General features: G+C 46.0%; 1 protein-coding gene and 1 pseudogene across 1 annotated transcript; both read right to left on the minus strand.

The window, feature by feature from the left end:
* Nucleotides 1-9,622: 9,622 nt before the first annotated feature.
* Nucleotides 9,623-120,148, minus strand: GPC4 (glypican 4). Its single transcript, XM_047844789.1, has 9 exons — nt 119,489-120,148; nt 46,709-46,867; nt 31,180-31,571; nt 18,741-18,906; nt 13,702-13,832; nt 13,455-13,601; nt 12,540-12,676; nt 11,737-11,912; nt 9,623-11,636 (listed from the first exon to the last, which is right to left on the minus strand). Exons 1-9 carry the CDS (start codon nt 119,646-119,648, stop codon nt 11,434-11,436), a joined length of 1,671 nt encoding a protein of 556 aa, XP_047700745.1. The 5' UTR covers nt 119,649-120,148; the 3' UTR covers nt 9,623-11,433.
* Nucleotides 120,149-127,812: 7,664 nt separating this feature from the next.
* Nucleotides 127,813-144,179, minus strand: part of LOC125157069 (40S ribosomal protein S12-like) — an 18,574-nt pseudogene continuing 2,207 nt past the window's right edge.

Below are 144,179 nucleotides of genomic sequence, written 5' to 3' on the forward strand. Positions count from 1 at the left end.
TTTGCCGGAACAGGGTACCTTCGAGGAAAGGTTCTTGGCTCCTCGAGAGACTTGAGGGAAAGTGTCTCATTGCTACCAACAGGAAGTGGTGTGTGAGGATGTATTAGTACTATAACTGCTACAGCCATTGTTTCAGCTCTATTGAGGTTTTCCAGCCATCTCTCAATCATGAGAGAAGGTATCCAACATGCCACGGTTGGCAAATTGAAAGATGGAAAGAACCCGGATCCTTGATAACAACATTGAGAAATAACCATCCCTGCAGCTTTCCTTATGTGGTAGATTCTCGTCAGAGGAGATGATAAACCCCTTATTGTTTAAATCCTTTTGAGTTAGATTTATCCTTCCTTGTAACCCAGACCGTCTTAACTAATACCACTGTCGTTGATGGGATCTTGGCTTCTCAGCATGTTGCAGGGATGTGGCGAAACCACTCTTTTAATCCGTGTGCTCTGGGCCAGGAGGCTGCATGAAAGACGGACAAGGGAAGTACTCAGAATCATCCTCTCCCCCTACTAGCTCTCTAGAGTGATCCCCACTCCTTACTCAGGCTTCCCTTGTGGTGTTATCATGCTCAGCTAACTCCTTAATCCCTTATGAAATTAGACCTCTTGTGGGTCCGCCTCACTCCCTCCACACTTGCCTGGCCTTTTCTGGGGCCTGAGGTGTGGTGGATGGGCTCCGTTTGGGAATATTAAAGCCTAACCTGTCACTGTGGCAAGACGACTGCAGTGTCAGACAGTTGACCTGATGCTTGTCTTCTATTGCTTTGGAGTTGCCTCTGACTGACTGCCCCACAGGGCTGTGTGCCCGTATCAAAGGCCAGGCTTAAAACTGCTTTGCCTGGGTCAATAATTCTCGAGGCGTAGTCTCCGGACCAGCAGCGTCACCTGGAAAAGTGGCAGAAATGCAAGCTGTTGGGCCCCATCCCAGATCTGCTGAATTAGAAGTTCTGGGGATGGGGCCTGGCTATTTGTAGCTGATCGATCGCTCCGGGAGATACTGACGCACACTACCTCGGCCACTGCCATGACTGCTCAAGGGGGTATAGGCATTTCCTAGGGCTCTGATGTGATTATATCACACTGCAAGGGTCCCATTTCACTCTGCAGTTATACTTCCTTTGCCGTGACTATTTGATCGTCTGTCTCCCTCTCTAGTGGCGAGCTCTGCCAGAATGGTCACCACGTCTATTTTGCTTCGCTATGGTATCCCCGGTGCCTGGAACGGTGCCCTGCATATAGTACGTACTCTGTCGACGTTTCTGGAATAGGAAGAAGGACCCCTGCGGGCCACATAAATGATCGGATGACATATATTGCTCCATACTAAATTCAGCAAATTCCTAAGGTCATATCTAGCAAAGACGTTCCAGTTGTGCAATGTTCTCTCTCTGAACTGGGTAAATTGACTTTCAGGTCTGCCCACCTTGAAGCAACGAGGACGCCTTCAAATGACTCCAGAACGTGACTTCTACTTAGCAAGCTGTCCTGCTGGAGAGCCGCGGATATTGGCTATTGCTCATTCCTTTGTTCACTTTTCCCTGCAGCCTTGACGCTGCAGAACACTGAGGACCCCAGGGCCAGGATAAAAGGAAACACGAAAAAGGCCTAAGAGGCTCGGCAGGGCTTTTTGTTGGTGCCAGCCCAACGCCACTCACTCCCCGCCCTTCCAAGACCACATCGGATCCTTCGGGAGAGGACAGATGGGACTTGGCTACTGGGAGCCACTTCTGCATGGCTTTCTCCCTTCTCCCTGTCCGCTCTGGAGCTTTGCTATGTGACCAGGAGAGAAGAGCTTTAATTCACAAATGCGATGGCAACTCAGAGTCTGGCAGGAAATTGGGGGCAGGGGGGTGGTGGCGTGTGGTGGGGGGAGGCACAATCAGGGGGATCGAGGGGCGCTCACCTGAGCGTCCTCCTGCCTGCCTCCTAGGAGGGAGGCTCAGTGTGTGGTTTCTCTCCCCTGGCTTCACCGGTGGAGAGGAGAAAAGAGGTGTGTTTTCAGGGTGTGGAGGACGGCAAATGGGTAAGGTAAAGGGACCACTGGGCTTTTCTCTTGTTTTCAACCTTTAAATCAGAATATGTCATTATTAGACACTTAGAATCTTCTCTTGTCGGGAAGAAGCAGGCTTCGCACTCCCATCTGCTCATCTTCTATAAAACCCCAGCCATACTTTGATCCAAATGCGGCCTTCCTGCTACCACTTGGCAACGGCACGGCGGGTATACAGGCCCACTCCATTCTACATGTGTGCAGTGTGTGGCCTACAGAGTGGGCGCCGAGAGCGCGGAAGGGGCCGGGGTCCATCTCAGAGTTCCGCAGCTGGGGCTCCTTCCTGCCCAGGCTGCAACCTGTGCCCGCTGCCGGAGGTGAGCTCAGCGGCCAGGCCTCAGGAATGCAGTCATCCAAGTGGTCACGGAGCCTGGCGTGCAAGGCCTTGTCAGACTGCCCCTGCCCTGGGCAAGGCCTCGTGATGGGGCAGCTCCTGGGGCCCTGGTCCCCTAGAAGGCCACTTCTTACCTTGGAACTCCATTGTGTTTTCCGGCTCCCAAAGTCCCGGTGTGTGCGTCTTCCCAGCATTTCCTCATAACCACCCTGTGCCACACATAGGGCACAGAGAGACCTCATTTAAGAGGAAAGCCCAGAAAGAAGTGAAGCAGCTGTGTTGTAGTTTTCAGACTGTGATCTAGGTCACCCAAGGGGTAAGGTCACATAAGCTGCCTAGGATGGTCCCACCCCTCTCACCCCCTCTTCAGAGGAGTCCTTCCTTAACCTGATATATATTTGGCCCATTCATCCTGCAGGCTGGTTGCCTAATGCTTGAAGTTTCCCATCTCCCCTAAAATCCCAAGTCCCTGCAGGATGGCGTCTGGGGAACCAGACTCCGGGGATCCTTCCCCACGTTCCTCTCCAGAACCAAGAGGCCAGAGCAGAACAGAGTGGCCTAAGATGCCTGGCAACACTGGTATGTCTGCAGGGGTAGGGCTGTGCGGGTGGGCTGGAAGCAACGCTTGAAGAAACGGAGAAGACACACCCACGTGGCTGGCCACAACCCAAGGATGTGACAGTGTGGGAGGCTTCGAGGACCGTTTCTAACGTATCTGAGTACACTGTTAGCCTGGACATCCAAAAAGTGCCCCTCATGTGGAACTGGATTGTCTTTACCAGAAAGCTCCCAATCAAGATGGTCTGGGGGACGCTAGGGCATAGGAGGTGTGAGAGGCACTGAGCCCCTTCCGGATGCACAGTAGAGTGCTCGGCACGGCCAAGCCCAAGGATAACCCTGTAGGATCCGTGCCACATGCTTCTTAGTTCATATGTATACACCCAGGTCAGCATGTCAAGGCCTGTGCAAGAATTTCCATCAGATCATGCCCATTTGAATTTTAAATTGCCTTGCCTAGCTTTTGAGGGTTTCATACTCTGATCCCATTCTTCTCTAGTCCTGTACTAACAAATATTCACCTCCATTCATTATTATGTTTTTAAATTTTTATTTATTGAAGTAATCTCTACACCCGATGTGGGGCTTGAACCCATGACCCTGAGATCAAGAATCATATACTCTACCGACTGAGCCAACCAGGTGCCCCTTCACCTCCATTCTTTAGACACATTGCTTTTCCACCCCTTGATGACCCACATCTGTCCCACACCTGTCCTCGGGCCAGTTAGTGCCACCTGTCAGCCCTTACTCCTTCAATTTCACAGCTGTCAGCATCTTACTGGGAGGCGACCCGTGGCACCCGAAGAGTACTAAGAACAGAGGATCGGTCCTGCCCACAAGTAGTTCACAGAATTCCCTGTCCTTCTTTTTAAGTCCAGCTAGAACCCTGCCCCTCCCAGGAAGCCACCCCTGCCACTGTGGTGTGCTGCTCCCGCTCGATCAGCAGGGCAGCTAAGAACTTCTGTAATTCACTGGCATGTTTCCCGAGTGACCTCTGTCTCCCCAGTGGAACTATGGGCTGAGAATGGGTCTCCCCTTTATACCCTCCTTCATCTTCCCATGCAGAGACCAAGGCCAGCCATGTCGTAAATCATAATACTGCCAAGAGAACACTTATCATGATGAGCAGTGAGTAATGAATAGAATTGTTGAATTACTATTTGTACACCTGAAACTAACATAACACTGTATGTTACCCATACTGGAATTCAAACTAAAAAAATTTTTTTAGGGGCACCTGGGTGGCTCAGTCGGTTAAGCGGCCGACTTCGGCTCAGGTCATGATCTCGCAGTTTGTGAGTTCAAGCCCTGCATCAGGCTCTGTGCTGATGACAGCTCAGAGCGTGGAGCCTGTTTCAGATTGTGTGTCTTCCTCTCACTCTCTCTCTCTCTCTCTTAAAAATAAACATTAATATTTTTTTAATAATTATAAATTTCAAAATAAATAAATAAATCATATGACTTCCTCAAATCCCATGTGGTTCTGGAAACCCACACACCCAGAGCCAAAGCCAAAGTGACTGTCATTAGCAATCTCTGCTAACCAAGGGCTGGCCTCTTCAGGTACTTCTTTGGAGTGTGTTTCAATATGACAGGGACCTGCAAATTTTTCGGATGTAAACTAGTTCTCCAAAAGGGAGCTGAGTAGAAAAATTATGCAACGCGGGGCACACAAGGGCCCATCCAGCCCTGATTGTGTGTGGGCCAATGGCCCAAGGGGCAGGTTGAAGAGTAATACCAATGTCTGATGGCTACCTCAGAGGATGCCTCCCTTACCACACCGCCCTCACCCGCCCCTGGAGTCCAGGGATTTTGTTCACATCAGCTGGTCACCATCAGCCTACAGCATCCATGGTTTAACCAATTTCATAAGTCACTACTCGATTCTCCAGGTGTGTGTTACATGGTCAGACCAGTGAGGCATCCCTTGCCTTTCTTTCATTTGGAGGTAGAGTCCACAGCCCCTGCTGGTCTCACAGGTTTCTCTCTGGACCTTGGATCAAGGTTGGGGTCAAACACGAGTCTGAGTACCGGTAGAGCAGGACCTTCCCAATTGTTTTCAGTATATACCACCTGATGGGCATGTGTTCAGAGGAACAGTCAACAAAAGCTCCCAGGTTCCCTCTCTGGGTAGGAAATGGCAAGTCAAACTCTCCTGTCCCTCAAGCACATGTTTTGTCTTAGGATGTGGTCTTTTCTGATGTGCACGAAGACCAGTCCAGGAGAAAGAAACCTGGTACTACACTCCTCTTCCACGGCAGTGCCTATGAACTTGGTTCTTTGTGTCCAACATCTGACCCATGTCTAATGTTTAAGGTGAAATCCTGTTGAGGGTTCTTGAAGATGCCCAGATTATAGTCACAGGGTTCTATTTATCCCAAGATGTATTTACCTCCTTGCAAAGTCTACATAATTAGGCAGGTTATGAATTTTCCGTATGTAAACCATGGTGTTTTTCTTAACACACTGTGTTCATGTAAATGTTCAGCAAGTTTACCCTTTCCAACGATGCCGCTGCCAGGGCCACCCCAAAGCCCTTCCACACAGGGTCACAGGAGGCTGTCCTGGAGAGGGCGGACAGAATCACTTAATGCCTGTTCTTCCAAAACCAGCACAAAGGCCACAGGGTCCCTATGCACTATCAACTGAGCTCTTCCTGCTTCGAAGTTCACTGAGCAAGGAGCCACCACGTGAGATTACAAAACCTTTTTATCAACATTTGTTTCTGAAAAGAAGGGAAAAGAAGAGAAGAGAAGAGAAGAGAAGAGAAGAGAAGAGAAGAGAAGAGGGAAAGGGAAGGAAAGAAAGAAAGAAAAGAAAAGAAAAGAAAAGAAAAGAAAAGAAAAGAAAAGAAAAGAAAAGAAAAGAAAAATACCGTACTGGCCCTGCGGAAGGAAGGCCAGGTTAAAGGTCATGGCCAGTACGGTTCTAATAGCGGCAAGCGTGACAAACGTGTCCCTTCCTGATGACTGACACGACAAAGTAAGGAGAAAGGAGTCACGGAGGGAAAACTAGCATTTGGGGAAAAAACAGAAACAAAAACAGAAACAAAACACCAGGCTCTGGTGGCCAACCAACCTCTGTTCCAAACCTGGTTCTTGCATCTCTTACTGTACGTCACCCTTGGAAAAGTAACCCGAGTCCTTACACGCAGGTGCAAAATGGAGGGACTTCTGCTTGTGGGACCTTGGCTGCGCCTTGGCCTTCGTGCCCCGCGCACAGGTTTGTCCTGGCTCCCTGCTCAGTCGGGATGTTTACGGGTGCCCAAGCAGCCAGGAACTTTCTTTTCACAGTAAATACGTTCAAATAACTTTCGGCTGCTGCGGCCGGAGCTGGTTGCAAATTATTCCGCACCGAAACGAGCTTTACATTGCATTTTACAAGCGAGGTGAGGGCGGGGGCACTCAAGACCTATAAAGGCACGTACAGTGAACGGGTTCAGATCCTGATGCCAGGGTTCAGAAAATGACTCACCGACCGGAGTTCCTTCTTTGTGGCTAACCCGGCACCAAGTGCCCAGCGTGGTGAGTCACCGAGAACAGTGGGCTACAGTCAGTTCTAGGTTATCAATGTCGGCGCAGAAAAGCAAGTCCCGGGCTGTGGTAAACCTAAGCAATTCTATCTGGAATGCATTTTATATGTGCACGCGTGTATTTTTTTCTTGGCCGGAGACTTACCTTCCTAATGATGTTCCCCTTAGGCTATCATTAAAGTTAGCCCGCGCTCCCCAAGCACACACCGCCGACAGCAGGGGGAAGGTAGCCCGTAAGCGACGGGGGTAAGGTCGGCCTGGGACGAAGGGTTCGAAAACACACAAACGTGCGCGGCAGTACGTACGTGTCTGTGCGCGCGCACAGGCTTTCCAGCTGTGCCGCGGGAAAAACACGGTCCACGCAGTGGCAAGGAAGGTGCTGCAAAACTTCCCCAGCCACCGGAGAACAAAAGCGTAAAACCCTTCAGAAAAGCATCTTGGCCTTGAGCCTACCGGTCGCCTTTCATCAGCGCTCGCCGGGGATGCCTGAGGCGCGGTGGCCTGTTCTTTCCAACAATCCGGTGCTTATTTTTTCGGGATGCCTCGCCGATGCTTCAGAAGCGTCCCAAGGAGAGTGAGATGTGCACTTACTGCCACGTGTGGACACTCGTGCTGCGAAACGGAGTCCTGTAGAGTCTACGGACCAATGCTCGAGTCTCTCCAAACGCTGATGGATAAAAGTGCAACTTTACACGAAGACTGAACCCTGACCGTCGTTTGCGTATTCGAATGACTCCTTGGCAATCGGACAGACAACTTAAGGCTGACTGGGAAAACCCAGGTACGCGTTTCCGGAACGCTCTCCTCTCCATCTTTGCATGACGGCAGCCGCTGCTTCGAGGCCTCTGGGCTTGAGGAAACTTTTAAGAGCACGGAATCCTAGGGGCCCCTGGGTGGCTCAGCTGGTGAAGTGTCGGGACTCTTGGTTTCAGCTCAGGTCACGATCTCACGGTTCGTGGGTTCGAGCCCCACATCGGGCTCTGCGCTGGCAGTGCGTGAGCCTGCCTGAGATTCTGTCTCTCCCTCTCCCTCTGCCCCACGCCTGCTCTCTCAAAAATAAACTTAAAAAATAAATAAAAAGAATTTTAAAACGTATTCTAATAGAGTAGGAATCATTCCCAGGGTACATTTCCTTTGAACCATTCTCACACATTAACAGTGGTGTTCATGTGCGGTGTTCTAAGAGGATCTTCCCAATTGCTTTGGCCAGTCAGTACCTTCTTCACTGGTGACGATATGTTAACAAACTACCAGGAACGAACTTAACGTGAACAGACAGCATCCTAATGATGCACTCCAGGATTGTAGCACTATCATGACTGTTCCTCGTTCAATTCGACACTTGTTTCTTGAAAAAAAAAAAAAAAAATCACGTAGATCCATCTGGGCCAAAATAGTCAAAATCCCAAATGGGGTACCACTGAGAAGCCATGCCTTTAGAATAGGAATCTGTATCTTTAGGGATCCCTCCTCTCAAAGGTAATTAATTAAAAAAAAATTAGGACACTATATGCTACCTTCCACGTAAAAAAGAAAAAACAACAACAAGGAGGGAAAAACCTCTATTCATACTTGCTTGCACATCACGAAACTTTGGGAGATATATTTATAAACCAACTAATAAGTTTAGAGTGTGGGGGTAACTGGACAGATTGGATGCAGGAACGGAAGGGAAACTTCCCCTGTATACCTTTATGTAGGTTTTGGTTTTTAAACCCTGTCAAGGTATTAATTACCTAATGAAAAGCTAAACTAGATAACTTAAGTATTACAGGGATTTGCCTGACGGATGGCCTGGAATTCCTAGATTACTGTATGTTATCTCCCAGAGAGTTTTCACATCTGTAAGGACTTCCAGAAGAAAGTAACCGGAGGAGGTTAAAAGTGGAAACTGAGCTTGTACAATAAAGTGTATCCCAGAATGCAGAGCTACGTTTCCCGCCCCCCCCCCCCCCCCCCCACGAAGTGCTGAGTTGGAAAAAATGTTCCCAGTGCTTTTTTTTCCTGGTTTCGAAAAAGGCAGGAAAGTTGTACTTGATAGTTTGGCATTTGCTCGAGGGTGAGAAAGCACACGCAGGCCTCCTGTAGCAGATCCGGTTATGAACGTACTGCACCCTTCGGCTCTGCAAGTGGACACATTCTGCAGACGCAGAAGGCCAAGCCGGATTTTGTGTGGCATCACCTACATCTATTTTTATGCTGGTTCTAGAATCACAGGTGGCAAATTCTACTTCATGTGAACTGTTAGGTTTCTAACACCGAGGGAGGAAAGTTTTAACGTCCACATCAGTTCTCTGTCCTTTGCCTTTTATCAAATAATAGGTGCTGATTACAGACTCTTTTCTGAAATGAAATGTACATCTAAGAGTTGTTAAAATGATTTTTTCTTAAGGTACAAGAGTGGTGAAGTACTGGGAAAGAAAAAGAACTTCCAAATGACTTTGTAAAACACAAAGTCACATGCTATTAACAGAGACTCTGGAAAAGTCAGGTCTACTAACAAAGCTTTTATTCTACCTCATACTCTGAACTCTTAAGATTTTAAAATATTCGACTTGCCTTTATTCTTTTTTGGTGGTGGGGGGGGGGGAAGAGTGGGGTGCAACGGTGAGCCTGCCAGCGGGTTAGAAGCCAAGAGTTATCCAGTCAGATCTGAATGGAAAAATCTATGATTTGTTTATTCCATAGTTCAAGTTCAAAAGCAAGAGACAATTTAAATAATAAAAGGGTAACAGGGAAAAATGCAAAGAAAGAAAACAGATCCGTAAGAGTCCAGAAGAACCTTCAAGAATATTTAATTCGGAAAATGTTATTGGTGTAGAGAACTTGACTGAAAGAAAACAGCTGGGCAGAGTTCAAGGTTTTAAATTAAAAACAATCTAACAAGGTCTACGGGGATAACTCTTTGAGCCACAGTTTGGAGACCAGATTCATTTCTAACCAAGTAAAAGTAATAGCAGTCTAAGCTAAAAAGGAAATTCCTCACAACTGAGGTAGTTACTAAGTATCAGCACACTTTCCAAGTTCTCACAAGGCGGCTGAGCTATTTACAATCCATTTTCCTCATACATAAATGGAGTACCTTTTCAATTTTGTCTTCTGAGATTTGTTTTAAAAAAAAAACACTTATACACACCAGCCAGAATATGCCTATTTTATTAACATCATGCTTTAATAAATAACTGGCTACTTCTAATAAAATTAAGCCTCTGTTTACAACAGCCCCCAATATTCCATTTGACCATTCTGCAGAATTTGGTGTAAAAAGTTGAATGAAATGTAGACCCTGAGCTATCAAGTAATTATGTTTCAATATAAAAATAGAGAATTACTCTTACAACTGAAGATTGAACAAGAACACAAACCACCTCTCTGTGGGTTTTAGCTTCTGTGGAATCGGTTGGGATCTTAATGGCTGTCTAGAGCAGGAAGAGACTTGCAGAATTTTCTTTCTGAAGACTTTCGGGAACTCCTTCTTAAAGTGATTTGTTACATTCTCATAGTTTTATGAGCCGTCATTTGTGAGGATACAAGCAACGGGTTCCTAAGGGTCACCGCTAAGATACCGTCTTCTCAGATCTATCTCCTCTCTCCCATCCTCCTCCAAAAACAACATCACATGAAAAGATTCCCGACACTCAGATCCCCGCCCCCCCCCCCCCCGCCCCCGGTGGACTTCTTGGCTGTTAGGGTGGCACAGCGTGGTGAACCACTGCCAGTCCTCTGTCTTTTTCATCAGAGAGGCCTGGGCAAGAAGACTCAAGCAGAACACCTTAGAAATCTTTTTTACACAAACTGGAATCCAAAACCAAATGCAAATGCACAGACACAGACTTTTTGAATGTTGACAGCTATCCCGTGAGCCCAGGCCGTACCCTGGTTCTGACTAGCCCCCAGACAGCTCCCTCCACTAACTATATGGCTGGGTTTGAGATCCGGCACACCATAACAGGGGGGACCAAATGAGCTTATCGGTCACTTATTTCGGCCATTGGGGTACCAATTCAAAGCAGGTCAGCGTGGACGTGAAGACCAGCATACAGCGGCTTGCTAAACTCGCCCGGATAAAACACAAAAAGACAAAAACCCACCCCCGAGCTAAGTGTGAACATGTGGTAACTGGGACACCCTGAACGCCTTCTATATTTCCAGGGAGAGTGTATTCAAAAGAAATCTTCTTCTAAATGGGCCACCCTTTAAGTGTAAACGGGTTTAAGGAAACGACCGATCTGTGATCTTAGTTTGTGTAACTCAGTTCAATCAAGATGGGTATAGTCTGCAGTCTCTTCCGGTCCCTGGCCATAAACGAAGCATAGCCTTCTTCTTGTACTGATACTCGAACACACCGAACGAGTGTTTCAGAAGCCCCCTGTACGGCCTTCACGATCTGCCCTAACTTAGTAAAAAACAAAATCACATCCACTCGTCTCCAGATAAGGCAACTAAAACAACAGGGATAAATGGAAATTTCACTGCTTGTTGGGCTTTTCCTTTTAATAAGATAACATGTACAGCTATTTAATATTTCAGAAATACGTACATGTTACATGCCAAGAAAGGACCCTGGTTTTCTTGTAAGAAACAAGGTGAGATCATAATTGAAGGAAAAAAAAAAAAAAACAACCCACAAACAAAAAGAAAAAAAAAAAACAACAAACAAACAAGAGTGATAAAATCACAAATGCACAACTAACTACAGTTCTGTACCTACACTGTTAGCCACGTTTAACATGATTCCAGGGGAGCAGGAACTGACTTGACATCCAAGTCCCTTTTCCCCGCAAAACTGAATGAAAACACAAAGTCAGCCTTTTTGAAACCAGTGGCCACATAGTAAAAACTGTACATCGTTGTCCATTCATTTAAAAAGCAAAGTCACTAGGATGGTATAAAAGTGATAACCGGTGCCTCCTTAACTTTTTGACGGAAACTTTTTCTCGACAATTAAGAATTATCTCCACTCTGTCTGCATAACCAGGAACAAGATGCAGGAGACAGCGAGGAGGTAGGGCTGCGCCCCAACGCGGGCACCGGTGCCGCCGGTTTTATCACTGGCGCTCTTCCCCGAGTGGTCAGTCGCGTTGTACTCCAACTCCGAAGGGCACTGCTGATACTCACAACCACTGCCACTTCCCTCTCCGCTGCTCTCATCGCCTAGTGGTTAAAAAAACGGAACAGAGGTTTCATTCTGTTTGTTCTCATCACAAGGCGCCCAAGGACGAGGTGTAAATCTCAAACCGCGACAAACGCTTACTGATATCAAAGAAGTCCACGTCATTCCCATTGTACGCGTTCTTCATTTTGCTGGTCATGACCCGAAGGGCCATGATCTGACGAAGGATCAACATGTCCGTTTTGCTGGTGTCGACCTGGACCTCTGGGTTATTGCCCTGGTTGGCTAACCCGTTCCCCGTCACTGCGAACAGGTATCTGAAATGAGAAACGACCCTGTGAAGATGATCAGTAAAACAGAAGGTCGCCAAAGATCACCAGAGAATCCTGCTTGGAGTCTAGTTATTTCCGCGGAGGGCGATGCCCCGGAAGTTCTTCCGCTTCTAAAGAGCTTGGATTTCTCCTTTTCCCCGGGCAGGCATCTTGTTTCTCCAATTTGATGGGAACCTTTTGGAAAGCAATGGAGGTTGGTGGCTCAGAGTCAAGTGCCGATACGGAGGCTACGGAGCAAAGTTACTAAGTGTCTAGGGGGAGGGACGCAAGACGTCACCCGAGAAGAGCACGAGACCTTTGGAGAACTGGTGCTTTAGGAGGCGAAGCTGGTGGGCAAAGACCCACAGGGACCGAGTACCATAAAGACGAAACTACTGGAACGGCCTGAGCCCTGGCTGCAGCCCTCACGCGGGGTGGGAACCGCCGTCACAAACTTTGGGCCCAGTACTCTTTGTAAGTAGCCGGGTGCCTTCCCGATGCCTACGGGGTAAAGCCCATTCCTCAGAACGCCCAGAAGCCTTCCACGTCACTGCTACCTACTGTGAGATGCTCCAGGATGCCTCCCTCAACTGACAACAGACAGACCCCCTCTGGAGCGCTCCCGGGGCTGACCTGCTCTTGCCTCTCCCGTTCCAGCAGCCATCCTCGTTGCCATTCCCAGCGGCCATCCTCTCGTCATTGCAAACGGTGCTGGGCAGAGAGGACCAGAACTTTTTGGCCTCTTTCAGCTTCTCCTTGACATCGGTAACCTAATGAGGTGGGGGGGCGGGGGGGAAGCAAGCGCTCTGTAAAAAACTCACGGCCACCTAAACGTGTGTCTTCTGATCATTTCTAAAGTAGCTCCAGAGTGCTATGTAATTCATTTTCAACTTGAGTCACAAGAGAGAAATGCTGATCAAATGTATACAGAAAAGAACAAGATCACGCCCATGAACTAAGAGTCGAAATGCAAGCTCTGAACGAGTTGCCCGGATCCGCTGCCCACTCGACCTCTTTATTACAACTACCAACTGCCGCCTGCCAGCCTCCGTGCCCTGTAGATACAAGGAGAAGACACCCTCTCTTCCCACCAGGCTTTTACACTCTGGCTCAAGCATCTAGAGCAACCCCTCTGTGAAAGCGAGTGCCTGTCATCACGCTCCCTCCTCCTACTGCATGCACAGCCTGCTGCCACGTGCTCCTACTTTCCGACCGTCCCAGCGCTTACTATACATCCTCTTTGTCACTTAAGCCTGGGATGTCGGCTTCTCCCTCTTTGCTGGGGCTGAGAACGAGGATGAGTCTTAACCGCGTCCCTGTAATATGCACAGCGATGGGCGCACGGTACACGCATCGCGTTTCCTAACTACGTACCGACTTTATGAGCTAGAAAATCAGAGGCAGATTTATTGACATCCACATGCAAGTTGCTTGAGAAGTTTCACCTGAAAGACCCGCACTTGAAAGCCTTCCAACTACAAATGCATTCGGAGCAAATGTTTTCAGTTCTTTGCCATTAAACGCGGCCGTTCCTGCCAAACTGCTCACCAGTCGGTCCAAACTAGTGCCGGCTGCTGTGGTTGGGCGCTCCTCAGGGTGATATGGTCTGAAGCGAGCGCTGAAGGCACCTTCAGAGATGGAACGGGAAATCCGGCCGGCCGGGAGGGGCTTGGGAGGTCCACATCCCTGGAAAACCTGCATTGAGGCAAGCACGAGTCACATTAGGGGAGTCGTGTCCCAAGCTGGAGCAGGGGAGGGGCTCTGCCCGTCCTCTCCAGTGTCCTGCCTTCATTACCTTCTGGGACACTTGCACACTGTTCTCTTGCATATTCATAATAGCATCGGAAATCTTCACATCGATGGGGTCCATGACCGATTCGATGTTGAAAGGGCCCTCGAGCCTCTCCGCCACCATCAGCATCGCGTCTAACGTGACGTTGGGGGAAGAACAATACAGCATAAACAGTAAATCGTCAGTCTGGCCTTGGGTCATCAGTGTGGTTATTTTATTGTCTCTCGTTTCGGGGGGTGGGGGTGGGAGGAGGCATGCATCATAATTCATGTTTTTGTTTCTTTTTAAAAATTTATTTATTTATTTTTTGAGAGGCAGCATGAGCAGGGGAGGGGCAGAGAGGGGGACAGAGGATCTGAAGCGGGCTCTGTGCTGACAGGCTGACGCCAGTGAGCCCGACGTGGGGCCGGAATTCACAAACTGCAAGATCATGACCTGAGCCGAAGTCAGTCGCTCAACAGACTGAGCCGCCCAGGCGCCCTTTACAGCTTTTTCTATTACACCGAACTGCTTTTAGTCACTATGCATTGCTAGCTCTCTAAAGTGTGAAGTGGCCAGGTGAATGCTCTATTCCACAGCAAGGAAACCCAATCAGGAATGTTCTATTATACTGATTATTCCTTCCTTCGTGTGTCAGTGGCTGTCACTGTAAGGCTGTCCGACTCAAAAACGCAAATCTGTTAAAATCCTGGCGTATCACTTTCTTGCTTTCCTTTTTGAAATGAAACCCTTTCAGATCCCTGAGTGCACACCTGCAAAGTACAAATGACAGTGTTCCCAGGAATTCTAATGACTTTTCAAATAATGACATTTTGAAAAATGCAATTTTGTGCGAAGATAAACTTCCCATTTCAAACACAAGGGCCTCGAGTTAAAGCAAAAAGATGTACCTCCTTTTTGTTCTGGTGAAAAGACAACACAAGGCCACAGTACACAGAAAGCCACGTGCTCACAGCGTGAGTCTTCACGGATCAGTCTGCGAATTACTTTCACATTCTGGAGGAGTCTAGAAGGCGTCGGCACACACTCTCTTAAAATACACTGTACTTGTTTGTCTGCTGTATGCGTTCGTTGGGATTATGAGGCTTGGTGTTTTCAGTGTCCTCTAATTTTCACCAAGAAATGTCAGGCAAACTGGATGTCCGCATGGGAAAAGGACACTCCTGACAAGCACTGAACTTTTCAACTTGTTCTCTCCCCTTTCCACTCTAGTGCCGAAAGCACGGCAGAAGGGTAGGTAGGCCCACGTTATCCACAGCCTTCAGGTAGGCCAAGGACAGCTCCTAGAAAGGAGGGCTAGTTTCCAGAAGATTATTATGTGCCCTTTTCAAAGAAGGCCGCAGGCCACCGCGTGAATCTCCTACCTAAACTTTCCAGTGCAAAGGAGTTTTAGCATCAGCATATCAATGACACCAAATTTGGTCATCAACCTTTCACCTTGAACCTAGGACAAATACAACACACCGTTTTAAGGCACGGGGATCATTGCTCTCAACTGCAATGGCGATGTCACAAACCACAAACAGATTTCCGTGAAATGCACTTTTTTTTTAAGTAATAACAAATGAAGTTTCAGGTTGCATTGTGGTAAGCGCCAATAAAGTGACGCTTCCAACCTCTAAGCAAAGGCTGCCGGCATGAATATACCATTGTCCTAGAGGAGGAAAAATGCTTTTGATGTGCTAGCAAAAGGAGACTTTTGTAAACAAGTGGAGCACAACTTAAATGTGTTCATCATTGTCAAAGCATCAGGGCTGGCACGTACAGAAAGCACATTCTTCGCCGAAGAAGTCGCTTGCTCCAAATAAAAATATTATGAATAGACAGATAATAAACATCCAAAATGCAGAGCTTTAAACAAGAAAAAAAAACAGCGCGTTTTGAAACTACTTATTCCCCTAGTGGCGAGGAAAGGCCAGATCACTAATGTGTTTGTGAAAGACTGAAAGGAAACATAAACCCGATTCTTCTGGCTGTTTGGCGTCTTTGTAAACTCTGGGAATGGAGGGAAGCCGGGCCTTTGTTGGGGCCGGTGCCATGGCGCTGGGCGCTGCGCGGCTGAAGAATGCGCGAGCTGCCTCCCACCCCCGGGGGAGTCACGGTCGGCCGTCAATGAGGCTCTTCCGTAGGAGCCCTGATGTAGAAGCCCCAAGAGAGATCCAAAGATAGTTGGTTTGGTGTTTTTTCTTCCGGCTGGTCTAGGCTGCCGGGCCTCTGATTTGCGGGGTATCTGACTGGTTTCTGCCTCCTGCCAGCCACCCTAAGACCCCAATACAAAATTCATGCTGGCAGCAACGTGTGACATGAATAAGGCTGGCTAGGAGTCAGATGACTGTTAACGCAGCTACAGTAGGTGATGGAAAACGAGGCGCAACCAAGTATCACTTACGCTTTTCCAGAAACTGACTTTGTTTTGCTGGGGGGGGGGGGGGAGGGGGGCGGCGGTGGGGGGCAGTATTTGGCTGACCTCTTGAAACAACCTCTTCCAAAACCAAGTCCAGGGCGCTTCAAACTGCTTGGATCCATCTGGATAAAGGCTGACAACACTGTAGATGCAAGGCCAGAGGGCAGATGTGGAAAACCTATGCTTAGTGTCTCCAAGGGTCTAGACCAACTGCGGGATTTCAGTGCTCAGGTTATTTGGCACTGGGTCGGCCCCGCCCCATCAACAAAGTGTCCCCTTCGCTAGGCAAAGCGATTCCTTTCACACTGTGCCGCCAATGATCAGAAACCCACACCTTCGGCCTCATGACTGACTGGGAGAACAAAAGGCAGTTTCCCCGACTTAACCCCAAGATCTGATTTAAAGAAGTGGGGGTGGGGGGAAGCCCTTGACCATTCATTAACTGCAGCCGTTTAAAGGGGAAAGCAAAATTCTTTGCAAAGAAAGGAAAAAAAAGAACTTATAGCTGAGGCATGTAAATTGGGAGTGAATTCCACAACCACAGAGCAAATTAAACCCTGGTGAAAATTCATACAAAAAGCACAGGGGATGAACAATGTCTATTATTCCCGGCCTTTTAGACAGAAAGAATAAAATACCCATTAAAAATTAAGTTTAGATACCATTATACACCTCATCCCTCCAAAAAAGGATCATTCCAAATAACTGAGGAAAATTGATTCAGAAATCCTATCGATTTCCACTTGGGTTTAATTTGGTTTCTTGAAAGGGAACAGATGTAATTTTTAAGACTCTCAACAAGAATAACAGCAGCACCTCAGCCTCACGGTACCTGGCTGAAAACATTAATTAAGCCACGCCAGAGGACGGTTTTGATTTGATGTGGGCCCTTGGAAAAATATTTTTTTAAAAACGGGGGAATTTGTGTTTTAATGCCACGAGTTACAGTTTCTGCCAGACGTGTTCGAACAAAGGAATAGTGCAAGGGACACGCCCCCCTCTGCACCTTACTCCTAACGGATCCGGACACAAGTTGGCAAAACTAGGTGACCGTCACTGTACGTCGTTGGTACCGTATGGCGAATTCTACTCCTTTGCCCCGAGAACTAGTACGTGAGGTGTTATAAAGTAAAAAGGCTAACCAACATTACAAAAATGAAGTTAGCAAAACTGAACTGCAAATGTGGCATTCGGGTGTGGGGGTGAGGGTGGGATTAAAAAAATTGAGAGGGAGCAAAAGCATCAACTTTAGATCTGGAAATGCCACGAGCTTTCCTTGCCATGGGAAACAGTCGAAAACAACCATCTCCCCCCTGGCTTCATTCTGGGCATGATGCACCATTTGTCCGCGTGTTGCCTTCGCTGGTCTTAGGCCTTCCCTTTCATGGGATTCGGCTTTTCTGCATGTACATTTTTTTTCCTCAGGTCTTCTAGCTTTGAGCTATTTAGGCTACAATTGTGCCGAAGTGCTTAATATTCACGTCTTTTTTTTTCCCCTGTGTCAGTGTGCTCAAGAATCTGCTGGAGCCAATTTATTGATGCATTTTCAAACAGACTTAATATGGTAATTAGCTCTCATGCAGACTAGAAAGCATTCTCTCCCACTCCAATCCCCCCCCCCCCCGACAAAAGTGCCAGCAAATTGTATGCACTTAAGTTCTGCAATTACACAAATGTGACTGGGGGCTGGGGGAAGAAACGAAGTTTGCTTTTGTGAGCTGTTAGTATGTGTATTCGGTGCCACTATCACAGGAACGTCCATACTGATGTTTTAGAACTAAGCTATGCATGAAAAGCACATCAAGGGAGTCGATGACTGGACATTGAAATTAGCCTTCACTTGTCCTTTCCCACAGATGTCGATGAACCCTCTCAGAAATTGGGTCCTTCGCTTACACGGCGGTCTGGATGCCAGGCTTCAGGTGCACGTTGAGACTGTTTACCTCTAAAATGACTAGATCAAGAGCCCCTCCGTCCCCACCAGAGCGGTCTGCTTCTATCAAATCCTCTACAGAAACAGAACTCCTAAATTCTTACAACTGGATTGCACTTCAAATACCCAAGGAGTATCCGTCCAGTATGCAGAAGATTTGGTCACAGTGTGACAGGTGTAATGATTCAAAAGCTCAGCCAGTAGGGCACCTGGGTGGCTCAGGGGGTGGATTTCGGCTCAGGACATGAGCTCATGGGTCGTGAGATCAAGCCTCGAGTTGGGCTCTATGCTGACGGCACGGAGCCTGCTTGGGATTCTCTCTCTCCCCCTTTCCCACTCAATCCTCTGTCTCTCTCTGTCTCTCAAAATAAATAAATAAGCATAAAAGAAAAAACAAAAAGCTCACTCAGTGATGGCTGTACTCCAGCATCTACATGGACACAAACCTATCGTGTTTAACGAAAACTGACCTTTAGGAGGAAAATGTCAAAAAATCCCATTCTCGTTATTAAAACTTGCTACTCACCGTGTCTAATGTCTTCTACAAGTAAATGAACTTGTAGAACGGTATGAACTCTGAGTACAGTCAGAACCCTGGCAGACAATAAATACTGAACAGAACTTTCACAGATGACAATTACAACATTCCGTGTGGCTGGCGATGAGCTACCTCCAATGACACAAATACTTCCCTCGCTTACTCACCTATGAAATTGTTCCACTCAAAATCAAGATCCCCTTGGTGGGCCAAACAGCCTCTCATAATGTTTGAGCAGTAGTTGTAACATGGCTTCACGGTCACGAGCCCCTGGCAGTGGGAGCAGTAGACCATCCTCAACAAGGCGTGGGTACACTGGGCAGTGGGGTTCACCTGGTTTGGGAGAAGAGAAAGACAATGGTGGGGCCAAGATAACACAGAAATTCCAAGTCCATCAAGCTGACCCTGAAGGTTGGGCCACAAATTCAACTTGAGAATGAGTTGTGACAGACCATGCTGAGCCGGCCTGGACTGCTTCTTCTAGAGGAAGATTAGATAAAAGGAAGGAGGGAGGCTGGGAACAAGGGTGGAGGGAGGGAGGAACAGGGCTTAACCTTAAATCATCAAGGTGCATGGATTTCCCACCCTGTAGACTCCCATTCTTCCTCCCTCCCAGTCCTTCTCTCTCTTAAACACACTCACTCGCTCTCATTTTCCATGGCTCCATTGTTTCAAAGTCCTCTTACAAGTAAATCTCCGGGATCGGCCACGAGACACAGCAGAGGTGACCTCCTCCTGCCCGCCATGCCTGGCCTGGGGTGGCCTCTGCCTTGCCAGACTGGGACCCAAGCGTATCTTCTTCTCAAACACACAGACCACAAGACTGTCCTTTGAACCTTAATCCCCCAATCAAGGTTTAGAAGGGTACCCAGTCTGTACTCCATTGTGTGCCAGTAGCTATGCAGGAGGGAAAAAACAACAAATACCCTACAGACGTGAATCTGAGTAAATGTAAATGTGGGGTGAGGCGGAGGCCTTCCGAGGCCCGGGAGCAGTACAATAGTGTTCAGGGAAAACCTGATGGAAGAGAGGAGGCTTCAGTTACATTTTGAAGAAAGGGTTGGATTTAACTGGCCAAATGAAGGGACACCATCCAAGCCGGGGAGAGGGAAATGAACACGGGCTGTAAGAGGGCGTACCGAGCGTGTGGGGCTGAGGAGGTGCGGGGACTAAGACTGAATGCCAAGGAAGGAGGGTGCGTGTGGCCAGGGCCTGAAGGCACATGAAGACCAGGCAGACACGGAGATTCCATATGGCATGACACAGGAGGCGACTAAAGTTCATGACGAAGGGAATAGCAAGGATGAAAACGGTACCCAAGTCAGACTGGACTGGCCGTCCACTTAGTGTCTGCTTTACACTTATTTTTTTTTATTTATTTTCTTTAAAAATTTTTTAATGTTTATTTATTTTTGAGAGTGTGTGGGGGTGGGGCGCGGGGCAGAGGCAGAGAGAGAGGGAGACACAGAACTCGAACTCACCAACTGTGAGATCATGACCTGAGCCACTAAAGTCGGATGCTTAACCGACAACCACCCAGGCGCCCCAACTTCTTTTTTTTTTAATGTTTATTCATTTCTGAGAGAGACAGAGAGAGAGAGAGAGAGAGAGAGAGAGAGAGAGAGTGTGTGTGTGTGTGTGTGTGTGTGTGTGAGTGGGGGAGGGGCAGAGAGAGGGAGACAGAGGATCTGAAGCGGGCTTTGCGCTGACAGCAGAGAACTGGATGTGGGGTTCGAACCCACAAACTGTGAGATCATGACGTGAGCCGAAGTCAGACGCTCAACTGACCGAGCCACCCGGGAGCCCCTCCTCTTTCTACTTCTATACGGTGATGCTGTCTGAGTCCCGCAAGAGTTGGTTCCACGGGCCATACGTTTTCATCGATGCTTAGAAAGCGTGGCTAGGCATCACTCGCTGGCAGCTGCCCAAAGGTTCCCGTCTTCCATTCTCTCTGCCCCAGCCTCGGCTTTTCGGGGTCACTAGGAGAGGATTAGTGCATCCTTCTCGATCTGCACACGTGAACTTTACACCAGCGCAGGGAGCACATGCTGGGACCCAGGGCAGTCTGGCCGTGCACTTCACCTCCTCCGCAGCGTGACTTCGGATGCCGCTTATCAACAGTACCCGTAGGAACAGGAACCGGGGCAGAGGTCGGGGAGCAGGGGGCCGGGGGGCTGGAACTAGCAGGAGAAAACCTTAACACCTTTGGGCTCCTACCTGATGTATACACACACACACACCCTCTTATCTTCACCAGACCTCTAGCCTAAAAGGGGCAGGGCGGGAACATCCAAAAACAAGGTGGTACCCGTTTACGTTAAAGTCAACATTCCCGATAAAGAATTAGGACTTTTCCAAAGTCTTAACCAGGCCCATGTTAGTCCTTTTAATTATGTTTTAACATCCAGCGTAATCTTGGCTCCCCAACCAGTCCGGATAACTAAAAGTTCATTCCTTTGAAAGTCACAGGCGGTTAAGACTTAAACGCCTGCCCTCCCCACCCCCTCATTTTGTGGATGAGCAAACAGGCCTGGAGAGAGGAGGTGGCTGGACAATCCTGGCGTCACAGAAGTCAGAGCTGGAAGGGGCCTTAGAGATCACATAGTCAGGCTCTCACACTTAAGAGATAAGAAAACCAAAGCCAAGCAGATTAACTGACTTGCTGATAGTCACCCTGTACATCTGATTCTAGAACTGCACCTGATCAAACATTTCCCAGACGGATCATGCTTCCCTGTCTTCTTACTACACACCAGACACGAAACTCTCAGCTGGGGCATCAGTTGCTTTCCTCTTTAATGATACTGCTAAATGCCTGTATTTGAGAGACGTAAAGAGTCAGAATGTAAATCTCTACGAGAAATCATAGAATAGCCTATGGCGTTTGTTGAATATTATGCTTAAGAGTTAACAACGTTGGGGCGCCTGGGTGGCTCCATCATCGTGACCTCACAGTTCGTGGCATCGAGCCCTGAGTTGGGCTGCGCACTGAGCCTCGAGCCTGCTTAAGATTCTCTCTCTCTGCCCCTCCCCTGCTGGTGCCAGCTCTCTCCAGAAAAAAGAAAAAAAAAAAAAAAAAGAGGAAACAATGTCTCAGTACAAAAACATGTAGAAAGCTAAAGTGCCAACAAATAGTTACTGAGCACTTATCTCAGCAGTGGGGATTACTCTGGAATGTATTTGTGATAAGGTACCGAGGCAGGTAGGAATCTGTGTTGGAATATGGAACTTGTTCTAGAAGGCACACAGACATTCCAAAATGGTATGGGCCTTTAGGAAATAAGCAAAATTGAAAAGCCCAAGAGTTATACTCGAGACACAGTTTTTTCTAGAGAGAACTTTTTCTTTTTTTTTTTTTTTTTTAAACTCTAGGACGTGGTCCGCTGTATTCTTAGTTCCACTCTAAGTCAAATCTGGGATGTAGCAGATCTTGTAGTACAGTTCCCTAACACAGGGACATGTTGGCTCGAGTTTGAAAAACAGAAACTGAAGGAAATGACACAGTAGAGTTTTATTAAAGGAAGATTATGAAGCTGGGTTTGGCCGACTTTTTCCATTTCATTCTCTGGCTAAGCACTGGCTCATGCTCTACACAGGACTGGCGGTCTAACCACTAAAAACGATCACAAGGAACTGAGCTATAACATGCTCTGGAAATGCTAAATACCAGGACTGAGGAGAGGTGGCAAAGTTCTAAGAAAACTGCGATGGGGAAGCACACGCACAACAGCCATGTTGGGGAAAATCGAATGGAATCTTTTGTCTCACAACCATTAGCCAGACCACTGTGAGGAACTTCACATGAAGGGAATTCAGACCCTGGGAAAACAAAACCCTTGTGTGAGAATGAGGCCCCGGTATAGAGGAGGGTTGTAACACAGTCAGGAAACGGAAAGAAATAGGGGTCCCCTGTAATGCTCATCCCCACCCCCAGAGGTAATAGCAATAATGTGACCACTCCCCAGGCCTTGGGTCCCCCTCTCACTGACCCAGCCAAGCTCAGGATGGTGAACCCAGAGTGCCAAGGAGCAGCTCTCCCTTTGGACTCTGGAGTACCCAGGGGAGAAACAAAATGGAGTAGATTCCTTAACACCCCTCACCCATTTAGCTCATCCCCCCTCCCATAACCCCTCCAGTAACCCTCTGTTTGCTCTCCATATTTAAGAGTCTCTTATGCTTTGTCCCCCTCCCTGTTTTTATATTATTTTTGCTTCCCTTCCCTTGTGTTCATCTGTTGTGTCTTAAAGTCCTCATATGAGTGAAGTCATATGATATTTGTCTTTCTCTAATTTCGCTTAGCATAATACCCTCTAGTTCCATCCATATATTTGCAAATGGCAAGATTTCATTCTTTTTGATTGCCGAGTAATACTCCATCATTGTTGTGCTATATGCTAACTTGGATGTAAATTTTTTTTAAAAAAGGAACAAAATGGATACCTATCTTTTAGAATCCTCAAGAGCTTCATTCTGGGACTTTATTTATTTTCAACGGAAATTCAAGTTCATTCACATTCTACTCCCTTGTAACCCTCAAAATCAATGACTTCTTGAGTCCCCAGATAACTTACTAAAGTAAGTACTTAGTAAAGTACATTTACGTCGAGACCCAAGTCCAAGTGGTAGATTGGACCACATGCAGAGTGATAAAAGGGGTAAACTATACTCCAAGGGCTTCCTTTGATCCTTGTGTTCAGCACCAAGGGTCTGGGGAGCTCAGTCGGTTAAGTGTCCGACTTCAGCTCAGGTCATGATCTCACGTTTGTGGGCTTGAGCCCCACGTCGGGCTCTGTGCTGACAGCTAGGAGCCTGGAGCCTGCTTTGGATTCTGTGTCTCCCTCTCTCTCTGCCCCTCCCCTGCTTCCGCTGTCTCTCTCAAAAATGAATACATGTTTAAAAATTTAAAAAAAAATGTTCAACACCATGGTTCCTTTGGGTTACAACTCTTGACCAACATTTGAGGTTTTCCTTTGGTTTAGAAGGGTCTGTTGAACTCTGATGCCAGTAATTTCAGAATCCTAGGGGCTGGGGTAGGAGTGGGAGTAGGGGTTATGATTACTTTGATAAAAGGCACGTTTTCTCAGACCTCTCTTAGAGGAGTTTCTTCTCAAAATGGTATTTAGAAACAGAGAAGGGAAAATTATACATTCTTCCCTTTCCCCTTTGAACCACTAAGAGAATGGATCAATGGGCTCAGGAGAAAAAAGCTTATTTAGCATTTATGGTTTCATGATCATGAAGGTCCTGATGTCAAGGCTGAAGAGTAAAATATTCTGCTCTATGTCAGAATTACCTGTCTACTGATAGCTTTTATTGGATTTTATTAGTACGTAAGATACAGTTATAGAGTACTTACTAGGTGCCAGGCTCTGTTCCGAGTACTTTACGTGTCTATTAACTCATTTACGCCTCAAAATAATCGTATGAGAGTATTATCATTTCATTTCACAGATGAGAAAGCCGAGGTCCAAAGAGTTTAAGGGATTCACACATGATCGTCCAGTAAATGGCCAAGATTTGCATGGAGGCATTTTGGTTCTAGAATAGGTACTCTCGACTTCCTTGAGTATTGGAATGGCTTCTTTTGAGTAACAGAGAACAGTGAAGGAAACGTGAGGGCAGCACGTGGGGCTGGGCCTTCTCCACAGCTGCCCAGACCCAGCACAGGGTATCCACACACAGGGATGGGGAGGGATGTTTATCCACATGGATCAGTACTTGACTAGATCCTTGGATGAGAGGACATACTACTTAATAAACAACAAGGACTTATTCAGCCAATGCTGTAACGTCACAATGGTTTAAGATGCCACAGGGGCGAAGAAAAAAATATATATGCCACTCACCGGCCCCTGCTCACCAAGAGTTCAACAGCTCAAGCAAACACTGCTGCACATGGAGAAAAAAAGAGCTACTTCAACAACAACAACTCCAGAAAACAATACACACATTTTACCAAAGTTCTAACATTTTGAAAGAACTGTAGCTATGTGGCAGAGATGATCAATTTCTACTAGGAAGTGGGGCATTACATATGAAAAAGGTTTGACATTATTTATGTAAGAATGAGGTGGTGTGGGTGCCTGGGTGGCTCAGTCGGTTAAGAGTCTGACTTCAGCTCGGGTCATGATCTCACAGTTTCTGAGTTCGAGCCCCGTGTCGGGCTCTCTGCTGTCAGCATAGAGCCCGCTTTGGATCCTCTGTGCCCCTCTGTCTCTGCCCCACCCCTGCTCCTTCTCACTCTCTCAAAAATAAATAAACTTGAAAAAAAGAATGAGGTGCTTTGACTTGTTTACTTTGGGGGGGGCAGCATGGTAGAAAGGGGGCATCATCAGGACTCAACGCTTCTATATGAACTCAAATCAAAATCTGAGTTAGTGACCCATGACAATATATTAACAGCCAATTTCCAAGTCTTAGAAAATCCTTCAAGACTGACCAAGGTCTTTCTAAAGGCTAAAGTGTCTTAGGATTTTAGGAGGCAGTCTGTGTTTCATGGTAAAAGTCATTTCCCTGGGGCGCCTGGGTGGCGCAGTCGGTTAAGCGTCCGACTTCGGCCAGGTCACGATCTCGCGGTCCGTGGGTTCGAGCCCCGGTCGGGCTCTGGGCTGATGGCTCAGAGCCTGGAGCCTGTTTCCGATTCTGTGTCTCCCTCTCTCTCTGCCCCTCCCCCGTTCATGCTCTGTCTCTCTCTGTCCCAAAAATAAATAAACGTTGAAAAAAAAATTAAAAAAAAAAAAGTCATTTCCCTTTCATAAGATACTCATTCCTGCCATCCTCAGGATATACATTTGACACTGATATCTGCACACCATTTCTGCTATAAAAAGGCTTTGCAGAAAAGTCCCCTTCTCTGCAAAGACTTTTCTAATATAGATTGCGACTTTCTACTAAATAACCTCCATTTTCCAAGCACCACATTAAAAACTACTGCAAGCAGCCTGAAGAAAAGAAAAATGCTGGAGAGGAACTCTTCACGCAGCCTGGATTTCGTTTCAGTAATTCAGAGCGAGCCTTAAGCCACATTACACAGTGATGGCAGTCAACAAGCTGCAGTGAAGTTAAAAATACATTTCCTTTTAGTTTATTCCAGTCCCTGACATACATTTGCTGCAACGTTTTTTTTGGGTCTGCAAAGCCAATAGTACTGAACAAACAAAAAAAGATCTAGATTTTATCTGTTGCTTGGTAACATAAGCGCCCAATAAAAATAAGGGGAAAATCTTTCCCAAAATTATGGTTTAAAAAAAAAGACAGGGAACCCAAACACGCTGTGAGACGTGACGAGTTTATTCAACAACTTCCTAGTTTTTGAATTCACTGAACACTCATGAAGAAAGGACGATGAGATGCTCCCATTTCCTTGAGAACAGGATTTTAATTTTTTTTAACATTTATTTATTTTTGAGACAGAGACAGACGGAGCATGAACGGGGGAGGGGCAGAGAGAGAGGGAGACACAGAATCGGAAGCACGCTCCAGGCTCTGAGCCAGCAGCCCAGAGCCCGACGCGGGGCTCGAACTCGCAGACCGTGAGATCGTGACCTGAGCCGAAGTCGGACGCTTAACCGACTGAGCCACCCAGGCGCCCCGAGAACAGGATTTTAAAGACCTAACAAAATACATGGAATTAACCAGGACCCACTCAGGAATATTTATAGACACACTGTAGGTAAGACTGAAGCATCAGTTGTATTGACCTCCTTACAGAGGGCTCTATTTTTGTCCTGAGAGTATGCCGCTCAGTTTCCTCAGTCCTTCACACTCCTCCCATCCCACTCCCTTCCCTATTAGCTGAAGTCCTACCTTCCTCTTTGCAATCCTACTGTTTATAAAGGTTGTGAGTGAAAACAAATATTAAGTGTTGGAAAAATGTCTACACCCTGCTTCTTAAAAGCTTTTTGTATAGGGGCACCAGGGTGGCTTATGTGGTTAAGCGTTCGACTCTTGATTTCAACTCAGGTCATGATCTCACGGTTTGTGGAATGGAGCCCTCCGTCGGGCTCTGCGCGAATAGCACAGAGCCTGCTTGGGATTCTCTGCCTCCGTCTCTGCCCCTACCCCCCCCCCACGTGCTCGCCCCCTCACGCGCTCTCTCTCTCTCTCTCTCTCTCTCTCTCTCGTGTGTATGCATGTGCGCTTTCAAAATAGATAAACTTTTTTAAAAAAAAAAAAAGCTTTTTGTATAGATTTATAAAATTTACATTTATCGTGATTCGGGAAATGGCAGAATAATTTGGGCAGCACTCCTGTATGTGCTGGGGCACTGTGGACACACAAAACTGAAGGGGGAGCAACGGAAATTGTTTTCAAGGCAGGACAATCATTTAGACATCACAATGTAAAGCACTGATTTCTAATTATAGCCCCTGTAGTTGGGGTGGGGGTGTAGACACAGTCCCATTATGTCAGTGTTAATTGAAACCATGAGAACGCAACTGTCTTTGGCATAGGAGCTATTAATTTGCATGGTGCATGCAACCACTTGTGCGTTCTTGAAAGACCACAACAGACTTCCCCCTTCCAGGCAAAACTGCTGTTATGGCAGGTAAATACGAAATGCATCACGAACCATGACAAGTACGACGGAGTAAGGAATACGGAGATGTGTAACGCCAGAGTACTCGTGAACCATTTGTTACTAATTAAGGGGACTCTTCTGAAGCTGGGACTGTAAATCTCAGTGGAGCGAGCTGCAAGGCAAGTGTCCTTCAACTATGAAGTGACTTTCTCTTGGAGTCAGTTAAGCCTGCTGGTGCTAATGGCCTTTAAAAGGTTTCAGTGATCATCAAATCATTGCTACACGTGTAACTACAACTCTTGTGTTGCAAAAGTTAGCCGGAAAAACAGGGCATCCGCTTACACACAGAAAAAGTGGGAACATGTTTGAGTTAGGTATACAGTAACTAGTCCCCAAGACCACAGTACTTTTCCATATTTGACTTTGAAAGACACCTTTGTAGAGCGGGTGGGTAAGGTGGCGGGCCGGAATTAGGAAATCTATCCTCCACTCTGAGAGGCCTTTCTTTTCCACGCCCAGTAATAATTAATTCTATCGGACACCAAAAGAAGGAATGTCTATTTCTTGGGTTGCTCTAGCAACTGGCAGTGGTGGGAGCCCATATGAAAAACCAGCGCTTGGGTCCCCAAACTGGTCAAGAAGCTTATCTTATTAACCAAATATAGGGTTTTTTTTCCAGCATGTTCAATTTGGAATAAGGTTTTGATAGATCATTTACTGTCTTCCCTATACCACTGTATATTACAATTTTCTATTTCATAGTCATACTCTAGAAATTAGTGTAATAAATATTTTCTCAAATACCTAAGTATTCCTTGCAGGCTTCTAAGCAACAACATTACAGAGATGAGAGATTTTTTTTACACATATTGTGTTTCAACTCCTTTAGAAACTGATTTGATGCCCGAGTGTCTTATTATTGTGTAATTTAAATAACATAACCCAACGTAGCTGAAGGGTTTGCTTTTAAGTTAGTCCTTAGTCTACAAGAAGCTCAGCAGGGAAGCACAACATTATTTAAAAAGTTTACGGGGCTCCCGGGTGGCTTAGTTGGTTAAGCATCCGACTTCGGCTCAGGTCACGATGTCGTGGTTCGTGGGTTCGAGCCCCGCATCGGGCTCTGTGCTGACAGCTCAGAGCCTGGAGCCTGCTTCAGGTTCTGTGTCTCCCTCCTTCTCTGCCCCTCCCCCACTTGTGCTCTGTCGCTCTCTCTCCCTCTCTCTCTCAAAAATAAACAAACATTAAAAAAAAGATCTTAAAAAAAAGTTTCCAACTGCAAATACAAACTTTAAAGCAGACATGAAAGAGTATTTTCAACTAAACAAGTGGCAAGTGATGTTTACTCAAAGTAAATCAAGCCCTACAGCTTGTGTTCACTGTATTCTCACAAAACTACACAAATATCTCTTAGGCAGATACGAGAATACAGTGACCGTAGAATACACATTAACTCTGAAACAAATTTAGGGTTATATTTAGAAAGGAACGTTCTCCAACAATGTAACAGTACTAAGGTACACAGGAAATCTCTTGCTTAAAAAAAATTCATACCAAAAGAAACATCAGAAATGGATCGTGACTCTTACTTTGAGTCACATGCTCCTTACGGCATAGGCTAAGGGGCGTTTGGATCTTACATACAAAAGCTGATCTTGCTGATTTCCCACCATGAATTCTGAGAAGCAGGTCAAGAAGAATGTGACACCGGGAAACCACAACTGCTTCCTTGTCCCTACCCTGGGAAGTGGGCTGGTGTGGACAATGGCAAACCTTCTGGCCCTCAACCTTCTCATCGGTGACGAAGGGTCTCGAAATCACTTCTTGTTTTATCTACAGCCTTCTACCCCAAGTGGGAGGTTCTGCAATCTCAGTTCTCTAGGGGGCCTCCAACTTAGCAAAGTTAGGCTAACCAGACTTGTGCTGGCCTGTCCCTTTACCCAAGAATCGAAAGGGGGATGGTTAATTTAAAAGCAACCACTTTTCAGACGCTTACAAAAAGGGCTTTCTCCTCCTTGTCTTTCTCTTCAGCGCGAGTCTGCACACATGCACACACGTACACAAGCAGGCACACACACTCATTCAAGTCACATAGCAGCGCCTGTCTGCCTATCCAGATTAGGATGAAGCCAAGGACTTGCTGAAGAAGGGCAGATGTGTGAGGTGAGCTACAATGTAAATGACTTTGATCTGGAGTCACTGTGCCTTGTTTCGGGACTCTGACACGAGCACCTGCAGGATTCATAATGGATGCTGGGGTTGGCAGAAGTTCAGCAATCAGATTATTCCTTTAATTATAACCACCATCCCCCCACGTGCACACATCCACCCTCCTATGCCTCAACAAATTGTTGCAATTTGTAAGGAAAATATCAGGAGAAAAAGGAGTGAACAGAAACATGCTGGAAAGAATTGTTTCCTGCAAATGTATGGCCTGGAGATGAGAGAGAACAAACAAAACTGAAATAATGAATGCAACCAATCAACGAATCCTCGTATCACCCAATCCTAGTACCAAATATCCCATAAGCATCTAATCTTTTACGGCACACAATTCATCAGAATCTGCTCTTTGCTGGGTTAACGCAAGTTTCGTCTCTAACTAGGGTAACCACGAATCCCGGTCCGCTAGGGACAATCCTATTGCTTATTTCAAATTAGTGGCACGTGTGGTCTGGGTAGGGCTGTGAATAAGCACCTCTCGGTTCAACGATAAGCATCCTGGTTTGGACGATAAATTGAATGGTCACTTGAACTCTAGATGAACTGGTAGACAATCAGATGGATATTCCAGTTGTGTTGCTGTTCAGTTTTTATTTTGACCTCTCCTTCAGTCCCCCAAACAACCGAATGGCCTAAGTAAAAGCTGCTGACCTTATGGCTGCAATTTTTTTTAGCAAATGGACTACAATTTAGTTTTTTCCTTTGGAGGCCGGAATGTAATGGCACCAAGATCAGTCCTCCAGAAGGTAATGTGCCCCAGGTTATTCTGTTCCTTCACTGGTATTAAGTCATGGAAGGGTAGAAGTGGAAAGGCCTTCAAATTTCGTCTTTTTGTCTGGGGAAGGGGGAGTAAAGGAGCCATAGAACCATTTCCCCCTCAGAATCTGACTCGATACTCGACTTGGCAAAGGGGAAAGCAAAGCTTCTCCGGTGCAGCCAGGAGGTGAAGTCCCCGTGTCTCTCTTCCTCTCCTCAAGGAGGCCCCTGAGACACCTTCTTAAGGGGCTTCAAAGAACTCAGTCCAATTCCTTCAATTTACAAATGAGGAAACTGTAATGTATTCATTCTGTCTATTGGTACTCCTATAAACAAAGCCATAAGTCAAGAGCAGGCGGCCCACACTGATTGTCATAAAAAGCTCTGCCTTCTCAAGAGCATGGAGTACACCTTAAAACATAGAGCAAGGAAACACGCAGTAATGGATGCTAACTACTGTTCCAGACTGCAACCGGCAGGCCCAAACCCAGTCACTCAAAGCAACTAAATATGGAACCTGTCTGCTTCTTCCTCTGGAGGGGAAGTAGAATAGGAGGCAAAAAGAGTATGGCGATATTAAACTCGGTTTGAAAATGAAGGTTCCAAAGTGAACATACAATCTGCTTCTAAGAATAGCTACCAAGGAAACCACTGAAAAGAATGACGATGTTCCTCACAGCATTGGTTTCTAACTATATGACGTACGTGTATCGGGCCAATGTGTGCGAGGGAAAAAGGCAAGAGAGAGAAGAGAGCAGAACAGAAGAAAACCGTTCTCGAGCCCACGTATTTGTCTGCCTCCCAAACTTCCTCTTAAAATGCAACAACACAGGGGTGCCCAGGTGGCTCAGCCGGTTAAGCATCAGACTCTCGATTTCGTGAGATCGAGCCCCACACGGGGCGCTGAGCTGACCGCGTGCAGCCTACTTGGGATTCTTTCTCTCTCTCTCTCTCTCTCTCTCTCTCTCTCTATATATATATATATATATATCTGTGCCCCTCCTCTGCCCACGCTCTCTCAAAACAAATAAACATTAGATAGATCGCTAGATAGATAGATAAAATGAAACAACACACACAAAAAAACACAGGATGCAGCCAGTGCTTACCACGGACACTTTGCTCACTACATCCCTCGCAACTGCCAAGCCCTGAGCAAAAGTACGGGCTGCTACAAACGCACGGGTGACCTGCAGCTTCAGCTTCCGAGGGACATCTCCAAAGGGCTTCAGCTGCTCGGTGTACTTGCTCACACATTCCAGGTACTCGTCCGTAAAGTGGTACTGGGAGTTCACCAGGCGGAACATCCGCTCCAGAAGGCGAGCCCAGAAGTCACTTAGCATCTCTTCCAGGTTGACGCTTCCCGCCACATAGTAGCGCTTCAGCTCTCCGAAGAGATCTTTAAATAGCTCGGAATTCTGCATGTATAAGCGGCCATATGTCTTCACGAACATGTCATTGAGGGATTTCTCTGCATTTTCCAGCAGTTCTTTGAAGAATTCTAAAAACCAAACAAAAAAAAAAAAAAAAAAGAAGAAGAAAAAGAAAGAAAGGGTTTTCAATAACTGAATAACGGAGGGCTCTTCGGGTCCATTTGAAGACTGAAAAAAAAAATCAGAGAATTAAACTGGAAAACATGCTCACATAGGTGGATTTCTTTCGGGGGGATGTGGCATTGCTGGTCGTTTGTCAACGAAAGGAAACCTAAGTCACAAGTCACAAAGTCTCAGGGGGAAAAAAAGAATATTTTAGACCAAGAACTTCTCGGAAGTCAATATAAAACACACACACAGCCAGACATTTCTCTCATTCAGTCACAAGGTGAAGAAAGAACCAGATAAAAATGGGTACATGAAGTCTAAAACATGAGATCTGCCAGAACTTTCTTACCATAAGACTCTAAACCAAAGCCAATGATGCCTCCGAACTGAAACCTAACACCAGTGGACAGGTATTTTCAAAACATGTTGTTTTACTTGGACACATTTTTTTTTTTTTTCTTTTTCTCCTTACATCTACATGACATGTAAGAACGCTACCCAGGAAATGCTAGCGGACAAGAAACATATGAAACACCCTAAAAGCTAGCACTGAGATTTTCCGCAACTAAGTTCACAGGTGTTCCCTGGGACATTAGTACAAATCGGGGTATCCAAGCTGACCTTGGGTTCTTAAAGGATTCATATGGTAACATCATGAGATTCTTGGCGGGAAGTGGGGAGGAGAGAGAGGGAAATGTCTAACAGACTCAACCACAGATCTGGTATATTTATAGGACAACAGGGAAAACTAAAATAAATAAGAATTCCTAGTTATTTTGGATTTACTTTTTTGGCCTGAGTGTTAAAGATAGTAATCTCTTAAGTACACATGGCAAATTAGTTTCTCCTGAAGCTTTTCTTAGGCAGGTCAGAGAAGAGCTAATGGTGCACCTGTATCAATAATTCTTCAAGAATCTATGGTTGGTATAAAAATAAACACTTCATGACATCAAGTTTATAAGCAGGAAATGTAATAAATACCGAAGCAAAATATAAGGACATCAATTAAGAAAGTGCCTCCAGGGGTGCCTGGGTGGCTCAGTTGGTTAAGCATCTGACTCTTGGTTTTGGTTCCTGTCATGCTCTCGCAGTTTGTGAGTTCAGGCCCCACATCGGGCTCTGCTTGCTTGGGATATTCATTCATTCATTCATATTCTGTCTGTCTGTCTGTCTCTCTCTCTCTCCACCCCCGCCCCGTGCTCCTCCCCACCTCCCTCCTTCCTTCCTTCCTTCCTTCTCTCTCTCTCTTTGTCTGTCAAAAATAAATAAATAAATAAACTTAACCAAAAAAAGTGCCTCCGACCAAACATGGAGCAGCAAAGAAAATATGGTGCCTCTTTCAAAGCCAGAAGAACATTAACAATCTTATCAAAATGTAATAGGGTGACAAAGCCATTATCTTCTCATAATGGGAAAGCATAATGGCAGGCAACTCAGAGGCTGAAAGCTGCTTTCAAATAGTTTCTCAAAACCTGTACTGGAAACACAGAAGCCTTTTGGAGGGGATGTGTGCCTTTGCTTACTTCCAAGAGATTCCATACCTATGTCCCTAACTCGTCACCACGCATAGTTGCTTGATGCTTGAGGCTGAAGTCCACAGTCTTCTGCATTCCAGCTTTACAAACTATGTGTGTTTTGTTCGTGGGGGTAGTTTTGCACAGAGAACGGCTCTTTCCTTTTCCTTTGGTTGAGCTTTTCTTTCTACTACCATTTATCTTGTATTTCCTGGGCTTTCTTCAAGGAGAGAAAGGAAAATGGATTCTCTCCGAAGAGGTAAAAAAAAAAAAAAAAAGGAAAAAAAAAAAAAAAAAGGTTGGGAGGCCAAGTCAACTCCTCACCTCCATTACAACTGCACAGTCTGGCATTTTTACCAACGTTCTCTCCCTGGAATTAGACCAGAAAGAACACAAGGAGATAGGGGAACTATATGAAAAGCATTATTCAAATCAGGTACCTGAGAGGCCTCTGATTCTCTCCAAAATCCTAAGTGATTCTCAAGTGTGGCCCCAAGACAGGCAAGCATCACCACATCACCAGGATACTTGTTGGAAATGCCAAGTTCTTGGGCCCCACCCTAAACCCACTGGATCCGAGGCCCTGGGGATGGAGCCCAACCATCTACAACCCTGCTTCCCCTAACATGTGAGAACCACTCACCTCTCAATAGGAATCAACACCAGCTCAGGGCTGTGCTAATATGAAGCATGTGGGTTAAGCATTTTAATTAGAGGAAAATGTCTTCCCAATGAATTGGGTTTTTAAAATTTCTTTTCTTGCATTCTTGGGTATGATTTATGATGTTTTCGGGGGGACAAATGTTCCTGTGTGGAAGTCTCTACTAAGTGTGCGGATGCAGGCAGCACTTTTCTAGAATTCAAAGCTGGGGAGTCTTGCGCTAAGAAGAGACCTTAGTACATGTCCAATGAGTTGCACACATAGCTCCCACATACTGGAAAAACAAAGCCTGGTCATTGAGATCAAAATGCAAGCCTTCTGTCAATCCAGTGCTATTAATATTTCACGATCCAAAAGAGAAGATTCCAAAGGTAACCACAGGCCCTTCCTTAATATTGGATTTTTATTATAGTGCTCATAAAATTGGCACACGTCACTTAGCGTAGAAGTAGGATGTTGAAAATTATTTGACTTGTGCTTTGATGACTCACCTAATAAGTGACTCTGAATACTCGCATTTCTAGTGAATGGCATCCACAGGTTTTAAGGGTAGGGACAGCGTGGCATTTCAAAGGTATTTTAATTGAAAACATCTATAAAATGTCAGAGTTCGTTGTTTAGGCTTCAAAGTGCTCCAGGTCAATGAAATGCTCACACACTAAACATTTTATGGACAAAAATAAAAGTCTTAGAGTTCGTCATTCAGATCAAAAATCTATGGGTTGGTGTAGCTCTGTATAACATAGCTTTGGAGTATAAGAGAAATGATCTAATTAAGAGGAGAACCGATTTCAAACCGGCATGCCCTCTGTCTAACACCATCACGGACCTTACTTTGTTTCCCATGACTCAAATCCGGTCTAGAAAGGGTGTGTGTGTGTGTGTGTGTGTGTGTGTGTGTGTGAGAGAGAGAAGTACATGCGCTGTGTGTTATGTTAATTTAAACTTTAAGAGATTAGCTTGGCGCTACATACATATTAAATTCTAATTCCTTTGATTGTTCAGAAAATTCATTTCCTTTCCTTCACACTTTAAAGACTCTTTAGTGTGGCTATATAAGTTGCAAATATAAAGATCGTTGGAGTGGGCTATATATAGAAATTCTATAAAACTGATATAACAAGTTAAAATCTGATAATTTAATCCCTCCTAATAGCTATGCAATTTGACAACTATTTACTGAGTGGCTATTAGGGGCTCAAATCAAAGCACACTGTTTTACCATGCATTTTAACCTTCTTGCCGAATCAGACTCCGATCAGCATTTCCAGAAAGACAAATTTCCTTCATCCAATTCACCTTCACTATACCGCCAACCCTCCACACGTGGTTTTACGTGCCCCAGAGATTTTTAAAGCATCTATAAAATCCTTAATCCTTCGTTTCATATACCAAGTTTTAAAATATTCGTCTCTTTCACCTATGGAAGTTAACAGAACGAAAGTGAAGGGATCCCAAGAACCCAAACTAATTTCTCTTTGGACTTCTTATGGTCCTGTTCGGTTGGACTATGTGGCCTATGCCATTTGCCTCGGACACCTTGCAAGGATGGCAGGCATAGTTTAAATTCTAAAATCCATACTAAGGGGCACCTGGGTGGCTCAGGCAGTTAAGTACCCAACTTTGGCTCAGGTCACGATCTCACGGTTCATGAGTTCAAGCCCCACATCAGGCTCTCTGCTCTCAGAGCCTGCTTCGGATCCTCTGCTCTCTCTCTCTGCCCCTCCCCCTAAAAACAAACAAAAAAACATTAAAAAATAAATAAAACAAGATCCATACCAATTACTAGGCACCTGGGTGGGTCAGTCGGTTAGCATCTGACTCTTGATTTCAGGTCAGGTCACGATCTCACCGTTCGTGAGTTTGAGCCCCAGGTTGGGCTCTGTACTGACAGTGTGGAGCCTGATTGGGATTTTCTCCCTCCCTCCCTCCCTCCCTCCCTCCCTCCCTCCCTCCCTCCCTCTCCCCCTTTCTGCCCCTCCCCCCCCCCAATAAATAAGCATTAAAATCCATACCAATCAGGTACAATATCAAAGCATAATAATTTGCTCTAAGGAGAAAAAAAGAGAAAACGGGAGAAAAAGCTTTTACATCTCCTTTTACTCCTATCAAACTAGCAGCTTTTGTAGATTGTTATAGAATTCTTTCACATCCCCTCTCCCCCTTTCCTTCCCAGGACACTTCCTTCTACAATGAGGACTAGAAAGTGGATTAGACATTCAGGTCCCGGTCCATTAGCCATCAACAGCAACCTCATAAATGGTTGTAACGTTCATCTCCACTTTTCCCCCATTATTCAGAAATCAGGATCAGGGTCAGAGCTTAACTGCTAACGAAGAACCGCGTAGGCGTGAAGACACCTCGCAGTCATTCCTTCTTAATCATTGTGTCTGAAGCCAAGTGTAAGACACTTCGTGGCTCAGAGAGAACCAGCTAGAGCGGTGTAAACCAGAATTCCACAACGACCAGAAGCTTACTTGACTGGCATTAGGTCTCCCCTGTGGCAACTGCTTGTATTCATGAAAAATGCCGGGCAGGGAGTGTGTTTCAACTGATGCTACCAGTGGCTGAGAGACAGTCAGAGAAGAAGACTGTGTATAAGCGTTGAAAATATGGTATCTGTGACCAGGGTTTATTTCTCCTTCAGCTTCCAGTTTGGAGGCTTAAGTGTTTACGTTCTAAGGACCAAGCTACTCCCAGGTCTCATGAAGGTGCACCTGACGTGGGGGTGGAAATAAACACTGCAACATGCTATACACATCCAACCCGGCGTGACACAGGGGGGAAAGCATGGGACCTCTCATTGATGAGCTGTGTGACCTGGAATGGACAGAGGAGCTAACCTCTCTGATCTCCTGTTGCCTTGTCCATAACATGATGCGGTCACTACTCATCTCACATGGATGATGGCCAGCACGTAGGAGATGCTCAAGAAATGGACACTTTCTGTCAACTGTGCAGGGCTATTTTGTCACCTTTAGCGTGTCTTCCTGTCTACAATCACTTAAATCTTTCTTTTCAAGCTGGTTTTCATCTTTCCTGGCAGAGTCAAATAGTATCCAGCTCCGGGTACGTAAACGAAGCCAAAGCGGCTGGAGATGGATTAGGAAGACCCAAGGCCTTACACAACTGGGAGCAATTTAGTCAAGGGAAATGCTTAACGGCTCTGGCTTCCAATGCTGTGAAACATCTCAGACATCTACGACGGTGGCAGCTGCCACTGAAACAGCAAAGAGAGAAACCTCAACCCATCGAACAGGTTTTGTATTATATTAGGAGGGAGTATCACACACACCGCACGTAGATAAACACAGATCAGGGCATTAGAGTAAGCCAAGAACTGGGGAAAGGAAAATTAAGAAATAAGCAGCAGGTCGGCCCCCAAGCCTCCCCACGTATGTCATTTGCACACCGCCTTCTTTTCCTGGAGTCTGCTCGGTACGTTGAGCTGGGGGACTCTAAGTATTTTCCAGCTCTAAAATGCGATTATCCTCAATGTCAGGAGTATCACTTTAACATGGGAAAAACTAGAATGAGAAGGCAGCTTTTCCACATACGAAGTTTCCTCCATAAATATCTTGTCTTTTAAAAGAACGAAAAAGAACATCATGTACAGCCACTTGTCTTGCATCAAATAAACATTCAGAATTCTCGAAACAGGTCAAAAGGCCCCCGGTTCTGCTGTTAAATGCCATTAGTTACTCCATTATAAACAATCGACTGGCCATTGATTAATGAGCTAGAAAACATTCTAGAACTAACCCATGACCTACAGAGACTGGAAGCCCTTTCTATTCAATCCGTTTGGCGTGGTGCTATAAATTACCACCTTGTATTTATATTATTATGAAGCTGCTTTTTACACAGATGGATTAATTTCCTCTTTACTGTAAAGACTGTATTTCACAGCCCTGGTATGGTGTGCAAACAGTAAGTTACCACCTCGACGAAATTCCTGAGAAAAGAAGCCTGTGAGTGCTACAAATCATACCTTTCGCACTGTTAAGAAAACTCCGAGAGTTCTATTCACCCCCTCACCCAAGATCACACGTTAATAAAGAATGGTTGACATAAGCATCTATAAACGTCAGAGCAAACGGAAATTAAAAAAGCATCTTACGGACTGAAACCAAACTGAAACTTTGGTCTTTGACCATCTCCTCCTGTCTTGTTTTTTCAGTAGTCTCTGTATTTGAAGTTTTCAGCCGGGACTTTCCTCTATCCTGGCATAATCTTGCACTCCAAAAGTGCCTGGGAGGGCATGGTGTACGAAAAGGACATATACATGGGGCACCTGGGTGGCTCACATCCAACTCTTGATTTGGGCTCAGGTCATGATCTCATGGTTTGTGAGTTCAAGCCCTGCATCAGGCTCTGCACTGACAGTGCAAGGGCCCGCTTGGGATTCCCTCTCCCTCTCCCTCTCTCTCTCTCTCTCTCTCTCTCCCCCCTCTGTCTCTGCTCCTCCCTTGCGTGTCCTATCTCAAAATAAACTTTAACCAAAGCTTTTTTAAATAAAAGGACATGAACTTGACTAACACTCATCAACCGGTGGCATCTCGATAGACCTCTCCTAGGTTGATGACAAGACCATTGCCAAGTGCAGGCCTTACTAGGGGCTGCGAACATATGAAAAGGTGCTAGGGATCCTGCCAAAGTAGGTTGATCTTCTTAATTAATGCATTTCGAACGCTAAAGCTCCTTATGTTGATCTCTCATGGCCCCTGTCTCATGCTACTGTAGCCAGAGACATGGGACAAATACTGTAAGGCCCCTTGTACTGGACCTCGTCCCATCCATACTAAGGGTCTACCCAACACCAGCCAGTTTCCTTTAACACCCATGTTTCCGCTCATTAAAGTGCCCAGAGAAGGCAGAGGGGATGCTGAAGCTACCCCAGGAGGGTAACTTCCATATAGTAACCTCTATGTGGATCTACTGTATGGCCTCATATACAAACCTCATCATACAGTCTAGGTGCTCATGACCTAATATCAAGAGAAAAGTCAGGACAGAACGCAGCATAATCAGTTATGATGCTAATTTGCATCTACCTGCACAAAACACGATGAGGTAGGGCCAACGTTGACATAGACACAATGAGTGTTAGGGACCTGGGGTAATTTTTTTCAATAGACACTGCTCAATTTTGAGCACCCAAATCATTCAGTGACATTTTATAGCCAGAAAAATACTATACCTTCATGTATCCAAACATTACTTTATTTCCCTTTATTCTATTCATTTAACTTAATTGCTGGAAGTTTCCATGCATTTTTCTGCGGTCTACAAATGGCCTACAGTGAGCACTGATACTTCAGGAGAAAAAAAAAAAACATTTTCTTCAAACACCACCAAAGCACTTCTTGTATTTTTCATAAAAATGATTTTTTTTTCCTATCAAGTATCCCTTTCAAATTATTGCAATTTGAAAGGTACGGAGAGGTATGAAAAAAATATAAATAAATTGCCCACAATCCCACCACTAAAAGAGAGCAACAATGGTTTATCGAATTACCTTTTTCCCCATGAAGATATGCATCACCTGCTTGAGATCATACCGTATTTGTACCCTGTTCTCAGGTAACACCGTATGGTTAACGTTTCCTATGTGATTAAAGATTCTTCAGAAACATCACCTGTGGGGCACCTGGGTGGCTCAGTCGGTTAAGCGTCCACCTTTGGCTCCGGTAATGATCGTGCAGTTCATGAGTTCAAGCCCCACATCCGGCTCTGTGCTCACGGCTCAGAGCCTGGAGCCTGCTTTGCATTCGGTTGTCGCTGTCTCTCTCTGCCCCTCCCCCACTCACGCTCGCACGTGCTCTCTTTCTCTCAAAAATAAATATTAAAAAAAATTTTTTTAAAAAGAAACATCGCTTTGTAACAACTGCGTATACATGACACCGTACGGACAGGTCACAATCGTTATGGGACCCTTAGACCGATTTCCTGTTTTTCATTATTATAGGTAATGCTGTGATGAACGCCCTTGTACATCAATCTGCACGAAGACCTTTCTGTCCCTGAGATAGATACCTACACGTGGAATTAGTAAATCAAAGGCTGGGAATGCATTCGAAACTTCTGACAGACTGACCTCCAGAAAAGGTGTGCCCACGTGGCACTCCACCTGAGTCACATGTCTGAGTCATATTTATTCCGAGAGTTTCCATGGCTTTGCTAGTTCTTTCAAGCGAAGGGGGGGGGGGGGGGGGGAACGGAGACGGGAAGGGACAATAAACAAGAAAGGCCTGACCGGCTTGAGAATTCTCCCAGTCAATCAGTCGGGAGTCAGTGCTAGATCAAATACGCCCCTTTCTTTGCCTGGACAGACAGCCTCCCGCAAGAGGGTGGGCAGAGAGGAACAACAGCGTTCTAAACTCCCAGGCTCAGAGTGCAATGAACCAACAAAGTAGATAAAAGCAGTTCAGCTGAAGCTCTTCCATTTATTTACTTGCCTCCAAACAGATCAGCTGCTTCTTGCTGCTGCCCTGACTTCTAAAGAAGTCAAAGCTAACAGCAGAGGCCCGCGGCGAAAGCGCCCGGGGCGGAGGGATCCTTGGAAGCTGCACAAGTATTTGCAACCCGCCCAGAGCGCCAATGCTACGGCCACGATTGGTCACACTTCAGATAACGACTCAAAAGGCAGAAAACCTTTGTCAATACAGAAATGTGTGTGTTTTGTCTGAGCTCTTGATTTGATTACAGTAAAGCTGGCAGTGGCTCTTTTTCATCAAGTTTCACAGAGAGATTATAAAAGAGTTAGCAAAAATGCCGGGCATTTTAGTCTCCTCCGCATGGAAGGAAAAGAAAATAGAATCGGAAAGGAAAGGGGAGTGGGGCTTCCCAATGAAATCAAAGACCATTACTATTATGATCTGGAAAAGAGCGCTACATTTGCAGGATGGCCAGAAGGCCTCGGGTCTCTGTAGTTTTGTGGCTGTGAAATGTTGTCCACTGCACTGTGGCAGAAGTTTGAAAAGGCAACACATTTCTTAAAAAGGCCTTAACGGATGAAATCTGAGGTGAGGATGAAAAAGCGACCCTAGGTTGTATGTACGTTAGACATTTCTTTGACACATTTATTTTGAGGATATTTAAGACTTTAAACAAATGGTACTATTTATTTGAGGAGAGAGAGACAGAGAACGTGGGGGAGGGGCCAAGAGAGAGGGAGACACAGCATCCGAACCAGGCTCCAGGCTCTGAGCTGTCAGCACAGAACCCGATGCGGGGCTTGAACCCACGGACAGCGAGACCATGACCTGAGCTGAAGTCGGAGGCTCAACCAACTGAGCCACCCAGGTGCCCAAGACTTTTTTTTTTTTTTTTTTTTTTTTAACGTAAAAACCTCCCAGGGGGTCTTTGGTTAAAGTCAATATGGATGTGCAAAGGAAAATAATAAAACCATGAAGCTGAAAAAATAAAGTCAGAGGTCAGGGCAATTCCGGAAATTTCAGTTTGGCTAATGGCCATGAAGCTGGGTTGGACGTATCTGCCTTTTAAGGTGAGCGGCCAGCTTCCTCCCACCGAGGTCACCGCTTTCGTGGGCATGTGAATTCTAATGCCATCAACTCCCTGCACCTCCACGCTGGTTATCCGACTGGCCTAATGAAGTGGATGGCCAGTATGAAGTCTGGGAAATTTCCAGTCAGTGATTAAAACACAGATTTGGCTAAATCTGCAGAGTGCGACATGTCCTGCCTTTGTGAAATGATAGAAAACAAGGGGGCGTGAGGGCTTAAGGAAAGGGTGGCCACTTTGATTTGCACTTGGCCCATGCAGATAGATGGGACAGACAATTATTTCTTTTATGTGCGTTTTAAGCTAATTCAGAAAATTTCTACTATTATTCGAGTTAACAAGCTTCAGGCTCAAGGGAGGGTTTTCAAAGACCTGCGGAGAGTAGTGGAGTTAAGAAATCATAGCGGGAAAATAGAGGGTACCAGACAGGCGGCTAATTAACATCTTGTAAGACCTTTCACTAAAGCAGCTGGTCTAGTCACATGTTTAGAAGATTCACAGAATTTGTAGAATTGAAAGGGTCTTTAGAGAGCATCCAGCTCAACCCCCTCATTTTATGGATGGGAAAACTGAGACCCAGCAAATGTCAGAACCAGGCTGACAATTCAGTGTGCTGTCTCCCAAAGTTACTCCATTTGCTCCCTAAAATGATGAATCAACAGAGTTTTCGCGATGGGCTAGCATCAGACAACCTATCTCCTTAAGATTTCTTCAACATGCAAACCAAACCGTTTGATTCGGGAAGTCAGGCAAAAATATACTCGCATACTTGTTAACATCAGTTTTACTACGTGATTCAGAGATATGCTGAACACGGCAGCTCTAATCTTCTTAATCTATTTGGGTTGTTTGAACCATGCTTCTTTTAAAAACAACTAGTCTCTCACAAAACACGACATTTTGGGGTGGGCCTTTATGTTGTGGTCCCAAAACACGGATTACGCCCCACTTCTATTATTTCTATTCCTCTGCCTGGCAATTCTTTCAAAGCCCCCTGAACTGCGCATGTGATTAGCATATTCATGAGACAACCGATTCAGCTATGTTAATTAGCAGTTCTCCTTAAAAAAAAAAAAAAAATCCCAGAACTCGCCAAGAGGGGGAGCAGCCAGCTCTGTCACTATCGCTTCCCGGCTCTAGGTGTCTAGCCTAGGATGGATTTCTGGCACCGAACATCGTAAGTTAAAGAGTGGACAGAGAAGATTACAGTGTGGAAAAATAAAGAGGTGAGACCTTAGACTCAGATGTGCAGGTTTAAAATGTGAGAAACCCGAGAATTCTGTGGGGGAGATGCGCTGCCTGAACGTGTACCTCCGTACTTCACTCGAGCCTGAGAACACACACCTGCACACAGTTGACAACTTAAAACAGTATTTACAGGGGCGCCTGGGTGGCTCCGTCTGTTAAGCGACCGACTCTTGATTTTGGCTCAGGTCATGTCACGGTCCTTGGGATCGAGCCCCATGTTGGGCTGTGCACTGACAGCGTGGTGCCTGCTTCAGATTTTCTCTCTCTCTCTCTCTCTCTCTCTCTCTCTCTCTCTCTCTCTCACACACACACACACACACACACACACACACACACACACACACTAAATTCTCTAAACTCTAAAAAATGAATTTACAGACTGTATAATCTCTTCAGATGGGCAAACAACAGAAAACTAAACGTGTAGAACAAAAAAAAAAAGCCTTTAGGGATGAGGGAACTGGCTTCGAAACACATTTGGCACCTGAACTCCAGAGCTTCTCAAGGTGGAATGATGGAAACTTGGGGTAATGGGATGGTCTCTGGTTAACGAAGGCTAATCCCCTAAAAAGCCTACAAATCTTGTTTTTGTTGAAAAGTTTATAACAAGCAATTGTTCCTGTCTTAGAAAGAAGTGGGTATCTCATAAACAAGACTAAAGGTTTTAAGTTGCCTGTGCTCGGGGTCACCACTTTAATTTTTTTTATGTTTGTTTATTTTTCAGAGACAGAGAGAGAGAGAGAGAGAGAGAGAGAGAGAGAGCGGGGCAGGGACAGAGAGAGAGAGAGAGAGAGGGAGGCACAGAATCTGAAGCAGGCTCCAGGCTCTGAGCGGTCGGCACAGGGCCCGATGCGGGGCTCGAACTCCTGAACCACGAGACCATGGCCTGAGCCGAAGTCGGACACTTAACCGACTGAGCCACCCAGGCGCCCCTAAATTTATACCATAAGCTTGGAAATAGCAAAAGATGCTCCTTTGAAGTTGCTTGACCTTGTACGTTCCCATGTGTCCCTTTCCTATTTCCTCAGGACTCACCCTCAGCCTTCTTTATACCACCCTGCAGCCCCATCATGGTTCTCCAGCTGCCATCCTGCTGCTCGGTCCAACCTTCTCTCTTCCATTCACCCCAAGAACCTCGGGCTTGTCCTTTACAACGGCTTGGACAATTCTTTGAGCAAAGCACCCTGCCCTTGGATTTCTGAGCATCAAGACAACCTCTATACGATTTTACTCACCATCATCTTTAGGCCTGAGGAGTGTTAGCAGTTCCTAACGGCCATCCTTAAAAATCAGTCAACAAACACAGCACACCCACGTGAGGCTTATGGTTTGTTGGATAGCAGTCACGTTCTACCATACAAAAGCATTTCATTATCTCAGAAAACCCAAACCGGAGGAAATAGGCAACATATCCCAGACCTGTTCTGATCACCAGACCAAACACATTTCAACTACTATTCCCTCAAAAGAAATTTAATCTGTTCTCACTACCTTTATTGTCTATGCCATAGTTGAAGTTAGAAGAAACGAACTAGAGTTTCATAATCATTTTCATGACCAGTTTTGAAACTGATACAGTATTATTAAAACATTTATTGAATGTGAAACCTGGTAGGGAAGGGCAAGAGAAACTTTTCTCTGTAATTTTTTTTAATGTTTTTATTTATTTTTGAGACAGAGAGAGACAGAGCATGAGCAGCAGAGGGGCAGAGAGAGAGGGAGACACAGACTCTGAAGCAGGCTCCAGTCTCTGAGCTGTCGGCACAGAGCCCGACACGGGGCTCTCGAACTCACAGACTGTGAGATCATGACCTGAGCCGAAGTCGGATGCTTAACCGACTGAGCCACCCAGGCGCCCCTGTTTTCTCTATAATTTTTGAAAAAACTTCTGTTAACACTTACTGGTTGTGTTTCTCTGTGTGGCTTCTTAAAAACTACACGTTGGAATCATATGAGTAATGCCGCAAAACCATGGGGAACGAGAAGGGGAAAGAATAGCTAAACCAGCAGGCCTGGAGGCGAGAGAGGTCACTAACGTCTGTGGCCTCATACCAGGAAGAGACAGGTCTAACAGGAAATGGGGCAACTTGGGGGTGGCGGAACTTGAAAACTGCTTTATCTCCAACTCCATCATGCTGCCAACAGGTTAGTTGTTTGTAAAGAGCACGACTTTTTCCTTCTAAATGACATGATAAAACCCCAAGGGGTCATTTTTTTTGTTATCAGCAGCTCAAGTTTTCAAAGATGGCTATCTGATTATCTTTCTAGGTATTGTCCTCAACGTTAAAGAAAATGCTTGGGTTAGTGTTGAATGAGAAATGCCATAGTCAAGCAAATACCAGTCTTTCTAATAATTATAATAATAATTTATATAAAAATAAATATAATTATAATTAATATAAGCAATTTGTATAGTAATAATAATAATAATAAGACCACCAATATAGACAGAGGTGGTCTAATGATGTCTTTTGATATCAACACCCATCTCTGCGTGGTATTAGCATGTTGTTAAGTACTCTCTATAGTTACAACATGTGCGGTGAGTGGGGTATTGACTAATAAACAGGAAAGAGATATAAAAACATTTGTATCCAGGGGCACCTGGGTGGCTCAGTCAGTTAAGCGTCCGACTTTGGCTCCGGTCATGATCTCACGGTTTGTGAGTTCGAGACCCGTGTCGGGCTCTGTGCTGACAGCTCGGAGCCTGGAGCCTGCTTTGGATCCTGTGTCTCCTTCTCTCTCTGCCCCTCCCTAACTTGTGCTCTGTCTCTCAAAAAATAAACAAATGTAAAAAAAAAATTAAAAAAAAAAAACATTTCTATCCATCCAGGAAAAGGGAGGACATAAAATTAAGACTGAACCCAATTTTGCACAGCAAATGTTGATAAAATGGGCACGAAAAATGGTATGCTATGTAGGGAAAACTTCAGTTCAACTACATTACAAATTAAATATGCTCTCATGGTCTAGCCTGAGAACCCAACACTTATTAAATCGGTTATAAGTTTCAAATAACAAATCTCGAAGCCAACATTTGAAATACAACCTGTTCTTTAGCTGGGGACTGCCTTATCAGCTATATAAATCTAATTTCATCCAACTTCTCACCATGGTAACAAGCCCTTTGCAGAAATACTCAAAGACATTTCACATCTCGAAAATTTGCCTTGTACTTCTTCACCACACATAATGTCAAGAAAAGCATGCTTCAAAGGTACTATGTAATTAGAATGGCCTTTAAAACAGGCACAAAGAAAACCATTCCTATGAAACTTAAACCTACTTCATAATAATCTTCAGACTGAGTACAGAGCACCAGAGAAAAGAATCCTGAGGGGTTTGGGATCCCACACTCCCTGGGTTTTAAAGTCTGTTACCGGTAGCGTTGCCTCCGATATGATTGAAGCGTCTCTCATTTGGACCCTATTGGCTAGTTGTTCACTATTAAAAGAAAGTGCGCCTACGAGCTTATGTTTGGCACAGGGGACCGAAATGGGTTTGGTCATGGCTTTACGTGGACAGACCACACCAAAGTGCCAGCTGAGAGACGAGGCCCAGCTTAACAGCAATTATAAATATAGTAGCTACTTCTGGGTCATCGCTGCATGGAAACCCAAGAGCTAAGTTTTAATCCTATCTGTGTACCACAGGGCTTCTAGGAACTCTAGTGGTCTCTGAGGAATCCAGTTTGAAATCTAATTGGAAATCCAGCATCTGCAGAATCTCTCTGGTTATGGTAAGTTTTCAGACGCCTGCTTTTTATTAGGGAGGTTTTTTTGTTTTGTTTTGTTTTTTTTTTAAGTAACTTGCGTCAACAACACTATTTTGCGTTCACCCAAGAAAATAAATGAAAGCCTTTCAATTAAACTACGCTAATCTCTTTTTTTGTCTCCTTGTGACCATATTTCCATAATGCCTCCCATACAGATTCTAGAGCATCCAGAAGGGCGCTAGCAATGACACTGGAGGACTAACTCGCCCCTAGGATCCAACAAGGAGAGTGTCTTCGGAGAAGGCAGGGGAGCTCTGAAAAAGCAATTGGACAAACTGAACCGTCACCTCTAAAATGTGACTCGAACAAAAGGTAAAGACCAATCCAAGAGCAAAGCACGTCAATGCTTACTTGGACCAGACTTCCAAAACCTACCATCAAACTTCTTGTAACGGGAAGCAAAGATGGCTTGCAAACGATTGCACTGTTCGCTGACCACACTTTTGAAATCATCTTTACTTTGCAGGCTGTATTTCTCCTCCATCTCCTGAGAGCAGCAGGTATAACCCTGAGGACAGATCTTCAAATGATCACCTGGAAGATAAAACGTAAGACAATCAAGCTCCATTATCATTCATCAAGGCCAAGAGGGAAGAGTTTGGCTCAAGTGCGCACACTCTCTGCTTCATTTCCACCCGTGAGGTTCCTGCAAAGGCCTAGGCATCATGTGTATCTGAAAAGTTTTACTAAACTGAAAACATAGAGGGGGGGCGGTGGCTGGCTGGCTCAATGGGTAGAGCATGCGACTCTTGATCTCAGGGTTGAGTTCAAGCCCCACGTTGGGGGTAGAGTTTACTTAAAGAAAAAAAAAAAACTAAAAACATCCGTTCTGTTATGGGAAGGTGAAAATAATAAAGCCACCTACAAAAGACAAAAACTTTTGATTCAGGAACATTGCTACACTACAGGAAAATTGGTGCTGCCAATAAACATTATCGTTCAATATCAACCAAAGTCTTTTTTTATATATATATATAAACTATTCAAGATTCTATGAGGCATAAGTTTTTCTAGCTTTTCTGAGTTTACATTCCAAGAGGGGGTACCTTAAGGAAGAATGATTTCTAAAATACATGACAGCCGAAAACTGAGCAAATACACCAGCGGTAGTTATACTGAGGAGAAGCAAAGGGATAAGTGGATTTCAAGGGGTTGTCGACCAAGAGGAAATAACGCGAGTTCACAGTGGACAATTTCAGGCTATGATAAGTCACAAAGGGTAATGGCAGGTGATCTTCAAACTTCAGGTTTTCTTGTCCGGCACCCTCTATGCAGTTGTTAGACACTGTGTGACCTTATGATACTGGGATGTGTAGCCACTCATCCCAATATAGACTAATGGCATCTGATAAATATAATCTTTATGTAGTGATATAGCCCTGAGAGTCAAGAGAAATGTCAAAGACGCCATCACTCCACAGCAGCTCAGACACACAGAGGATCTCCCTCCCCTATACCAACTAGGTTCTGCTTGTGGTTCAGACTGGATGGTGTGGAGGGCTTTTTTTTTTTTATGTTTATTTATTTTATGAGAGAGGGAGAGAGCACAGGTGCAGGTGAGGAGCAGAGAGAGATGGGGAGAGAGAGAATCCCAAGCAGGCTCTGCATCATCAGTGTGGAGCCCGATGTAGGGACCGTTTGTAACTCTGAGATCATGACCTGAGTCAAAAATCAAGAGTTGGACGCTTAACTGAATGAGCCACCCAGGTACCCCTGGAGGGCTTTTTTTTTTTAAATAGACCCCAAAGTTCACCCACACCTTGTTCCTTCAGCCACAGAACAAAAATGTGCTTTGCAGAGACCATAGCTCTTCCTCCTAATGACCAAGAGATGCGGTGTCATTGAAAACTAAACCCAAACAGGTACCACCCCTTGAGTTGCTCCACAAATCGGTGTGATCGAATTTTTACAGAGGTTTACAAGGATTCAGTGCCACTGTTCCTTCTGCTATTGCTGTCCATGTTCCATGTAAGATGAGGGGTCTGGAAAAAAAAATCAATATCTCAGGAACTCAGGAACTCAGGAACTGAGTATATTGAAGACATATGCACTTGTCAATGGTAAGTGTGTACAATAAATAAAGGGCCGTAGAATGATGAGCAGATCAAACAAGTAACGGGAAATGAACCGGACCGTGCGCTGGCCATTGCTGCTTCTTGGCTGCGTGTGCTTAGAAGTTAAGTCTTCACCTAAGACAGATGCCAATGTGGCCTCAGGGAGGTGGGGGATTTCAGATAAAATGGAGTTAAGGAACTTGATTTGACTAAACTAGGACTGTCAACTGCACGTATGCAAACAATTACATGATCATATATATTCCTGACCATTCTTCCTTCCTGGCAATTAACAAGCAGGGAGAATGTTACTGCCACACAAAAAGGGGTGTGCGGTATTAAAAGACTATTTAATAGAGAAGGCGGAAGGGAAACAATCTTCAAACAGCTTCCTCATCCAGAAACTGCTAAAAGTTCCTTTTGGCATTTTTGAAACCCTTGGTCAACAGATAAATCTAACAAAAAATGTGTGTGTTGCGGGGGTGGGGGGGTTGTGTATAAGAGTTTAGAAGCTTAGATCTCATTAGTCGAAGAAGAAGGTTGCTAAGGCTCAGTTTTCTGCAAACACCTTTGTTACAACCAAAAACAAAACTCCCTCTTTGCTGGCTTAACAAGTTCACAGCAGGCCTTTGGTGCTGAGACACATAATTAACAGAGAGATACCCAGTGGTCTCCAGGTTTCAGGGTTGAGGATTTCCCCCCAATATAGTCCCAACGTGTGAAATAATATGAAGACCCCCAACTAGTACAGTACTTGCTGTGGTCGCATTAAATAATCCATCACACTTACACCCCACATAGAAAATTAATTGGAATGCTCAGAATGAGAACTTAAGACACGCAGGGCTATATAAATGAATTATAATAAGGGAGCAGCTACTCTTTAAGACTGTCACAGGCTAAAATTCATCACACGCTGGTTTTCAAATGCATGCAAAGAGTCCATTGGGGTATGCACTGCATTTCCGAGGCCAAACAATTCATGAGTTTGGAAAACAATCTATGTTCACCGAATCTTAACAGGGTTCACATATATAATAAACAAAGGGGCCACTTATTGGAGGCCATCAAAATAAGCTGCTAAGTCCAAGGAAAACTACTCCTTTTTCCCAGCCCCAATGCAAGCAGGCAGGCAAGCAAACACACACACACACACACACACACACACACACACACACACACACACACACACCCAAAGCCAGAAAACTCAAAGAGACAGCAGGAAAGAATAATTTTCTACATTTAGGAAGGTGCTAGACATTGAGGGGTTTAAACTGACCCACAGGAATTTTGCATTGAGGAGACACCTTTCAAAAATGGGTAACAGCAATGAAAGTTACCGACAACCTGCTGAATGCACGCAGCACCGTTTCCACAGGTACATGTATACACTGGCACATCTAAAAGGCCCAGAGTGGCCCATGTACTCTGCCCACTTCACAGCCACCAGGGGCCCTCAGCAGGACTTTACGGAGACCTGTCTACAACAGAACACTGCAATACATATTTGTTCTGGCAATACCTAATAAGGAGTCCACTTTCATTTTAGAGAGGTCTTTCCAGGAAGACTTGGTCTAACAGTAAAAGGCTTGCCTTGGGTCAAGGATGACAACAGGATGGATACTTGGCTAATGCTCCTGCTGGCAAAGTGGTCTTGCCCTCTGTTGCAAAGCAGCCCCTCCAACAGGCCACTTATTCTGTCGGCATTTCTAAACAGCATTGCTTGAAAACGTAACGTGACGTTCTCGCCCGAAGCCCTGCCTGAGACACACGCGGTCCAACCCATACCTGGTGAATTAAATCCCAAGCTCAGTGCCATGACCAGTTCCTGCTGATGAGAAGTACGAGGAGGAAAAGGTGGGGGCAGTCTGGGTGCATTTGAAAACGGAATCAGAGCTCCACATTCTGGTCAGAACTTGACCGATGCATTTGATTTTTAAAACCTGCATACTTCTGGGGGCGCCTGGTCAGCTTAGTCGGAAGAGCATGCGACTCTTGAACTCTGGGTCCTCAGTCTGGGCCCCATGTTGGGCGGGGAGATTGCTTAAATAAATACTTTAAAAAAAAACGTGCATATTTCTACTTTAAGTGCCCAAAATGGTTCCTATTAAAAACCAGAGCACACGTATTATTTCAGAGACGTTGTTTGTCTGAGACATTCCTAAAATGCTGTGTCTGGATGAGAAATGCCTTTTCTTTCTGGAGATCTCCTTTCTAAACCTGGTGATCCCTTTCTCATTTAAGAAAGACGGAGCAACGCTCTCCTTGGGCTGAGAGAGCCGAGCACAGGGACAACAGGATCCAGTATGGGGCAGGCAGACAGCCACTGCAGGGAGGGGGGAGTGCTGAGCACGTGCCTTTTTTTCAAAGGGCCCTGGGTATTTCTGATACACACAATTCCATAAGAATTTTTACTTGAGGGGCTCCTGAGTGGCCCAGTCAGTTCAACATCTGATTTCGGCTCAGGTCATGATCTTGCAGTTTGTGAGTTCGAGTCCTGTCAGTGCAGAGACTGCTTTGGATCCTCTGTCTCCCTCCTCTCTGCCCCTCCCCAGCTCATGCTCTTTCGCTCTCTCTCTCTCTCTCTCTCTCTTTCTCTAAAAAAGGGATAAACATCTTAAAAAAAGAATACATTAAAAAAAGAATTATTACGTGAAAGGCTCAAGCAGTAGAACTACAGATGAGCTATGAATAGCTGTGAACCAGTTAATTGTAGTTTCCTCTCTTTCCCTAACTCAGCTTCCTCCGTCCATGACCCTTGGCTGCAGGTAGGGTTTTCTCCACGTATCTCTTCTGGTCCCTTAAAACTCCCCTGGCTGCTTTCGCTCCTTTACTCTCCCCGTACTGTTCTTTGTTGCTCTACCCCGTATCTTCTGACTGCACAGAATATGAACCTGAAGAGGGTTTTTGTTATATTTGTTGTACTTGTTTCGAGTTCCCTGTTCTTCATTTAAAAAGCAGGTAAGTTGAATGCTTTATGCTTTTCTAAGGAAGCACCTAAATTAAGTTGCTTTTTGTACACGGCCCTTGATTAGTTTTTTTCTTTGTGGGTCAGTGGCCTTCTAAAGAAAACAGGTCCCCTAGCCCTGTCCTTGGAGGCTCGGATGAGATTCAACGAAGCGTGCTTTCTAAAGCTTAACTCTATGTCATTAAAAACAAAACAAAACAAAAAAAAAATCACTCAAAAGAGCCAAACGTTTTTCAATCACACCAGCTCTATGTAATTTCTCTTTAGTCTTGATATCAATGGCTTAGTTTTCGAAGCTGAACAAAGACAATCACAATAAATTACTGCTCAGTCCTGCCGAGCATGTATTGGCTCCTTTTTGGAAGCGCTTCAAATCAATGGTTAAAGAAGTAGGCACTGCACATGAGGCATCTAGCCCGTGCTTTAACGGGACTCTGTGGCGAACAATCTGTGGAAGTGTGCTTTCTCGTTTTCCCTCATCGACCTTCCCCTCGCCAAAGGCTGGCTCTGATGTACAAACGGGGTGCAGCTCACGTCAGTGCATTTCGGCTGCTCCTACCCACCTTCCCGTAGAAAATGTTACACGTGGCGGTTAGTTCTCAGGCCAGCTCTCTGCTTATTTACTATCAGCTTGACTATTTTTAGCTATATCTTACAACCACTTTCTAGGTCTTTCTCGGAAAATACCTTTTGAAGTCCAACTAGATGCCAAGAAAACGTCTCTCCAGTGCTCACATATCCGGGCGGAACGGTGATAAAAGAATACCTGTAGTCACCACTAAGGTGTTAGCTTTCTGCACCTGCAGGAGATAAAGTAAGTCTCTCGTAATTAGTCCCCCAGAGTTCGAAAAGGAGGGAACAGCAGCCAGAAACCTTTAAGGGACACAGTGGCAGAGAACCCAGGCTTGCCTACACCAGCATGATTTGTAGGGCAGACATCCTCTGCACCCCAACGGATTTTACCAATAAAACAACCAAATGCTCTCGGTAAATAATAGACACACAAATTGCACCCTAAGGGGAAGGGCTGGCCGCCTTGAGAAGAACAGACTGGAAGGCCCTTTGCAAACTGCAAATGTAAGAGACTAGATAATCTTACATTGGTCTTTCCTGCAGAAACCGAGTGCCTCGCTTGGGTTTTGATGAAAACTTAGCGCTTTACAAGGGGTTTTTAGGAAGTGAATGTAAAAGGTTCCAAATATTTAACACTATTTGCACCTTTCATTCTGCGAGGCTAATGGCAGTCTAGGGATAAGAAGACTGATGTGGGGATTTCAGGAACTGGGTTTGAGTCTCAGCTGACATGATCCACTGTAGGCTCTTGGGAAGGCTCTTGAGCCTTAAAAAGCCCTTTGTAAACAAGGAAGCATTATGTCAATGTAAAAAGTGCCATGATCGGGGGACCTGGGTGGCTCAGTCGGTTGAGCATCTGACTTCTGCTCAGGTCATGATCTCGCAGTTCTTGAGTTTGAGCCCCACACTGGGCTCTCTGCTGTCAGCGTGGAGCCCACTTCAGAGCCTCCATCCCCCTCTCTTTCTGCCCCTCCCCTGCTTGCGTTCTCTTTCAAAACTAAACTTTTTTTTTTTAAGTGCAACAATGAAACAGAAAGGAAGAACATCAATTATGTCTTGATAAGCCACCGAAGTTCTCCATGAAGAGACTTTTCTGACCACTTGTACTAGCTGAGGGACAGGGGCCAGGAGGGCAAGCACCCTGTCTCCTCCGGCTAGATCAGGAAAATTTCTTATTCCAGCCTGGATTTTAGGGGAGTAAAGATGGCCAGAAAGGAGGTATTGAATGGCATGCATAAGTGACGGTTTAGTGATGACAACGAAGCACAGACCTCCTAAGGGCCATCAAAAGCAAAGTCCTGGGAGCTAAAGGAGGCCTGATGATGAAATAAAATGTATCCCGGATGGGATCCCGGAAGAAAAGAAAACGATACTGGGGGAGAACTAAGGAAATCACACAAAAACTTGCAGGTAAAGGTTTAGAGCAGTAGTGATTTTATTTTGTTTTATTTTATTTTTATTTATTAATTTTTAACATTTATTCATTTTTGAGAGAAAAAGAGCATGAGCCGGGAAGGGGCAGAGAGAGGGAGACACAGAATCTGAAACAGGCTCCAGGCTCTGAGCTGTCAGCACAGAGCCCGACGTCGGCCTCGAACTCACAAATTGTGAGATCCTGACCTGAGCCGAAGTCGGACGCTCAACCCACTGAGCCAACCAGGCGCCCCTATTTTATTATTTTTTTAACATTTATTTAGTATTATTTATTATTATTAAATAATATTATTATTAAATAATTATTTATTATTATTATTTTTGAGAGACAGAGACAGAGCACAAGTGGGGGCGGAGCAGAGAGAGCAGACACAGACTCCGAAGCAGGCTCCAGGCTCTGAGCTGTCAGCACAGAGCCCGATGTGGGGCTCGAACTCACGAACCGTGAGATCATGACCTGAGCCGAAGTCGGTCGCCCAACTGACTGAGCCACCCAGGCGCCCCAGGCTTATAGCAGTATTATTCATAGTAGCCAAATATCCATTGACAGGTGGATAAACAAAATGTGGTATATCCATATGATGGATCATTCAGCCGTAAGAAGGAAAGGTATGTGTTACTGCATGGCTGAATCTAAAGAAAATAAAAAAAAAATGAAATGAAATGAAATGAAATGAAATGAAATGAAATGAAATGAAATGAAATAAAATAAAATAAAATAAAAGCTAAATGAAAGAGCCAGTCACCAACGTCCACATACCGTAGGATCCCATTTATGTGAAATGTCCAGCATAGGCCAATTTACAGAGGCAGAAAGTGGATTCTTGGTTGTCTAGAGGAATGGGGAAGTAAGGGGAGGTTACAGCTAAAAGGCAGGGGATTTCTTTCTGGGATGATGAAAGTGTTCTAAAATTGATTTTGGTGATGAATCCACAATTTTGTGAGGGTATGAAAAGCCGTTGTACACTTTAAATGGGCGAATCATTTAGGATATGAACTATATCTCAATAAAAGGGTTAGTTAAAAAAAACTAAGGAAATCAGAAATCAGATAGGGACTACAGATAATACATCAACATTGGCTTATCAATTGTGACAATTTACCACCCTAATGTAAGATGTGAATTTCCTGTGCTATCACTATCCTCCCAACTTGTGTGAATCTGAAACTCTTCTGGGATAAACAAGTGTGTTGCTTCTTTTAAAAGCAAGCTTCAGTTCTCAAAGGGTGTGTATACGTATGGAGGGGCTTTCATCAGGTTTGTTTTTTTTTTCAACGTTTTTTATTTATTTTTGGGACAGAGAGAGACAGAGCATGAGCGGGGGAGGGTCAGAGAGAGAGAGGGAGACACAGAATCCGAAACAGGCTCCAGGCTCCGAGCCATCAGCCCAGAGCCCGACGCGGGGCTCGAACTCACGGACCACGAGATCGTGACCTGGCTGAAGTCGGACGCCTAACCGACTGCGCCACCCAGGCGCCCCTGGTTTTTAAAAAATATATAAATACTTGGTATAACTTTACTAATGGGAGCTACATTAAGCTGTTATTTGCTGTAAGTAATTTTCCTAATCCCTCAATTGCTACTTTACTCTTTTTCTAATTTTGATTTGTCCCCAAAGTAAAAACAATTCCTTGCCATTGGTCTTAAGAGTTACCAAAACAGTTTCCATCTACTTTCTAGAGCTAAATTCACGTAGCCACAAAGTGAGCTAAAAAGCAGGTTGCTGGATAACCCCGGGGCCTCCACGCTACCTGAGAACCCCAGGAGGAATATGCCACGTTCTGCTTCTTGGGAACAAAGAAAGAAAATCTCTAAAGGTTTTTAAGAATCCCAGGAGGGAGAGGGAACATACACATTAATCCAACCTCCCTTTGCGAAAAGGAATGGAACCGTGGCATAGGATATGCAGTGCACATGGAAAGCCTTAAGTCACTTGACCTAAGCCTTAATAATAAAGCACATCAATTATAGTCATTATGCAGATGTGGGATTTGAGATCACCTACCCATCAGTAGGAGAAATGCAGCTAGTTAGTATTTTGCACACCCGTGCCGAAACACTGCTCTGGAGGGCTTAAGACTGCCAATTATTTTTAGGTCCACTAATCCTGCAAGGTAGGCCAGAGAAGGCCAATCAGAAACACAGACATGTTGAAAATCAGTTGTATTAGGTTTTTCTAAGAATACCTTCCTGTGAGTGTAGCGGGAAGAGTTAGGGTTGCTGCTTTAAAGCTCCAGGCTTCATTCCCATGAGCTTGCAACAGCTTTCAAATCCACTCCAGAGAGAAATCAACAGGGTTTTTATTGCTCTTTAAATGATAAGCGAATTATGAACCAAAGTTTATGCCCGGCAACCTCAGAACCCGCTTTTCACTGCACCAAAGGTTTACTAAAGGAAGGCATATCAGCCAAAATGAGCGAGCGGCGTGAAACGCACACTCCGACCCGTGTCACCGCCACGTTAGAGCAGCCAGGGCACCTGCCTCTATTTTGCACATTTACAACCACTTTGTCCAAGGTCTAGGACCCAGCAGGAATACTACTGCTGGTGGGTATAACCCAAAACCCTTCAACAATTCGGAGGATCCAATGAAGGGTACCTAAGCAATCGGTGCAGATAAAGGCTCACAGGACTGCGGTGGAGACCTTTTGGGGGGTCGGCGAGGGGCAGGCTTCCCGGGCGTGTGCCTGGGCAGCATCATTTCAGAGTTTCTCTCAAATCCCAATTTCTAATCTTCATTGGGCTCATAATTTAACCGAATGCCTGGAGATACGGGATTCCAAATGCCTACGTTATATATTCAGCTACAAGCAACAAAATAGCCTAGAGAGGAATACCATCTATTGGCTGGGACACTTTTGTCTCTGGTGCCCAACAGTTACTTCTGGCACCTGTGAACTCAAACCACGCATCGCAAGCCCTGGTAGAGGAAGACCCTGGTGGGGTCATCTCTGAGACAGCTCATCGGGCCAGGCTTGGAGGGCCACAGGGATTCTCAGGGTGGGGAGACGCTGGCCGCCAGCACCTTGCTTTTTCTCTGCACACACCTAGCATGCACCAAGTCTTTTTTAAAAAAAAATTTTTTTTAACGTTTATTTATTTTTGAGAGAGAGAGAGACAGAGCATGAACGGGGGAGGGGCAGAGAGAGAGGGAGACGCAGAATCTGAAACAGGCTCCAGGCTCTGAGCGGTCAGCACAGAGCCTGACGCGGGGCTTGAACTCACAGACCGCGAGATGGTGACCTGAGCCGAAATCGGACGCTTAACCGACTGAGCCACCCAGGCGCCCCGCGTGCACCAAGTCTTAAGGGTTGCCCCTGTGAGCAGCCTCCGGCGGGCAGTCGCTTAAAACTAGAGAACAAGTGAATGAAGGAAACTATCCTCAGGAAAACAGGGCGTGACTTTCCTTATTATTTCTAAATAATCTCTGAAGAAACCCCCAGGGACCTCGTTTTCAGATAACCTGCCAAAGCCACTTAGGTTTCACAGCAAGATCAGAAAGGGTGAGCGGTGAAGTCCCGAGTTTATCACAGGCGTGGAAGAAAATGCAGTTGGTGGGTGGGGAAGCTCACAGACACTTGCTCTAAGACAAACATCAATGCCTTTCACTTCAGATACATTTCATGGGTCGAGGGGGTCGTGAACATTTTAAAAATTATCTTTGCTGTTTTCCTAATTGCTTTCAGCTGCGGTACCTAGGAACCCAAAACTCCTTAACTTCTTTTTTACACATTTTTTTTTAATTTTTTTTTAACATTTATTTATTTTTGAGACAGAGAGAGAGAGAGAGAGAGCATGAACAGTGGAGGGGCAGAGGAAGAGGGAGACACAGAATCTGAAACAGGCTCCAGGCTCTGAGCCGTCAGCACAGAGCCCGACGCGGGGCTGGAACCCACGGACCGCGAGATCATGACCTGAGCCGAAGTCGGCCGCTTAACCGACCGAGCCACCCAGGCGCCCCTCCGTAACTTCTTTTTACTCTGTCTCGCAGGATACACCTAAAATTCCTCTCCAAAATACCGTGTGAGACTAGGTTTTCAGTAAACCTGCTTTCTAGGAAAAGCATACCCCAAGAACAACATACTCATTAATCATGAGTCCTCCCAAAGATATTTTTTCCAAATGGCTATCTAGAAAGCATTTGCACTAAGTGATAGCAAAGTCAGCTGCTTCACATAAAGCAAATGATACTCTCACATCAGATTTCAAGCCACCCGAACCATTCTTTAAAACTCTAGTCAGGCATCAACGAAACGGCAGAGGAAAGAAACATTTGCATTTTCAATGCTTGTACTTCATTACGTCCCTTAAAATCCACTTCCACACGACTCTTGTTCAAGGTCTCAGTGAGTTACAGCTTACTCTAATACAGATCTGCATTGAAGGCCTCTTAATTAGAGTCCATTCCACGGAGACTAAGCTCCATGGACAGGAGCCACAGCTGAACAGGGGTTCATTGCTCTAACACGAGAGGAAAACTCCTGCACCTTAGCACAGGCATATGGAGAAGGGGCAGGGTCCCCCTGTGGCAAGGCTGAGTCTCTCCGACCCCCAAAACCAGCTCTTCTCCTCACCGGTTATCAAGCCCCCTAACACCCGGGCCTGCCACCTTTGGGGCATACACCCTAGAACGGATTCCTTTTTAGGGGGCTCTCTGCTATTTAGAAAACTTTTGTTAACGGTAAGGTTTTCAACGTATACTTCCAGTTCTAGGTCATGTAATGGAGCTTGAAGTGGAATCTGTCTCGGTCCTAATTTTGCACAGAATGCCACTGTTCATGTCGCTATCCAGAGGATTATCTATCTGTACCCTTTGCTTCCTTCCTCGAAGTCAACTGGAACAAACAGTCCCACAATTCTGTGGTGAAGCCAATTACTCCAAGGTTCCGGGGCTCGGTGAGCAAACTCACAAACAGCTTTTGGGAAGCAGATCACTTGCACTGGTTTCCCTTTGTCCACATAGATCTTTAGTTGCTTGAAGAGCACAAGGTCAGTCACTCGCCAAGCACAGAATTACTCTTATAGAAATGATGTTGCCTTTCCCAGAAGATGGAGTTTGCTGAAGTTTTCAGCGTTCCCACTCTTCATTACAGGTCCTCTCGGCTTACCTTTATAGGTGACGCACCCCGCGTCTGATTGGGATTTATCCTAATGGCAATCTATTAGCTCCTTGGCACCACTTGATCCCCCAATCTCACCTTTCAGAATCTTTCCTTTACGATCAGACCGGTTGATTAATTACATTTGATTTCTTCATTAGGATTAGAAAATCCAGTGTATTTATCACTTGAACTAGTTACTTCGATCGGTCCACCTCAAGAGATCATCTGGGAAGAGAACGCTGCCCCCAAATTTTCCCCAAGCCTAAATCAAAGAACCGTTCACGTTACCTAAACTAACCTTGGACCTGATTCAGCAACACACAAACACTAATGCAGTATTTACAAAGAGCCTCTTATGTGCCAGATGTCATCCATCAGTGCAGAAAATACAAAAGGCTTGGTCTCTACTCTCGAAAATTACAAGAGGCCCAGACACGGATTTTATTGTTGCTCTACATGCTTTTTCTTTCTCCCTCTTACTCTGTAATCTGAATTCCTCCAGCCTGTATCCCCTCAAATCTCCGAGGTCCTCTGATCTTCTCCTGGAACAACTCGAGTTCCAAAGACAGGAGAGCTTCTCACATTGGGCCTTCAAGAGATATGCTTTTGGAGGTGCCTCTGGACAAACTGGGGGAAAGAGTCACACCCTCAAATATCATTTATGTGCTGCCAGATACACTGGGTTCATTTTTTTAGTCATCCAAAACTACGGAAGATATGAGCTTGGACTCAAAGCAGAATCTCGTAACGAAGGAGATAAGCAAACTCCTTGGGGACCTACTTCTGCTGCCTGTCTTGGTCAACAAAGCAAAATCCACAGAGCAAAAACGTCTCGCACAGATGCTTCTGAGTTAATTTGGCTTGACACATCGGGTCACTAAACATTCCCATTTATTTTAAAAACCTGCACCTCTCAGACGATGTCAGGGTTTTGATTTTTTAAAGTGTCGAACTCTGGGGGCACCTGGGTGGCTCAGTCGGTTGGGCGTCCGACTTCAGCTCAGGTTGCGATCTCACCGTTCGGGAGTTCGAGCCCCGCGTCGGTCTCTGCGCTGACAGAGCCCGGAGCCTGCTTCAGAGTCTGTGTCTCCCTCTCTCTCTGCCCCTCCCCTGCTCATGATCTCCCTCAAAAATAAACAAACACTGAAAAAACTAAATAAATAGAGTATTAAACTCCGGTCACTTGAGGATGAGCTGCCCTAAACTTATGTTGCAACAGACAATCACTCCCTGGCATGGCTCCATACCATTTTTTGCAACTGAGGTCCCAGGAGAGGAGTTTTTGTGCCTTCGAGTGACCGTAATGACAAACCGCCAAGGAGTTGAGGTACTACAGAGCTCCTCTCTGCCCCACTAGGAGTAATCCCTGTTTGTTCTGGGCTCAGAAACTCTGATAAAAAGGTGCTTGAAGCGAAACGTAAGGTGCCATGCCGACTGCGTTCCACTTTACTCTCATTCCTTAAGGATCACACGGAGGGAAAAGTAAAGGCAGATCCTGGGCACTGCACTGAAGTATTAATGGGACTATTTATTTACGACACGAAAAGATTTACTTCCTTGCGGAAGAAGATGGGAGAGTGACCGCTACTTTGCCGGCAGGTGACGAGGAAAAGAAAGAAACCAGTCATTTGCTTTGCATTCAAGTCTCCACAGGCCCTATTCAATTTTCAATTCCTGACCATCCTCAGATACAGGCCTGCCAGATAAGAGGCCTCACTCATAGTTACCCCGGGGCCACGTAGATGTGAATGTTCCAGAAAAAAAAACTAGCGCACTGGAGGCGGCCTGGACCTCATTACTGCAGAACTATCAGATAACCAATAATGAAGGGCTGCCCGTTACCATTTTTGCTTTGGGTGGGGATGAAAGGAAAGAGGCCATTCTAGTTTGAGCCTCTAAGAAATGCAAGTTGCTGTCACAGGGCTGACACTGGGGTCACCGTAGAAGGGTGCTGTCCCAGGACCTAAGTAAGGGACGCAGCAGGGCTCTGGAAGCCTGGCCGAGAGTCAAGCTTGAGACGTATGTGTCAGCTTGCTCTGGGCCAGAGCAACTCGCCAAGTGGGTGCCTGTTTCCTCATTTCAATATCCGACTTGCCTTCCACACATCTTTCGGACCATGGGTCAACTGCTCGCTTGTAAAGCAATTACTGTAGTCAAATCTCAGCTCCCAAGGAAGTTCCAATCACTCCTTCGGTCCCAGGATGTGACCCACCATCACGGCCACAGGAGTGAGAGAGAAAAACCGGAAGAGCATTGGGTGAGGAAGACAGACCAGGAAGATAGCGCCGGAACCCAAGGCTGAGTAGAGGCGATCTGGCGCGAGGGCCTCAGGCCCCGTGGTAACTCTCATCGAGCAGAGGGACGTGTTTTCCTCTCTCGTTTCCGTTACACAGAGCCTGTAGATGGCACACCATTACCACGGCAATTACTGGCTGTCATTATGAAAAGTCTTTGATGTGATCGCAAAAATTATTAAAATGGCCCTTAGAAAAAGAAGGGCGATAAACATAGCCTCCTTTGTAAAATCCAAGGACCAGTTTCATACCAGGACTTTGTGCCAGAAAAGAGGTTGTCAGTGTAATATACCTGTTTCCAGCTTCTCCCCTTCAAGATGTCTTCTCCCACGTGGAGAACAAATAATGGTATGTGGTTCATGATCTATCTTTTTTTTTTTTAATTTTTTTTAACGTTTTATTTATTTTTGAGACAGAGAGAGACAGAGCATGAACGGGCGAGGGGCAGAGAGAGAGGGAGACCCAGAATCGGAAGCAGGCTCCAGGCTCTGAGCCATCAGCCCAGAGCTCGACGCGGGGCTCGAGCTCACGGTCCGCGAGATCGTGACCCGAGCTGAAGTCGGCCGCTTAACCGACTGAGCCACCCAGGCGCCCCATTCATGATCTATCTTAAGAGTATACTGACAGGTACCTCAAAGGAAAATACAAAAGTAAACTTCTCCTTGTGGACACATATGTATTTGCACAAGCTCCCAGTTTTTCCTCACCCCACAGTAACCAACAAGAGATCATTATCAGGGGCGCCTGGGTGGCTCAGTCGGTCGAGCGTCCAACTCTTGATTTCAGCTCACGTCATGAGCTCACAGTCATGGGATCAAGCCCTGGATGGGGCTCTGTGCTGAGTGTGGAGCCTGCTTGGGATTCTCTTTCCCTCTGCCCCCCTCCCCCATCATGCTCGCTCGCTCTCTCTAACAAATAAACTTAAAGAAAAGATCATTTTGAAAACGGCCACGTGGTGCCTGGCTGGCTCAGGGAAGCATATGATTCTCGATCTCAGAGTTGTGGGTTTGAGCTCCACGATGGGTGTAGAGATTACTTAAGAAAATAAAACAAATAAAACTAAAAACAGGAGATGCCTGGGGGAGCTCAGTCGGTTAAGCTTCCGACTTCAGCTCGGGTCATGATCTCACAGTTCGCGAGTTCAAGCCCCGCGTCGGGCTCTGTGCTGACAGCTCGGAGCCTGGAGCTGCTTCGGATTCTGTGTCTCCCTCTCTCAAAAATAAATAATAAACATTAAAATAAAAATAAATAGATAGATAGATAGATAGATAAATAAATAAATAAATAAATAAACAAACGGTCTTCGAGGATGAGAACAAATGATAACTCACATTAAATGTCGGTCTTGGTTTAAACAGAACATGTGGCAGTGCTGTACTTATCTGCTGGAATTAGTAAATACTGTAATGTACTTAAATGGGTATCGGTAACCAGAAACGTGAAAGAAAAGAGAAGAGCTCACTTTGTTCTCTCTCATAGGATCACAAACCGTGCAAGGTCACATTTTCTTTTCTTAATCCACCTAATCTTAGGTTTAAACTGAGTCGAGACAGCATAATCCCAAGTATATCCAATGTTACAGGGGCACATCCATGACCACAGCACACGATTTTAAATCATATTCTGGAAATGAGCTTCAATGTGGGGGGAACGGGGCCATTTCGAAAGCTTAAGTGAGTAAATGTCCAGCATCATAAGCCCGTCTTTTTTTTATAATTTTTTTTAATGTTTATTTATTTCTGAGACAGAGACAGAGCATGAGTGGGGGAGGAACAGAGAGAGAGAGAGAGAGACAGAACCCTAAGCAGGCTCCAGGCTCCGAGCTGTCAGCACAGAGCCCGACGTGGGGCTCAAACGTGAGATCATGACCTGAGCCAAAGTCGGTCGCTCAACCGACTGAGCCACCCAGGGGCCCCATAAGCCCTTCTTTTTGCAAATGAGAGACCTAAATTATAATGCCTCCGACCAGGCTAACAGGGAAAAATACTCTTGCTTTTGTTCATGGGTATTTCTAACATATGATCCCAGCCCAATATAAAGACACCAACTAACCTAACTCAAGTGTTTCCACTGTGACAAATTCAATCCTATAACAATGATACTACCACAATGAAATAAACTTGGAGAAGAACCACAGTTCAATCTCAAGTTTCATACACATGTTTGAGGAGGTGTTTGGCGGCACAAGCCTGGGCGTTCATTTGGCCTAATACCAGGTAGGTATGGGTTAAGTGTGGGGCATATTCACAAAAAGGCGTGGTTTCATTATCGCGAGATGAGCTTTCATGATTTCATGATCTGAGCAAACAGAAACACAAATTATGCCAGAGATTATGAAATGTGCCTGTATTTAAAAAAAAAAATCACTACGCATTTTGCTTATTGATGAAAACTTTTATGATAGCATTAACAAATTTGGTAGCCCTGGGAGAGCAGACAGAAGCCAAGCTTCTTTTTCACTACAAACCAAATGAAGAAAGTCACAACAAGGAGGCCACTCAATAAACAAAGGGAAAAGAAAAGCTTACCACACACATTACTTGCTCTGAGTCTCTGAGGCAGGCAGGCAGGCAGGCTCCATGTGACGAGGAAAGCGTAAGGACTTTTGAGTTCAACGGGCCTGAATTTGAACTCAAGTCTGTGCAACTTTGGGTCAGTCTCTTCACTTCAGAAACGACTTCACCTTCTCGAAATTCGGGGCAAAACTAGAACCTACCTAACAGAATCACTGGAAGCATGAAATGTATATGGTGCTTCACAGAAGAGTAGCTACCATGATAAATACTGACATCGGAAGATACTATACAGGGGGCACCTGGGTGGCTCCGCTGGTTGAGCGTCCGACTTTGGCTCAGGTCATGATCTCAGTGTTCATGAGTTCAAGCCTCACATGGGGCTCACTGCTGTTAGCACAGAGCCTGCTTCAGATCCTCTGTCCCCCTCTCTTCCTGCCCCTCCCCCATTCATCTCTCTGTCTCTCTCTCTCTCTCTCAATAATAAATAAAACATTAAAAAATAAAAAGAAGATACTATATATTCCTCAGAAGGGGATCAGCTGGAAGCTTCCTTTAATCGATGGAAGGGTGTTGTTTGTTGGTTACTGTTACTACTACTGCTCCTCATCTCAGGTAGCAAAATAAAGGTTGAGTCGTATGAAGCTGCCATTGTTCTAGGTCAAAAGGATCAAATACCAGCAACGTTTATATAGCCCGTCCTAATTATTTTGAGGCATCAACTTTCTATCAACATCCAAATATTTCTACATACAAACAAAGATCGTTCGCGTTCTAGAATTGCTGCACTCGTGAATACAATTCGGAAGAGTGACATAAGACGCTCCTATTTACTTACTTAAATACGCATCTTACTTTTTTAAAAAAATGTATGTGCCTGGAGTGTGCAGTATGTCGCTGCACTGCCCTGACAAAACGATCATTTCCTCCCTCGTGGCCAATCATTTTGCTGAGACAACACTGTGCTCTACCACAGAAAGGTGGATGATTCAGAAATTTAGAAGGTCGAAGGATAAACATATGTCAAAGAAAAACCAAAAAAGAAAAGAAAAAAGGAGAAAAAAAAAAAACCCCAGCGAACCCACCCTGAGATGAAGGGAGTTTGTTCCCTGTCACATCAAAGGAAGGGAGAACAAAGATGGAGATGACAGCTCCCTGCGCAATTGTGATGCATTCAAGTGCTGATTTTTTTGATGTTTCTGATGAGAGTATATTGACCTCAGATCGTCTGTCACTTTAGCACCTGATCACCTCCTTATGATCTATTTCTTAAATATTTCTGTCAAATACATCTTCCCCTACTAGGTTTTAGACGGGTACCATAGATTTCCCTCCATTATCCCCTTACAATTATGCAGAAGATTCACAGACATGAATAAGGAAAAGAAAATTCATCAACATAACGCTTAACCTGCCAAGATGTGTAGGCAAGGTTTGGAGATGAAAAATGAGGGCTTCCTGAACAAGTGTTTCTAGAAGAGTGTGTGGGAGGAGTGTGCAGGGAGGGAGGGAGGAACAGGTGCTCCCTGGCCTTGGTCCTGAGTAGTATATAGGACTCAGGGCACCAAGTAACTGGTTAAACATGTAACGGTGATCACAGCACTATTAAATTCCACAGCGTGATAAGAGAGGAAAAGAAAAGTTCCAAACCCATTAAATGTGTTTTTCCTATTTTTGGCTAAGAAGCTATGGCAAAACCAGGCATTTTGAGGGAGAAAGAAAGAGTTTGAAAAGTAAACAACATGCAAGACGCCTGGAGACTGGTTTAAAAATAGACAGAAAAACAAACCTTACCTATTGTTACTTCAGAGTAAGTGCTCCCAAGTACTTATGATTTCGAGAGGGCTGCAGAGAGAAGAGAAGCTTTAGTGTGGATAAAAAGCAGAGTGAAAAGAAGTGAAGGTATCTTTGATGAGATAAAGAGCTAGTCGAGACACAGAATAGAGAAAAGCCCATAAGGCACTGCAGGCTGGACACAAAATAACCACCAGGCAGGAGCAACTTGCAAGAGACTGCAAAGCCAACCGAGTAAGAGGCTTTCGTTCTATCACAGGGAGGAAGCCATGTAGAGCATCCAAGGGCCCACTTAATCACAGTCACAGGACTGAAAAAGGAGACGGTTGATGGACTGAATGAACTCTTTGTCTTCTAAAGAGATTCGCATTCCCGAACCCGAATGCTGAACTGGGCAGGTCAGAGGTACTAGATCAAATAGCGGTAAACATGGTGGTCTGCGTGCAATCAACAAACCAGGAATAGATAAACCACGGTGACCAGATGGCACCCACCAGCCAGTTGTGAAACTGTTTTGGCCAACATGTGTAGGCCATCTTTACAAACAGCGACTGGGCCCGAGAGACTGGTGCTTGTCAATGTGATTCCTATTCAGAGGAGGGGCTCCAGAAGGGACCCTGTGAAGTAGAAACCTGTAAGACTCATTTCCATATCAAGTGGGCTGGCAAACTTTACAATAAAGGTGAAATCGTGGCACGTTTACAAAAAGAAAGCCTATGAGGGAAGAGAAAGTCAAATATTTTGGCAAAGGAGACAGATCATGTTCATCTAATAAACCAGAGCTCAGGGAAAAATATGCGGTTCAATGAAGGGGACCCTGAAGATCAAATGTATAGGCGTGCTAAAAACACAACAGAAAACATTACCCTGTATCTATGCGGCGATGTACTGGCATTGACTCTTCAAAGATACAAAGGAGATAAGCAAAATTCAGAAGTTAGATAAAAAGATTGGGGCAATTATTTAAGGGATGTGGGAGAGACAACGGAAAATAAAGGTTCAATGTGGAAAGATGGGAATGCTATTTCTTTCAATCAAGCATATGGAGAGGCTTTAAAAGTGTTCTTTTTATAGTCTCCTGATATACTGAATTTATTCGATAAGCAATCCTAGAAGTATAGCAATGGATCACTTACACATTGCTTCAACTTTTGGAACAACCCAATAAGCAAGGGAAGCCTTGGTCTAACAAAAAGAAAGAAAAGGGGGGGGGGGGAGAATAAGAAAAAAAAAAACATTCAAAGTAAGTGAAATTTACTGTAAAATATTGGAGCCATCCTCTGAGACACATTTTGCACACAAATATCTCAGTTGCCTATTTAACCAACTCTGCTGTCTAATCTCTAGACAGTCAGTTCTGGCCTGGGTTAAAAAGGGCCCTGAGGACCGCATTAGCCCACCATTTCTCAAACGATTTTCACAATGATGACCCTGGGTCTGCCTTAATTGATTACGGTTTTTAATCTTCTGTTTCATAAGGCAAGGGAATAAATATTCCAGAAATATTTTCACCGAAATGTTTAGAACATTTTTCTAAGAACGTTGATATGTGAAAGGGTAATTATCTGGAAAAATCTCTTACTCAAAATATTTCCTTTTCAGATGAAGCAAGATAGCGAAGCTATTATTTTAAAGCCACAAGCGGTAAGGTCAACAGTCGGTACAGGACCCAACTCAAGAGCTTCACAAAAGTTCTACGTGTATTCAGAGAGCAGATCAACAGGGTGACTTATTAAGGAAAATTCGCTTGTTTTTGTATATATTTAGATACTTTGAATTTGTGTTCCAAAAAAGAACATTCATTTCCTTTCCACCTGACTGTGGTGTCCTTGCCAGAGACACAACTTGACCAGAGAACTGACCCATGGCGGCAAGGCTATTTTTCCTTTCAAAAGACATCCAGCAACAGATTCGTGTTACCAAAAACGTTAATCCCAGAAGACTCAGAAGAGAGGACTTAAGTCAATATGAAAATAAGGTTGATTTCTTCGAATGGGCTTATTTAATTCTTCAAACATGTCTGTTCCCATTTGGGAAGAGAGCCTCTGCTCATTGCACTCCACACCATTCTTTATTCCTCCCAAGACAACTTGGGCTTAGTGAAGGAAAAAGATCCAAAATATCCAAGGAGCAAACAAACAAAAATAAGATGCTTACGTAAAGCCAACTCTCAAACCACGTGCCTTAGGACAAGTCACTGTGCACACCAGAAAAGCACCATTTCTGGTCTTTGTTAAGAGAATGTATTAAGTGTGGGGCGCCTGGGCGGCTCACTGGGTCGAGCGTACGACTTCAGCTCAGGTCATGATCTCGCAGTGAGTCTGAGCCCCGCACTGGGCTCTGCGCTGACATTAGGGATTCTTTCTCCCCCTCTCTCTGCCTGTCCCCGACTCGCATGCGGGCACTCTCTCTTTCTCTGTCTCTGACTCTCTCTCAAAAGTAAATAAACATTTAACTTAAAAAAAAAAAAAAAACCCAGAATGTATTAAGTGCTCCAGGGAAATGAAACGTAACAAACCCTGTGTAACAACATGGAAGGCCAACCTAAGAATGCTTTCTGGAAAACAAAATTGCAGAAGTTCTCTCGTTCCTTCTCCTTTCTATCAGAGTACCCAAATGCAAAAGTTACTCATCTCTCATGGCAAAGAAAAAGGGACAAGGCAGGATTCTGAGTAAGGAAAAGACTCCCACACAAATCAAATGCAATAATGGAAACAAAGACACTGGGGGGAAAAATCGGACAGAGAAAGGGCAGGGGCAAACGGTGGCTGGCTCTTTGTCATCCTGAAAATGCCAGTGTACCAAATATCACATGCCGGATCTGTACCCTACATAGAACACAGTACAAATGTTCTACGTTCGAAGGAACAAAACGAAGAATGGTTCTACAATTTTAAATAGCCCTGGTCCGGAGACTGAACTTTGCTATAAACCCCTCGTTGCTCCCAGTCTCTCGCAGGGCATTTTATAAATGAACATGTGTGTGGTCATAGATGGCACTCAGCACTGATATTTGGAGATCATTTCTTTAGAACAATGGCCTCTTAACATTTCCTACTTCTTAGCAGGAACGGACGCTAAAAGCGCCAGAGTCCTGCCTTGCTAAAGAAGGGATGAAAAGCTTACAATATTGCCAGCATTTCTGAGAGAAACAAACCTCCTCTGTGAGGGCTGTCCTGAAAACAGCCCTCTGTGATGGCTCACACAATCTTTATTTCATGAAAACCTACACAATGATGACTTTTCAGCAAAAGCTTGTCAACTCCCTCTTTCCTCTCGGGAGAGCCGAGTGGGTGCTGCTGTGGTCCCCAGACCCCCTCAAGCTCCTGCCACCGCCCAGCTGTCTCCCACTACAAAAAACAGGTAAGTCAAGTCAGGATAGCCTGGGCGAAGGGCAGGAAGGGGGAGGCGATGATGTTCCTTTTGCTAAGACAAATGGTGATGATGGTTTGCTTTTCTGACGGAGAGCTGGGAAGGCCATGGCCGAGAGGTCAAGAGGTGCCTGGCTGAGTGTGGTCAACACTACGGGTTCAGTAATAGGAATCAACCATAGGAGCGCGCCCTCCTCCGGCGAGCAGAGAAATGATGTTTCTTTCTAAATGCACAGCACCGCTACAGACTGAATGTTTCTGTCACTCCCACTTTGAGATGCTGAAACCTAACACGGGACGGTATTTGGAGGTGGTATAATTAGGTCACGAGGGTGGAGCCCCCATGAATGAGATCAGTGCCCTTATAAAAGGAACCCCAGGGGCCCTCACAGCGGACAATCAACGGGCACCTTAATCTTGGACTTCGCAGCCCCTGGGACCGTGAGAAGTAACACTTCCGTTGTTTAAGCCACACGGTCTCTGGAATTTTGTTATAGCAGCACAAATGGACTAGGACAAGCTAGCTTTTACTCTCCCACTTCCCCAAATATCCTCAAGCCTTTTATTATAAACATATGCCACTTACCCACTCCTCACCTCCCAACATTGCCCGCACTCTCTGGAGGATGGAAAACAGTGAAATAAGGCCACATGTTAAGCAAAGGCTATCAGAGTTTCCAACCACTGAGAACTGGAAGGAACCCATGACCTTGAGATCTGATTCCCTCTGTCTACGGAGGAGGAGATGAAGTTCCCTGCAAATGTGGGTGGAATTGTCCAAGGCGGCACAGTACTAAATTATTTGTGCTCCTGCCATCCAGTTTGGGATTTTTGTGTCCCTTATCAGTCAGGTGAACCCAGATATTAGCAGTTAGGGAAAAACAAATGGGAAATTCACGAGTCCAACATGGTGCTAGACACATTGCTTGCGCCCATCCCCCACCGCCAACTGGTTTTTAGTATCTTCCCCCAACTATTCTTTAATCAAGATGTAATTCACATACCATGCAATTCACGCTTTTAAAGCATACAGTTCATTCGGTTTTAGTTTATTTGCAGAGTTGTGCAATCACTACCATCTAACTCCAGAACTTTCTCCATTTATCAGTTGATGAACATTTAGGTTGTTTTCACCTTTTGCCAACTGTGAATAATACCACTACCAACGTACTTAAATTATATTATTTGCCTTTTATTTTGATATTGGATATAGACATTGACAGGAAACCCTCCTGGCAACACTAAAATCTTCGTAATCTCCAAACTTACAGTTTTGTCTGTCTTTTTTTCTTTTTTCGTCTTTTTTTTCCCTTTTTTTTTTTTTTTTGTTTTGTTTTGTTTTGTTTTGCTCAAAGGGTTTAAAATTCTCTTAGGCATGTACATACCTAGGGGTGGAAATGCTGGGTCACGTAGGCCAAAAAGTCTACGCTGCACTTTTCGAGAATCTGCCACCCATAGACATTTTGGAGTTAAGTATTCCATCTGGACTGGCCTCAGACAGAAGCTTAACACAAGTTATTGGTCTCCACAAGCTGGCTGCTCTGGCCACCAGAAACAACAATGACATTTAAATTGGGAGTGATGACCAAAACAAAACAGACTCCAAAACATGGGTTTTAATCCCTCAAATAAGAAAACACACTTAAATTTAGTCACTACTTCCTGTTTTCATCCAAAAACTTAGACAAGGCATTCTGAACTTCAAATACACACGCACAATTGTAAAAGTAGCACGAAACAGTAAGAATCATATACACCACTTTTCTTTAATAACTCCCATATGAATTACATCTTTCAGAAATTGTGAAAGGAATACCTCACTGTCTGGATCAGAACACAACAAATGATCTCAAAGAGATCTAGAGATGAACGCTGTTGAAAATCTAAGAATATCCACTGTTCCTAATGCAGCTAAAAACTGTGCTTTCTAGAGTAACTAAGATGTTTAAGACAGTCTCATTCTCCACTGATTAAGAGACCCTAGGGGCACCTGGGTGGCTCAGTCAGTTAAGTGTCCGACTTCAGTTCACGTCATGATCTCACGGTTCCTGAGTTCGAGCCCCACGTCAGGCTCTGTGCTGACAGCTCAGAACCTGGAGCTGCTTCGGATTCTGTGTCTCCCTCTCTCTGTCGCTCGCTCTCTCTCTCTCTCAAAAATAAACATTAGGGCTCCTGGATGGCTCAGTCAGTTAAGCTTCTGACTTCGGCTCAGGTCATGATCTCACAGTGCATGAGTTCGAGCCCCACATAAGGCTCTGTACTGACAGCCCAGAGCCTGGAGCCTGCATCAGATTCTATGTCTCCCTCTCTGCCCCTCCCCTGCTCGCACGTGCTCTCGCTCTCTCTTAAAAATAAATTAAAAACATTTAAAAATAAACAAACATTAAAAAAAATTTTTTTTTAAAAGAGACCCTACTAATGCAAATGTTATCAACTCATTTTAGGAAGACAGCTTGGGCAGGTAAAAGGTCATTCTTGTCAAAGATGGGGGTGGGCTGCAATGGATTGTTTATGGAGACTCACAGAGCTTGTTGATTTCTTTTCATTCTGAAAATTCTTCTTATTCATTACTCAGGCTGCTGGGCAGAGCATTTTCCCTGATCACAGCTGCAGAATTGTAGCCCTGAAGCCAAATAAGTAATTTTTTTTTTTTTTACAACTTCCCCAGTGTCTTGTCTCTTAATGTTTTATTCTATTTCAACTCTGGTTTTGGTGCCTGCCTGTGAGGCACACCCCCCAAGCTTTCCAGCTAATTTTTTAAACTTCACCTTTTCATCCCAATATTTCATTAACCTTTCGCCACTCTCATGCGTGCTTGCTCTACCTATATTCCTATGAACCATCCTTTCTTTCTCTAGTCAATGAACATTTACTGGCTACCTCGTATGTGTCAGGCATGATGCCAAATGTGGAGGGTAAGAAATGAGCCTGGTCTCCGCCCTAAAGGAGCTCAGAGTCTAATACAGATTATTCCAGCAGCCCATTCCCTTCCCATTTCTTTCCACCCCAGTTAGGACAACATCTTACCAGAAGTATCTATTTGAGAGCCTATCTTGACTTTCTTGACTTTTCCTGTTCCCAGGAGACCCTCTGCCACTCGATGGATACCATCTCTTCAGAACACGAGAATCTCAAGAATCTCCAACCTTATTTAATAAACCAAAGTTAGAATGATTTTACTTTCAAAGATCTTTAAAAAATCAGTCTGTAGGGGTTTTTTTTTTTTTTTTTTTGGTAGAAAAAGGAAACAAGCCTGTTAAAACCTGCAAATATGCACTGTTTTCTGCATTACTCATCTTTCCTAAATAGTTGCAGCTGTTTTGCATGCTTTTTTCTGCAAAAAGATGAAGCAACATCCTATACTGGATGTTAGGTTAGAGGGCACACGTTTTAGACAGTAAGATCAGAAATGGCAAATGGCTGGAGAGTGAAATGTTCATAAGCAATCCCTTGAGAGCTGTACAGAAAGGAGAGAACGCTGTAGCAAGACATTCATCAGTTCTCCAAGTGTTTACATGCTATCAGAGCAGCCTTCTCAAGTCCTTATCAGCTTCATGGATTTCAGGTCAAATACAATGAAGGCACGAATCAGGTATGCACAGAGAGATGATTATCATTACATAAAAGCTACACATATGTTTTCAATGGTTCTGTTCAGTGGTTCCCATCCTGTGAGTCTTTGAGGTATTTTCAAAATATCTATAGGTCTGCCAAGTACGGTCTGCACACTGAATACTATCTCACTTATAGAACACACTATGGTTTTCTCAGACTACACAAGGTTGAGATCCAGTGCAGCCGGCACTCAGCGCTCCCGTGCAGGGAAAGAAATCAGGGGAAGAGAACATAGCCAGTTCATGAGACCGTGGGCAGAAAAAGTGGCAGGTAAACCTCAATGAGCTGGTGCACGTAAGACAAATGATCAAAGTGATTTAGAAAAGGATGATGAACGCTTCATATGTGCAGCAAATGGGATCGCCACAGATGACACCAAACCATATTCTGTTGGAGCCCAAAAGAGAGAGTAAGACCCTGCATGGTATCATTTAAGGGGCAATGATGAAGAAGTCAGACACTGTGGTCCTCAAACTGACTGCCGCAGAGTGGCTGGGTGACGTGGGGGCAAGTATGCCCTCGTCTGGATCTCAAAGACTTCATTCTGTAAGATGACTTCTGTACTCCCATCTGGCTCCAACATTCATAGGACCTCTAAGATCTTATGTTCCCCATGATTCTGTTTCCAGGGGCTCCCAGGGCCTCCTGTGGGGGGCAGAGCTGATGAACATCAGCCCCCCAGTGAGCTCCTACACGGAGTGCCTCTCCAGTATCCAAGGGTTTATTTTATTCACTTGAACATCCTGAGCCACAGTACCTGGTTGAGTTTCTCTCAATAAATACTTGTTTTGGATGGATGTGAGGGCTGGAAAGGGCTTCAGAGCCAACAGATACAGACCAAACCTCTCATTTCTTAGTCACCAGAGGTCCTTAGAGATCCTTAGGGAGATCTTCTGATAATTTCTGACCCCTTCCGTAGTGAGTGTACTTTCTCTTCCCTAACGCTGGCTCTCCAAGTTCAATGGCGATTTCTACCTTCTGCATTTAGTAGCAGGCCAAATAGGGTAGCTGTATTTTAATAAATTATGAGGCGAAAGCTGTGTATACCTCTGCGGGGTGGTTCAGTTTATACATTCCAATCTATGAATGCCAAAAGCTGGAAACGGACAGAGTTTTCAGTCCATTACGTCTGCAGGGCTGGAGGCTTGCCAAGGCTAATGGGGGGACATTTCTAGAGATAATAAACGGGCCCCTTTGCAGACTTTTGCTTTGGAAGCCAATTTAAACTTAACACCACTGACAAACGGAATATGATTCCCATTCTATCAAAGGGTGGAGGACTGAAAAGCAGTAACGAACTAAAGCAAAACATTCTTCCCATGGCCACTGGCAGACTAGCCTACCCTCAGTACAAACCTGGCAGGATGGACATAAGGCTATAGGACCAATTTCATAAATTGTATCCGAGCACAGCATTTATTGTTTTGGGTCTCAGTTTCCCCTTTCAAACTGGATGCCCTATAGGCTACTTCGAATCTCTAGGATACTCTGGTCTTTCTTGATTTCATTTTCAATTTAAAAAATCCAGGAAAAAATAAAGTAGTGGGATTACATCAAGCGAAGAAGCTTTTTGCACAGCCAAGGAAACCATCAACAAAAGGAAAACCCAACCCACTGAACAGGAGAACAGATTTGCAAATGATATATCCGATATAGGGGGTTAAAATCCAAAATACAGGGGCGCCTGGGTGGCGCAGTCGGTTAAGCGTCCGACTTCAGCCAGGTCACGATCTCGCGGTCCGTGAGTTCGAGCCCCGCGTCAGGCTCTGTGCTGATGGCTCAGAGGCTGGAGCCTGTTTCCGATTCTGTGTCTCCCTCTCTCTCTGCCCCTCCCCCGTTCATGCTCTGTCTCTCTCTGTCCCAAAAATAAATAAACGTTGAAAAAAAATTAAAAAAAAAAATCCAAAATACAGAAGGACCTCATAAAAATGAGCACCCAAAGAAAACAATAATCGATTAAAATAGTCAGGGGACCTGAACAGACATATTTTCAAAGAAGACATGCAGATTGCCAACAGACATGAAAAGATGCAAAACATCACTAATCATCAGTGAAATGCAAATCAAGACCACAATGAAGTTATCACCTCACACCTGTCAGGATGGCTAGTATAAAAAAGACAAGAAATAACAGGTGTTGGCAAGGATGTAAAGAGTAGGGAACCACTGTGTACTGTTGGAATTTAAATCGGTACAGCTACTGTGGCAAAAGTATGGAGGTTCCTTTAAAAATTAAAAACAAAATAGAAATACCGTGTAATCCAGTAATTCCAATACTGGGTTATTTGGCCAAAGAAAATGAAAACAATGAATTGGAAAAGATATACGCACCCCAACGTTTACTGCAGCATTATTTACAATAGCCAAGATGTGGAAGCAACCTAAGTGCCCATCACTAGATGAATGGATTAAGAAGCTGTGGTGTATACACACACACAATGGGGTATTATTCACCCATAAAAAAAAAAAAAAAAAGGAATGGAATCGTGCCGATTCACAATAATATGGATGGACCAGAAGACACTGTACTAACTGAAATAAGTCAGACAGAGAAAGACAAATACCAAAGGATGTCTCTTAAATGTGGAACCTCAAGAACAAAGCAAACAAAGACAGGGGTCAGAAGTCCAGAAGACAAACTGGTGGTTGTGGGAGGCATGGTGCAGCAGGGATGGGCAAAATAGGTGAAGGGGACTAAGAGGCACAAAGTTCCAGTTACAAAATAAATAAATGAGTCACTGGGATGGAAAGTCGAGGGAACATAGTCAATAATATTGTAATAATGTTGTCTGATGACAGATGGTAACTACACCTACTACGATGAGCACTGTGTAATGTATACATACGGTTGTCGATTCGCTATGCCGCACGCCTGATACTAACACAGCACTGCATGTCAATTACACGTCAATAGAAAGGAATGCAGGGGCAATCACTTGCAATTGATCGAGATAAAATCCTAAGGAATAAGTGTGCTAAAATTTTTTTAATATTTATTTTTTTTATTTTGAGAGAAAGAATGCAAGCAGGAGAAGGGCAGAGAGAGGGGGAGAGACAGAATCCCAAGCAGGCTCCGTGCCATCAGCACAGAGCCTGATGCAGGGCTCAAACTCACGAACTGGGAGATCGTGACCTGAGCCAAAATCAAGAGTCGGATGCTTAACCGACTGAGCCATCCAGGCGCCCCAGGAATAAGCGTTCTAAGAGCCACTGAAACCAAAAGTCAACAAGACTAATAATATAACCTGTTCACACTACCATAAAGGTCCACATTTGAAGTCCTCTACGTGAACCTCAAGGGCACAGGGCCCCATGGACAACATGCTGAGGTGGTCTCGAAACCTTCAGGTAACGAACCTGGACTTGAGGAGCTAAGGTGCCTTCAAAACCTGGAGATTCGCGTTTCCATCCTCGCTGCTTGTCCCTACTCTCCTCTCGATCATGGTCTCTCTGAACCATGTTGCTTAAGAGGCACTTACCAACTGCCACAAGGTAATCCAGGTGTCTTCATGTGACATTCGCTGGTTAAGGACCTTAACTGTCTTAGCCCGCTGCTGCCCGATTAACTAAGTTTTCCTATAACTGGCGAGGGCTGGACTGGGACCCTATCCTGGCCTGACTTACAGCTTCACCACAGGGGCCTGCCATTCAAGGCTCCAGTTTAAAACACTGCCCTGTTGGGGCGCCTGGGTGGCTCAGTTGGTTAAGCGTCCGACTTCGGCTCAGGTCATGATCTCGCAGTTCGTGAGTTCAAGCCCCGCGTCGGGCTCTGTGCTGACAGCTCAGAGCCTGGAGCCTGTTTCAGATTCTGTGTCTCCCTCTCTCTCTCTGACCCTCCCCCATTCATGCTCTGTCTCTGTCTCAAAAATAAATAAACGTTAAAAAAAAAAATTTAAAACACTGCCCTGCTGCCCTTGCCGACACCTGTTATTGCCCTGGGAAGGGAGCCGACCCACCCCAGTGCCCCCAGAGCTAGAAATAATCCTGCAGGCCTTCCCACCTCCCACTACACTTAGGGTGCACATTCTTGTCCAGGGACCCTCCACATCCTAACGCGCGTTCTGCCTGCTTGGGGCAAGGGCTAAAGCTGAAGATACTCAGAAAGTCCTCCACGACCTCCCCCATTTTAGCAAGAGAGACACAAGGTGAGCGAGGGACTTCATCTCTCAGAAGGAAGCAATTCACTTCTTTAACCCCAGAAGAGGATTTCTGTATCCTTGTTAAGCTTCAGAAAGTAGAAAAGGGACCGAAGGCACGGCGGGATTAAGTGACTTATCCAAGGTCATCTAACACAGCACAGGAATCCGTCTCCTAGCTCCAAGCCCACTAAACCACACGCCACAATAATAAACACATAAATCTGATTCCAAAACACCTATTCTACACTATTTGGACATTTCTGTACAACTTGGGTATTATGGTGTTCCCTAGGCTGATGATATTTGATCACTGGGCACAAAACCATAATTCATACTTTGGCCTACAGCGCTGTAACCAGTTTAAAAAAAACAAAAAACAAAATACACAAATAAAACAGTAAAGAGCGCTTGTCTGCTACTCTTTCTTACTCCCTGGGAGGAGGTTCGTAGAGAATAAAAGATTCACTTTATCGGTCAAAAACAAAGACATTGGCAGGCCCTGGAGGAACACAGTTCTGTACCCCGCATTCAACTTTCACACACAAGCTATACGGAGGGAGGCAGATATTTGCGAGCTGGTCCCCCAAACCCTCCCCGACTCTTACTGCATCCAGACGTGTAGCCAAGGTTATGAGAAGCGATCTTCATAATGATGGCCCACAGGTGCTATCAGTCAGGCTCGATTCTATTCTGTAAGATTCTTTCTATGCCATCGGTATATATGGCTTTCCTGCCTCCTTGAAAAGCACTCCCAATGAATCCAGAACCCGCTTGGCCAGGAGACTGACCTGGTGGAGCTTCATTCCGCAACCTTAGGCTAACTCACCCCTAGCGAAGAACTGGAAAGTTCGCTTAGCCTTTTTTTGAAGCCAAACTTTTTGAAATCAGGTTTAATTACCAAGTTCTCTTCACGAATATACCATTTCCTGTCCTGAGGCTGACCATAAATTACAGCCCACCAGGACACATTTGACAGGGAAAGAAGACCCTATTAACAATCATGCAAGGGGGTGCCTGGGTGGCTCAGTCAGTTGAGCGAGCGACTTCGGCTCAGGTCGTGATCTCACGGTTTGTGAGTTCGAGCCCCACGTCGGGCTCCGTGCTGATGGCTCAGAGCCTGGAGCCTGCTTCCGATTCTGGGTCTCCCTCTCTCTCTCTGCCCCTCCCCCACTCATGCTCTGTCTCTGTCTCAGAAGTAAACATTAAAAAAATGTAAATAAAAAAACAAACAATCATGCAGGGACAACACGTGTGAACCTGAACTGTATCGGGCAAATCAGAACAAGAAGCCCTTCTCTCACCTATAATCTTTCAAGTAAAGTATCCTTCGCTTCTTTCAAATAAACGGGGTCAAAAAAAAAAAAAAAAACACAACTGTTCCACTCCACGCCATCTCTCTTCCAACTGTGAACCATCTCAAAAACAGTGCCGGAAACTAATTGGACCTGCTTGGTTTTTTCTTGCCGGGGTATGAAGTCTTAATGTAATCACAATGATCTGGATGGCCAATGGAGGCCCTTCAACGAGGACACAGGTCTCCCTGAATGAGACACTCGGGAGACAGCAACGTGGCACGTTTTCCAGTACTCTGAACGTCCACGCGGACTACAGACTTCATTCCTTCTGTCCTCCACACCAAATTCTAAAAGGAGGTTTTCAATTCATAAAAGGACTGATAATAAAATCTGCCATCTTTCAACATGTTTTATACTCCTTATCATCTGTAAGATTTTGTTCATTTACAGTTTCTCTAAGATTTTGAAGAGCACAGTAATTTTATCACCTAAGGAAATACTGAGAAAATTACTTCAGTATAAAGGAATAGGATATTGGGTGAGCGACACATTTGTTTAGTACTTTGACGTTGCTTCTTGACTTTATCCGTGTATGCACATGAAGATCCCACCTTATACCACAGATGTATACATGGGCGATGCCAAGTTATAGTGCGTTATGATATGCAAAACCAGGGAATTAATTTTATTCTGCTTGCAATCAAATGATTTCATAGAAAACCACATCCTTAATTCTCCCAAGAAGTAGGATGTACAATTAATTTAATCCTTATTATGTGCTCTATGTTTGCTTTCCATCCTGTTACTGCCTCCCTTCGTGCAATCAAGAGCTCCCGAAAAACTATTACGTCAGTTACGTTTGCCTCCTCTGAGAAAGGTTATGACCCTTTTATATACCCTGTGGGGCTTCTGACCCCAGTTCCTGGTTTTGTTATATTCCTGTTAGGTTGTAGTCCTCACAGAACCACTGTCATTTACATGAGATAATTCAAGTCTGTCTTAAGTGATATTGAACTTGTAACCGTTAGATAGTGTGAGCTAAGCAACGAAACCTAATATAATATCTAGGATGCGGTTGATTAAAAATGACATGAAACCCTGGTCAAGGCTGTCAAAATATTTTTCAAATGCTTCACTGGCACAGTGACTCAGTCTCACCCGATTCCCTGGTTTGGCATACGGTAAGGTGCTGTAATTTAGGACATCTTCCACGTATACACCTATGTATAAGGTAGGATCTGCACTTGGATATACAAACAAAATCAAGAAGCCACATCAAAGTATTAAAAAAAAAATGTGTCGCTCACCCAATATCCTATTACTTTATACTGAAGCAATTTTCTCAATATTTTCTTAGATGATAAAAGTACCACACTCAATCCGCAGTACTATTCTCTTCAAAATGAATTTGAATTGAATTAAACACCCTAGTATTTACAAAGCTTTCTTCCCAGGATAAATCATTCTTTCTGCACAGGATATGAACATGTAAATGAGGATTCTCAAACAGCAAGTAACTAGTGAGACGTACAGTGCCAGGCATTTAATTATCCTAAGGGATTGGGGAAAGACAGAGGTTGAGAATTAGGGCTTAAATAAATCATTTTCATCAGAAAATTGTTTAGTGACCTATAAAACATTCAACCAAGGACTCTGGAGTCAAGGTCTCGCAGCCCAGCTGCGACTAATATTACTATTAACAACCCACCATTCAAGAGGGAGACCAAATAATTAACACTCAACTTGATAAAAAAAAAAAAAGGCCAAATTACTCCCATATGATTGCTTTTAAAATAAGCAAGGTATGTCAACTAGTTGATTACTTAGTTAAAAATGAAAGCTGACAAGGTAGATTGAGTGGAGGTGGGAGATCAGGTCTCTCAAGCCAGTACATATGAAAATCAAATTTCAAAGTCAAGTGTCTTCTTACCAAATGCTTTAAAACAAAAACAGAAGAGCTCCTCAAAACCCACCCACATCGCTCCAGAAATAAGCTTCTGCCCTGAGAATAGAGGCTATGCAATCTGAGGTTTTTGTTCACCTCCCCAGCCACAGCAGCAAAATCTGTCCCCCAAATTTTCTGGTAAAGTCATTCTGTTTTGTCTTTTACTGTTCACCCAAAACAAAACACGGTTGGGAGGGAGGGAGGAGTGAGCTGTTTTGCAAGAGGTGGTTAAGACTTCCGGGGTTGTTTTTATTTGTCGGAAAACTCAATTTTCTGGAGAACCACTTGAAATAAAGCAGCAAACAGCTAGACGTGGGGCACTGGGAAGTTCATTATCTTAGCTAACCTGCATCCATTGATAGCTCCTGGAAAGTTGCTCAGTTTTTTGTTGTCAGTTGGCGCTTATTTCTTCATACCTTCACTGTTCCAGGGGGACAGTTCCATCATCTCTGCTTTCTATCCTGGACCACGTTTCCGGGCTTATCCAAGAGATGCTCTCAAATGCTCCGGTTGTAATAAGCCCCCTTTCTCCTTGGATGTTCTTTGGCCTCCAGAAGCCACTTGCAGATTTAACTAATTTCCCTTCCAAGGACTGAATGACCACTAGCTCAATAACTATTTGAGGACCTAGGTCTACATTCAGAGAAATTCCACAGAACTGCTAACCAAAAGAGATGTTCTTTTAAGACCGTAGCTCTTGGGGGGTGGGGGGGAGTGGGGAGGAGAGACTCGAAGCAAAAAGGAAGTTTCAATTACTTTGTGAAGCGGAGCAGAAAAATTAAGTGAGATCCAAGCAAACTTTATTAGCTATGACACGCAATCCTTAATGCTTTTGTTTCATGAGTTCTCTGAAACCTTTGCTGGAATATTTGAAAAATTCATCACGCTCCGGCATCCCAATGTAGTTGCCGTGTCTGGATGTGTGTGGAAATCGGTCTTTAAAAGCAAGTTCCCATTCAGCGTTTCATGAGTACGTTAGGAAATGAAGAGAAGTCCTAAGCTGCCTTCCTGTTCAAATACAAACGTAATTGGAAACTATGGCAAATTTAAAAACTGTTAATTAAAAGCCTACTTTAATTCTTGATTTTTAGGCCTAGACTAGCCTCACTGGCTCTTCTTCTCAGGGTCTTGACATAAGTGCAAATTGCCAAGATGCCCACCGCCCACCCACCCCCACATCCCTGCCAATTTTTTTACTTTACCCAAATCACGGTTCTCTCTGGGGAAAAGTCAGCAGCCTGCCCTGTCCCAATGCTGAGATACGCTCAGATTTTATAATCTCAAACTTATCAAATAAAAGCCTGCGGCCATGACTTCTAAATATAAATAAAGCCATCTTTATACACAAAGCTTGTCCTTAATGGGTGTATCAATTCTTGGAGAGAAAAAAAAAATATGCTTGAGTTGATTTCTCTTTTTCCAAATTGGTTAACATAAGGCACCTTTGGCCACTAGACCAGTTGCAATGTTTCTCACAGAGGGAGGCAATTAGCTTAGCCAACAGAAACTGAGGCCCCAAGACAAGCAATTTGCTTTCCTGGACAGTCTGAAAGTCATTCTAAAATTGAGCCGAGGGGGCTGCAGGTGATTTCATAGAAATGACTGCTGCTCCTACCCTAAATGAGCACATTCAGTCCTTCATCGCTGAGCCCAAACACCAAACTTCCCCGCCCAGACCCAGGCTCCACAGCTTGAAAGAGGTTACATGGAACCCGAATTTTGCTTTTAAATTTCAGAAATCAATAGCTAAACTGATTCAGAAATCATAGCTAAATTTTGGGTTGTAATATATACCCAAGGGTATATATGTTAAGGGTAGTCATAAAATGCTGGTGTTCATTTTCTAGAAAGACCTCTCCTTTCCAGTCTAAAGTGTAACACTTACAGTCCTCTCTCCAATCATCTACAACTACTTGTGACCAAGCCCACCCCATCCCCCCCCCCCACCCCCTGCAGACAATCAGCTTCAGGGCAGTTCCTGGCAAGCACAAGTCTGACACGTTCACAGAGAAAACACCAGAAAAATGCAGTTTCTGGCTCAGTAAGAACATCTCCTTACTCGCTAGATCAGAATTCTCCCCGTTTCTAACATTTTCTGAAAATTAGAAATCAAGACACAGGACGTAATGGGGAATGTATTTCTCTGACCCTCTCTTTTACAATCTACTTATAAAGCTCTCCCCTGAAGAAACCCAGAGCCTAATTCCAGGCCAATGAGTTTATGATTACTTAAAGGTCACCGACCCCAAGACATGTGTCACTTGTTTTCCTAACACGCAGCTTTGTCTTCTGGACTGTCAAAAATGCTTTGCTAGGAAGTAACAGTGAAAGCCACTTTCAGAAAGGCTCGCTTCCTAGTCGTATCATAGCTAAAATGGGGCCGGAGGGTGGGAGCGGTGAAACTCCAAAGCTTAACATGAAGTAGTCTGCACGGATGGGGTTTTAACACTTCTGTTCGGCGTTTTCATGTCTACAGCGCACGGTAGGGACAGTGTTCTCGAAGGATAGCAGTGCCGAGTTCTAAAAGAGAACGTGCTCAAATTCCTTTGCTTTTCTCATCAAATCCCTTTCCACTAGGCCACTGTCTACTCTTAGAAAGGTCCACCTGCCTTGAGAGCTGAAAAGTAGAATAAAATGATAATTCCCTCCTCCCCACCCCATGACTCAGAGGTTAAGCTCAACTAATACTCGTAATTGCTGAACTGGAAGTTTTGCAAAGCCCTTCGATAAGGTCTCTGGTACAAATTAGGAACATTTCAGGCGTTTGCTTAAGAGCAAGCACATGTCTTCGGGAGCGCTGCACTGCCTGCTTGTGGCTTTTTGAGAGTTGCCGGGATATTTTGGATAGCAAGCTTTGAAAGTTCAAAGCTAATTTCCAACATTCTGCTCCTCAGTGTGTGGCTTTTAACATCGTATTGGTGGACAACCTTAAACCCAAATGACCCTACAGGTTTCACTTTTGAATTTTTGCCGATGCCTGAGGGCTGCGTGTGCCGTGCTCCCTGGGGCAGCCCCATTAACGTTTCACCGACACTTTCTCAACTTCGCCACCAGGTCCATGGACACTTTCTCAACTTCGCCACCAGGTCCATGGTTCCGGCAATCCGAGGAATCTGCGATAGGATCTCGTCACTCCCACTTCTTTTCTGACTGCTCCACGGGCATGTAGTGGATTGCAAGCAAAAGCATTCCTTACCAGATGCTCATCCTCAGATAAGGAAGAGCTACAAAGAATCCAGGCAGCTACCTGGATTTCTACAGCATTAGTAGGAAAGAGCAGACATAACTGGTCCCCTACACCTTCTTTTTTTTTTTCCCTTAACACTTCATGGAGCATCACGTTGTTTGCTCCTGAATAGGAACCAGACTCACCAGGAACAAGCGGTGCTGAGAAAAGAGCACGCGTCTGATCAGTACCCCAAAGGGGAGAGCACCAGAATGTACTGATATCCGTTTTATATGCTATTTTATTTTTTTAATGTTTATTTCTTTTTGAGAGAGAGAAAGCCTGTGAGCGGGGGAGTGGCAGAGAGAGAGACACAGAATCCGAAGCAGGCTCCAGGCTCTGAGCTGTCAGCATGGAGCCCAACGTGGGGCTCGAACTCACGAACTGTGAGATCATGACTGAGCTGAAGTCAGATGCTTAACCGACTGAGCCACCCAGGCGCCCTACATGCTTTTTTTTTTCTTTAATGATTTTACAAGTGGGTTAGTAAAAGAAAAGCACAACAGCACAAATGGGCTCAATTAGCTAACAGTGACATGTAGGTGTCAAAAAGCTAGGGTAATTTACTCTTCGTTAATATCAGTGCGTAAGCTCCCTCATTCAGAGAACAAGGAGTGTCTATTATGTGGCAGGGAGGCATTAGACTCGGGTTACAAAGTCCCTGCCTTGAGGAAGCTTCCACTCTTAGGGTTTGCCATCACCAGGGCTTAGGGGCAAAGAGTAAGCAGTCATCTGACAAAAACGAAGTCAGGAAGGAAGTCAGACATCAGAGACAAAGTTCACATAAAGGTTCTCCAAGGCCCCATTCTGGAGGCTCTTGCATGGGAATGGCAGTGCAGAATACACTCATCTTCAAGTTGACCTGCCTCTAAAGTACTCAGTGATAGGTCCAGCTAATGAGGGAGAATGGACAAAAATCAGGAAGGCCGCCGTCAGGGTGGGTGGGCAACCCGACGATGCCTCTTATCACAGGGACATGACTGTAGACGGGGCCCTCAAGACAGGAGTCTGTGCACAGAAAGCAGGTTAGTGGCTGCCTAGGCCTGAGACAGGTGGTATGAAAGGAGACTGATCGCTAAAAAGGTACAGGGTTTCTTCCGGGGGTGACAAAAATGTTGTGAACAGACGGTGGTGGTGGCCACGTGACTCTGGGACCATACTAACACCACTGAACTGTACGCTTCGAGTGAGTTTTACAGTAGAGGACTTCTACTTCAATAAAGCTGGAGGGAAGGAAGACACCAACCCAGCACACTTTTGTGCCTGGAGGTGCCCGGCACCATGGGAAAGGGCTGAAACCAAAGCCCTCCGCAGCCATCTAGGGCGAAAAGCCTTACTCTTTGTACAAAATAGTAATTCGGTTGTGCCTCGAGTACCATGCTATTGTAAAACTCGGGAACACTAGGGAATAGACTTTCTGGAGTAGGGCGGCGGGGGGGGGGGGAGGGGGAGAAAGACAACTAAAAGAAAAAGGAGAAGAACGTCACAGGAAGGGAGACGCTCAGTGGGAGAAACAAGCCTAACGGTGGGAAGGTAGCTGGGAAAAGAAAAAGGAAATAAAATGTGCAAAGTCACGTGGAATATGGCCAGGGTGAACCGAGCTTCTTTGATCACAGAAACCTTTAAAAGCTTAAAAGTCTCCAAAATTGGGGGGGGGGGGGGGGGGAGGGGGAACGAAAGCAACCTACAGTTGGTTACACATGTTGAGAGGAAACAAGGCCCAGTGAGTCAATCTGCTTCTAGAACCTTGAGAACAAATCAGTGACCCTTCTTGGGCTTCCACTTCCAGTCTTCAAAAGCACTGTGATTCCTAATTATGCTCAAATCCTCTCTCATTAATCAAGCAGAGCCCTTAAAGAACCAGGAGCTCTTCAGAACAGGACTATCGTATTGCACTCTGAGTTCACAATACAGAAATTTACTAAGCAAGTCATTCAAGAGGTATATGGACGGCATCTAAACGGACTAGCTTTCACATGAGAGATCAAAACCTTCCGAGTATCCATAGGGTTTAAAGACCTTGGCAAAACCTTTGACAAACCTTGTTGGTTTAGGCTGTCAAAACTCCCCAGGAGCCTGCAGGTTTGTTAGGAAGCTGTGGCAGCCTATTAGGACACTGTATATTTTTTGCTGCCTGGTTGGCCAATATAGTCTAAAACAAGTAATATAAACACTTGCACATACTGCATAATAAAGTATCTTCAAAGCGTCTGACCGTTTCAGACCTCAATTTGTAAATATCATCTATCATGCATGACAAAGTATCTCACAGGATTAATACGATCATTGAAATCCTGCCAACATTTGCGTATTGTGGGATTACAGAAACTGAACTACCCACCCCTGGCATGTGTATGTAGTAGTCCACAGCTTTCTGATTTGTTAATGTGTCCTCAAGGAAATAATTCTAATGGAAGCAATTCACAGTAAAGTTCTCCCCAAGTACTGAAAGAAACATGCTAATAAGATGGATAGAGGCATTTTTGCAGATTTACAACAAAGGGCAGCTTCTGGAAAATGCAAAAATCTGTCCACCTATTGTGGTAACCAGATTCTCAAAAACAATTTCTTCATAATCATAGAATAAATAGCATTCTTTAAAGGTAAAAGCCACTGACACTAAAAAAAGAAAGCTTAATAGGAAACCACTTTACAGCTGAGGCAATTTCCATTTCTTAAGAATATTAACTGGAGAAACTACAAGTAGTTACACATTCTTGAAAATGGCCCACTTGTACTTGGGAATATCACAGCCCTTGGCCATTTAGCAATCCAATTCTCGCTGTTAGGGAGAGCAAAGCCTCCCTTCTTTCTTTTCCTTTCCAGTCACTGAAAAGCACACTTCCTCCCCCCACACACTCCAAAAGGATGAGAAATGCTAACCCAGGAAAAGCAAGTAGTAGCTCTAACCGCTGCGACTATTAAACACAAGTGCCTGGATGTGAACTTTGCTTCATATTGTCCACCGCGATGGTCCTTAAAATATTTTACCAGTCCAGATACTGGTCTAATCCGCTCCATAGCTGCAGGGGATTACACCGTAGGGTTTGCAACAGTAAAAACTCGTTTAGGAAGGGAGAGAAGAATGTAACTTGGAATAAGACAGACAGAAATGGCCCCTCTTCAAATTTCCCAGTACAGCTTTGAGAGCTGTCCTATAGCCAAGTCTCCCCGGGGTTCTCCTAATCCTCGGCAGCCACTGAAGAGAGCCAGGATGAAACTTTTTTCTGAACAAAGAGAACTGAAAAGGGCCAAGTCTCAAAGTCACAGGCTCCCAGCTCGCCACTGGCTCAAAGCCAAGGAGCAGCCCGCGTGCTCAAGGCCAGCGGCCCTGCAGCTGATGGACAGACAGCAGGCCGGGGAGGGCCGGGCAGACAGGGAGAAGCCACCCATCTGACCCCAGGGGCCCCCTCCTGCCACCCAGAAAAACCTCCCCAGGGTAACAGGGCTGCCCCCCGCCCCGGGCCTTGCCAATGGCATTTCACACTCGCCGACTTCTGGCAACGAAATCCCCGTATCTGACATGACGGCCCAGGCATGTGTCTGGGCACAGTGTGCGCGTGTGCGGCCCCAGCTGACAGAGCATTCCTGCCTCCATGATGGAATCCAACACAGATACCCTCGCAGGAGCAGCCAGCCGTGCTGACCACTCGCTCGGTGACAGATTCCCGAACACGCTGGGAGCTCGGGGCTCTCCCGGCGGTAACAGAATCGGTCTGCAGGCCGCCCTGGGCTGCAGAAGGGAGACCCAGAGACAGCCGAAATGCCCTCGGTGAAAGGAAGCCGCGACCCATGCTGCCCACACCCGGGGGGGCGGCTGTCGGCTTGCACTTGCAGCCTGTTCTCTGCAAGTGCTCCCCAGGCCCTCCGCGTGTTTGCTCTGGGCCTGTCTCCTCAAGGGGCTGGGGGGAGGGAGGCTGACTATCTCTCTGCCTTTGTCTGCCCCTCACAGGGGACCCTGCCTGGGAGGCGCCGGGCAGAGGCTCAATGCCTGGAGCCTGCAAGCGTGAGCACAGACAACGGTGGGCACGCTTTTTCTGGAGGGCCTTCAACCTGAGAGCGACTGGGCAAGCGGCAGCTTTGTTCTGCTTCCCTTTCACTCACAGATCCGTGTGACTTCGACTCCTGCTGTGCGTCCCATCCCGGATTTTTCCTCTGCTTCCCTTGAGAGGCCGCTGGTTTCTTTACTAGCAGGAGCTCCTACCTCCAAGTTCCTCAAAAGCCTGGGGAAGGGAGGCATCAGGGAAAGAGAGAGGAAAACATACCGAAGGAAGCTAATCTACACCAGGACTCCTCCAACTGGGGGATCATGACCTCCAAAGGAACCGGAGAGAATTTCAAGGAGGTCAGAGGCCCTGGAGCCCAGGGCCCAAGACCTCCCAACATCTGTTGCCAGTGAGGGCAGAGCAGCCTTTTTAATACAATTTCCTCTCCCACATCACCACCAATGTTTTCTTCTAGCCCCTAGGTCTACCCAGCACCCCCTGCCACATGACCTCATCTCTCATTACTATCCGAATTATTGCCTCATTACGTTGTCCTGTACTGTTCATTTCCCTGGGCAGCAGGGTTGAACTAAGAACTTAAATTCTGAGTGGAATTCTACCTATTTCCTGTCTTTGTTGCCGTCTCATGAACAACATCTATCAGTTGGATCTTCAAAAAATGCTTTATGATGCTAATACCAATAGTTAGCAACATACATTGAGCACTTGTTATGTGTCAGGCACCATGCCAGGCACTATATCATCCATGGTAGCTCCTTTGATCATCACAATTCTAGGAGGTAGGTACATAACTATTATTTTACCTCCTTCTACACGTATGAGCACTGGAGCAGAGTCACTAACGAGCTCCAGAGCCTATGCTGTTTTTTAATGTTTGCGTGAGATATAACTCACATGCCATAAAATTCACCACTTCAACTGTGCTACACAATGGCTCTTAGTGTATTCAGGCTCATGCGACCATCACCACAGTCAATACGAGAACGTTTTCATTACCCCCCAAAAAGAAATCCCATACCATAGTCCTCACATCAGTTCCCAAGCCCTAAGCAGCCAGCAGCCACCGATCCTATACTCTACGGATTTGCCCGCCGTGGACGTTTCTTAGAATTGGAATCATACGATACGTGGTCCCAGGACGTACACTCTTAACCATTACCTGACACTGAGGAAGAGGAGGATGTCCACTGACCAATCTCAAACCCTTGTTCCTTCCCCCAAGCCAAATCCACGTTACCAACAACTTCCTCTGACAACATGAAACCCCACGCAAGGTGCTTCTGTTGTTGGCTGGAGGTGAGATTCGGTCGGGGGCCGGGGGTGGGGGGCGGGTTGGATCCCTTGGGGAGTTATTAGGAGACAGCATGGCCCAAGAAAATGGGCACAGCCTCTGGAGTCAGAAAGACCTGTGTTCACGTCACATGCTGCTGACAGTCATGTAAAATGGAGCACAGCCACCATGGAAAATGGTTGGGCAGTCCCTCAAAAAGTTAAACGTAGGATTACCATACGACCTGGCAACTCCACTCCTACAATTACACAGTGGACCCTTGAACAACTAGGGGTTAGGGACACCGGCCCTCCCCCCAGCACAGTCAAAAATCTGCTTAAAACTGCTTACCCTGAAAACTTAATTACCAAATAGCCTACTACTGACCGGAAACCTCGCTAATGGCATAAACAGTCGTTTGCCTGTATTTTGCATGTCGTGTGTATTATATACTGTATTCTTACAATAAAGTCGGCTAGAGAAAAGAATGTGTTATTAAGAAAATCATAAGGAAGACGGGGCACCTGGCTGGCTCAGCCAGAAGAGCATGTGACTCTTGATCTCGGGATCGTGAGTTCAAGCCCCACACTGGGTGTAGAGTGTACTTAAAAAATAAAAGAAAATCTTTAAAAAGAAAAGAAAATCATAAGGAAGAGCAGACACATTTGCAGTAATGTACTTAAAAAAATCTACATAAAAGTGGGCCCCCACAGTTCAAACCGGTGTTGTAAAGGGATCAACTGTATTCGAGAAAATTGAAAACAGGGATTCAGACAAAAACTTGGGCGTGAATGTCCATAGCAGCACTATTCACAATAGTCAATTGGAAACCCAATGTCCACCAAGTACATAAAAAAATGAGGTACAAGAAAACAATGGAATATTATACACCCATAAAAGCCAGGCACAAAAGGTCAGATATTGTATGATTCCATTTACATGAAATGTCCACAATAGGCAAAAATCCATACAGACAGAAAAGAGTTTAATAACTGCCAGTGTGGGGGGGGGCGTGGTAAGGAGTGGTGACTTCATTGGGTGCAGGATTTTACTTTTTTTAAATGCTTGTTTTTTGTGCGTGAGAGAGCACGCAAGCCCGGGAGGGGCAGAGAGAGGAGGGGACATAGGATCGGAAGCGGGCTCTGCACTGACAGCAGCGAGCCCGAGGCAGGGCTCAAACTCACGAACCACAAGATCATGACCTGAGCCGAAGTTGGACACTCAACCAACTGAGCCACCCAGGAGCCCCCAGAATATTACTTCTGAGAGGATGAAAATGTTCTACAATGAGTGATGGTTGATGGTTGCACAATAATGTGAATATACTGAATGCCATTGGATTGTACACTTTAAAATAGTTGAAATGGCGAATTTTCTGATGTGAAACTTACTTAAAAAAAAAAAAAAGGATAGTTAAGAAAGGAAATCCTGGGGTGCCTGGCTGGCTCAGTCAGAGGAGCGTGCAACTCCATCCCGGGGTTGGAAGTTCACACCCCGTGTTGGATATAGACATTACATAAAAAAAATCTTTTTTTTTAATCCTGTATTCAGATACTTTGCAAGTGGAAGAAGTCACAGTTCCCTGTAGGGCAAAATACATTTTACAATGTTTTTAAAGGAGGGAACACATGGAAATTAGTGCTGATATACACGAAGGTCTCGAGTAAAAGAATCAATTGGTGAGCCAAGGATCAAAACCACTGCCCTCACTCTCTGGGCAAAGATACCGATTTCCATTCTCCACCTGAAACACTGACATTTCTATCAACATTTCTGGAGACAACAGAGTGGTCCTCAATAGCAAATAATAACAGAGAAATCAGAGGCTCCATGGAAACCGGACTGCTTTGACCTGACGATCGGAGAATCCAGAATTCTCTTTACAAAACCTTTTTAAAATGTCACTTCTCGACTCCCAGGGACCCATTCCCAACCAAGCAGAGCAGCCTTACAAATTTGATGTAGCTCCTGGATGGCAAGAAGTTTTAAGGCTAAGAATCTATCTCAGCCAATCTACAGAGAAACCCAAAGCTTTTCAAAAATAATAGAGACACTCTGAGTCCAAAGCATCTCGAGTGAGGGGGATTATAGGAGATGATACACACAGAGTAGAGCATTTGTATTTTGTGAAGAATCCTTCCCTGCAAAGAGAAAATAAAGTATTTCTTTCCTAGAACAGAAGGGCAGCGTTTTGTTGTTGTTGTTGTCGCTGGAGCACTTGTCTGTATATTTATATGCGATGTGAATGTCTATTTTTGAAAACAAATTTCTCTCTAAGGCGTTGTTTTCCCTTTGAAAATGAGTCTTTAACATGATCGAGAGCTTCCCTAGGAAGAAATGGTTTCTATAATCCATAAGGGGAAAACTGCACAGAAAAGAGACGCAGACACCGCTCAATACGGTCCTGTTACGATCCATGCCAGACTCTGGAAAGACCTGGTTCTGATATGCTTTCAATGACTCTATGAAGACAGTTCATCAGAGGGCTCAAACATGCAGCCAGCCCTAGTTAAAGCCTCCTCGCCATGGAGCGCTGACCAGTGCTTCATCGACACCAGCGATTCTGAGTAAGCAGGAGGTCAAACAACATAGCGTCCCCCTCTACATAAAACCAGAGGTCAGCTCTCTGCATGCTACCTGGCCCTCCCAAGCAGCACAAGAGGCCCCCTGGGGAAAGGACAGACTGGTGATGAGTCCTCACTAGCGGGCCCTCAATGGCAGCACTTCTGGGCAGCACATACAAAGGAGGTCCTATGTGAGCAGCTATTAAGAGAAGGAAAGGAACTTTCTACGCTTAAGAATACAACAAAGAGGGCTGCCGGGGTGGCTCAGTCGGTTCAGTGTGGATAAACAACCGACTCTTGATTCCGGTTCAGGTCATGATCTGTTTGTGAGTTTGAGCCCCACTTTGGGCTCTGTGCTGACAGTGTGGAGCCTGCTTGGGATTCTCTCCCCCTCTCTCTGCCCCTCCCCGCTTGAGCACACACACACACACACACACATATACGTGCTCGCTCGCTCTCTAATAGGTAAACTTTAAAAAAAAGAATGCGGGGCACCTGGGTGGCGCAGTCGGTTAAGCGTCCGACTTCAGCCAGGTCACGATCTCGCGGTCCGTGAGTTCGAGCCCCGCGACGGGCTCTGGGCTGATGGCTCAGAGCCTGGAGCCTGCTTCCGATTCTGTGTCTCCCTCTCTCTCTGCCCCTCCCCCATTCATGCTCTGTCTCTCTCTGTCCCAAAAATAAATAAATGTTGAAAAAAAAATTTTTTTTAATAAAAAAAAGAATGCAACGAAGGGTATTCACTAGAATCTGCTATGCTAGAACACTGATTTCGAACATGAGAATTTGTTCCAATGTGATATCCGAGGCAACCATTTGAGCACGTGAATTTCACAGTGGCTTTCTCGTGCCATATTTGCCGTAGTAGTTATGCACTTCTTAATCATTCAGCATGTGCAAAACTATACTATTGTTTTTATTAGGTTATTACTTTTTAAATGTGCCGCTAGTTAAGTTTTTTAGTGCCGTGCCCTAACCCCAATCTTCCCATAAGGCCTGCGGTTTTACTGCATGATTTTGCAGAGCACAGTGATCTTTAGGGATGAACATGTTGAGCGACGGCAGGACAAGACTGCCAAGTTTGTAGCGTCAACAGGTTAAGCAGAAGCTACACACTTAGTGGATCGCTAACTTTTTACCTGCCCTTTCTCGGGAAGCACGTTAATTACAGTGACTCCTTCGGCAAGCCCAGGGATCTCTGTACCAGGCACGGTCTGCCTGAGACCCCACATATCTAAGTGGGAGACATAACCCAAGTCAAACTTTCCAGCTGCCAGTGAGAAGGGACCAAATTAACATCTGTCACAGGATGGAACGATATTAAGAGTGAGAAGAGGGGCACCTGGGTGGCTCAGTTGGTTAAGCATCTGACTTCGGCTCAGGTCATGATCTCGCGGTCCGTGAGTTTGAGCCCCGCGTCGGGCTCTGTGCTGACAGCTCAGAGCTTGGAGCCTGTTTCAGATTCTGTGTCTCCCTCTCTCTCTGACCCTCCCCCATTCATGCTCTGTCTCTCTCTGTCTCAAAAATAAATAAATGTTAAAAAAAAATTAAAAAAAAAAAAAGAAAAAGAGTGAGAAGAACACAAACAACCCGATTTAGAAAATGGGGAACGACCTGAGCAGATATCTTACCAAAGATCTACAGATGGCAAATAATCATATGAGAAAATGCTCCACATATCATACGTCATTGGGGAATTGCAAATTAAAGAGATACCTATTAGATAGCTATTCTAATGCACACCTATTAGGATGGCCAGAATCCAAAACACTGACAACACCAAATGCTGCTGAGGACGTGGGGCAACAGGAACTCGTTCATCCCTTGGGGGGCAGGGGGTGGAAAATGCCACAGCCACCTTGGAAGACGGTGTGGAAGTTTCCCACAAAACTGAAGACACCCGTGCGCCTTGGTACTTATCCAAATGAGCTGAAAACTTACGTCCGCGCAAAAACCTGCACACAGATGTTTACAGAAGCTGTGAACATAATTACCAAAACCCGGAAGCAGCCAACATAGCCTTCGGTAGGTAAACGGAGAAATAAACAGTGACAATCCTGACAATGAAATCTTATTCAGTGCTAAACAGAAGTGAGCTATCAAGCCATGAAAAGACACGGAGGAAGCTTACATGCATATTGCTAAATGAAACAAGCCAAGCTGAAAAGGTTACCTACTGGATGATTCCCATGATATGGCACTCTGGAGAAGGCAAAACCACAAAGACAGTAAAAAAGATGAGTGGTTACCAGAGGTTGTAGAGAGGGAGAAATGAACAGGCCGAGCACAGGTGATGGTTAGAGCAGTGAAACTCCTCCAGATGACACTATAATGATACATACATGTCATTATACATCTGTCCAAACCCACAGAACGTACATCGCCAAGAGTGGTCCCTAATGTAAAAAAAATGGACTTTGGGTGATGATGACAGCTTCCCGTAGGTTCATCAATTTGTAACAAATGTACCACTCTGGAGCATGATGTTGGTAAGGGGGAGGCTGTGCGTGGGGGGAGGCAGGAGGTCCAGGGGGAGACTCTGTACTTTCTGCTCAAATTTGCTGTGAACCTAAGATTGCTCTAAAAACTAAGTCCATTAAAAATATTAAGAGTAGCTCTTAAATCAAAGTTTAAAGCCCTTTCAAAAACATGTACGTTTATTATTGTGACAATGCACTGTAATGTGTCCAAATGAACCCACTCTCCAGAGAAAGGGCCACGCACACAATACAATGTAAAAGGCCTAACAAATTGTGACAATTTTGACTCCCGTATAAAAAGGAGCCAGGCAATCTTTTTTTTTTTTTTTCTTTTTCGTGGAAAGAACAGTGCTATCCAGTTTTTAAAAGTTAGTTCGGTCTCAGGGATCCCCGTCACACCAAGTCATGTCCTTCAGCTGAAGACAGGAGAAGGGCCATACCCTGTTGTTAAATCTGCAGTGAATTAAAGTCACTTCTTTTCAAAGAAAAGTTGTTTTTTTCCTGAGTATCTCAAAGTCCAAACTTTGAAAGAAGAGAGATGAGAAGAACTTTAGGGTTGCTATAAATGTCTCCGTCTTCGGTTTGAAAGGTTATGTAAGGATGCACAATTACCTAAGTAGGAGGGAGAGCCCAAGCCAAAAGCAGACCCTGGGCATTATCTTTGGCACATGTAAAACGTTTCTGGAAGCCTTCAGAAGGCTTCAGACCTTGGGCTGTTGAACTACGTGTACAAGCAGGGACCCTGAAACATCCCAGGTCATCAAAGACCTTGAGAGGAACCAAGGGCCTTAAGAATCTACCAGCACAGATGTCAGATCTCAAGCACCCCCATCCCCAGTCCCTCCTGCAAACCTGTCACTGGCCAGCATTCCCCTGTCCAACCACCACCCACTACAGTCCCTAATCGCACTGGGAAGCACTGACCTTCAGACTCCCCCCAAAGCCCTTTAGAAGACAGAGGCCTCACCTCAGGACCTGGAACCCTATGCCAGGACTCATAATGAATGTGCATGTGCTTGCATAAAAAGATTAAAACATATCTCGATGCAGGTAATCGATGCCTCCAAGAGCCTAGTATTACTTCCCCTGCCAATTTCCTGCACCCTTCCAACTTGTGGGTGAATAAAGTAAATGGATTTATGGGCAACACAGCCTCTATCCCACAGGAACGTGTCCTTTTTGACTTTGTAGTACAGCATCTAGTTCAAGGACTCAGTACTGCTTGCAAACTGGGGGGCCTGCAGTAATGTTTGCGAATCAATTTTTATGGGGTGGCAGGTGGTAGGGGAAAAGAGCATAAAAATGTAACTGCGATGGTCTTAGGAAACACTACAGAATTCAGTTGTTAAACATCAGGGACATTCCAAATCAGTGGGCTTATTTGGTTCTGAATTTTACTTAAAAGTATTTATAATCAGAACAGAAGTAACTAGTTTTGTGTTGTTTTGTTTTTTAAGTAGGCTCTACCCCCGATGTGAGGCTTGAACTCAGGAACCTGAGATCAAAGAGTCGCATGCTCTACCAACTGAGCCAGCCAAGTGCCCCCAGAAGTAACTGTTTTAAATAATGGCAATGCCTCGCACTCACATGGTGCTGAAATCATCTTCACATATATGTTATTTCGTCCTCACCATCAGCTCTGAAGCTGTGATCCTATTTTACAGTTACAGAAACTGAGGCTCAGTTTCCGAGCAGAAAAATAAAGATACAAATCCTCTTCTGAGAGGCCCGTGAAATTGAGAGAAGATGCACTGACCTAAATGCTGAGAAGTGCCTGGCCCCCAGCTTAACCAAGACAGGCACTCGAGGACTAGCTAAAATGCAAGCGCTCTTGCCCTACACGTCTACATCCCAGCCAAAACTAACGTTTGATTTGTGGATGGATTATAGATGTGTATGTATAATTAAGCTAATGCTAAAATTAAAGAACATTCCTAAAATAATACCAGTTTGGCAGAGGGTTAGGACTGGGATTTCGGCTTCTTTGAGGGCTCGGATACGAGTTCTTTGTACAGCAGCTCTCCTATGGGAGGGAGGGCCTTGCAGGGGGAGGGGACGCTGTTAAATAGCAGTGAGGACACTGGAGTCCATTTTACTTGGGGTTTTTTGTTGTTTTCTTTCTTTCTTTCTTTTTTTAATCTAAGCAGTTCTTTCAGAGGATTCTAGCAGGGACACAAATGGAATTGAAAAATGTTTAAACAAAGAATACATATTTGCTTGTTCAAATTAAAATTACTTCTAGGCACATTATCGAGAAACTTTATCTGGAAAGTAATTGGGCAAAGCACAAGGGCTCTTAATTTTAACACGTAGTGTTTCAGAGAGAATGAAAGGGACATGATTTTATTCCCTTTCAAAGAGCAGCAATAAAGACCCTGATGATCCTGTATTACACACGATATGCAGCTCTTAATGCCATTAATGGAAATGGGAGGCAGGTGCATATACTCAGAGACTAAAGAACAACCTGAGAAGTGGCTATTAAGTCAGAGATCTGTCTATTCAGATCCCCCCCCCCTTGCCTCCCTTGTTTTAAGGACCAGCTCAATAACTAGCAGAGTTGTTAAAGCATTAATAGTCCTAATTCGCTCTGACACACTTGAAGGAAAAGTACCTATTCTGTGAGTACAAAGGACTCTCCTCCTCCTCCCGTTTCTAGTCTGTTTAGTTTGTTTTTGAGACCAGAGCTAATTTTATGCAGAATTAGATTTTAGAAAAAAAAAAAATAATAACTCCCATGTTAATCCACCCAGCGCTTCGGGACCCCAAGCTAATTCTCATGGCTATTAGAGACCAGATTCTATCTTAATACTTGAGGTGGGCTGGGGGGGGGGGGGGCAGCAGCCAGAAGCCCCCAGTCCCTTTAATCAGGGAATCCTCATGCAATCCGGGATGGTAGTGGTGGCAGAAGTTGGAATCTGCAGTACATAAAGGGGTCCCCGCACCTCTGGTGAACAGGCCGCTTAACTCCGCACGCGCTTCTGATCGGCCGGATCCTGACATGACCCTGGTTTCGCATGGGTCTGCTAAATCTTACTTGGCCATAACGCATCAGCCTCAGTTCACAAGAGCAAAGTGGCTTCATGGACGAAGGCCTACAGTTATCCCGGGGGTGTGCCGAAAGTCTCTCCTTTGGTCTCCCAGTACTTCCTGTTATTGTAGTAATGCTGCATGAAGGACAGCAGTAGGTTTCAATTATATGTGGCAAATAATTTCCCTGAAGCATTCTGTAGTGATATTAATTCCTTGTTGTTTATCGCTGCCAGAGTGGAAAGAGCAGAGCATTGGAAGCAATTCTGGTGAATAAAGGTTAATATCTGAACATCAAGCAAATAGATAGATAAATGAATAAATAAATAAATAAAATAAAAGTGCACAGAAGACTAAATGAGATTTCCACCTTGTTAGTGAATTAGGGCTCACGAATTTAATATGTTATTCTCAAATTCTTTCCCGAAGCATTTAGGAATAATTATACACCACTTAAAGGACAGGCATGGCCAGATAAACCTATTAAGTCTATAATTTGTACTAGAAGCAGGGTTTCCTGTACAGGCGAGCTGGATTTAATTTTATCATTTGTACTTTAAAATGTTTGTTGGTTATTAATCACATGGTATGTCGGACTTCTGAGGCTGCAGCCCTTCATTTTCCTGATACGTGAGGGCTCAAATGCGTGAACTCGGCTTCCCCCCTCCCCGCCCCATAAGCTCACCAGTTTGCAACTCTGAACATCCATTTACACTCAGTATAAATGATCCCGATCCTGTCTTCGCGTTAGCCTCAAAAGCTCAAAAACCAGATGATCAGAAGCTCCCCCCCCCCCCAACACCTGTGTGTGGTCTACAAGCCATTTTCTTCCTGGGACAATCCTACTGCTGGGCCCTCCTCTAGCTGAGGAGGTGGCATCAAATCCTTTCAACAAGATACACAGGTTTGCAGCTAAAGGCACTGTAGCAACTCTGGACCTAACAAGTCAGGTGGCAGGCGGGAACGTGTACTCATCCAGGAGCACATACGGGCAGAAGTCCTTATTTTCAAGGCTTCACACTGGAAAGAAGACCTTGCCTGTACCCGGCAGGGACCCGTCTTAACCCTTGGTGTTTTTGGTGCACTTGAGGTCAAGGGAAGAAATGTGCCTCAAAACCTAACATCGCCACTGTTAGATCGAAGCACTCAGCCAAAGATGCTGCCTTGGAAAGGGCTTCTGGGAATGTATGCCCCTTTCTTCATGGGAAAGGAGTGGGGTATTCTTCCAATCAAGCTAATATACATTTACTGAGCCCCTCTGTACGGCACACAAGGCACGATGGGATTACAAAACTGAGCAAAACACAGTGCCGGGCTTCGGGAGGGCTTACGACCCCATAGCGGCAATAAGACCAATAGTCGATTTTAATGTGAAGTATTATTTCCTTGAGGACCGAGACTGTCTTATTCATTTTTATATCCCTAGTACCTGACGCTTGGTTGGGCACACAGGAGAGGTTTAATAAATGTTTACAGAATAAATGAACAACTCACCATCCCGGTGTCCATTCATTTCTCCACTCGTTCATTCATAGCAAAATGCTATGGGGAAGAAAGGGGGATGCCCAACCATGAGTAGCAGAGAAAATGGATACAAAGATCTAGGCGAGATGAGCAGAATGCTTCACTGACAGAAGCAGGAAGACGCGACAGTCGCAGCTATTCCTGGGGAACGAGGACTCCGATTGGGCCATGTGTGTAGACAGAGTACAGGGTGTGGGAAGGGGAACATAAAACTGGGGAGGTAGAAAGATGGGGCGGCGTAAAGGGCCTCTACCCCCAGATTAACTGTTCTGACCACAAAACACACATGTGGCCAGCACCACAGATCGTGGGTTCGTACCACTCTTGGTCTGACGGCCAGAGAGACTATTCTGAACATAATGACTGACCATTTGACTTCTGTTTCATGCAGGAGCACTTTAAAGAAAATCTGGAATAAGGATGCATATCTGGATGTTAACGCCTCGCTGTTTATAACCTGCTGAAGGAAGAGGAGCTTGGTTCAAATTCCCACTCTGGACCGTGCCCCGAGACAAGGAGTGGGGTCTCCGTGGCCTTTCAGAAGTTTGGGTACAACATTGTACCGCCCAGCACCCTACTTTAAGCAGACAGGCACACCCAAGCCAGCTCTCTCTTTAGAATCCAAGCTTCGAAAGTGTGCCTCCGGCTTTCTCAAACGGCCCCTCAGCCTAGCTCTTTACCTCAAACTTTTTTACCTTTAAGGAGGTCTCCTCTGATGCACGTCTAGCCATGTGGCTAGACCTGGGGAGGGGGCGGGCGGAGGGGGGGCTGGGGAGGAGCCTAAATACAAGCCCCTCCCAAAGGCTCCGATCAGCCCAAGTCCAAGGACTGGAGTCACAGGAGAGGCCCTTCTTCCCAACTTCTGTGCACTCACTTGGCATAGAGCTCTGATGAGCTTAATGCTACGGTTTCTAAGACCACAAGGGAAGCAGCCAAGAAGGAGGGACAGAAGTGGCTAAAAGCAGGCATGCTGACAGCAGTACAGAATGACAGCTGACGGCAAGGAAGGAGACAAAAACCATTCAGAAAGCTCAGTTACCCAGAACTGCTCATTTCAAGGTTTTATTGTATTCGAGAATACATATGCAATGAGGAAAGGGCTTTCCTCCTATTCCTCTTAGCTTTCCAGATCATCTCATCAGCTCTCAGCGCATTTGCAGTGAAACACAGAATATCAGAGCCGGCCAGGATCTTAGTGACCAGCTAAGTTCAAAGCCCTCATTTTCTGAACTCCTGGAATGAGGCCCTGACAGGCTCACTTCCTGAACGTCCATCACCCAGCCGGTCAGTGGCAGAGCAGGGCACAGCACCCGGGTCTCTGGCTCCCGGCCCGAGGCTTTCTCCTGCCTGGCAGGGATACACTCTGGGATACACTTACGTGCTTACGTTATAGCAAAACAAAACAAAACTCAACTTGCTTAGAGTGTACTGAATACTGAAATGTAACATCAAACTGGAAAGAACAGTAGCTTAGAACTTCTGAAAAGGTCAGTAAAAGAAATTCAAAGATATAGAGATAGAGATATGAAATTCCTAGAAATTCCTTTCTAATTACATTTTTATCGTTGTTATTGCTATCAGCAGCCTTCACTTATGAGACATCTGCAGTATCAGGGCTCTAGAAGTTACAGTGAGTTCCTAAAACACCATGCAGCAAGCCTCCCTTCAAGGACAGAAAGCTTTCTCGGCCTCAGCAGATGGCCCCCTTTCCACTCATTGTTACAACAGAGTTCTAGCACAAAAAGGCAACGTGGACTGCTTTCGGTCCCCGCATTCACCCTCCTGATCATTCAGCTTCTTCCCAAGAGGCCACTTGTAAGCCAGGCTTGGGAGAGAGCAAGAAAAGGGGGCCTGGAAAAGAACTGTCCGGATCCCAGACCCTTTTAGCTATTACACACCAGCACAGCTTCGGTGGTTGCTACTGGTTAGCTCTTTACATCGGTTCAAACCTTACATCTTGTTCTGAATTATTAGCAGGCTTTAATCGGTTAAATGTACTGTAGTCAACAATACCAAGAAAAAAAAAATTGTTCATGTACAGAGAGGGAGGACATGGGAATCAGAAAAATGCTACCTTCCATCAAACCACCTGGAATATTATTGTATCATTCTGCGCTGTGCACATGAAACAAGACATAAAGGCTGGGGGGGGGGCAGTAGTCTGGCACAGGAGAAAAGATTTAAAGGGATACCTACACAGATCTAATTCCTACATCGTCAAGTCCCATGAACCCTAGAAGTGACGATCTCAGGAGGCTATCAACAACCAAAGGTTACAAGAGGTGTGGAGTTCTTTCACTCACAACAGAGAAGCAGTAACTCACCCAGGAGCCATTCACCAGTCAACCTGCTGGTATGAACTAAAGAAAGAATGGCTAAAGCACTTCAGGGCTACTGGGAGACAGCCATGAACACCAGGATCCCTGGGGACCATGTGGGACACCACGCTGACCTGGACTCTCAAAGGGACAGCTTCTCCTGCTAAGGATACCTAGCTTGTGAATGATTTATCACTCCTGTTCATTATAAGAAATTAATCTACCCAGTTGCGTTTTCTGGATCCTCATTCTGTTCCCATAGAGGGTGCCCCAGTAAAAGGCAAAAAAAAAGGCAGAAATGGTCCTTAAGAGGGTACATCTGTCTTCCAACTTCAGGCCTTATGGGCAAACTCCTCTTTCAAGGCTCCATTGAGGAAAAAAGAGCATAATAATCACCAGCCATTTGTCAGACAGCCCCCAAAGCAGCAGCTAACCTCTCTCCTCTCCCCCTGCATCCCCCCCCCCACCCCGCCCTTTAAAAGCACCTCTTTCACCAGCCACCTGTCAAAATAAAGCAAGCCACGGATCTTTCAAAAACTGACACTGGAAAGAAGCCGTTGGACGATTTCTTTCCAGGACCTGTTGAAAGATAAAAGATGAAGCAGACAATTTAAAAGGCGAGACTGTACCCTCCCGATCACAAAGCTGAAAGCAGACAAACCGTGGAAGCCAATGACACAGGAAACGCCCTTTGACCAGAGACAGACATTAGGCATAGCAAAGTTATTTTCCATAAAGAATAAGAAGCTGAATTAAGCCATTTCACAACTAATAGTCATAAAATCTCTTCATTGTAAAAAAGTGGGAGAGGAGGGAGAATGGAGGGTTATTACGAGCTCCTCCTTTTAGAAACAATGACACCGCTTTCTAGGAAGTCCTGTTTAGATGACAAATGTTTTAGGAAGGGTTTTGTCTGGGGTTTTTTTTCTCCCTTTGTTTTATTTTGTTTTTTGAAGTGAGACACACAGACATGTGGGAAACTGCTCCAATCAAAGGGCAGAAGAACCACAGAAAAAGGCCCTGCCCTTCAAGCAACTAACTTGTACTCACCTTTGGGTTTAATCCCCTCCCACAGGACAACATTTTAGCTGTTTCTGGGAATACTGCTGAACTAAGTTTTTAGGAACCAAAGGTGATGCAGGTGCCTTGCAAGTGCTGCGAGAGGGTGCATCCGGGACGCGCTAGGGAAAAAGTGAACACTTAGAGCTGACCAACCACCTGAGTTTAACCTCAGATTTCCTCGCCTAGGCCTCCCCTACACACCTGGAGCAGAGAAGCGTGGCCTGCGGTTCCGCTAGGCCTTAGACACGAGTGGAAGTTTCAGGCTTTTACACCTTCTAAAAGTTTAAAAAAAAAAAAGCCCAAGAACTCCTCATGAAATTGAACTTAAGGCAGTCATTCAACAGAAGCCAAACACGTAGGAATGGAGAGATGATCACCGTTGTGCTCAATATAAAACCAAACACACACAAACATGCACACCTACAAACCACCAGAAATCATCTCAATGTCCATACAGGGTACCAGAAATCCATTATGGTCGCATTTACCCTGGGGAATATTATACAGCCATTTCAACTGTAACTGTACAGAACTGTGTGTACCTACAGAAGCATTTTCAGCGTTATCTTAAAAATAAGACAAACTGGGGCGCCTGAGTGGCTCCGTCAGTGAAGCGTCTGACTTTTTGGCTCAGGTCACAATCTCACGGTTTGTGAGTTCGAGCCCCACATCGGGCTCTCTGCTGTCAGCACAGAGCCTGCTTTGGATCCTCGGTCGGCCTCTCACTCTTGATTCTTCCCCGCTCGTGCTCTCTCGCAAAAACAAATAAACATTTTAAAAAAAAGAAAGGGGGGCGCCTGGGTGGCTCAGTCGGTTGAGCGTCTGACTTCGGCTCAGGTCACGATCTCACGGTTCGTGAGTTTGAGCCCAGTGTCGGGCTCCGTGCTGACAGCTCAGAGCCTGGAGCCCATTTCAGATTCTGTGTCTCCCTCTCTCTCTGCCCCTCTCCCACTTGTGCTCTCTCGCTTGTGCTCTCTCTCAAGAATATTAAAAATTTTTTAAATAAATAAAAAATAAAAAGAAAGGTAATGGATTTAAAAAAAAAATTAGAGACATACCAAGTAGTATGTACAATTTAAATGAAGTACAATTGTATATACGTGAGTAGGGAAGGGACCGCAGTATGCGAAGGATATAGAAGTTCCTCCTCACAATTGTTGTCATACCATCTTTTCAATTGGAAAAAATTTAACCTACCATAAACCATAATCTCTGGAGGCCAAGTGACACTGTGACAAGTCAGTGCCAGGTACAAAGTCCTGAGAGCAGAGTGAGGGCAGGGAGAAGAAAAATGGCTGAAAAAGCAGAGAAGGTGCTTTCCAGAGCCCCAAGACCGTGTGAATTCCTAGATCTGAAGCGGCTTCAGCCCACAGGTTCCCATTTCCCCTGGTGTGCAACCGTCTGGTGTTCTGGCCATCGCAGGCGGCTGTCTGTGTTCGCTGTTATCGTGGTGGTGTTAGCAGGCAGCTCAGACTCTGAGACCAAGAGATATGAATTCAGGCACAAAAAAGGAAGCAGTTACCAATAAAGATAAGAAGAGTTTGATTCTAAGAAAAAGAAAGAAAAGAAAAGAAAAGAAAAGAAAAGAAAAGAAAAGAAGTCTGATTCATTAGACTGAACACAACACCACGGACCCAAAAGTCTGACCAGATTTCTCAAGTGTGGTTTCTTCGGATTTTATGGCAGATCAGTACAAGAAACGAAATCCCTGACAACACTGATTATTACACTGTTTACTGTTTCACCTAAGAATCTATATAACAAATACTTTCCAGATTTAGCAAAAAGAAGACAACGTCTCACCTAAGGAAATGTTAGGTTTCTTTTGATCAGATAAGCAAAAAATGCATATAACCAGTTTGGCGTCCTGTTTAACCCCAGCCAACTGCAAAGCCTACTACTGGTCAAGTGTGGAGGGCTCACTCGCTACAATAAATAGCCTTGCTTTCTTCCATCCTTTCCATGCGTGTCTTTTTATTTTCTGTTTACATAAAATAGGTTCATCTACATAATGCATTCAGAAAAGGCCCATAGTGAGTGCTCGGCAAACGCTATCTACGGTTAACTAGGATAATAATTAACAACAATTACCACCATGATTGTAGGAATCTTGGTGAATATGGATTAAATAATTTTAAGTAGGTAGGGTTTATATTACAATTCAAATTTTAAAACCTTGGAAGAAGATGATATGACTTCTTAAAGTTTCAGGCCCTGCCAGATTTTTAAAAATTAAAGACATATGGTTGAAGGATGGGTCACTAGTTCCTTTTAAAACTGCACCCTTGATGTTTAAGGACCAACAGATTTCCATTAGTAAAGCAATTAGAAGGGCTGATGAAATCATGTCAATCTCTTCCTGGTTGTTTTTGTTAAGTGAGGAAAAAAAATGACCAATATTGACTGATTAAACAAAACAAATATGAGGAAAAGGAAGAGGAGAGGCAGAGGAGAAAGGCCCGGTCGAGGTTACAATAAATTGTTTAAAAAGGAACATGAGCACAAAGTCAAACGATTCAGTGGACAAAATTCAATACAACTGAAAAACACACTTATGTGACGTGGTACTTGAAGAAATTTCCGACATTTTACATTTACCTGGAGTAAAATGCCTTGCTCTGCTTCCTTATTTAAATTGATCAAAATCTGCCTTCATTTCAAAGAATTATAATCACAATTGAAATACTTGAAGTACATTTTAATGGTCCCTTGGAAACTGTCTGCAGTTGGGGGCTGGGCTTTCTTCCACAAGAGCATAACACTACTAAATACACAGTATTATACAAATTTAAGGTCTGACACAACTCTCTGATCACACATCAAGGAACTGTTGCAAAAGGTGAAAAATCCCTTTACAGCCAATTTTTGTTAGGAAAAATACTTCATACTCAAGGCAATTTATCTTTGGCAAAATGTAGGATCTGAATCTACATTTCTGAAATGTCACCCCAGGAAGCCACAAAGCATTGGCATACCACTCAAGCTTATAGTGCAGATTCAAAGACAGTTCTGAAATTAAAACTGCGCCAAATGCAATCATTTCCCCTTATTGTTGGTGTCCAGCCTGCATCCCTCTCACATGAAAAACACTTCTCAATTCTGGGGGCTGTTTTTCCTTTCTGCAAAATATGGGGATGGAACAGCTGCTGGAGCTTTGAGAAAGAAAACAAATACTCTGTCCTAACAGCGGAGGCGCCACGAGTCTCTCATGTTAATATGGTCAATTACAGCAATGCCTTCTATAAATGTGACTAATTAAAGGGAATATGGGCTGAATTATACCATATTTTACAATCTCTCTACAAAGAAATACACCCTTGTCACTTTCAAGCACAAAGTGACCCCTCCCCAGAAGTACAGGCAACCAAAGCAACTTAGAGACTACTTTAATAGACAGTTATAAATAACACAATGGTTTCAATTGGAAACCTGCTCTTCCCCTCTATAGGTGTTAAACATCTCCTAATACTGTATTTAGGCCATTCATTTGCTTCTAGCCAACCCTTTTATTACAGACCCAGCTGAGATAAACAAGAATCCCAGAACCTCATGGTGTGTTTACTTCATTCTTGAGCTTAGAAGCAACCGAGAAAATCTCAGGGCTCCAAGAGAAATGCTAAGACGTTATTGGTGAAAACAGTACATGTTGTGTCTGCTTTCAAAATAAAAGCAGAGACGATCACTCCTCCCTAAACTTAAAGCTACGGTTTAGACAGCTAAGGATTGGTTTGCCCTCTCATAAACTCTTAGCCCCCATACCAGGTACTTCATAGCATATAGACGATTTGATCACTTTCACAAGAAAGGAACTGCTTATTTCTATTCTTTTTTTTAATTTTTTTAATGTTTATTTTTGACAGAGAGAGAGAGAGAGAGAGAGAGAGAAAATGAGTGGGGGAGGGGCAGAGAGAGAGAGACAGACAGACAGACAGACAGACACAGAATCGGAAGCAGACTCCAGGCTCCAAGCTGTCAGCACAGAGCCCGACACGAGGCTCGAACCCACGAACCCTGAGATCATGACCTGAGCCGAAGTCGGACACTCAACTGACTGAATCACCCAGGCGCCCCTGTTTATTTCTATTGTTAATCAGGCAACTTATCCTTATAATAATAGCAAGCCACAGTATTCAAACTAGGGCACTTGCATAATTGTTATATTTAAATTCACATTTAAAATAGGGCAACTTAATTTATTTTTTTACTTTTTTTTTTTTTAAACTCTACACCCAACATGGGGCTTGAACTCACAACCCTATCCTCATTTTAAAAATTCTTTTCTCTCTTCACTGTTCAGCTTGTATGCTTTCCAGTAATTAATTACTTTTAAAAGTAAAACCTTTCAGGGGCACCAGGCTGGCTCAGGAGAGCCAGTCAGGAGAGCATGAGACTCTCTCAGGAGAGCATCTCGGACTCATGAGTTCAAGCCCCACGTTGGGCATAGAGATGACTTAAAAAATACAATTCTCAGGACACCTGGGTGGCTCGGTTGGTTAAGCATCCGACTTCGGCTCAGGTCATGATCTCACGGTTCGTGGGTTCCAGCCCCTCGTCGGGCTCTGTGCTGACAGCTCTGAGCCTGGAACCCACTTCAGATTCTGGGTCTCCCTCTCTCTGCCCCTCCCCCGCTTGCACTCTGTCTCAAAAATAAACATGAAAAAAAATTTTTTTTGATATAGAATTCTCAAAGATATCAATTATATTTCGATTTTAAAAATAAGTAATCTGGGACACCTGGGTGGCTCAGTCGGTTAAGCATCTGACTCTTGCTTTCGGCTCAGGTCACGATCTCATGGTTTGTGAGCTCGAGCCCCACATCAGGCTCCGCGGACAGTGTGGGGCCTGCTTGGGATCCTCTCCCTGCCCCTCCCTGTCTATCTCTAAATGACAAACTTTAAGTAAATAATCTGAAAAACAATCCCTGTTCTCAGAGCCGGGGCACATGGCAGGGAAGCTCCTTCCCAAATTTGCCTCCTATCTCCAGGGACACTCGCGCCACAGGCCAGCCCCTTCCTCTCTCCTGGGGTACCTCCGCATACTCCGTTCACCATTAATACAGTCTCGGGGAGGACAGGCATTTTGCTACCCAGTGACAAGTGCATCTGGTCCATCTTTTGCAGAAGCCGAGTTCTACTGTAACAATCACTGCTGGGCCAGAGGGTTTTGTTTTGAGCCACTCATCATGCAAAAACAACGAGTTATTTCTGTGGTCTCTATGGGAATAAAAGTGGACACCAAACTTTCCCAGAAACCTGACGTCTTTAGTATTCCCAGCACTGGGGTGGTTCCTCTGCAGACACAAGAGTTCACTCTGCATTCTGGGGTCCCACGTGATCCCAATCCCCAACATGACGGCTGAAGTCTATTACCAGAGAAGGGCACTCTATGTAAAAGCCTCACTGACTTAGCCCGTCTCGCCCGTGCTGTTCCACCAAGTACTCCAGAATTCACCTCAGGACCCAATGACAGAAACGGACCCTGACCATTCAAGTATCTAGGGGGGACCCCGTGATGGTGTGAAAAAGCACTCCTCAGGGAGAATGGGAAGAGCCCTCACGGGCCTAAGTGCAACGTCTACATGCTGAAGAAAACTCTGCTTCGCCCTGATCATCATTCACCCAAGACCAAGGGCTTCTCCTTGGAAACAGTTATCACAACTGTCGCGGCAGAAGAATAAAGCAGAGAGGGAGAGGGACAAAGCGTGGTTTCCCGTGAAGGGACTAGGTAAGCGACGCCTCAAAACATTTGAGGGAGCTAGCAGTGTTCTAGGTGCTGAGGATAAGGGCAAAGGGACCCGCCCTTGACTGTGCCCTGAGGAACAGAGAGACCGACGGCGTGGGGTAGACTGGGGGTGGGGGGAGGAGAGGAATAACAGAGGAGAAGGTGTGGGCTGGCATGGGAGAGGGCAATGGGCAGACCCCATAAGGCCTCATAAGCTTTGGCTTTCACTCTGAGTGGCGGGGGGGGGGGCGCAAGGGGGGGGGGACTGGAGCATTCTGAGCAGAGAAATGATATAGTCTGAGTCAGAGTTCACAGAAAAGGATCGCATTGGCTGATGTGCGGAGACAGCCCGGGCGGCGGGGTCTGGTGAGAAGGATGATAGCCAGAGCCAAGCGACCAGTTAGGGGAAAGTACAATAATCCAGAGTAAGAGGGGATGGGAGAAGAGACCAGCACAGGAGCTGCCCAGGTGGGAAGAGGTCGACAGATTCTGGATACACCTTGAAAGCAGAGCCCAAAGGCCGAGCTTACGAAAGAGCATCTCCACAGAAGCCACCTGCCACCCGGTGTCCGGAATCTTTGTTCAGATCACAAGAAAACTGACAGTCCCTTATTTTGGAAGGCCGTGATTTCCTCATGTGCCCTCCCCCTCACGAGATACCAGGCCCTCCTGTAAGACTGCCACACTGCTTAAAGATCGATCAGCCTCCCGCCAACAGAGCCTTCTTCCCAGAGTGTCCAGGCCCATCAGACCCGAAGGGGCAGGAAAAAGAACACGTGAGTTCCAAACTGGGGGAAAACGAGGCAGAACATTAACCAAGCAGCCAGCCAGGGGCATTCAGTTCAAATCCAGGCTAAAGCGGACCCACTGCACGCCCCCCCCCCCCTTAAAAAATTCTCCCCGCGAACACAAAACACGATTCCTCCACAGAGCCTCCAACATCGTGGTCGGGGAGGGATTGTTCAAGGACTGCCTCTAAAAGTACACCAGTGAAAAGTTGTCTTGTTTTGCAATTTCGAATCTTAGCATGGGGAAATATTCCATAATTAAGGCAATTTTAACAATAGCAGATAATAATTTGACTATAAATTGGAAGGAATGTAATGACTGCTTATTCTGGCACCAAAGAAACAGGACTTTCTGTGAAGTGACTGCCAAGAAAAAGGATACTCCCACTCAGACCGGACCATTGCAAGTAGTAACTGTTAACCACATGCTGTTTGCAAAGACACAGTGCTTTGTTTTCATCTCTCACCAAACACCAGGCTGAAAACGCAAATGGAGACAAACTCCGTTGGAGGAAGAGAAACAATAACTGAAGGGAAGAAAAAGTTCTGTGGCTTAATGCTTGCTGGGACACCGACGTCAGGGCTTTGCAGAACGAAGGAAAGCTTGGCGGTCCAAAAGAAACCACTTTCCAGGGCGCCTGGGTGGCTCAGTCGCTTAGGCGTCCGACTTCGGCTCAGGCCATGATCTCACTCACGGTTTGTCAGTTCGAGCCCCGCGATAGGCTCTGTGCTGACAGCTTGGAGCCTGGAGCCTGCTTGGGATTCTGTCTCCCCTTCTGTCTGCCCCTCCCCTCCCCTCGCTCTCTCTCAAATAAAAACATAAAAAAAAAATTTTCTTTTTTAAAAAGAAACCACTTTCCAGTCCGCTCCTGTAGACCAGAAGCCCGGCCTATAGGAGAGGAGCCAGGCTTAAAGAGGCTTGTGAAAGCCAACTGACAAAGTAGCTGTGAGAAGAAAGGACTAGAATGAAAGGAATGGCTGGGATGAAGCAGGACCAGGTGACCTTGAAGTAGACCAGACAAAGGCAGCAATCCTGCCTGGGGCCTGCCCCCAGCCTCCTGGGGAAGAAAAGGGAAGTGATCACCTGGTAGAAAGGGGGAAGCAAGGAACAGGGGCAAAGGCGGCCTGGCCTCTCTCTTGAAAAGCACCTCTGCAGGTACAGCTGACTTCCTGTGTCTGGAATGGACAACGTAAGAAGCAACCATTTGTCCACCAAGCTTCAAACAAACCATGTGAAACACTCAGCTCCCAAGCAAGTTGATAAATAACACTACTATCTAGGTTTGAAAAGAGGATTCTGGGGCACCTGGGTGGTGGACTCTTTCCCTCTCCTGCTGCCCCTTCACCCCACTCGCGATCGCTCTAAAATTTAAAAAAAAAAAAAAAAGAGGCTTCTCTTGCCCTTTCTTATTTAGGCATCTAGGACTGAATGCAGAAATGTTTAAAGCTTTTTTTTTTAATTTTTTAATGTTTATTTCTGAGAGACAGACAGAAAGACAGAGTGTGAGCTGAGAAGGGGCAGAGAGAGAGGGAGACAAAGAATCTAAAGCAGGCTCCAGGCTCTGAGCTGTCAGCACAGAGCCCAACGTGGGGTTCGAACCCATGAACCGTGAGATCATGCCCTGAGCCGAAGTTGGACGCTTAACCGACTAAGCCACCCAGGTGCCGCTGAATGCAGAAATTTAAAATAAATAGTTTCACATGGGGGGGCGCCTGGGTGGCTCAGTCAGTTAAGTATCTGACTCTTGATTTCGGCACAGGTCATGATCTCACAGTTCATGAGTTCCAGCCCTGAATCAGGTTCTGCGCTGACAGTGTGGAACCTGCTTGGGATTCTCTCTCTGCCTCTTGGCTACATGCCCTCTTGTGTGTGTTCTCTCTCTCTTTCTCTCTCTAAACAAATAAACTTTAAGGGGCTCCTGAGTGGCTCAGTTGGTTAAGCATTGACTTCAGCTCAGGTCATGATCTCAGAGCTCATGAGTTCGAATCCCACACCAGGCTCTGTGCTGACAGCGCAGATCCTGGAGCCTGCTTCAGATTCTGTGTCTCCCTCTGTCTCTGCCCCTCCCCTGATCACACTCTGTCTCTCCCTCTCTCTCTCAAAAATAAATAAATATTTGAAAAAAATGTTTTAATTAACTTTAAAAAATAAATAGCTTCAGGGGCTCCTGGGGGGCTCAGTCGGTTAAGCGTCTGACTTCAGCTCAGGTCATGATCCCGCAGTCCATGAATTTGAGCCCGCATCGGGCTTCTATGCTGACAACTTAGAGCCTCAGAAATGAATAAATGTTAAAAATTTTTATAAATAGCTTCATATGAATTCATTTAAAAGGGATAAATAGAAATATCCATTCCTAGAATGAATACAAAAATCAAAAATCATGCTTGAACTTATTTTTGAACCATAAACATTGCTCAAACACCAGCCATGTGCCATGCAATGTGACAGAAACTGGAGATACATGGTCTCAGATCAGACATGACTGGGCAAAGAGGGGCTTTCTTTTCTGTAAGGTTCAAATGAGGCACATGGTCAAAGACAAGGACCATCAAATGTGTGTACTCCTATCCTTAACTTCTAGCGCTTCTTTAATTATGATTATACATTTACTCAGTTTGGTAAATGTTTAAAAAGGAAATCAATATTCAAATATTTAAACCTGTCCCCTCTAACTAAAAACCAACTCTTGCCTCTTGTTACTTCAGGTCAGAATGTCAGTTTCCCAAGCAGAGCATAGTAGGCGGTAACATTAGTAAGGAACTAAATGAACTTGAATGTTCTAGAGGGCTTAGAGAAGGTGTGGAAGGACAAAATCACCAACCAAAAGCTCTGAAGTGACTAAACCACTGAATTAATAATATACAGCCTTTAACTCATTTTTTTAAGTTTTGTTTTTGTTTTTTTTTTGAGAGAGCAAGCGAGCGAGCATGTGCGCATGAGTGAGGGAGGGGCAGAGAGAGTAGAGGGAGACCCAGAGTCCGAAGCAGGCTCCAGGTTCCAAGGTGTCAGCACAGAGCCCAACGTGGGAGTCGAACTCACGAACCGTGAGATCATGACCTGAGCTGAAGTCTAACGTTTCATCACTGGGAAACCAGGTGCCATAAAGAGGGGAATGTGTGAGTGAACTAACTTTCCTTTCTTTCAAGAGCAATTCTGAATTTCAAATAGGTCCTATTCTTTCTAAAGTATACTCTCTATATATTTGAATTATACCAAACACCATTACTCAATACCGCCCTGAAACATCGTAGCGCCCTCAAGGGTTAGGGAGCCACCTCTGAGCTTCCGGCCCATCATAAAGGGGCTCAAGGAACTAAACGGATCTGCCAAGATCAGCCAAGTTCTGGGTCTGCTGCTTAGCTTCTGGCCTCCCCACACTGTTTCTCTCACACTTCTCCCAGATGTCAAGTTTTGCCCGCCTCTAAAACCATCCCTCCTCTGACCTCTCCACTCCACACCGGCCAGCACTACTTGACTTCTATTCAGCCATGGACTAGGAAGCCAGACGACCCAAGCCTTCTGTTTACCCAATTTGAATCCGCACCTCAAAAGCTTGAACTCCTGTCTAAAACCTCTTTGAATCCCCAGCACCTAGCATTTTGCTCTTGATAGAAGAGCCATTCAATCAGTGATGGCTGATGATAAATTTCCGAAGGCCTCGTCTCCAAGTAGAATGCATGGGCTTTATGACAGCTGTTTCCATCATGTAGCTTTTCTGCTTACTTCCACATTCCCAGCTGTGTTCTGGATGGCTGTGCCGGCCAGAAGCCTAGGGATTTACTGTACTTCTATTTCTTGATAAGATACTTGAAGAGAATAAACACATGGCAAAGAGGACATTAAAGTAAGGGATAAAGAGATCTTTTTTATTTTACCAATAAAGAGAAAGGGAAGAAATATCACCTAGCACGCGGACACTTAATAAATGACAAGACTGGATTCCTTTCTAATTCTCTCCAAAGTACTCTCAATGGCCTAGGCTTACTTCTCTCCCCTCAGCAAAGCATCACAGGCAATGCAGCAATTGCCTCTTGATGAAACAAAAATGTTTTTTTTTCCGCGTTCAGCACACCTTCCTCTTAAATCCGAGTTAGCCAAAATTAAAATGAGCACGCACGGAGTCGAAATTAAAGCTCTCTTCTGAGACAATACCTCATGAGGAATTTCATTAGAAAACTTAGAATCATGGAGTCTCAGAGATGAAAGGGACTCGGAGATCATCCAGGGCCGTGGTTGTCAACCATGGCTGCTCACTGGGACCACTGGGGAGCCTTTAAAAAATTATCATGACCTAGCCCCACTGCCCGAAAGTGTGATTTAATTGGTCTGGGGTGGTGCCCAGGCATCAGTCGGTTTTAAAGGCTCTCCAGGTGATTCTAATGTGTGGCCAGGCTTGACAATTCCTGATTTCATTCGGCACTCTAACGTCCCCACTCCCGTTTTTCAGACAAAAGAGAAAGAAGCTGACCCAAGGTACCAGACAACTAATCGGTCAGAGCTCAGCTGGAACTGCTCCTTCCAAGAAACCACGTCCTCCCGGTGGAAAAACTACTCCATCTAGGACAGTGGGGTCGGTCCCCTTTTCCCTCCTCAGTAAACCAACATCCCCCCACCTATCCCACAGCAAATGCATTTTCTGAATATTCTTTGCCTTGGAATCCCATTGCATAATTCTTAAAAACCCAAACTATGTGCGTCTGTTTTCCTCCATCCACTTGCTTCATTTTAACTTGTGATGAACTCTGGGAGGTTAATCAGGCATGGTTTCCCCTTAAAGAAGCCAGACTGCTTTTGCTCTGATAGGCTGGACTCACTTGGCCCAGCCTTCTCCCCATTATCCTCACGCGGGCCTTGTGTTTGGAATGCTTTGCAAGGTGCACCTCCGATTCTCTGAGCTCACTCCCTTTCTAGTTTGTACCTGCCCTGCCGCACCTCACGGCCTTCCCTCTTCTCCTGGCCTAAGCTCTTTCCATTTTGTGAAAGATTCCTTTTCCCCTGAAGCAGCCTCTTTTACTCTGCCAGTTAGTCATGCCGGGTTCTTTTTTTCTTCCCCCAAGCAGCTGGTCTTTTTGATGTCTGGCACACATTTATCTGGGCTTCCAATAAGATGTTTTTACATAGTTTCCAGGCTTCCTGGAGGTTATTGACTTTTTTTGGGGGGGGGGGTAACTCTTCCATTCAATTTTTTTCCTAATTTCTAACATTTGTTAGAGTTTCTTTTTCAAAAGTTGAATACCTGGCTGATGGATCTCTTTGATTTTTCTCTCCCACCAGATTGCTGAATTAAATGCATCAGAACTTAAATATAACATTTCAAATTACCTCCAGGATGGAATTGCTTCATGAATTTTCTGCACTTTCATGTTCTCTGTAGTAAGCAACAGATGCTTGGCCAAGTGGAATTGAAAATGCTAATTCTTACCTGTGCGTGTTTTAGCGGGTCTGCTTATATAAATATCCTAATATCTTTAAGAAGCCTGTGTTCTTCTGCTTGGTAAAGACAATAAACTTGAGATTTTACTTTGTAAAAGGTAACCAATGTGCCCTGAACAGCTTTACATACTGAATCTGATGTGCTAAATTACTCATCTAAATTTACTCCAAATTGCCTAACATGAAAGCCTCCATTATTTATCCCTTAAAGAAGATCTCAGAGCGAAAAGAAAAATAATTTTGAATCTTTCTGGAAAATCCTATGCCACTCAGTTATTAATAAAGTGGTTAGGTACTCCCCCCCAAAAAAATAATAAAAACATTTATTATATGTTATACCAACATATGGAGAGTTACTCTAAATTTATTTTACTTCAGAATGTTTAGCTCCAAAAGATTCCGAGGAGAGTAAGAGACCATGGGATGACAATCTATCATCAAAGCAGTATAAACTCCATGAGACAGTTATGTGCAAAGACCATCGACCTGACTCAAGCAAAGAATTAGGAGGAAGATGGCATGCACCCCTGGGGAGTTCATAAATGACTTAATGAAAGTATCATTTGTGATACTTGATGCCACGGAAGCTCAAAGTGGAGGAATGACTCCATTCAAAGCACTGCAGCAAGGAAACGAAGCTGGTCATGTTCAGCATGGAATGAGAAGGTAACAGACAAGAGGAAGGCAGACTGGTTCAAAGAACTGCATGTATGTGGAGTCACTGTCTCATGCACCTGAAACTCATGTAACACTCTACGTACTAACACTCACGTACGTGAGCTATACTGGAATGAATTTTTGTTTTTGTCTTTTTTTTTTAGTGTTTTTATTTTTGAAAGTGTGCTCCCAAGAGGGAGAGAGAATCCCAAGCAGCTATGCGCCGACAGCGGAGAGCCCGACGCGGGGCTCAAACTCATGAACTGCAAGATCATGACCTGAGCCGAAGTTGAATGCTTAACCGGGCCACCCAGGTGCCCTGAAAATAAAAAAAAAAAATTTTTTCAAGAGAACTGCATACTTAAAACAGCCTCCTGACAGCCCTCACTGCTGTTATTTCCCTTGCCTCACCGACCCTTAACTCCCAGGGGCACTAGTTAGCTTCCTAAAACCGTCGACTAATAACATTCCCCAACTCAGTAACCATCACCAGCTCCCCATGGCCCAAGGAATACAATTTATATTCCTTCAGCTGTTAACACTAGGTTGTCTGTGTCCGGGTATGAACACTTGGCCCACAAGGGACATGACTGGATCCTCTACCTACTATAGCATCAAAACAGTGCTGTGATGGTCTTTTGCTAGTTGATGGTCGTCTTATAGGTTCCATTTCTGAAACCAGCCCTCCATGGGAGCCGGGAAGGTACTTTGTCTTTCGATCTGTCCCACACAGCACAGACTGTTATTTTGGGCCAGGGAAGACCTGGGTTCAGATTCCACCTCTACCATTCACTAGCTGTGAGACTGTGGATCTATTTCCAGACCGCTTTGAATCTGTTTTCTTGTCTTATAAAACGGGGAGGATGATGAAGACAATAATACTTCTGCCTTCATATGGTTGTTGTGGATTTCAAATGAGATACTATGTAAAGCCCTTAGCTGGGGACCAGGTCCAGAGAAAGCAGTCAATAGCTTCAAGCTCTTTTCATGAGGCCAAAATGCATTTTTTGTGAACACATGTGGGAACCACCCCAGTACTAAAACAGTCAGTGTTACTGGGGAGCCAGATTCCCTTCCAACTGATTCAGATTTAACACTGATGTTGTTTCCCTGGTAGAGACAACAAGAAACTTCCTTTTCATTCCTCAGTCTAGTCTCCAGCTAATCCTGAAATTGCATGGAACCCAGTGTGAGTCCAATCAAAAAGGAAAATAGTAATTATACTGAATCAAACATCTTATATTTGTATGTTCTAACTAGAGATTGAGCTGCATAAGCCAGAACTTTTATTGTTTTGTTTTTTTGAGCACGTCCAGGAAATAGTTCCTATACTACCTGGGACAATCTCTATACTGACAGGCCCTGTGGCTCAATTAGACCCTCTTTCTTAAGGGAAACGCAGGGAGCCAAACTGAGGATTCCAACAGAATAGAAGATCACAAGTTCTCTGCAAAATCCAACCCACCTACTTCAGTGGGAAAGAGGAAATGTAAATCTTGAGGACATATGCTGTCTTACATACGATAATCACCTCAGTATCAGAAAATATGCCTACCAACCAGGGTGCCTGGGTGGCTCAGCTGGTTGAGCATCTGACTCGAGTCATGATCCCAGGATCGTGAGGTCGAGCCCTTGCGCTGAGCATGGAGGCTGCTTGGAATTCTCTCTCTCTCTCTCTCTCTCTCTCTCTCTCTGTCCCTCTCCCCCACTCATGCATGCTCTAAAATAAAAATTTTTTTAGGGGCGCCTGGGTGGCGCAGTCGGTTAAGCGTCCGACTTCAGCCAGGTCACGATCTCACGGTCCGTGAGTTCGAGCCCCGCGTCGGGCTCTGGGCTGATGGCTCGGAGCCTGGAGCCTGTTTCCGATTCTGTGTCTCCCTCTCTCTCTGCCCCTCCCCCGTTCATGCTCTGTCTCTCTCTGTCCCAAAAATAAATAAACGTTGAAAAAAAAAAAAAAATTAAAAAAAAAATTTTTTTTCAAAAAAAAAAAATTTTTTTAAAAAGTGTGCCTACCTCTCCAATGCACACGTACAGCTTTTGCCACGTAATCCTAACCTAGCTTATGTCGTTCCCAGAATCCTTTGAGGCATACATGTGCATATGCGTGTGTATGTGCCTGCAAGTGCATTGCTCATAAACATAAATGGGAACTGGAAACAAAAACTCCAAAATCACAACTATGACACACTTCTTTATCCTTCAATGTCCCTATGAAAGAGACCTATGGCAAGCTTCAGAATATCTCTAGGAGCACCTGGGTGGCTCAGGCTCAGTCAAACATCTGACTTCAGCTCAGGTCGTGATACCATGGCTTGTGAGTTCGAGCCCTGCATAGGGCTCTGTGCTGACAGTGTGTAGCCCGTTTCCAATCCTCTCTCTCTGCCCCAACCCCACTCATGCTCTCTCTCAAAAATAAACGAAGAGTAAAAATAAAGATCTCTAACCAACTGCCTCACTCTTAAAGGCAATTTCAGCAAAAATTAGATTAGGGAATAAAGTGCCAAATGTTGAGGCACCTGGCTGGCTCAGTGGGTGGACGTGTGCCTCTTGATCTCATGGTCATGAGTTCGAGCCCCATGTCAGGTGCAGAAATTCCTGAAAATAAAAACTTTAAAGAAATAAAAAAATAAAATCAAACGCTGATCGTTGCATCTCTGTAACCCTGTCTTTTGGAGGGGAGGCACAATGAAAACAGATTGTTAAACTTCCTATTATCATTTTTTACTAGCAAACTAGCATTACCTAGTTAATAATCTGGTCCCAAATCCCTTCTCCCTTGGAACTCTGGGGGCACCCCTTGCTCATCTGCACCACTGAGATGGCACTTCTCTCACACCACACTGCATTCCGATTACGTGTGTGCGCGGCTTATCTCCCTGCTACCTGGAAAGGTCCTGGTGACAGAGGACCCTCTGACCCTTCTCGCTGCCTCGATGACCGAGCACAGAATACCGCACATAGTAGGGTGCTCCAAAAAGATATGCCCATTGAAAGCTGAACAAAAACCTATCCTTTCTGTTAAAGATCCCTTTTGATCTACCCATTATTTGATAAGAACGGGGGTCAAGAGGATAGACAATGCAGGAGGAAGCCCTGTCAGCATGATGTACTCCCTGATACCCTTGAGAGCACATCAAATTATCTTAATTATGATCTAAAAAGACTGAGACTCCTTAAGAACACAGTATTCTAAAGCTTGTTCAAACCTCTAGAAAGCAAGTACAAGGCCATCAGGAATAAAACCTTAAACTTGGGCTAAGCCTGGAGCTAGGCACCCAGACATTGTGACCCTTTGCCTGGAAAACAATCCTGGGCTTTTTGCACCTAAAAAAAATAGATCATCTCCACCCCTACCCCTCCCCCTCCCCCCCCCCCCCCACACACACCTCTGGCCAGAGAAAGTGCCGGGCCATTCATTCAGACATGGGCTGAATCTGAATACAAGTCACTATATTGACTATGCTCCCCAAAATGACCAAAACCCAAAACTATCCGAGTGTAGCCCAGGGGAAGACAAGGCTAATGTATGCATCTGGACAGGCCAGGGGGATGGTAAAGATTACCCCCTGTTTCTATACTGGCCGTCTAAAGGTATTTACTTGGGTCTGTCTGTGTTGTGACAGTGTCCTAGGCTCAAATGAATGCCTCTAACACTCCACATTTTTGAGCCATTCAGTCATGCATTTTTGTTATTGTTGAAAGTGGTGCGAAATTGCACTGCATGAGCTAAAGTCCTTGGTGGTCTTCCAAGGATTCCAGCTAAAAAGGCACTTCCTTTGTTCCTCAGGAGAATGCAGTCCAGTAGGTCATTCAAAAGGGGAAATAAAAGCAGCAGCCCTGGGAGGGAGATGAAGGACAAGACAAAAAGAATAAAATGTTTTGGGTGTGAGCACATTAGCTTCCATTTCCTGCTGCTGGTCGCTAATAACTCTCCTATGTTTGGGGGGGGGGGTGTCCAGATAGACATTTATGCAAAAATATCGCTCAGGTGTTTGCCCGGGACCAGGACAATCAAAGGGAACACCTAGCACAGTCCTTGAGGACCCTTCAAGCTTCCGTCTTCCTGAGATGCTGGCTGGGGAAGATGTCCTGCCATTAGGCGCCTACACCGAGCCAAGTGGGAGAAAGTGGGGAGGGCAATTTCACAACCCACTCCCTGAATGCCTCCGGTCCGTCTCAAAGGCACATATTGTTTGCAGGAGCAGAAGATGAAAACTTGTCACATTCCCATTAAGTGCATCGCCGCATCTATCCCTTCAAAATGTGGGAATGACAACTGTAACCTTCACGCCAATCATCTCTGCTGGGCCCAGGCCCAAAGCGAGCAGGGCACAAAGACCCCAGGTCTGACCTGTGGAGCCCCCAAGCTTCAGTGGCTGCTGGTTCACTTCACTTTTTCTGGCGGCGCGGAGGGAGAGGGGAAAGAAAGAGGGCTTTTCAGGGCTCTACAACCAATAAAATCGTGCCGCTCTGAGGACATACTTGAGTTCCCAAAAAGACAGGCAGCTCAAGGGCAAACAGTCTCTAATCAGTGGCGTGCGAATTATTTGGTAACTGCCAAGGTGCAGTGAGCTCCTAGGCTGCTCCAACAATTTCTTGAGTTCTATTTCTAGACAGATGCCGAATACACTCGGAAAGTGCCCGGCGACTTCCCTCAATTACCTTTGTAATTTATATGTAATTGATGACTGCACTTAATCTCCAAGGTTATTAATAGCCCTTCCAAAAAATGACCCCCACGTCTTCCTAAGCCTCTAGAATCGCCTGGTTGAAATTACAGTATTTCCTTTGCTGGCTGCCGGCCCCCTGCCCGCCCCACCCGGGTGACCAGCACCGCGAGGCAAAGGCGCGCTCCGCTCACTTCCATGAAAGGTTCGGAATGGAGGCTTGGCCCCCGGGGGGCTCGAATCGCTCCCTTCCCCGTTAGGTGACGCTGGCCAGCAGCCAGCTAGATTCGTGGTTCTTTCTGAAGCCTCAGGGCGAACCGGCTACCTGCACCGCGGCTGGCCCCGGCGCGGCCCGCGGGGCTGCGCGCAACAGTTGCCCTCCGCGAATGAGACTGCGACCCGGAGGGCACCGGCCGGCCGCCGCCAGCCTCGCGAGGAGGGGCGAAGGGCACCCGCCGAAAAGCTGCCTCCCCGGCGCCCCGAGAAGGGCTTCCACCAACACCCCACGCACCCCCCAGCGCCGAAATCCGGTGAACTCTTTCACAGGCTAAGGCTTCTCCATTTGCATAACCATCTCCAAACTGAGATTCAGGTTTCCCGTAGTCAGTCCTTTCAAAGGTTTGTAATTGAATGTGCAATTAACCCTGAAAATGAGGTGAGAAAAAAGAAAGGGGGTGGGGGAAGTACCCTTCCCGTCCAATACCTTCCGGAAAGCAGGAGAGTTTCCAAAAGTCAGGGTTTGGTGGGTTGGAAAGTCGTTTGCTTTTTAAAGGCGACTTCTAAAGCCGCTGGACCTACTAAAACTCCTAATCCGCGTCAGCCGTGGAAGAGAGGCGGGGAGAGGGTTTTTAAAGAACATCAATGAAACCTCCAGTCAAGTTCCACGTTTGGCGTCCCCCGGAATCTGGCAAGCTCTAGGTTGCCCCCACGCACCCCACTAGCGACCCTCACCCCACGCCCCGCCTCTCGTCACCCACACAACAAAGCGGGGAGCCCAGCAAGGAGTTCAACCCGGAAAAGGCGAGGGAGCCGGTGACACGCACTCTGCGGGCCAGAGTCCTCGGGGCTCCCTGGGACCGGGAAGACGCGGCGGGGCGGGAAGAAACGCCGGGTGGCACCGGCCGGTCCGCGGCGCCCCTCCACTCGCAGTCCCGGGGGGGCCGCGCTGCGCGGCGACTCGCTCTCACGCCCTCTCCCGCCTGCCCGTTGCTCGCCCCGGGCTACCTGCGGCCGCGCGGGGGCGGGGGGCACTCCGCGGCCCCTTCCCCTGGGTGCCTGCCGCCGCGCTCGCCTCCCGGGGGCTCCCACCTACCGTTGATCTCGTGCGTTGGGGCATCGTTCTTGTTGAAGCCTTTGGACACGTAGAGCCGTCGCACTTCCGAGCAACTTTTCGGCTTGGGCTCGGCAGCCAGCAGCGCGGCGCAGAGCACGGCCAGGGTGCAGAGAAGCGCGGGCAAGCCGAACCGGGCCATGGCGCGGGCCGGGGCCGACGCGCTCCCACCTCTGGGACCGGGGGAGAGTGGCGGGCGCGGGGCCGGGGGCTCGCGAGTGGAGCGAGAGGGCGAGGGAGTTGGAGGAGAGCGGCGGGAGGAGGAGACGCGGGGCGAAAAGTGGAGCTGGGCCTCGCGCGTCAGGCAACGGTCCCCGGTGCCAGGCGCCCGGCCGGGGGAGGAGGAGGAGGCGGAGGGCGTGGAGGAGAGGAGGCGCGGGCCGGTGGGCTCCGGGCTCCGCGGGGCGGCGGACGGGGTTGAGCTGGCCGGCGGCGGGACAGGGGCGCGGGGAAGGAGGAGAAGGTGGCAGGCGCCGCGGGGGCCGCGGAGGGCGTGGGCGGCGGCGGGCGCTCGCTGCGCGCTGCTCGGGCTGCCCGGCGCCGGTCCGCTCTCCCGGCTCGGCTCGGCTCACTCTGCCCTCGGCCGCGCGGCTGTGCCCTCCTCAGCTCCGCCGCTGATTGACTGGCCGGCGTGCGCGGCGACGCTCGGCAAACTTGGCCCAGCGGGCGGCACTCAGGGGGAGGGGGCGGGCGGCGGGGCGGGGGGGGGGGGGGGGCCGGAGACGGGCGGGAGCACGCAGGGCCGGGACGGGAGAAAACCTGGAAGCGGGCTGGGATCCGGAGCGGCCAAATCCACTTCCTAGGGGCCCGCACCGGGCGTGCGGCGCTCCCTCGCGCGACACGCCCCGCGGGGCTCCTCCCTCCTGCCCTCCTCCCCCTCCTCCGGGGAGGCGGGGAGATGCCGGCCGCCCCCCACCCAAAGAGGGAGGGCTAACTTCTGGGGGGTACAGGACCCGAGTCCTAGGGGACCGCGCCCCTGGGCACTCGTCACGAAGCCCCCGTCCGACTCACAGGCCTTCTGCGCTCGGCCACCTGACTCGCTGACCGTGGGCCAAAGTCAGGCGGAGCCCTCCCACCTCGACACCTGCCCCCGCCCCCCGCCAGCCACCCCGTAGCCCCGAGGACGCCCCTAACCGCCCCGCTCCTGGGCCTGGAGGGGAAGGCGCCGGCATCACTCGAATTGTTTCGCTGAAGGCACCAGGGGACTTCGGACTCAGAGCTGGCCCTAGACCCTCACCTGGCCCTCTCAGACCTGCTGCCCATTCAACGGTGCTCCGGGAGCCGAACCCAGCAGGCATTCTCCTCCCCCGCCTTCCCCCAGACGAGCCTGGTTCTGCTACCCCCTGAAGTGGGAGAAACCACCCCCCCTCAATCCGCCAGCGTGAGACGATGGGACAGTCAGGGATGACCTCGGAGACTTTGGAAACCCGGCCCAAACCCTCCTTGTGCAAGTAGGGAAACTGAGGCCCAGAGAAGGGAAGCGACTTGCTAATAGCATGCAGCCAGGTTGTGAGTTCAAAACCCTGGGCTACGGTCCCAGGTCACGTGGAATAAAGGTAGCCCGAGACCCCCAATTCCCCTCTGCCCTCAAGCCTCTTGAGACAGACTCACACCTCTCTGGGACCCAGTCTCCACTTAGCCACCAGAAAACTGGAAATGGGTGAGTCTCCCACCTTCCCAGCTTTGTCAGATTCCATTAATGATTGTTTTTGAAGCTCCCAGGGCTCCTTTAATGAAGGGAACTGTGCAGATTGGGAACTTGTCATTACCCTTGTTATTGTTACAATCTGCTTTAAGAGGTTAGGGTGAGAAGTGCCTCAGACACCTCGGGAGTGTGCTGGGAACTGGGCAGATAAAAGGGGCTGGAACTTATTATTTGGCTAGACTCTCAATTCCCATAAAATTACATAGGGTGAAGATATGAACCGTCATTACAATTATCACCCTCATAGGGTTTGTTGAGACTCCGTCCACTGCTGTTTGTAAACCACGTTGACATGTTGGCTCTGTGGAGTTGTGGAAACTTAGGTTAGCTGTTGTCTTGAATGCCCACTGCAGACGCTGACATTTTATTCTTGGAGATCATCAAGGTAAACAGATTGTGACCGGTGTATTGGTGGAACTTAACAAAATTTCTGTGGGTTGGCAGAACACTTAACCCTGCAACTAGCAGAGAAGTTTTTCTAAATACGCAAACTCTACTCCAAGTGAATTTCCTGCCATTTTCAACAGCCTGTCAAATAGTCCAGGTTTTTCTCAAACTGATACCATCAGGTCTTCAAGTTATCGCTAGGGCTTAGCCAAGCACTTGTAACTTTCATTGATCAATGCATTTACTTAAAGAGGTTCTTTACCAAAGACAATAGGATGTGAGATGCAACCAATATTAATACTAAAATAAAATCCAGTGACCGTTAGTGAAAAGAAGATACTCCCAAACCATGGAGCCCAAATCCGAAAGCTTCGTTTCACAAGCCAGGGGGAACTCATTCCTTGCCCCCCTGTTTACTCCTGCTCTTCCACTTCATGTATTATGAACCAAAACTTGAGCCTTTTCCACCAGAAATAGTAACCTCTGGCTAGAAACGGATCTGGACAAGTCTGAACTTTTACCACACAAGACAGGAACCCCAAGCCCTGCTCAGAGGCGGTTCCCACTTCAAAGCCTCCTTTCATTTAAATACAAACAGGGTGAACAACTGGCAATCTACGCAACAAATACCATCCAGCTTCCCTTTTCAGATGCCCCTTCGCTCCTCCTTTCCTCCCCTACCCCCACTCCCGCTCTTCTCTTAGAAAGACACTCCTTAGTGGAGATGCACGTACTCTGTAAGTTCTCCGAAGGCCAAAAGGTGGATTGGGTACTGCAGGTAGAACGTAAGAATCAACAGCTTCTCAAGATGATTAACCCTGTAGCGCTTTGGGGGAGAGCTTTTTTTTTTTTTTATTGTGGTAAGATACACCAACATAAAATGTACCATTTTCACCGTGTTAAAGTATACGACCCAGTGGCATTTCAGTACATCCACAAAGGTGTGCAACCATCACACATCTAGTTCCAGAATATTTTCATCATCCCAAAAGGAAACCCCATACCCATTAAGCAAAGTCTATTCCCTTCTCCCCGCCTAGCCCCCTGGAAACCACTAATCTGCTCTATGTATCTATAGATTTGCCTATTATGGACTCTTGGCATGGAGGGAATCCTGCCACATGTGACCCGTGTCTGGCCTCTTTCACATCAGGTCTTCAAGATTCATCCATATGGGAGCACATATTAGGACTTCTTAATATGGCTGAATACCATTTCATTTTATGGAAATGCCACGTTGGGTCATATAGTACTTTACAGTTTGCAAATTTCTTCCAGGTGCGCTCTTCTACTCCTGGAAAATTTCAGTGTTTTTGTTTTTTTTTTTTTTAAATAGGTGAGCAGACTGGGTCTCAGCGAGGTTATGTGGCTTGTTCCCAGACACAGAGCTCCTGAGTAGCTGAACCAAGACTGAAAATTGTAAGGCCTCTGACCAAATCCCATGTGATTTTTTGGTTAGAAAACCCAGTACTTGGGGTGCCTGGGTGGCTCAGTCGGTTAAGCATCCGACTTCGGCTCAGGTCATGATCTTGAGGTTCATGGCATCGGGCCGTGTGCTGACAGCTCAGAGCCTGGAGCCTGCTTCGGATTTTGTGTCTCCCTCTCTCTCTGCTCCTCCCCCGTTCCCTCTCTCTCTCAATCTCTCAATATAAGAGAGTAAACATTTTAAAAATGTTTTTAAAAAAAGGAAACACAGTACTCTGGGTCCCATTTAGGATCAGCTGTGAATGTGCCACTGCCCAGATTCTGTAGAAGCATCCCTGATTCAGATCACTAAATGCTCACTGAGCACCTACTGTGCGTCAGATGCTGCTCGTCCCTAGAGGGAGGGAAGACAGAAGCCAAAAGGAGTTTAGAGTTGAATGCGCTGGGTACGACACACATGCAAAGGCTTGCTTAGATTGAATGTGCGGTGGACTGGCTTTCGATGGTGGGCAGAGAGAACAAGGTATGCGCTCACTGCTGCTGTCCTCCAAGCCAAGAACTAGTTGAGTCACGTCCACTCTCTCAGCCCTGGGGGGCACTTGTCCTGGCCTGCCGGGGAGCTAGCTTGGTTGCCAGAGGCGGGGATGGCTGGCGAGTAGAATGTGACTTCCCTTCCTGGGGCAGGTGTTGTCCTACAGCCCTCCAGCCTCTCCCCTTGCCCAGCCCATTCTTCCCACAGCCACCAGAGTGAGCCTCCGACAACACCACCCGAACACTGTCCCTCCCCTGCTTAACCCTGCTCCTCCCCACTACGCGACTCCATCCCTTTCTAGATCAGTTCCCAAGTAGTGCGGCAGATCTGGATCGTTGCTACCGGGCCACTGTAGATATTACCAGCTTTTTCACTGGCCCTTTCCCACCCTGTATCCTGGGCTTGGCCCCACAAGAGCATGTCTTCATTCTCCATCCTGCCGTGGACTTTCTTGCACCCATCCCCCGCCCCTGCTGGGAATACCTTTTCATTCCCCTCCACTCCTTGGACAACTCCTTCACACTCATCCATTGAGACTCAGCTGAGATATCACTTGGTCTGGAAAACCTTTCTGGATTTCCCCAAGCAGAACTGACGGCTCCCACTCTGGGACCTCCAAAGCACCGTCTGCACAAAATAACTACTCCGCCTGCCCCTGCGTTGGCATGACCACGCAGTAGTCATGTTTTCTCTGAGGGGTCCTCCACCCCCAGCCTCCGAGAGCTCTTTCAGGCTTTATTTTTATTTGAATGCCTGTTGCCTGCCAGAGTACAGGTTCACCTGCTGGGGCAGTTTCCCACTGGAATAAAAGACCTAGAATTATATCTGAAATCTCCTGATTTGTAAACGTTTGTGACTACTTAAGAACTCCTAAGAGCTTACCAGCCAAACTCGGCCCGGCCTTCAGCAGACATTTTCACCAAGTGACGGTTCTCTCTCACCCCGTGCCTCTCCTGTTCAAGCACCCAAGCAAGTAACATCTTCTGACCAACGGTTGGCTCTGTGGGGGGCTCTAGAAACTTGGAAGACCAGAGGCATCTGGAGAGCTGACGATCTGCTTGGGGGAGGTGGGGTCCATATCTGCATGGAGAAAGACACCGGTGAGGATGCCATAAGGCAACACCTGTCCCCTGGGACAGTCGTCCCAATTTGCTCTTTGTTTCATGGCCACCGGTCTCCTCTTGGTCCCTTTGGAGATTTACAGAAGTGCCAGTAACTGAAGGGTCAGTCAGCTGGCAGGAGCCGGCATGTGTAGTCTGCTCCTGTCTCCCAATTTCCTACTCCCTTTCAGTACTCTTCCGGTAACGCCTGAAGTTCGCCTCACTTTTCCTTGTCCCTCGGCGAGCTCATCTGTGTTTCCAACCTTAACCACCAGCAGCAGATGCCTGGCCGCCGTACTTTCCTGTTTGCACCGATGTTGCCCCACTGGCCCCCCTTTCCCTTCCGTAATCACCTGGACTGTTTGGGTCTTGCTTTCGACACTGTGGCCATCAACTGTTCCTTGTCCACGTTCCATTTCCTCTTGTCTAAACCGTAGAGCCAGTCTCCTAACAGGCCTTCTGGCCTCCAAACTCTTCCTCTCCATCCAGCCACCCGGGGACTGTCACGGAGTCAGTCTTCGGGTAGCATCATTTACAAGCTTCCCACTCCTTGCTTGAAAATTCTTCCGTGGGAAGGCAATCTCACAATAATAACTGATATTTGTTCAGTACTGCAGAGTTTAGGAATTGCTTCCACATGTACTATCTGTGAAGTATGTATTATTTTCCATAATTTATGGGTGAGGAAGCTGGTTCAGAGTCTTAGATTGAGGCCCTCTGAGTCCAAGTTCAATTACAGTCACTTCTCACTATGCTCCAAGCCCAAAACATCCCCGGGAAAACTTCGAACACCGTGCAAGGCTAATAGGGAAGAGACTGGAGAAGGTAGGACTTCCTTTGGACCGTGAAGGACAGGGAGGAATTGCCAGGCACGGAGGGCTGGGGGGCTGTGAGACCAGTGGAGGCCAGTGAAGACACTATTTTGACTGAGTCCAGGCTCATCTGGGGGACTGTCATGAAATCAGGTACCGGATAATGGGGACAACGTACAAGCAGAGAGTGAAAAGACAAGTGGTGCCTTAGAATGATCTGGTGGGGAGAGGGACCAGGAGGCATTGGGATGGACTGAAAGAGGCAAGTGAGGCCATGGCCGTCTCCTCAACAAAGTAGTGAGGGCCCAGCATTTCTTCATCCAGGGATTCTGTATGAAGAGTAGAAAACAAATACATAAATGACAGAAAGGGAGGGACACCTGGGTGGCTCAGTCGGGTAAGGGTCCGGCTCTGGATTTCGGCTCAGGTCATGATCTCATGATCCAGCCCCTCTTTGGGCTCTGTGCAGACAGCACCCGGACCTGCTTGGGAATCTCTCTCTCCCTCTCTCTCTGCCCCTCCCCTGCTCACACGCTTACGCTGTCTCTCTCTCAAAAATAAATAAATGAACATTTTTTTTTAATGATTTTAAAAAAGAAAGGGAAAGGCTAAGCTGTGGGGCCAGGCAGACTGAGAGTTGAGTCCTGGCTCTCCCACTAACTGTGTGTCCTTAGATAAGTAACTTACCCTCCCAGAGCTGCATTTCTTTTTGTTTGTTTGTTTGTTTTGTTTGTTTGTTTTTGGTTTTGGTTTTTTTCAGGTGTCACACCTGCCCCTAGAGATTTACAAGAGAAAACCTACGAAAAGCAGTCCTCTTGGCCCAGAGCACATAGAATTCCTTTTTGTACCCTCAGCCCAAGTCATAGAGTAGAAAATACATATACGTGGAAGTAATCAGAAAGCACTCAGCACACTGCCTCGTACAAAGGACTCATTTGCTATCCATTCACTCATTCCTTCATTCAACAAGCATTTATTGGGATCAACACTTTGTAAGGCTTTGGGAACATAGTTCTGTATAAAACAATACCCCTTCTCTCATGGGGCTAAAAGTTGGAACTCGATATAGTAAATATTAGCTAAGACTCTTGTTATGGTCATTATACATTCCATGTACTTCATAATTTGCTCAAACTCTGCCAGCATTGAAATGCTATTTAATATGATAGAATATTGGTCTAGTAATTTTGTTTTTTTATGTTCATTCATTTATTTATTTAAGGAGAGGGTTGGGGAGAGCAGTGCAGAGAGAAAGAGAGGGAGAGAGAGAATCTCAAGCAGGCTCCATGCTGTCAGCACAGAGCCCGATGCAGGGCTCAAACCCATGAACTGGGAGATCATGACCTGAGCCAAAACCAAGAGTCCAATGCCCAACCGACTGAGCCACTCAGGTGCCCCTGGTCTAATAATTTTGTATTGAAACACATGAATTATATCTGTATTGGTCTCTGATTAGCACTGAATTATGCAAGTTGTAGAACACAGAGGCATCGGAGTTATTTTTACCCAATATGGTTCTCTCACTATAGGAAAGGTGTTTCATATGCCCACTTTCCCAATAAGATAACTGAGGCTCAAAGAGTAACAACAGACATTCTTATGTAATAATCACACGTCACTGGTTTTGGTGTTTTCTTGTACTTTACTACTGGGGCAAAGGTTTCACGATGTATGAAGATGTATCCCACATCTCATGCTCATCAGAGAACAAAGACCAATATCTATATGGAAAGCTGGTTAGGCTTCTCTATACCTACGCTTTCATTTATAGTATGATAAAATAAGGGCATTCCTTTTTTTTTTTTTTCAAGCATTTGTAATTACTGGAAAAAAAAGAACCCACTTTTCAGTGGATGCATTTTCGTGTGATGGCAAAACAGTTGCCCTAGAAATTCATTCCCCCAGCTTGTGGCCTATGATTTGACCTACAGCTTTAAATGTAAAACACGCATTTCAAGATAATCTGGAGAGAGTTCCTTCTCTAATTTTCCCACCGGACAGAAATGGCGCATTCATGGAAAGAAAATTATTTCTTCACATCCTTTTTTTAAAATTTTTGTTTATATTCATTTATTTTTGAGAGACAGAGTGAGACAAAGTGAGAGTGGGGGAGGGGCCGGGAGAGAGGGAGACACAGGATCCGAAGCAGGCTCCAGGCTCTGAGCTGTCAGCACAGGGTCCGACGAGGGGCTCGAACCCACAGATGGGGAGATCGTGACCTGAGCCGAAGTCAGACGCTCAACCAACTGAGCCACCCAGGCGCCCCTCTTCATATCCTTTTGATTCAATAAAAACACTGATACTTTGTGTTTGGCAATTAGATTGCGAAGGTACTTCTGAAACGATCATTTTCCAAAGTTGTCCGTCTCTTCCACCACTCGCCCAGCCTCTGAGAACGCTGCACAGGCAAAAAGACAGGGCGGAGGCAGGCAGCCCAGCATTGTCTAAGCAGAGGCTACTAGACTGTGAGATCTGGAAGGGACCTTGGCATTTGTCTAGTCAATCCACCTCAAACTTGACCTTTCCTTTTGCGTTTGAAATTTCAAGCCTGTGAAAGACTGTCAGAGGCAACGCATAGGTTCTGACTAGGACGGTGGCAGTGGTAATGGTGTTTTCCCACCTCGCAGCTTCTATTCAGGGTTTCAGAGGGAACAACGGTTCCTGGGTTTCAGGCACACCGTGGCTCAAGATTGCAAAGGACACCTAGTGACATGTTTGGAAAAATAGATAAGCTCTCTGGTGGCAGCCTCCGCCTCTCTCCCAGGGCTCCGAGGATCTGAAGGGAGCCCTCCCCAACTCCGGCCCTGAACATCATGAAACCTTGGACTCCCGGCACTGTGAGGATCAGGAAACCGAGCTACAAAGCCAAGGCCCAGTGAGAAAGCCACATAATGTCTTAAACGACATAAGAAAGTCCTTCGGGGGGGCGCCTCAGTGGCTTAGTCGGTTAAGCGTCCGACTTCGGCTCAGGTCATGATCTATCTCATAGTTTGTGAGTTCAAGCCCCGCATCGGGCTCTGTGCTGACAGCTCAGAGCCTGGAGCCTGCTTCGGATTCTGGGTCTCCCTCTCTCTGCACCCCTCCCCCGCTCACACACACTCTCTCTCTCTCTAAAAAAATAAACAAACAGTTAAAAAAATTAAAAAAAGAAAGAAAGTCCTTCGTACGGTGCCAATTTAGCCCTACAGGTGGTGAGACTTGCACTTTAAACCTGAAAAGCCAGATTGAATTCCTTTTCTGTTTTCCCCTCCTCCTCCTCCTCTTCTCTTCTTTTTCTTCTTCTTTTTCCATAGCACCATCATCCCTGCCTTTATGTGAAGAGACAATGTGCATTTTTAAGAAGACCCAGCAGGGAGTAGGCATTTTTATTCCAAAGAGATACCACAGATAAAAAGAGTTGAAGAGAGTCAGGGTCAGACATCGTTTGACATTTGTCATTTTCTAACCACTGATGGGTGATGTCTACAGAGCTGTTGCTGTAACAACAACGAATTCAAATGAGCAAGGAAACTATAAACCTGCAGACATTCCGAGCATCTAGCTGAATCCAGGCTGTGCACACAGCACAGGGGGATGGCCTTTCCCATGTCCCTCCCTGCTCATGTAGACAAGCTTCTCTTACCCAGACTGACTGTGGATAATTCTAACCGACGTTTTCTTCATTCTCAGAGTACCCAGTGCCCTATTCCAGCATGCAGGAGGCTTGGGGGGAAGAGAGAGGATGCATAAAATTGGGCAGAACCCAGGAAGGGGCTTATGCCTTCTCACTTGCCACCACCTCCAAGAGAACCCTGCCTTTCTTCCCTTGACTTCTCAGGGTCAAGAGAAGGAGGTGGCTACAAAAAAAGATGTATCAAGAAAAACTGGTAGGGGTGCCTGGCTGGATCAGTTGGTAGAGCATGAGACTCTCGATCTTGGGGTCGTTTTGAGTTCAAGCCCCATGTTGGGCGAAGAGCTTACATTTTAGAAAAGTAAAAAAAAGAAAGAAAGAAAGAAAGAAAGAACGAAAGAAAGAAAAACTTGTTTTCCTAAGTCAATTTTCTGATTTTAAATAATTGAATGTGATTTTTTTTTTAAGTTTATTTTTGAGAGAGAGAGAGGGAGAGAGGGAGAGAGGATCCCAAGCAAACTCTGCACCACACCATCAGCACAGAGCCCAGTGCAGGGACAGAGGATCCGAAGCTGGCTCTGTGCTGACAGCAGAGAGCCCAATGAGGGGCTTTGAACTCACGAACCGTGAGATCATGACCTGAGCCAAAGTCAGACGCTTAACAGACTGAGCCACCCAGGTGCCCCAGCATATTAATTTTCATCACGGATTGTGGCTGGGTGTTGTAAGAGAAGGTTCTTTCCTGTTGCCCTCCATGGGGCAGTGGTTGAGTAGTCGGTCTTTGGCAGAGCTTGGAGAATGGCATGGTGAGAAGTCATTGGGTCGTGAATCAGAGGCCTCCAACTGAGTCCTAACTTTGCCACTATTCTCGACTCCAATTTTCTCATCTCTGCCCTAGACAAGATCCTGGTCCTCAGGAAACTTACCATTTTAAAAAAAAAATTTTTTTTTTATTAAGTAAACTCTACCTGCCAATGCGGGGTTTGAACTCACGACCCCGAGATCAAGAGTCACATGCTCTACTGCCTGAGCCACCCAGGTGCCCTGAAACTTACAATTTTGGTGGGCAGACGAGACATGTCCCCCAAGAGACAACCGATGACCCACAACGGCAGGTGTGAAATACCAATAATTAGTCTCACAGGTGTTTGGAGAAAGTATTTCTTTGAGTCTATTTTCTCTGTTCAACACGAGGAAGCCTTTTCAACGACAACGTTCCAATTTCTTGCTGCAACAGCTGCTGCCGCCGCCAGTAATTTCTAAGTCTTGGGTTCTGCGAGGCTGGGCTACTAGCCATAGGGACCGAGGGTGGCAGTGAAAACAACGATATTATAAAGGTGGAAGCGCTGAACAGTCAGCAGTGCCCAATTCTCGCTGCACAGAGCTAGTCCTTCACTAGGAAATGAGGAGCAGCTGGCCGCGGGCCCCCCAACCCGGGGAGGGGCTGCTTCCCTAAGCGGAAGAAAAAGCGGCCAGAACTCCAACCCACCCCGGATCCAGGAAGGACCCCAGCTCTCCCACCTGCATTGAAGCCCCCGCCACGCCTTCTGGGAAGAAACACAGCTACAAAGAGCCCCACAGCCTCTCCATTCATTGCCACATCGCTTTGTTGAATTCCATTTTAAATGTGACTTGACAATTGGACAAAATCATGTTTCAAAGAATGCACTGGACAGCATGCAGCAGGGACCCATTAAAATACTGCTTTGGTATATACAAAAATATACTCATTTTCACAGATTTAAATACTTCTCAGCTCTCTCCAAAGGACTGCATGACAGATGGTTTCAAAGCGAGTCACATTTACAAACAGCAGACAAAAATATTATTTAGCAGATTCTCTAAGAGTTCTTCTGAGCTTTCCAGAACCAATCTTTTCCCATGGGCTCTTTTATGTCTAATTTGTGGAGGCCAAAAGAAAAGTCTACTTCCTAGCAACCTCTGTGCATTTCTTTTTTCAAAAAAGGAATCGATTCTTTTTTTTAAGGTTTATTTATTTATTTTTGAGAGAGAGAGAGACAGAGGCGGAGAATCTCAAGCAGGCTCCACACTGTCAGCACAGACCTCGAAGCATGGCTCGAACTCATGAACCATGAGATCGTGACTCCAGCCGAAATCAAGAGTCGGACGCTCAACCGACAGAGCCACCTGGGCGCCCCGGCTTGTAAAGTTTTGGAAGAGGTCACACATCAAGCACACCAGGGGACGAGCCACAGACCTGCTCCTGTAATGCAGAAGCATCCACGGTCAGCAGGCACCGAGACGGACATTAACTCACAAGGCAGGCAGCGCGTGTTAGCGGCAGATAGCCAGCGGTCCTCACCATCAGAGGAGGGGTGAGGTCCCTGGGCCTTCTGGGGTTGGGTCCAGGCAAGGGGAGATATCCACATAAAGACCTCCAAGGGCTACGAGGGCATGTGAGATAAACAGGATGCCTTGAACAGAGGTCAAGGGGATGAGGAGCATTTGGAGATGGGCAGAGGGAGGAGAGTGGGGGACAGTCAGCTTGGGGAAGAGTGGAAGCAGAGGGGGGAAGGGCAAGTGAGCCAAGCCTAGGGGGCGGGTCATGTATTGACAGGGAATGGAGAAAGCCTGAGCAAAGCAACAATATATCTGGCCTGGGTTCTGCCTAATAGCACAATTGTGGGTTGTCTGAGTGAAGCCATCCTGCAAGAAGTTAGTGCATTTTCATCTTTTACAGTGAAATTTTCCTGTTTATTCCTCCCACTCATGTTCTAGAATTTTATTTATAACACTTTTTGGCCTGCTCTTTAAAGTGTGTGTGCGTGCCTCTGTGTGTGAGAGACTGACTGAGAAGCTAAAGTACTCTTATTGGGCTTTGAGCTTCTGGAAAGCAGGCCTCACGTACATTCCAAGTATTATAATTATGATCTATTATGCATAAGGAGAAGCAGTATAGACGGTGTCCCTCTGTTCTGGCTGCATCATCTTGTGTAGCTGCCTCCTGGGCTAATAGCCATCCAGCCTCGGCTTCCCATTTGGTCCCAGCAAGGCGGCCTGCCTGTGGCCCTGGGCCACGGGGCCTCTGGCAGTCTGACTCACTGTGCTAGCAGGGGCTTCAGAGAGTCACCGGGGCCAGTCCCCCGCCGTCAGGCAGGTCCGGGACCAGACCACCCAGACAGGTGGCTGAAGATGTCAAGAGAAAGGCCGCCAGCCCAGCTGGGCACCTGGCACACAGCTGAGCCCGCCCGGCAGGCGGGAAGGGCTTCCCCAGGTCTGACGGGGAGGAGTGGGCCTCCTTGCCCTGGTTGGTGGCCCGGCGGTGGCGGCAGCAGGCTGCGGAGGGACCGGAGAGAGCAGGCCCGGCCCACGCGAAGGCCAACGCGAGCCCGGGCATCTTTCCTGGCCCAGGGCCGCCTTGTCAGCCCCAGCTTGAAGCTGGACAGCCACTTGCCCTTTTACTGGGAAGGGGCTCGGACAAGGGAAATCGTCCCTCTGCAGTCCGGGGCCCGGGGAGGCTCTTCCTCTGGCCCCCGGGGAGATAAAGACCAGCTCAGCACTCTGCCCAAAGTTAGATGGACACAACCGGCCTTTGTCTTCTATTGGCCCAAGGTGTGGCTTAACTCATTCATTGCTAGAGGGCAATACGATGAAGCGGCAAGAATCCTAGATTTTGGAATTGGGTAAACTTGTGTTTGAATCTTTTCTCTGCCCCTTGGCTCCTATGTGATCTTCAGTTTCCTCATCCGGAAAATGGGAATAAAAATAGCGTCTTCCTCAGGGGGTGGTTTTGCAGATTCAAAGTATCTGGAACACAAAATACAGATGACAGATATTAGCTCCCTTCAATTTTGGGGGGGATTTATTTACTTTTTTAAAGTCAACTCTACCCTCAATGTGGAGCTCGAACTCACAACCCCAGGGTGATCAAGAGTCGCATATTCTACCGACTGAGACAGCCAGGTGCCCCCAGCTCCCTTCCTTCTTTACCTTGATGTGCTATACTGACTTGAAAAAATGCATTTCAAAAAATATGAAGGATTGATCTCAATTTCTGTTGATCTAAATACTGCTTTCAATAAATGTACCACTGCCTAGAATTTTAGCCAGTATTTTGCTATAGGGAAATGTGCCTGTGAAGCCATGATTTATATTAGGGTCTCATCTGTATATTCAGAACTTCTTGTTCCTATGGTGTTTTTGTTTTTTGTTTTTTTTTGTTTTTTGTTTTCTTCAGATTTGTTTTTCACTATTCCTGCAGAACTCCAAGCTGGATCCAGGCCTCTGGGTACGTTTTCATCACTGCCAAGTGGAGTGGAAGAATGCCTTCTTGTTTTTGCAGATTGAGGTTTCTGAACAAATAAAAGACCGATAGTACTGTCTTCATTTAACTTAATAATAATCCTTTCCAGGGTAGCCTGGGTGGCTCAGTCGGTTGGGCGGCTGACTTCAGCTCAGGTCATGATCTCCCAGTTTGTGGTTTGAGTCCTGCATTGGGCTCTGTGCTGACAGCTCAGAGCCTGGAGCCTACTTCAGATTCTGGTCTCCCTCTCTCTGTGACCCTCCCTGGCTCACACTGTCTCTTTCTCTCTCAAAAATAAACATTAAAAAAAAATTTCTAAATAATCCTTTCCATTGTATTAAATGAAATAACCTATGTAAAGTGTCCAGCATAGACTAGGTATTCAGTAATTAGCAGCTGCTATTATTATTATTACTTATTACTATTATTATTATAAAGCAGGAAGTGACAGGGGAAGACACTCAAGAGGAAAGCTTTATCATTCCTATCCTGGCCCGGAATGCTGAGTTCCCAATGGATATACATTACATCAAAGGCCCATTCAGCCATCTCAGCAAGATATTGAAATACCCCCATCGTAAGTCAATGAAGTCCCCATAGTTGTCAACTTGATCCTTGAGCCTGAGACCAGAGAGAAAGAAGAGGCTGGCCAGCCTAAAGTTCTTTTTAAATGCTCCAAACAAAAGGTTAATAAGGAAGTGGAGAGGCCCTTCCTGGAGGGACACAAAGGCAGGGCCCTCCCCTCAAGGAGCTTAGACTCTCCCCTTGGCTCACTTCTCTCCCTATTATACCCACTTGTATGTTGTTTTGTAAGTGTCCTTAAATCTTTTCTCAAGAGAGTCACTGGGAGATCACTAATTAGGCCTGTAAACCCATTGGGGACAAGGGCCCCTGGCTTTTATTTCTTTTGTTTCCTGTCCCTCTCACAGAGACTAGAACGGTACTCCACACGGGGCATAGCCTCAATAGAAGTTGCTGACTGTCTGACCTTGGGGACTTGGTCAACAGGCCAGTTAGAAGCCTCAGCTTAAGTTGTGTCAAGTGGCATTCACCGGTGACTGTGACTGGCTGGCTGGTTGGCTGGCTGGCTCAGACGGAGGAAAATGCACCACAAAGTGCAAACATGCCAAGGGCAGTTCGGTCGAGAAAGCCAGGCTGTGAGCAGATGGGGGTGGGGGAGGTGGCAAAGGGGGTGGCTCCGTCATCTCCCGCAGTAGATTGGATATAATTACCTCTACAACGTGTGCCCAGATCACCTTCTGTGGAATTGAGTCTTTGACAGCAGACTGCCTGTTGAAAGTCTCAGAAGCCACAGGGAGCAGGAAGCAGGAGAGGGCGGGATATGTGTGTGGATACTTTAAAAGCCTGACCTTTTGAGATATGTTTAATACTGTAAACATCTGAGGTCTTTGGAGTGCCACTATCACCACCACAGCAAAGGCACTGGCTCTACGGGGCTTTGTGTGACATTTGCTTCATTGACCATATTAGCCAAAGCGCAACATTCTGATTGATAATGGAAATTCAGGGCAGCCTTTTTTTGTCTTGGGGTACAGGAAAGCCCACCAGGAGTCAGGAAGGATTCCTAGTGGAAGCACTGAGCTATCACTTAGTGACTTAGGGACTGTCCTGTCTTCTCTTCGGAGCCGGAGGACAATGTTCTGGAGGCCTGTCGGAGGAAGACAACAGATTTAATCCCTGTGGTTCCTGAAGGAGGGACAGGAACCAAGGGTAGATGTTACAAGGAAGCAGATTTCCACTCTATATAAGGAAGAGCTTTCTAACCCGCTAGAACTGTTAAAATCTAAATGGGTTGCCTGCGAAGGTAATGAGTTCTTCATGTGGGTGAGTGTTGAAGTTTCTGATTTCGTCTTCCTGACCACATATCCTGCTTCTTTGCTCAAATTTGCAAAACCGAAGCCCTAACCACCCATGATTCAAAGTGACTAAATATGAGACCCTGGCATCCTAACCTCAGTGGCTGTTGGGTCCACTGCCAACAGCCCTGGCCGATGAGATGGGGATTCCTTCCCCTGGAAATTGAAGTTGGGTCTCTCTCTGGGAGGAGGCGTGGCTCAGCCCCAGCACTTCCTGGGGTGAGTTAGGATGTTCCTGCTTTGACCCTGGGGGAGTTGGGCACTCCAGGTGTTGGGCCTTCCTTCCGCTGTTGGACTTTCCGGGTACCAGGCAGGCCCTCCGGGGCTGGGCCAGCTGGGCCAGGCACAGCCCTAGCATCCCACCTGTTTGGCCCCTCTCGGAGGCAAGTCCATTCTTCTGTCCCCAGGAAGAGCTGCCACCAAGCAAGCTTGGCAAGTAAATACAAGACATTTACAAACTCCAAACCATTTTTCACTAGCTTGCCAGTCCCCTAAAGGTACTCTGAGAGAAAAGGACATGAAATTAGCATTCTTGACCTTTGACCCTACACAAATCATCATTCCCTGAAAGGGTGGCTATTCACACAGCAGAATTCGGTCACTCGGGCCAGATAGACTCAACCTGGAGACGTGTGTTTTGTGAGGCAGATTTAGGGCTACGTCCTGAGTCACGTCTCAGTTTTAAGTGTATTCAGCCCTTAAATGAATACTCACTTTAAAGAGAGCATTAGAGACTTTTGAGTGGTACTTTCAGTAATAATACTTCACTCTTGGGAGGGGGGTGGGTATCCATCTGCAATTTACAGAGAATTTTCAAGAACCTGGACTTACCAGATTAAAGGAGCAAAGGCCCAGCACACCACTGAAACATATGTGCCCCATGAATGTGAAGATCTCAACCGAAAACTCACCAAGGCCCCTTGATTATTTACATCCTCTCTTGCTGGCTCGGGACCAGCACTCCCATGAATGGGTACAAAGACCCTGTGGGTCCCCTCCCAGCCACCACCAACCTCCCCTTTGGCCCTTGAGGTCACCAAGAGCTTCCTCTCCATGAGATCGTCTGAGAGTAGTGGGGTGAAGCTGGCCAACCTGAGCCAAAGGCAACGGAGCCCTTTGCCAGAGAGCTGGGAGGGTCCGCAACCGCCCCTACTCTGCCCCGGATATTCAAGGGCATTTGTTGGGATGAGGCCCGCGTGTTGGATGTAAGTGATGAATCACTGAATTCTGCCCCCGAAACCAATATGGCGCTGGATGTTAACTAACTAAAATTTAACTTAAAAAAGAAGTGGGACAAGCGTCTCAGAGCATACCTGGAGACAGAGTCAAAGATGAGAATCTGGGAAGAATCTAATGAGGAAATTCTTGCCAACATGGGTGGCAGACAGGGTGTTTGAGCGTGAGGCACTCCCATTTGTGGAGGGCCTGTTAGGTGTTACTTGTTTCTAGGTGCTTTCTTCTGTTATCTTTAATCGACCCAACAACTCCCTGAGATTGATGTTACTCTCCCCTATTATATGGGACAAGGATGAAACAGGCCAGGCCTGAGAGGTACAGGCATCTGCCCAAGGTCACGCGGCAGGTTTCCGGATACTCCCGTGCATCTAACTTGAGTGCATCTAACTCGAGTGCTCATGTTCTCTGGGCTTGGCTGCAGCAGCCAGCTGCCCCAACACTACCTGACAGGGAGGAAGGAGGAGGCAGATGACAAGGAGATGCTTCTCCCCGCTGAGTTTCTGCAGTTTCCAAACACAACACTGGGCCAGGGAGGGTCTGGAGCTGCTCTGCTCCTCTGGTGCCTGTCGGCCTCTTCCTGTGTTGACGCCCCCCCAGGTACCCCAGGAGCACACGGTCTGCAGTGGGCATGGCTCCCCCTCCCCTCCCCCACCTCGGACAAGCTGGAGCTCTTATCCTAGAATTCAACCCTCCCCGGAAGCAGGAATCTATGTGCTAATGTGTTAATCCTCCTATTCAAAAGGTCGCTACTTCCCTACTGTGGGGACCAGCAGCAGTCTATAACCCGCCCCATACAGTATTTCTGTCCCGGGGCGAGGCTTGTTCCAGCCTAATTATAGCACAAAGCGGAGTTTAGACCCACTCATGCAGTTGTCTAAATTTACCGGGAGCCAATAGGGCTAGGGGGTTTGGAAGGTGGCAGTAGGGTCCCGACCGCTAAGTTACTGGAGGCCGTGAGATGGCCAAGGCTCTTAGGGAAACTAAGAAGACACAGAAGAGTATAGTGCATCTGTGGCCTAGCCAGAAAGATCCCCTTAAGGGGCAGGAGGGTATGGGCAAATTACCCTACCCCCTAGCTGGGACCGGGACTGGCCTGGCCTCCTGGAGGAATGTGGTCCTCCCTCTGGTGTGACATGGGAGCCTTTAAAAAGGTTGCCTCCATTGTGGGAACCTTTCTTTCCTGTGTGGGAAAGAACTGGGCTCATGTTTCAACCAGACCATTCTGAGAAGGCCTAGAAAGAAGGGAATGGTGGGAACAGGCAACCAGGCCTTTCCTAGTGATGGCGGGCACTGAGGAGAGGCAATGGCGACCTCCCTCACTATCTGGCTGGGGCTTCAGAGCAGGCATAGTTACGGGCCCTTGCTCCTACTTTGCCGAACAGATGAAACAGAGGAGAGTCTTCAGGAGAGGAAAAGTGTATGGCATTCTGCCCCTCTCCTGCTTCTCCTCAGCTGCTGTCCTCTGGCAGTGGGGACCGGAGGAGGAGGAGGCAGCCCTGGTCACTGGACCTAGAAAGCTGCCGAAAGAACCAGTGATTGAGGGGAAGGAGCACTGGACTGGGAGTCAAGAGGCAGGGATCCCATCTCCTTCATTCCCTGGCCCTCTACTAGGGAACTCTGCAGCTCCAGTATTCCAGAATTTACCTCCCGAGGAGAGTTTTTAGAAGTTAAAAAAACAGGACAGGACATGAAACTAGAACCCACAGAGGACTCTTCCCCCAAGTAAGGCAAACCTGGGATGCCATGGTGGTTGCAGCCACCAAGGTGAGCAGCCCCACCCCCACCGAAGCACTCATGTTAGGTCGCAGATAACCGGCCCCTGGGCCCACTGAAGAACACGAGCCTGTGGTGAGTACCTTCTGACTAGCAAAAGGGCCCAGGGCACCTGGCTGGCTCAGTGGGTAGAGCGTTGGACTCTTGATCTTGAGGTCATGGGTTTGAGCCTGGGGTAGTGGGTTCAAGCCCCACGTTGAGTGTAGAGATTACTAAAAAGATGGGGGCAGGGGCAGATCCTAACGAGCAAGGTGGGCAGAGTGGGGAAAAATGCACCAAAATGCATCAGTGGTTGTGACCCTTGAGATTGAGGATAATGAAGCTCTCCCCTTTTCCTTATTTTCCAACTTTTCAGGAAGGCAGCTGTATTAATTTTTCTAAAACTTGCTTTGCTAAAAGAAAGCTTGTCAGAGGCCATGATCTACGCGGCAAGGTGATTGGAGCCTTGACTGGGCTGACCATTTACTTTGGAATTGTACTGTCCAATAGGCTGACCACTAGCCACATTCAGCTATTTAAATGTCAATTAATTTAAATTAAGAGCAATTTAAAATTCAGCTCCTTCATTGCACTAGCCACATTTCAAGTGCTTAGCAGCCATATGTGTTACTGGCTACCATATTGGACAGCACAAATATAGAATATTTCCAGCATCTCAGAAAGTTCTGCATAGTGCTGTTTTGGAACATCCATGGAAATGGGTTTGAAAGTCAAGGTAATATCAAATGTCTGCTAATGACGCACTGGCCTTACTATAGAGACCAAACATTAAAAAAAAATTTATTTATTTTTAAGAGACTGAGAGACAGAGTGTGAGTGGGGGAAAAAGCAGAGAGAGAGAGAGAGACAGAGAGAGAGAGAGAGAGAGAGAGAATCCGAAGCAGGCCCCAGGCTCTGAGCTGTCAGCACAGAGCCCGATGCGGGGCTCGAACTCACAGACCATGAGATCATGACCTGAGCCGAAGTGGGACGCTCAACCGACTGAGCCACCGAGGTGCCCCGAGACCAAACATCTTTAAAGCATCTACTTAAGGGGCGCCTGGCTGGCTCAGTTGGTGGAGTATGCGACTTGATCTCAGCATTGTGAGTCTGAGCCCCACGTTGGGTATAGAGATTACTTAAAAATAAAATCTTAAAAAAAATAAAGCACCTACTTGGAACCCTTTGCTTATGGTAATGGATTGTTCCACTTTATTTTCTTGTATTTATTCAAAGAGGTGAACTCAACCTCTTTGGGCAATACTTTGTTAGTTGCTACTGTTATTGCACGATTAAAAGTAATAGAACTATAATTCCTGAAAGCATGCTCTTACTGCTTTTAAGGTAGTAGCTGCCCTTGGCACATCCTTCTGGATCCCAGCTCTCATCCTCCTTCTGGATCCCAGCTTTGGTCCTCCTTCTAGAAGACAATCAGTCCATTTGAGAGGCTGCTATTTTGTGGGATGGGTGAGATCTCCTGAGAGATCTTGTAATGCCTGATAGGATTCCAAAGCTAATTGTTGCCCCCATATCTTACTCACAGAAAACTAGGCCTTATCATGGGTGTGGGAGTGGGGGGCAGAGGGGAGGTAGAGTGGAGGGGTGGGATGTGGGGAGAAGCCCAGGTAACAGTGGCCTTTAACTATTATCCTAATGTTTCTAGAAAATGAAAAAAATCCTCCTACAGAGTTCGGGAGCCCCCCCATATCCTAGTCTTTCCCTCTGACTCCTCCCCCAACTAAGAAAAAACACCCTTACTGGATGGGCTCCTGCTGTGGTCTCACCCATAAAAACCCCTCGTGGTAGCTTAACTATCATTACCTGGGCAAGGCTATTCTGGCGAAGTGCTGTGCCGGGCACCAGGGACTCTGAAATGAGCAAAACCCAGTCCTTGACCTCATGGAGATCACGCTTGAGCAGGGGACACAGACATCTAAGCAGTGTATCTCAACCCAGGGTGCTAGGTGCTACCTACAGACACGTACAGGGTGCTGTGGGAGCAGAGGAAAGGGGATGTTGCACTCTGCGTGCAGACACAAGAGAAGGATGAGTATAAATTCTCTAGGCCAGAAGGGATGAGAGGTGGGTTTTCAAGGAGAAAGCATGGAGCCATGGAACATCTGGCCTTGGGAGGCGGGGAGCAAAGACTGAAAAACCTAAGGCTCCGGCACAGGGAGAAGGTGGGTAGGAGCAGGGGGATGCCTGGGCGATGGGGTTGGCATGGCAGGCCACGGAGGACCCTATGTGGAGTCTGGACTTGACCTTGATGACAATGGGAAAGTCCTAGAAGGCATATTGGCAAGAATGGACTAGAGGGGATTAAGTCTGGACAGAAAAAGTCAGTGGAGTGTGTCAAGCCCTGCTTCTACTCCCAAGACACTGGAATCATTCACTCAAGGTCACTCAGCTTCCATCTCAGTTCTATCTGTCTCTACACTACATTCCATTGTCTCTGAGGACATACCACAGGTAACAGCCTAGGAATTAGCCAACAGACTAATTTCCATTGATTTAACTGGTTTATACAAAATGACACACGGTGCAAGGCACAGAAATATAAAGAAGAATAAGGTATGGCCACTGCCTTCAACTCCCCTGCTTTTTAAATAACCTAGATATGTATCAGAGGGGTTGACTGTAATTTAAACAGCAGTGAATGTAACAGTACTCTAAGACATCCAAACATGTTTAGAATTATAACGACTTCTATCTTTTTTTTGCTTTTTTTTTTTTTTTAAATTTTTTTTTCAACGTTTATTTATTTTTGGGACAGAGAGAGACAGAGCATGAACGGGGGAGGGGCAGAGAGAGAGGGAGACACAGAATCGGAAACAGGCTCCAGGCTCCGAGCCATCAGCCCAGAGCCTGACGCGGGGCTCGAACTCACGGACCGCGAGATCGTGACCTGGCTGAAGTCGGACGCTTAACCGACTGCGCCACCCAGGCGCCCCAATATAACGACTTCTAATAATAGCTTTGGTAATACAAACACCTTTAGCAGGAAATGATATGAGTTTAGGTAGAAATTTGTTCCACTGGGACTAAACTGTGGTATTTAGATCTTCTGACTGGCCCAGAGAAGTGAGCACATGACCAGAAATCCAAGTTAGCCAGTCCCTTCTATGGCCTTGGGCACATCTCATCTCTGCACATGAGCTTGTTCTTCTGAAATTGAGGACGGATCTAACAGCACTTCTCTATCGGCAAGGCTATGCTAGAAAGTTTACTGTCAAGTCCCATTAACTATTTTCCTATACACTCATATATGTAGAACATTTCCCATTTATGCTCCTTTTTTTAAAAAAATTTTTTTAATGTTTATTTATTTTCGAGAGAGACAGAGACAGAATGCAAGTGGGTTAGGGGCAGAGAGAGAGGCAGACACAGAATCCGAAGCAGGCTCCGGGCTCTGAGCCATCAGCACAGAGCCCGATGCGGGGCTCACACCCATGAGCTGTGAGATCAATACCTGAGCCCAAGTCGGAGGCTCAACCAACTGAGCCACCCAGGCGCCCCATAGGCTCCTTTTTTCTTAAAAAAAAAAAAAAAAAATCCGCCTTACTCTATTTCTCAGGAGGATTTGGTTCTCTCTCCCCCTATGATTTCCATAACATTTCAAAACTCCTCAAATGAAAATATGCGAGTCATGACTTGTGGGTAGCAAGTTAGGACGTGTGGGACAGTTAGGGGGAGGGCAAACTCTGAGATTTGCCAGCAATTGTTTTCTCTCTCGATGCGAACGAACGAAAAGATCATGTTATTTATACAGCATAAGGTTCCAGATTTTCAGGAATGAAATCTGAGCCCCGCATGTCAACATATTGGTCTGGTCTGTCTTGGAATCTACAGTAGATGGATTTCTTTGTGCTGGGAAACATTAGGAAGGTCAATATTCTTTTCTGATTTTTTTTCTTTTAAGAAAAGAGTTCATTCTCACACTCTAAAGTGGTGGTATTAGATAGCATCCAGATAATACACTCAATGGTCGCGCCGACTTCAGTTTCAAACATAAAGCCCCAGGGCAAACAGCTTTTATGTATTCAGTTACATGTTCTTTACTTTACAGATAATGTTTTTCCACAAAGACTCCCAGCCTGGGAGGAAATACAGAAGTGAACAATCCAATGAAATAATAATAATAGTGATGTTAATAACGAGGAATCCCAAATTGCAAAGAACCCAGAGAGAGATCAAACCCGGCTTCCCAGTCAACCATGAATCGCCCCGGAAAAGGGAGCCTGAGAGAAGCAGGTGGGGCAGAGGCCTCCCCGCAAAGGCGGACGGATGGCCCTGGGGGTAGTGGAAAGAGAGCTGGGCCAGGGATCATGGGAAGGGACCAGACTTCAAGTCCCGGCCTCTTCCTGAGGAGCTAGCTCTGCAACAAGGTATAATCACTTACCCTCCAAGGCCTTCAGTTTTCTCATCTTCAAAAGAAAGGGGTTGGCCTGGACCTGGAGGAAAGGGCTCTGGAGCCCGACAGCTGGAGGCCTGCCCCCTGGCTCTACCACTGGCCTGTGTGGAGCCCTGGACGGTTGGTCTGTCTCCGAGCCTCAGTTCCCTCCCCTGTAAAATCAAGGACCATAGTACTTCCCTGACTGAGCTACGCTGGGAATTAAAGGGATAGGGTGTTTGAAGTATCTGGCACATACATAGTAGGCAGCGCTCTGGAAACTCGAGTTCCCTCCCGGCTTCCTCTGGAAGGCCCTCTCAGCGCTAAAACACTCTGGCCCCGATCCGGTTCCTTTGTCTCCAAAATCCAGTCCACGGTTTACCAAGAGCCCCAGTTCCCAGTCGCTACGGGGGCACGCACACCTGAATTGCTTCTTTCAGTTTTCCGAATTGCCACTGAAACTTGCTTCTCGCGAAGTATTTGCCCCGTTTCAGCATCTCTTAAAGCGCTTAGCCACACTGTCTGCTTCCTCGACTCGGCTTCAACTTCTCTTCCCCCAGGCGGTGGCGGAGCGCAGCTGAGGGCGACTGGGACAGCCCGGGGACAGAGCTCGGCCACCCATTTCCGCCCCTCCAGGTGTTTCGTTGCAGGCCCAAGATTCAGCAAGTGTTTCCCACGAAGGAAGGGCCCCGACCCGGCCCATCTTACGGGCCGCTGGCCTTGGGATTCGCAGATCCCAAAATAGGGTCCCTTGGGGGGTTGGTCTGTTGGTGGTTTGACTGACGTGGCCTGGGTAGAGGGCTGCTGCGTGGTGGTCCTTCTTTGGGAAGGGAACTCCTTGTTCGGAATTCCTTAATTCCAGCGAGGCTTCAGATACATATTTATAAAAGTAACATATATAATTTACATATATTTATAACAGTAATATAACCACATTAGAGAACCTTTGAAAAGCAGAGCAAAAGAAAAGCCCCTCCCCCTTTATAATTACAACTCCCAAACGCAGATATTTTGCTGTGCGTTAGTTTAGTCATGTTCTTTGAGTCCTTTCCCAAAGCTTTCATTTAGTTAGTTCTATATTTATTTACACACACACACACACACACACACACATACACACACACACACTTTTCGTACCTCGCTTTTCGCGCTGCGAACTTTTCTAGGTAGATCCTTCATAGTCATTATTTTAGTAGCTGCAGACTCCACGAATGTATTTTACAACTTTCTTGTTGTTGGCCCTTTGGGTGGATCCAATGCTCTTGTGTTGTAACACTGCCTGGACTATATATTAGCATAATGCCTTGTCGCCCAAATGTCTTACCATTTCCTTCAAGTCATCTCCTAGAAATGAAAATATAAGGTTAATGAGTATGAACACGTTCATGGTTCCGTCAGTCTTGCCCAGATGCTGTTCCAAGCGGTTGAACCAACATACACCCTCACCTCTGTAAAATGGTGGTTGTTTGTTTCTCCCAGGGCAACTGTGCTGTGATTTACCGTGAGAGGCGCACCTTTATCTCCCTTGAGTTTGATTACTTGTTTTTAAAGCAAACCTTTTGAAGCGAGTGGGATTTGAATGA

This window comes from Prionailurus viverrinus, chromosome X (assembly GCF_022837055.1).
Source record: "Prionailurus viverrinus isolate Anna chromosome X, UM_Priviv_1.0, whole genome shotgun sequence".
In the NCBI taxonomy this organism is placed as follows: Eukaryota; Metazoa; Chordata; class Mammalia; order Carnivora; family Felidae; genus Prionailurus; species Prionailurus viverrinus.

Bases quoted from the DNA above. Each gene is read 5' to 3' on its own strand.
- GPC4 (XM_047844789.1), bottom strand. From the start codon at position 119,648: ATGGCCCGGTTCGGCTTGCCCGCGCTTCTCTGCACCCTGGCCGTGCTC. The intron at 13,833-18,740 runs GTGAGTAAGCGA...ACGTCACGTTAG, and splicing joins TGAGTGGAACAATTTCATAG to ACGCGATGCTGATGGTGGCG. The intron at 11,913-12,539 runs GTCAGCCCCGGG...TTCTCATTTCAG, and splicing joins AACGGGAGAGGCAAGAGCAG to ATACCTGTTCGCAGTGACGG.